This window comes from Canis lupus, chromosome 26, assembly GCF_011100685.1.
Source record: "Canis lupus familiaris isolate Mischka breed German Shepherd chromosome 26, alternate assembly UU_Cfam_GSD_1.0, whole genome shotgun sequence".
Taxonomy (NCBI): Eukaryota; Metazoa; Chordata; class Mammalia; order Carnivora; family Canidae; genus Canis; species Canis lupus.
The window spans coordinates 28,976,130-29,118,982 of NC_049247.1; the positions used below are offsets into that span (position 1 = coordinate 28,976,130).

A 142,853-nucleotide genomic window follows, 5' to 3' on the forward strand; every position below is an offset into this window, starting at 1 on the left:
GGCAGAGGGAGAAGCAGGCTCCATGCACCGGGAGCCTGACGTGGGATTCGATCCCGGGTCTCCAGGATCGCGCCCTGGGCCAAAGGCAGGTGCCAAACCGCTGCGCCACCCAGGGATCCCAAATCTGTCAGTTAATTAATAGTCTCTAGATCACTGCATCTGAATTGGTAGGAAGTATTTCCTCCTAGCACACTTACAAAGATATGTAGAGCGGTCCAATTTATAAAGACAGAAAGTTGAAGGGTGGTTTCCCAGGAGCTTAGGTGATAGAGGAATGGAGGGTTATTATTTACTGGGTACAATTTCAATTTAGTAGGATGAAAGAGTTCTGGGGATGGATGGTGGTGATGGGTGCACAATAATGTGCTTAATGCCACTGACCCGCATATTTTAAAAAATGGTTAAGATGGCAATTTTATGTATATTTTACATAAATATACATAATATAAATATATTTTTACAATAAAAATAGATTATTTAAAAATGATAAAATCATGACTCATGCAGATACAAAAACGAACAAGTGTTAAAGATTTATTTAACCGGCTAGTGAGGAGAAGTCAATTGAATAGGACAGAATGTACATGTCCAGAGACAAGAATTATTTTGCATTGCTATCACTTGTCTTCTGAAGTAGCTTAAAAACCATGAAAGACTAGGAAATAGTGAAGACTAGACTGAACAAGTAAGATATGAGCAATGCATAGTTTTTCACGGAAGTATCCTCTTTCCACCTATCACAGGATAGGGTCTGTCATTCAGCCAGCTCATTCAGCCCAGACCACACTAGATTCAAGTCAAAGTCCAACACAGATCAAAATTGACAGAGCTATTTCACTAAAAAAAAAAAATCCCAAACACAAATTCACAAAACGGTCTCTAAAAGAAAATTACAGACGAATCTCATTGATAAATACTGGTGCAATGGCATTGATAGTCATAATAGCATGTGACTAAGTGAGAAATACTAGAAATGCAAGGATAGTCCAATATGAGGAAATCTTTTAATAAAACCCACCATATTGGGGATCTCTGGGTGGCTCAGCAGTTTAGCGCCTGCCTTCGGCCCAGGGCTTGATCCTGGAGACCCAGGATCGAACCCGTATCGGGCTCCCTGCATGAAGCCTGCTTCTCCCTCCGCCTGTCACTCTCTCTCTCTCTCTCTCTCTCTCTCTGACATGAATAAATAAAGTCTTTAAAAAAGACAAAACCAAACCTCACCATATTGACACAAAAGAGAGGAAGAGATCCCACATGATCATCTCCATAAAGGAGAAAAAGATGTAAAGGAAGCATATACTCAATAACCTGAAATTTGGGTAAAGGCATTTAACAAAATTTATTTCTGGGTTATTTATAGTTTGAAATTCAAAATAACTGTCAATAAGAGACTTCTGACGGAATATCAGTATTTAAAATGATAATCTATTTTTAATAAAATGAGATAATTTAGACAGGCTATTGATTTTTTTTTAAACATAAAAATTTTCCTGTAGGGACACCCGGATGGCTCAGGAGTGGAGTGTCTTCTGCCTTCGGGTCACGGCATGATCCCGGGGTCAGAGATGGAGTCCCACATTGGGTTCCTTACAGGAAGCCTGCTTCTCCCTCTGCCTATGTCTCTGCCTCTCTGTGTATGTGTCTCTCAAGAATAAATAAAGTAAAAAATATTATTATTATTATTATTATTTTTTACCATGTAAGTGACTTTAGCACTCCTAAGACTCAGATGCTTGGTGGAGATGGGCACTTGGGACAAGGGCAAGAGCTGGCTGGTTGCTGGCTTGCTGCAAGACCAACTGGCCATCATCACCAGAGGGGACACAGGTATCAGAAAGGCCATCATGACCAAGATCTTGCAGCTGGGGTGTAATGTGGTCATTGCGTCACGTAACTTTGATTGACTAAAATCTACTGCAGATGAACTGAGCCCACCAGGCTCAGGTCACTCCCATAAAATGCAACATCTGCAAAGAAAAGGCGGTGAATTAATTCCAAAGCCAGACAAAGACCCCGCCAAAAAGGAGAATTACAGACCAATATCCCTGATGAACATGGATGCAAAAATTCTCAACAAGATACTGGCCAATAGGATCCAACAGTACATTAAGAAAATTATTCACCATGACCAAGTAGGATTTATCCCTGGGACACAAGGCTGGTTCAACACCCGTAAAACAATCAATGTGATTCATCATATCAGCAAGAGAAAAACCAAGAACCATATGATCCTCTCATTGGATGCAGAGAAAGCATTTGACAAAATACAGCATCCATTCCTGATCAAAACTCTTCAGAGTGTAGGGATAGAGGGAACATTCCTCGACATCTTAAAAGCCATCTATGAAAAGCCCACAGCAAATATCATTCTCAATGGGGAAGCACTGGGAGCCTTTCCCCTAAGATCAGGAACAAGACAGGGATGTCCACTCTCACCACTGCTATTCAACATAGTACTGGAAGTCCTAGCCTCAGCAATCAGACAACAAAAAGACATTAAAGGCATTCAAATTGGCAAAGAAGAAGTCAAACTCTCTCTCTTCGCCGATGACATGATACTCTACATAGAAAACCCAAAAGTCTCCACCCCAAGATTGCTAGAACTCATACAGCAATTCGGTAGCGTGGCAGGATACAAAATCAATGCCCAGAAGTCAGTGGCATTTCTATACACTAACAATGAGACTGAAGAAAGAGAAATTAAGGAGTCAATCCCATTTACAATTGCAAAAAGCATAAGATACCTAGGAATAAACCTCACCAAAGATGTAAAGGATCTATACCCTCAAAACTATAGAACACTTCTGAAAGAAATTGAGGAAGACACAAAGAGATGGAAAAATATTCCATGCTCATGGATTGGCAGAATTAATATTGTGAAAATGTCAATGTTACCCAGGGCAATATACACGTTTAATGCAATCCCTATCAAAATACCATGGACTTTCTTCAGAGAGTTAGAACAAATAATTTTAAGATTTGTGTGGAATCAGAAAAGACCCCGAATAGCCAGGGGAATTTTAAAAAAGAAAACCATATCTGGGGGCATCACAATGCCAGATTTCAGGTTGTACTACAAAGCTGTGGTCATCAAGACAGTGTGGTACTGGCACAAAAACAGACACATAGATCAGTGGAACAGAATAGAGAATCCAGAAGTGGACCCTGAACTTTATGGGCAACTAATATTCGATAAAGGAGGAAAGACTATCCATTGGAAGAAAGACAGTCTCTTCAATAAATGGTGCTGGGAAAATTGGACATCCACATGCAGAAGAATGAAACTAGACCACTCTCTTTCACCATACACAAAGATAAACTCAAAATGGATGAAAGATCTAAATGTGAGACAAGATTCCATCAAAATCCTAGAGAAGAACACAGGCAACACCCTTTTTGAACTCGGCCATAGTAACTTCTTGCAAGATACATCCACAAAGGCAAAAGAAACAAAAGCAAAAATGAACTATTGGGACTTCATCAAGATAAGAAGCTTTTGCACAGCAAAGGATACAGTCAACAAAACTCAAAGACAACCTACAGAATGGGAGAAGATATTTGCAAATGACATATCAGATAAAGGGCTAGTTTCCAAGATCTATAAAGAACTTATTAAACTCAACACCAAAGAAACAAACAATCCAATCATGAAATGGGCAAAAGACATGAACAGAAATCTCACAGAGGAAGACATAGACATGGCCAACATGCATATGAGAAAATGCTCTGCATCACTTGCCATCAGGGAAATACAAATCAAAACTACAATGAGATACCACCTCACACCAGTGAGAATGGGGAAAATTAACAAGGCAGGAAACAACAAATGTTGGAGAGGATGTGGAGAAAAGGGAACCCTCTTACACTGTTGGTGGGAATGTGAACTGGTGCAGCCACTCTGGAAAACTGTGTGGAGGTTCCTCAAACAGTTAAAAATAGACCTGCCCTACGACCCAGCAATTGCACTGTTGGGGATTTACCCCAAAGATACAAATGCAATGAAACGCCGGGACACCTGCACCCCGATGTTTCTAGCAGCAATGGCCACTATAGCCAAACTGTGGAAGGAGCCTCGGTGTCCAACGAAAGATGAATGGATAAAGAAGATGTGGTTTATGTATACAATGGAATATTACTCAGCTATTAGAAATGACAAATACCCACCATTTGCTTCAACGTGGATGGAACTGGAGGGTATTATGCTGAGTGAAGTAAGTCAGTCGGAGGACAAACATTATATGTTCTCATTCATTTGGGGAATATAAATAATAGTGAAAGGGAAAATAAGGGAAGGGAGAAGAAATGTGTGGGAAATATCAGAAAGGGAGACAGAACGTAAAGACTGCTAACTCTGGGAAACGAACTAGGGGTGGTAGAAGGGGAGGAGGGCGGGGGGTGGGAGTGAATGGGTGACGGGCACTGGGTGTTATTCTGTATGTTAGTAAATTGAACACCAATAAAAAAAAAAAAAAGAAAAGGCGGTGAACAATTTGGTCAAATCCACCTTAGATATTTATGGTAAGATCAATTTTTTGTAAACAATGGAGGAGGTCAGTTCAGGTCTCCTGCAAAACACATCAGTGCAAAGGGATGGCATGCTGTGATCGAAACCAAATTGATGAGCACCTTCTACATGTGGAGAGCAGTTTACAACTCCTGGATGAAAGAGCATGGAGGATCCATTCTGAATAATATTATCCTTGTTTAAAATGGATTTCCAGGACTTGTGTATAGTGCAGCTGCCAGAGCAGGTGTTTACAATCTCACCAAATCCTTGGCTGTAGAATAGGCCAGAACGGAGTAAGGAGCAACTGTGTTGCCCCTGGCGTCATTTATTCCCTGACTGCTATTGACAACTATGGCTCTTTGGCAAAAGACGTATTTGGACGGTTAAGAAAATTCCAGCGAAGCAAATTGGAGTTCCTGAGAGATCTCCCTATTGGTCTGCTTCCTGCTGTCTCCTGTAGCTTCTCTTATCACTGGAAAATTGGTGGATGGGGATGGGGCCAGTCTTTGTATATGGGAGTATTTGATATACAACTGGCCTTAGCGAGCGGGGGATATTTCTGTTGTCAAAAGGATGAGGGAGTCTTTCAGGAATAAAGCCAAGCTATGGAAACTACATATGTTTTTTATCCCCAAATGTCTTAGTATCTCCAGAATGCCCTTTGGTACTTTAGAGTTATAATAATTTGTACGGAAAAATCACTTTCTGCCTTTTGAATGTTATCAGTTATGCCCAAGCAGAAACTATTCCTGAAATAAATGCATTCTTAAGCCCCAACCAATGTTGTTTAGCCTGTGTTTAAAGACTTTTTTATGAATGAAATTAACATACTTTATTTATTATTTTTTAAAGACTTTATTTATTTATTCATGAGAGACACACAGAGAGAGAGGCAGAGACACAGGCAGAGGGAGAAGCAGGCTCCATGCCGGGAGCCCAATGTGGGACTCGAACCAAGGATTCCAGGATCACGCCCTGGGCCGAAGGCAGGCACTCAACGGCTGAGCCACCCAGGTGTCCCTCTAGAAAATTATTTTTTCACGCTATACGTCCACCTACCAAAAAGTCCTATTCATTGTGCATCATGGATACATCAGGGATTGGCATCTCAGTAATCAGTATGGGCCTTACCCTCACTGGGTGTTTTATTGGTAGTGGATTTTTTTCTTTCCTATGTGATGCATCTTACAAATTCTTTTTTTTTTTAAAGATTTTATTTATTTATTCATAGACACAGAGAGAGAGGCAGAGACACAGGCAGAGGGAGAGGGAGAAGCAGGCTCCATGCAGGGTGCCCGACGCGGGACTCGATCCCGGGCTTCCAGGATCACACCCCAGGCTGCAGGCGGCGCCAAACCGCTGCGCCACCGGGGCTGCCCGCATCTTACAAATTCATCTCTCTCAAAGCTATCCGATGTTTGTGAAGAGAGGAGCATTTTATTTTAAAGATTTTATTTATTCATGAGAGACACGGGGTGGGGGGGGAGAGAGAGAGGCAGAGACACAGGCAGAGGGAGAAGCAGGCTCCATGCAGGGAGCCCGACGTGGGACTCGATCCGGGGAATCCGGGATCATGCCCTGGGCCCAAGGCAGGCGCTCAACCCCTGAGCCACCCAGGTGTCCCTGAGACAGGGAAGCATTGCGGAGGGTTTGTTGCTGCTGGATTTGTGGGAAAGCTCTGAGAGTGGAGGTTGGAGGACGAAGAGTTAGCTGCCAGATTCTCCTGCTGCCTAAACCTTAACTGTGACAGGCAGTTTCCCTCACTTTGCTGAGCCACCTTTCACTGGAATCTTCTCCAAAGAAGCTCGTCTTTTTGTCTTAGCTATCTGTAGTCAACAATCTGGATACTGAAGACTAGATCCTTCTTTTTTTTAAGATTTTATTTATTTATTCATGATAGACAGAGAGAGAGAGAGAGAGGCAGAGACACAGGCAGAGGGAGAAGCATGCTCTATGCAGGGAGCCCGATGCGGGACCCGATCCTGGGACTCCAGGATGGCGCCCTGGGCTGAAGGTAGGTGCCAAACCCCTGAGCCATGCAGGGATCCCCTGAAGACTAGATCCTTCAATAATACAGTGAGCTCTTGGGAGAGCTTCCTTTATTTATGTTCATCAGTTGGTTTTTGTTCTTGGGTCAATATTACTTTATGCAAATATCTGGTAAAGTTAGTATCTTTTAGCATTCTCTTATTTTGTTGTTTCTTCTAGATTAAAGTTATAATTATTTAGACAGATTACCAAAAATATTCTGATTATAACAATAAGTTAAGAATTTATATCTTTTCAATATTTGCTTTCTGCCCATTGACAAGTCTTTAGTTTTGTTAATTTTATTCCATTACATCAGTAATTTGCTATTCTTAATTTTATTTCACATATTTATTATTAATGTCATCCCTAGTGATAGCCTGGTTAGGGTGTGGTTTCTTTCATGTGTCTAAGTTACTTTGCCATTGTACATTTACTATTCAGTTCTTGCTGGATATACTCAACATTCCCATCCAGTCACATCAATAAAAATATTCTTATTATATTAGCCTTTAAAAAATTTTTTTCTTTTAGCTTTCTATTGGTAAAAAAGGTAGAATCATGACTCTCATATAGAGTTATAAAGTGAATATGTGAGGCAGATGTTCTAGCCAATTCAAAAGAAGAATCCAAACAGTGCAGTTATATGACATAAAGGGATGGTGAGATGAATTATGAATAAAGATAAAACTGCTTTTCCACAGGTGGAAATTAGCGGAAAGTCACTACCAGGCTAGATAGAATTATATATCTATCAGTTACCTACAACATACAAGGAGTTACAAAATCGCACAAAGATAATGAACAGGAATCTGAGCTGATAATCTAGAATCTGATAATCTAAAAGGGTATACATTATAAAGGATGCATAGTTTTCCACTGAAATACATGGGTTTTTTTCTATCTCTTTTTCTTTTAATTGCTATTGAGAGCACCAGCATTACATGTCATATTGCATTGGCCACAGCTTTCCCAATGTTGATAGTGTGTATGCTTGTCCTAATTCAAACATCAACAAAATACTGATAGTGCTGCTCGTTCTGTCTTTGTTTCTCTTGGTTCTCATGATATGATCCGTGTCCATAGGTATAGTCACTTTGCCATTTCTAATTCTGATTAGTTCTTTTTCTCTTCTTTACAGTCTGCCTATTTTTCTCCTAATGCTGTTTTTCTGCTAATTATTTTATCTTCAAGTGCTCGTAATTATGCCCTTTCTTCTGCTGCCTTTGTGGTTGGTTTTATTCTTATTAAATGAATTGTAGAGTTTATATGTTCGGTGTTCTTTAGTAATTGAAGAATCTGACTATGAATTTGCCTCTAACTAAAAACTTTACTTTACAGCAATGTCCACAATAGCCAAACTGTGGCAGGAGCCTCGGTGTCCATCGACAGACGAATGGATAAAGAAGACGTGGTCTATGTATACAATGGAATATTACTCAGCCATTAGAAACAATGAATACTCACCATTTGCTTCAACATGAATAGAACTGGAGGGTATTACACTGAGTGAAGTAAGTCATTTGGAGAAGGACAAACGTTATATGGTTTCATTCATTCGGGAAATATAAAAAATAGTGAAAGGGATTATAGGGGAAAGGAGAGAAAATGAGTGGGAAATATCATAGAGGGTGACAGCACATGAGAGACACCTAACTCTGGGAAACAAACAAGGGGTAGTGGAAGGGGCGGGGGGACGGGGGGACTGGGTGATGGGCACAGAGGGGGGCGCTTGACGGGATGAGCACTGGATGTTATACTATATGTTGGCAAATTGAACTCCAATTAAAAAATATACAAAACAAATAACTTTGCTTTAGTCTCAAGAACTTTGATGTGTCCCTCGTGCCAAAAGGGAAAGAACACTTTCTTCCCCTGCTTTTCTTTCCAGCATTTCCTTTTGAAAATTTGTGATCCAGGATCCCTGGGTGGCGCAGCGGTTTAGCGCCTGCCTTTGGCCTGGGGCGTGATCCTGGAGACCCAGGATCGAATCCCACGTCGGGCTCCCGGTGCATGGAGCCTGCTTCTCCCTCTGCCTATGTCTCTGCTTCTCTCTCTCTCTGTGTGACTATCATAAATAAAATAAAAATTAAAAAAAAAAAAAAGAAAATTTGTGATCCTAATCTTCTTTGTTCTTTTCACACATATGTAATCTTTTAAAAAGCTGAACAAGCCTTTTGCCAGTTTTGCATTCTAGGTGTGTCTTTCTGGAGCCACCTCTGTGAAAGGTGAACACAGAGGAGTGTGGGGTTCTGTCTCCCTAACTCTGTGGAAGTTTTGTCCAAGCACTTGGCTCCAAGTTTTAATTTTTCCTTTGGACTAAGACAGTTGTATGTATGTAATGGATTGTTTCTGCCTAGCTATCTAAAAGGGTGAGATTTCTTTATCATTCCAATTTCTTTAGCTGAATGCCTGTGATAGGCATCATGGTCTGGTTTAATGCTTAATAACAAAACTTTCATTCTTGTCTACATTTTGTGAAGGGGTTGTACTGGGTTGACAGGAGATTTTTTTTAAAGAGTTATTTATTTATGATAGACAGAGAGAGAGAGAGAGGCAGAGACACAGGAGGAGGGAGAAGCAGGCTCCATGCTGGGAGCCTGACATGGGACTCGATCCCGGGACTCCAGGATCCCGCCCTGGGCCAAAGGCAGGTGCTAAACCGCTGAGCCACCCAGGGATCCCCTGACAGGAGATTTTATTTAATTATTTCTCCCCCCCCAAAAAAAATTTTATTTCTCCCAACAGTGTACTTTTTTAATTACTTTATTTATTTATTTATTTATTTATTTATTTATTTATTTATTTACTTATTTATTTATTTATTTATGAGAGCCCAAGAGGGTGGTGGGGAGGGGCAGAAGAAGAGGGAAAGAGGGTCTCAAGCAAACTATATGCAGAGCGCAGAGCCTGGAGCCCTCTGCAGGGCTCAATCCCACAACCCCTGGGAGAAACCAAGAGTGGACGCTCAACTGATTGCACCACCATGCAGCCCCCCAGCAGTGTCCTTTTGCTGTCTTAACAATCTGTGCGTTATGGTTGTTATTATCTAGAACTTATAAGAAAGTTAAAAGTCAATTTAAGTGATTGTCACGTTATATATACTCTGGTCCAAAATTTTGAAATCTTTTAAAGACATCTTGAGAAACATTTGTTGCTTTTATTTATTTATTTATTTATTTTGTTGTTGTTGTTGTTGTTGTTGCTTTTATTAAGGACCATCTAGTACACTTGTGATTGGGACCTTATAATCATGACGATTACATTTTTCAAATGGTTGTTACTGATACATACTAGCACCACTGATGTCTATATGTCAATCTTATGTGACACAACCTGGCTGAACTCTATTATTCTGTAGGTTTGTCTAGGATTGTCTTGGATTTCCTGTGTAAAGAGTCATATGATCTACATTTATTAGCACTTTTGTTTCTTCTTTTCCTGTTCTCATACAACCTTTTTCCTTGTAAAAGTGTGACAGGATGTCCAGTACAGTGTTGAATAGAAGCAGCGATATGACATCTGAGTTAGTCCAGGCCCCACAGGAACCAGATGCTAAGATAGGAAAATGTGCAAGGATTTTACTAGGGGAGTTGTCTATGAAGGAAAATGAGGAAGGAGCCAAGGAAGGCTTGGAGAGCTACAGATGGACATAGGCGATGAGGCAATTAGGGAGGCAAGGTGAGGTGGAAGTGTGCCAGATCCACCAGGCACTCTCAAGCAGGTTCAGCAAAGTCCTTGGCAAGTCCTCAAACCAAAGTGTCTCCCAGGAGCTAGTCTGTTGCACGCAGTCCTTGGTGCAGAGCAACACATGTGAGGTGTGGCCCTTGCTCCAGGCTGCCAGGGATTCTTGTGGGCAACAGGGTGGGCCCTGGATCAGTGACACTCCCTGAATTGGACGTGCAGGGTGCATCAGGTGTGCAGGATGTGAATGGTGGCTCTTATTTGACTTTAAAGGCAGTGTATATAGAACACCACTACTAAATATCAGGTTCAGGAATTTTCTTCCTATCCCTTACTTGATTTTCCTGTCGCCATTGACACAGTTAAATAATTAATGACATTAACCCTTCTTGCATTCCTGGTATCAATCATACATGATCATCTTTTTAAGAGAACGATTTGTCAGTGTTTCATTGTTTAGGACTTTTACATCCAGCTTCAAAAGTGAGGGGATCCCTGGGTGGCTCAGCGGTTTGGCAACTGCCTTTGGCCCAGGGCGTGATCCTGGAGTCCTGGGATTGAGTCCCGTGTCGGGCTCCTGGCATGGAGCCTGCTTCTGCGCCTCTCTCTCTCTCTCTCTCTCTCTCTCTCTGTCTCTCATGAATGAATGAATGAATAAATAAATAAATAAATAAATATCTTTATAAAAAAGTGAGATTGGCCAATAATTGCAAATATTCACTGTTCCTTAAAAAGGGACATATTATATTTCTCAGTTTTCTTGCCAACGCCATAATAGCATCATAGGAGTGGATTTCATAGCTTGGTGAGATTACGAATGAATGTTTCCTGTCTCTGACTTCTATAGATTCTAGTTTTGTACTGTCCAAAAATGTAGCATGTAGCTACATGTAGCTATTAATTGAAATTAATTGAAATTAAATAAAACTAAAAATTGAGTTAGTCCCATGAGCCACATTTCAAGTGGTCTGTTGTCACATGTGTCTCATGGCTTTCACATCAGACAGCACGGGTCTAGAAAATCTCTGTCACAGCACAAAGATCTGCTCTGTAGCCTGGGTGGCCTTGGAGGGTAATGGGATGGGGCTACACTTCCCTAGGAAGTGTAGGAAGAAAGCCTAGGAAGCCTAGGAAGAAAGGAGGGTTTAGGCCGTGGAAAGAATATAAGTGACCTGAAATTAACCTGATGCTTCATGAGTGAAGAAAGAAAACCTCCGGTTAAGGACCATCCTGCTAAAAGATAAAAGGGTCAACCAGGAAATTAAGGAAGAATTAAAAAGATTCATGGAAACTAATGAGAATGAAGATACAACCGTTCAAAATCTTTGGGATGCAGCAAAAGCAGTCCTAAGGGGGAAATACATCGCAATACAAGCATCCATTCAAAAACTGGAAAGAACTCAAATACAAAAGCTAACCTTACACATAAAGGAGCTAGAGAAAAAACAGCAAATAGATCCTACACCCAAGAGAAGAAGGGAGTTAATAAAGATTCGAGCAGAACTCAACGAAATCGAGACCAGAAGAACTGTGGAACAGATCAACAAAACCAGGAGTTGGTTCTCTGAAAGAATTAACAAGATAGATAAACCATTAGCCAGCCTTATTAAAAAGAAGAGAGAGAAGACTCAAATTAATAAAATCATGAATGAGAAAGGAGAGATCACTACCAACACCAAGGAAATACAAACGATTTTAAAAACATATTATGAACAGCTATACGCCAATAAATTAGGCAATCTAGAAGAAATGGACGCATTCCTGGAAAGCCACAAACTACCAAAACTGGAACAGGAAGAAATAGAAAACCTGAACAGGCCAATAACCAGGGAGGAAATTGAAGCAGTCATCAAAAACCTCCCAAGACACAAGAGTCCAGGGCCAGATGGCTTCCCAGGGGAATTTTATCAAACGTTTAAAGAAGAAACCATACCTATTCTCCTAAAGCTGTTTGGAAAGATAGAAAGAGATGGAGTACTTCCAAATTCGTTCTATGAGGCCAGCATCACCTTAATTCCAAAACCAGACAAAGACCCCACCAAAAAGGAGAATTACAGACCAATATCCCTGATGAACATGGATGCAAAAATTCTCAACAAGATACTGGCCAATAGGATCCAACAGTACATTAAAAAAATTATTCACCATGACCAAGTAGGATTTATCCCTGGGACACAAGGCTGGTTCAACACCCGTAAAACAATCAATGTGATTCATCATATCAGCAAGAGAAAAACCAAGAACCATATGATCCTCTCATTGGATGCAGAGAAAGCATTTGACAAAATACAGCATCCATTCCTGATCAAAACTCTTCAGAGTGTAGGGATAGAGGGAACATTCCTCGACATCTTAAAAGCCATCTAGGAAAAGCCCACAGCAAATATCATTCTCAATGGGGAAGCACTGGGAGCCTTTCCCCTAAGATCAGGAACAAGACAGGGATGTCCACTCTCACCACTGCTGTTCAACATAGTACTGGAAGTCCTAGCCTCAGCAATCAGACAACAAAAAGACATTAAAGGCATTCAAATTGGCAAAGAAGAAGTCAAACTCTCCCTCTTCGCCGATGACATGATACTCTACATAGAAAACCCAAAAGTCTCCACCCCAAGATTGCTAGAACTCATACAGCAATTCGGTAGCGTGGCAGGATACAAAATCAATGCCCAGAAATCAGTGGCATTTCTATACACTAACAGTGAGACTGAAGAAAGAGAAATTAAGGAGTCAATCCCATTTACAATTGCACCCAAAAGCATAAGATACCTAGGAATAAACCTAACCAAAGATGTAAAGGATCTTTACCCTCAAAACTATAGAACACTTCTGAAAGAAATTGAGGAAGACACAAAGAGATGGAAAAATATTCCATGCTCATGGATTGGCAGAATTAATATTGTGAAAATGTCAATGTTACCCAGGGCAATATACACGTTTAATGCAATCCCTATCAAAATACCATGGACTTTCTTCAGAGAGAACAAATTATTTTAAGATTTGTGTGGAATCAGAAAAGACCCCGAATAGCCAGGGGAATTTTAAAAAAGAAAACCATATCTGGGGGCATCACAATGCCAGATTTCAGGTTGTACTACAAAGCTGTAGTCATCAAGACAGTGTGGTACTGGCACAAAAACAGACACATAGATCAGTGGAACAGAATAGAGAATCCAGAAGTGGACCCTGAACTTTATGGGCAACTAATATTCGATAAAGGAGGAAAGACTATCCACTGGAAGAAAGACAGTCTCTTCAATAAATGGTGCTGGGAAAATTGGACATCCACATGCAGAAGAATGAAACTAGACCACTCTCTTTCACCATACACAAAGATAAACTCAAAATGGATGAGAGATCTAAATGTGAGACATGATTCCATCAAAATCCTAGAGAAGAACACAGGCAACACCCTTTTTGAACTCGGCCATAGTAACTTCTTGCAAGATACATCCACGAAGGCAAAAGAAACAAAAGCAAAAATGAACTATTGGGACTTCATCAAGATAAGAAGCTTTTGCACAGCAAAGGATACAGTCAACAAAACTCAAAGACAACCTACAGAATGGGAGAAGATATTTGCAAATGACATATCAGATAAAGGGCTAGTTTCCAAGATCTATAAAGAACTTCTTAAACTCAACACCAAAGAAACAAACAATCCAATCATGAAATGGGCAAAAGACATGAACAGAAATCTCACAGAGGAAGACATAGACATGGCCAACATGCACATGAGAAAATGCTCTGCATCACTTGCCATCAGGGAAATACAAATCAAAACCACAATGAGATACCACCTCACACCGGTGAGAATGGGGCAAATTAACAAGGCAGGAAACAACAAATGTTGGAGGGGATGCGGAGAAAAGGGAACCCTCTTACACTGTTGGTGGGAATGTGAACTGGTGCTGCCACTCTGGAAAGCTGTGTGGAGGTTCCTCAAAGAGTTAAAAATAGACCTGCCCTACGACCCAGCAATTGCACTATTGGGGATTTACCCCAAAGATACAGATGCAGTGAAACGCCGGGACACCTGCACCCCGATGTTTATAGCAGCAATGGCCACGATAGCCAAACTGTAGAAGGAGCCTCGGTGTCCAACGAAAGATGAATGGATAAAGAAGATGTGGTTTATGTATACAATGGAATATTACTCAGGTATTAGAAATGACAAATACCCACCATTTGCTTCAACGTGGATGGAACTGGAGGGTATTATGCTGAGTGAAGTAAGTCAATTGGACAAGGACAAACATTATATGTTCTCATTCATTTGGGGAATATAAATAATAGTGAAAGGGAATATAAGGGAAGGGAGAAGAAATGTGTGGGAAATATCAGAAAGGGAGACAGAACGTAAAGACTGCTAACTCTGGGAAACGAACTAGGGGTGGTAGAAGGGGAGAAGGGCGCGGGGTGGGAGTGAATGGGTGTCGGGCACTGGGGGTTATTCTGTATGTTAGTAAATTGAACACCAATAAAAAATTAAAAAATAAAATAAAATAAAATAAAATGGTAAGAAAAAGGTCAAATTGTCTCGAAGGGTGCCGTTCAGATATGGCTCTCTGTGCTTCTAGTAGAGAAAGACCCTTAAATCTAGTGTGTCTTTGTCCTGCCTGAGAGGAAAGATATTTTCTTTCCAATAGAAAAAATACCGCCCAAAAATAGAAACTCTCAACTTTACTCCCGTGGATGATAGAGCTGATTACGAGACTGCAAAACAAAGCGGTGAGATCCTAAATGATGTGAGTACCTGTCATTCTAAAATTACCCGTTCATGAAATGTCATTTCCAAAGATTTTCACCTACTTTATTTTTTTTTAAAGATTTTATTTATTTATTCGTGATAGTTACACAGAGAGAGACAGAGAGGCAGATACACAGGCAGAGGGAGAAGCAGGCTCCATGCAGGGAGCCCGACGTGGGATTCGATCCCAGGCCTCCAGGATCGTGCCCCAAGCCAAAGGCAGGCGCCAAACCGCTGCGCCACCCAGGGATCCCGATTTTCACCTACTTTAGCTCAGCGTGCAGTCATTGTCTGAGACACAGACTGTAATCATGAGATGATGCTAGCATTTTCCCGAGCAACATTATGATTTCTTAATATCAAGTATGTTAAACCTCTGGCTTCTCAATTCCAGAGTAAATACCAGAAAGATTGGAATGATGCCAAATCACAGTACACCCTCACCGAGACCCCCTTGCTGCACACTGCCCAGGAGACAGCCCAGATGCTGGACCAGGTATGGGTTTCAGCCAGATGCCTGATACTCCTGGGCGGGGGAGGGGGAACCGAGGACCGGAATGTAACGGTGGGGAGATGTATGCACATGACCAGTGCCCTTCTGACTCCTTAGGTTAAGCTCTGTTGTGGCTCTCTGTCTTTTACTATCTCTACAAGGAAGGCTGGGAGAAACAAAAAGCTACGGGCTACGGGTTACATTTTGCCTCCAGACGCGTACCATTTGTTCACGCCCATCACTCTGGTGACATTCAGAGCGAGGTCATTTATCCTTCTAGGAGCGCACGCTGGGGGCTCCTGGAGCTAGGAGGCCTGGGGATGTTTGGAGTCCTCTACCCTTCTGGTCCTCTCTGGGCTTTGAGAGTGTTTGTTTTGTTGGCTTCTTTAAAAGCTATGGTCTGAGTGTTTACTCTCTTCTATTCCCTCACTTCCTTAAAATCTCTAAGCTTTCCAATAAAACATAGGCAGAATTAGAAAACGAATGTATTTTTCCTACTTTTAAATCGGTATTTCTTCATATTTATTATGTCAGTGCTTTTTGTTCTTTATTCTCGGGGAGGCAGGTGACAAAAGGCTGAGGGGCTGTGTGTGCTGATGTTTCAAGCTCCCCTTTTCCTTGAGAGCTTGTCACAACCGATGGAATCTCTATTTTTTTTTCTCCCACCAGCTGAACTACAAAGCTGAACATGTAAAACAAAGAGGTCATTATGTTGGTGTTCGACGATGAGAGATGATCCTAAACTGGTTTGGTTTGAGCGCACAGGCCAGATTCAGAATGACAGACTATACAGAGAGGACTACCATAAAACAAAGGCCAAGATCAATATATAGCCGCTGATATGGTGTCGGTGTTGGCTGCCAAGCATGGGCAGGACCTCGTCAGTGATATTGATTACCGTAATTACCTGCACCAATGGATGTGTCATCCTGACCAAAATGACATTATCCAGGCAAGGAAGGCCTCTGACCTACAGAGCAATGTAAGTAATTTTTGTTTCTTAATGACCTAGGAATGTATGGTGTACTCAGAGAGTTACAGGCAGTACTCTGGAAGCACCGGGCTTTGAAACTTTGAGCCATAAATACTGAATTTGTTCCCAGAAGGGAACTGAGGCTGAATCTTTTGTAGAGAAAGACCAGGAGCAGTGATTGACAGCTTTGCCTTTTTGACGACTTATTTCCGAGTATCGTTCAAAGCCAATTTTTTTCATTGGTTGTTTTTTTTGTTTTTGCATCATCTTTGACATCACCAACATCTCACATTGGCCTGGGAGATTATCAGCTGATTTAAAATAATAAATGGCTTGGGGTGAGAATGGAGAGTAAATGGGGGTTGTAGTTAGTGTAGGCAAAGACCTGGGTATGCCCTTTGCCAAGCGTCTCTTCTTCAGGTGTTGATGTAGGACTTGCTTGCAAAGAATCAAAGCAAAAGAGAAACAAAATCCTGATAAACTACCTGAGGGCCCAGAATCTGCTTGCACAGAGCTTTGGGTGAGGGTAGGGAAGAGAATACATGACCTAGGCCACCTTGCAGTGAGGCCTGAGCCCAGACGTGTAGCTGCCACCAGCAGTTCCTAAGGAACAGAAACTCCATGCATCGACCTGATGCTCAGACATACCCTGGAGCTAACCCACCTGGTCTTCTCATTACCACTTTGGAAACAGGAAATCAGAGGCTGCCTGCCACCAGGTGGTGAGCTTGAACTTGCCACCTCCCTGTTGCTGCAGCAGAACGATGGTCATGGACATTTAACCAGATCAGCAGCTCCATTGTGGTTGATGTGGGGTGGGGAGGGGGAGAGCTAGGCCTGGCCAGGGGCATGTGTCCCCTACTCTACCATACAGGAGCATTTAGTTGTATCACTTCCTTTGTGTAGTTAGTCTAAATTTCCCACGTACCAAGTAATTAAATATAAATCCTTCTAAAAACCCACCCTCCCTGGTAAAACCCTTCCTTGGACTCAATGCTAGATACAATGGCTCCCTGCCCGTAGCTCCCATAGCCCTTGAGTGTTCTTGCTGTTACACTCTCCACTTATAAAGGACTTCTCTTCACACCAGATTCCTTTGTACTTATCTCTGAAAGCACCTAGTACAGTACTTTGCTCATAATAATAGGCTCACAGGATACCTCTCTGGTGAACAGGTGAAATCATGATTGCATCAAGAGATGACAGTCACTAGAGGGAAATCCTTAAAAAGCTCCTGAAAAAGTTGCTTCAGACCTACAGTCTGGAATCCTGTGCCTGAGTCATTTATGCCTGCGTTGTATCTCTCTTCCTGCTCTCAGGATGTCTACAAGGCTGACCTGGAGTGGCTCTGTGGCATTGTCTGGATACCCGTGGACTCTGTGGACTACGTGAGGGTTACGAAGAACCAGGAAATGGTGAATCAGGTACACAAACCCTGTTCTTACCTAATGCCTGGCCGCCTTGCCTGTCATGTGGGGGCAGGTACCCACTGGAAGGAGACCAGTCTTAATCATCTCTGTTTCCTTGCAGATAAAATACAAGAAGGCTGATCTCGACAACTGTCCTAACTTCACAAGTGTGGTGGATCCTCCAGAGATTGTTTTGGTGAAGATTAACTCAGTCAGTCAAAGTGATGTAAGTTTTCTTTGTGTATAGTGATGTGTGCATGGACTGGGGAGTTCATTGTGTGTCATTGACTGCATTTGCTCACCTCCAGGTAACTGCTTGTAAGAAAATGGACAGTGGGGCAGGAAACTAGAAGATCATCTCTGGTGGGCATGTCTTTAAAGTCCCTAGTAAGAGATGTACTGTACGAACATTTTTTTTTCAGAGTGAGAATGCAGGTTTTATTTTTTTTATTTTTTTAAATAATAAATTTATTTTTTATTGGTGTTCAACTTGCCAACATACAGAATAACACCCATTGCTCATCCCATCAAGTGCCCACCTCAGTACCTGTCACCCAGTCACCCCCAACCCCTGCCCTCCTCCCCTTCCACCACCCCTAGTTTGTTTCCCAGAGTTAGGAGTCTTTCATGTTCTGTCTCCCTTTCTGATATTTCCTACCCATTTCTTCTTTTAAAAAGCATCCATATTCTTGTCCAAATTATTGTATTAGGCAAAATGAACTGAAATCTAACCAATTAGTTTGTTTTAAATCTCCAAATGTAGACTGGTTATTATCTTTTTGGGTAGAAACTATGAAACTTTATTTTTTTATTTTTTTTAAAGATTTTATTTATTCATGAGAGATACACAGAGAGAGGCAGAGACACAGGCAGAGGGAGAAGCAGGCTCCACGCAGGGAGCCCGATGCCGGACTCGATCCCGGGTCTCCAGGATCATGCCCTGGCCTGAAGGTGGCACTAAACCGCTGAGCCACCCGGGCTGCCCCGAAACTATGAAACTTTAAATATGCATTTATATTGACCAAAGATGTGGATTGGTTTTGTCTTGTTTTCTCTTGTTAGGTAAAACATAAAGAAACATTTAATAAAGTATTGAAGGGCAAGTATCTATTTTCTCCAGATACACCATATATCACCCACTCCAAAGACATGAGAAAACTCTACAGTACTGTAAGTTCTATTTAATTTGATTTACAACTCAGTTCTTAATTTTAAGCTCTTAATTCATCTTCTTGGCTGATTTTGTGAACAACTGAACTTAAAAGACCTATCATTGCATTTAATCTTCTTAGAAATAACTGCTGTTGTTTATTAGAAGTAGCATTTATTCAGCTGGTATTTTTCTTTTTGAGCTCCAGTAATGGGCCAGGCATTGGAGGAAGTGCTACGGGGCTAACACTCAGTAAGAGAAGCCCCTCAGGAGCCCATGCCAATGAGGGAGATGGACAGGCAAATAGATAATAAGGTAGCAGGTGCTATACCAGCTGTAGGTGCGCAGAGGACTGAACACCCACTAACAGGGAAAAGAGAGGAAAGGCCAGTCCCTCTCTGGCAGTCATGTATAAATATCTCCAGCCAACAGACGGAAGACTAATTTAATTCAGCTGATTTAAGGATGATGTGTGTGTGTGTGCGCGCGTGCCCTGTGTCTGTGTGTATGCCCAATGGGAAGCAGTCTTTGGTGATTCTCTACCTATGTGAAAATGTATTTCCACTTTTACCATAACTTTAAATACAGTTATTCTCTGTTATAGATGTCCTAGAACACCCTGGTGTTTGTAGATTCAATCTGCAGTAAGATAGAAGATTCTCCCATACTCTTAGGTAGACGCAGTAAGGGCTCTTGGCCTTTAAACATAAATATTTTACCTTGGTTTTACCATTTTCTTTTTAGCAATACCTGAAGGAAGTTGACTGCAAACTTGCTGACACATATTCCTTTGTTCCAGATACTGTACAAAGGGGCTTGAGAAGGGACCAACGCTTACGGCTGCACCTTGCATAGGCGCTACATTCCCATCGTGGGAGCTAAGCATGCCAACTATGTGAACAGCGAGGTCAGTGGTGGTTTTTCCTCCGTGCATTTAAGAGTCTTCTCTGGGGAGCTGGTCCAAAAATCCCAGAGATTCTCAACTAAGTTGTGCCTACTTCACAGCTTAAATACAAAGAGACATATGAGAAGCAGAAGGGCCACTACCTGGCTGGAAAAGAAATCAGTGAGTTCCCTGGTGTGGTCCAGTGCCTGGATTTCCAAAAGACGAGGAGTGCAGTAAGCAAAGCAAAGCTCACTGTGATGGAGGATTTGTACCCTGGAGGGTGCTATTAGGGGGTCTGTTTGTGAACCGTTCTTCGGTTGAGAGAGGCATGGGGTGGTGAGGAAGGAGTCATTCCTTCCCTGAGATTCATCCCCACCCCTGCCAGTTACCATTGGTAACTATGGGCTTTCCTCCCTTTCCTTCCCTTCTGCACTTCCAAACCCACAGTGAAGTACCTGTGTTTGGAAAAAGGAGAAAGCAACAAGGTGACTACTTACCCCTGTGTTTTGAAAGGAAGGGACATTGGGAATGAAGAATCTATTTAAAAAGTATCTTCTTTAGCCTTTGTTCATCCTAAAGGTACTGATCTATACTAGGGATAAGACCCCGAGAGAGATGGATCTGAATAATTAACATTTTAATCCTTCTTTTTGTCTTTAAAAAAAGGGGGCTTAATTGAACTACAGAAGAGATTATGCGGATACCAAAGCAAATGTGCACATCCCCATCGATATGATGAATCACATGCTGGCCAAACACTGTCAGTACATCCTCCGTGACCTAGAGTACCAACACTACTTCCACCAGTGGATGTCTCTCCCAGAAGAACCCGGCGTAATTCGGGCCCACAGCATGCAGGACATCCTGAGCAATATACGATGCCCTTTCTGCAGCTTGACTTAGTTACACCTTCACTCAACCGTGTCTTGGCCCCCTATGCTCCACTTGTCCCCGTATTCATAAATTGTACTGCTTTTTAAAGCACAGTGGCACACATAACCACTTTTTGGTGTGAGAATCCCCTCTGAGCCATGTGACCCCTGTGTTAAATATTTAACCTGTTTTTTACTCCAGACAAAACTTTAGCTCTTCCTCTCCTCCTAGGCTTCTTTAGGTCAGAGCGGGAAAGCCCTCCAGCTGGTGCGGGGCCCACCCTATGACTGCTAAGCACTCAGCACAGCCAATGGCTGATGGGAAATTATCAAAATGCCCGATTGTAAATTCAGTTAGTACCTGTCACCTCTCATCATCCCTTCTTTCCTGCAGAACGTGTATAAGGATGACTTGAATCGGCTGAAAGGCATGGGATGCTACATTTGGGATATGCCTCAGATCCTCCAGGCCAAGAAATCCTGTGATCTCCAGAGTCAGGTGAGATCTTCCCAGAAGGACTGGCTCTCTGTGGATCAGTGAAATCGTGGTGCTTTCAGTGGGGTGACAACCAGGCCAGCCCTGTGCCCGGGTTAGAGAAAGCTGCTCTAACAGTACGTGAGCCACAGAAACCAGAGGCCCCTGCCTGATACAGCCTCTCCTGGTGACCTGCTCTGGTGTGGGACCTTCTCGGTTTTGGTCTCTCCAGGGGTTTAAGCATTTGAGGTTTACCCAGAACGTTTCCCGTGAGGTGTTTCAGAGTGAACCACCCTCAAGCATCTATACAGAAGTTGCTTAGGTTAGCCTGCAGAGAGTAGAATGCAAATGCATGCTTTGACCTTTGGGAGGTAAGTTCTGAAGTAAAAAAGTAGATATTTGGAAAATGTCCCCAGGATATGGTTTAGCTCTCCTAGGGCAGGTTCACGGACGGTTGAGGCACTCAGGGATGGGGGTGCATGCATGGAAAAGGCAACAAAATGGTGAAGAGGATCTGGCAAAGAGCCAGGTTTTGACAACCCTACAAAGTTGGCAGGAACACAGAACGACTGTGTCTCTGTTAGTATTAAAGCAGGAACCCAGAATGAAGTAAAGGCTCATCTAAGTTGGCACAAACTGCTCATGCTGATGGCAGACGTGTATTTTACCATTTCCGGTGCCTGGTTTTTCTTTACAGATACGGGTACATGGCAGCAGGTAAAGAAAATCTGCAGAATTAGAACCTGGTCACAGATACACCACTTTAGGTGACTGCTCTTCAAAGTGGCATTAATGCCAGTGAGGTGCGTCTTCTTGGACTTCTCTCCCGACACAAGCCATTCCTGTCCTTCTGTATTTTTGAACAGCAGAAAAGAATAACCCATCTTTTTTGTGTGTAGGTGAAATGTAAAGAAAATTATCATCAGATTAAGGACAAAGATACAACAGTCCTAGAAACAGTGGATTATGACAGAACCAAGAACCTGAAGAATCTTTACAGCAGAGTGAGTTATTTTTCTCTTCTTCCCTGGAGACAATAACGGAATAGTTGGGATAAGCACCTTACCGCCCAGGTTTTTTCAGGCACTTCCAGTTTCCTATTTTATCTCCTCAGTAGTCCTAGTGACAATTCATTGAGCCCGAAGTGGAATATCACACCATGCTGTGCATTGGCACAGATTTGGGAGCTCCTTCCTTATTGCAGGTGAGCACTGTTGAAACTAGGCTACCCTCACCCTGGACTTGTCCTTCCCTGGCTTCTCCAGGGACAAGGGGCGTACAGCCTACAAAGACACTTTTTTTTTGTCTCCTCTGAATTGGTTAATTCAACAAACTTTTTAAAACTTTATTTTGAAACTCTTTTAGGTTTCCAGAAAACTTGCAGAAAGAGTCCAGAGAATTCCAGCATAGTTTTGTCTGTAATACAATCATGGAAACTAAATTAACCTTGTTGCAGTGTAACTTACAGACTTCATCCAGATTTCACCAGGGTTTTTCCACTAATGTGCTTTTCTATGTCAGGCGCCAGCCTGTCATCCCATTTTGCATTTAATTCATATGACTCATTAGCTTTCTTCAATCTGATCATTTCTCAGTTTTCCCTTGTCTTTTTCTGATTGTAACACTTTTGAGGAATACTTTCCGGTTATTTTGTGGAATGCCCCTCCATTTGGTTTTATATGATGTCTTCTTATGATTAGATCAAGACAGTCCATTTTTGGCGAGTTTAACACAAAAGCTTCTCTCCGGCATCATGGCAGGTGGGACGTGATGCCGGTAACTGGTGATGTTGAACGTGGTGACTTGGTTAGGTGGCTGGCTGCTGAGCTTCTCTACTGTAATGTCGTGATTTTTCCCTTTGTTGTTAATACATATCATGGAGGGAGATATTTTGGGACTTTGCAGATAGCCTGTTTCTCTTCAAATGTTCTCTCATGTATTTTACCATCTATTGATGGGTCTTGCCTGAAACAACTTTTAGTATAAAATATGCCTATTGGTGATTTTCTGTTTTTTTTTTTCATCCCTCCTACATTTATCAATTGGAATTCTTCGGTAAGAAACCACTCTTTCTTCCTACCATTTGGGTTTTTTTTTTTTTACTTGTATCAGTAAGTAATTATATCTGAACTCATGGATATTTAATTTCTTCTACGTGATGTAGTCTAATACTGCTATTTATTTTGTTGCTCAAATCATTTCACCTTTCCCCATTGGGTGCCTTTCAGGGTGGCTCCTATAAGAACTTAACATACTCTGTCATTGTTTTTGAGTGCTTCCTTACATTCTGGCACCACAAGATGTTCATCTTGTATTTACCTGCTCCAGATACCCCCTCTCCAAGGAGCCCTGATTTATATATTAAGGATTGGCATTTCAAAGGCAAAAATCTCAGCACTAGGCGTGCTCACTGCTGCTGGGACCCTTCTATGGACAGAGCTTAGAAATAAATTATGGATACTAACCTCTATATGCATACATATCAGTATTTATTTCTATATTTGTCTAATTATATGTGTGCTTTGAACCATGAGTTCCTATTGATGCTTCCTATATCATTCAACACTACAGACTTTAGACTTCTATCTTTTATTTTTCCAACTTGTGGCTTTTTTTTTTCCTAGAAAGCCTGGCCCTCATTACCTATGACATGTTTGCTTATTTGTTCAACTTTTTTAAAGGTTGTATTTATTTATTCATGAGACAGAGAGAGGCAGAGACACAGGCAGAGGGAGAAGCAGGCTTCTTGAGGAGAGCTCAATGCGGGACTCGATCCCAGGACCCCAGGGTCACGCCCTGGGCTGAAGCCAGACACTCACCCCTGAGCCCCCCAGGCGCTCCTATTTGTTCAACTTTTATCGGCACATAGTTTTGAGAATTGCTAACCCATATTCCTGTGAGAAACAAATGTAGTAACTACAGTATCTTATTTGGTTATTTTTGTCTATAGATTAATGAGTCAAAATACCATTTTCAAAAATAAACTAAATTGTTTTCTAACTCACTTCCTTCAGCATAGTCTTGTTATGCATTTGTAACACAGTTAGGTTTATTTGTTATGATTTCTATTCCATTGGCGTCCTCTTCCCCATTCAGCTTGATTCTGTTTTAATTTACACACAGTAAATCACTCTTTGTAGTATATAGTACTACAGGATGTTTTTTAAAACAAGATTTTATTGATTTGAGAGAGAGAGAGAGAGCATGAGCAGGAAGAGGGGCAGAGGAAGAGGGAGAAGCAGACTTCCCTCTGAGCAGCGTTCTCCAAGCTCATCTTGACCTGAGCTGAAGGCAGATGCTTAACCCACTGAGCCACCCAGGTGCCTCTGGACTATGGCTTTCAACAAATGCAAAGTCATGTATTCACCCCAGTGAAGCCACAGAAAATCTATCACCTCAAAATTACCCTCTTCCTTTTCCTTCTTTGAGACCCATAGAAGCATTTTCTGGACCTACTTTTAAAGAAACAAACTTTGAAAAACCTTTTCCAGAATGTCCTGCAAATGGGATTATGAAGTCTGCAGCCGTCAGGTCTGTTTCTTTGTCTTAGTAAAATCCACATGTGTACTCTACACATTGCTGTAAAAACCACTAGTTTATTGGATTTATTGCAGAGTGTGATATTCCATTGTATGAATATACCACAATTTATTCATTCACAGTCCAAGGACACCTGGATTGTATCTAGTTTGTGACAATTATGAATAAAGCTGCTATATACATTTGAGTATAGGTTTTTGTGCATATGTAATTTTTGTTTTCTTGAGTAAATAAATACCTAGGAGTGGAAATCTTTCTTGAGCTCCCACTAGCTACAAAAATGTAAGATAGGATAAATAGATTTTAAGTTAGTGGTTTTCACCCTTCAGGAATTCCTAGACCTAGAGCAAAGGAACACAGCGTCAAAAACTTTGTTTTCGTTTCCATACAGTAAAATGTCACTCTTTGTGGCCTACAGTACTATAGCTGTACAAATGCATATTCATACATTCACCACTGTTGTCAAGATGCAGTGCTCCATGATAACTGCCAAACTGAAATAATTACTATGGAAGAGAACAGAATAATGGACCATAAAATTATGGTCACAGCATTAAACCCATTATTTACTGAGGGGGACTTGGGTCCTGCTGAGTATGAAGATCAGGGGTTGTTAAGCAGTGTCTGAAAAAAGATACAGGAAAAATCCCCTTCTAAAGATCCAACCAGAGTGCATTTTCTGTACTCACAAAATGGTTTATAACCCCTGTAGAACCTGTACAAGGAAGCTTGGGATGGAGTGAAGCCACCAGCTACATCCTGCCTACCAGTACCATGTCCCTGATGCATGCTAAGAACCAGAAGCATCTGGCTAGCAATGTAAGTCAAGTGCATTGTGATGGCCTCTCACCCACCCTCTACCTTCCCCAGTTCTCCGCTCCTAGAATTTTTCTACTGATTCATGTGTTTTATTTATTTATTAATGAATTTATTTTTTATTGGTGTTCAATTTGCCAACATACAGAATAGCACCCAGTGGTTATCCTGTCAAGTGCCCCCCTCAGTGCCCGCCACCCATTCACCCCCACCCCCCGCCCTCCTCCCCTTCCACCACCCCCAGTGTTAGGAGTCTTCATGCTCTATCTCCCTTTCTGATATTTCCTACCCATTTCTTCTCCCTTCCCTTTAATTCCCTTTCACTATTATTTATATTTCCCAAATGAATGAGACCATATAATGTTTGTCCTTCTCTGATTGACTTATTCCACTCAGCATAATCCCCTCCAGTTCCATCCACATGTGTTTTATATATTATATGTTTGTGTATATTGTAAAAGAAAATCTAAAATTACAATGAGCTATCTAGATATCGTATTAAGGTTTATGAACTTCGGGGATCCCTGGGTGGCGCAGCGGTTTGGCGCCTGCCTTTGGCCCAGGGCGCGATCCTGGAGACCCGGGATCGAATCCCACGTCGGGCTCCCGGTGCATGGAGCCTGCTTCTCCCTCTGCCTGTGTCTCTGCCTCTCTCTCTCTCTCTGTATGACTATCATAAATAAATAAAAAATATATTTAAAAAAAGTTTATGAACTTCAACCCTTTATGCCCAGAATGTTCTTAAGTAAAGCCTTTTATTGTAAAATTACCTATAACCTTCATTGCAGTCCTAAGAAGCTAGTTCTCTTTCAGAAGTTAACCTCCTTTAGAGACTTTTACCTCTTAATTGTGAACCTTTTACATAGCATTTTATTTTATTTTATTTTTTAAAGATTTTATTTATTCATGAGAGACAGAGACACAGGCAGAAGGAGAAGCAGACTCCCCACAAGGAGCCCGATGTGGGACTCGATCCCAGATCCCAGGATCACACCCTGAGCCGAAGGCAGATGCTCAACTGCTGAGCCACCCAGGCGTCCCTTACATAGCATTTTAGATCAGTATTTCTCAAACCCTGTTTTTTACCAGTGAGAATGTTGTATCAAGTACACACACACACACACACACACACACACACACACACACAGCTGACGTTTATGTGACTTCCTTCTGACATATGACAGAAGACTATGTACTGCCAAACTAAAGGCAATACACTCTGATCTTTTCAATTCTATTCCATTCGTTTAAATGCTAGTGGTCCAATAAAATTTTTCAATGCCTTCTGGCCTAGAGATGCGTATTTAGTAAAAGACTTTGTTAGACAGTATACGGAATTAATTTAATATTTACCAGATCCCACCTGATTGCCATACATTCTTTACCTCGACTTCTCTGGTGTATAAGAAGGATTTAAGAACCAGATTGCCTTGAGACCTTGCACAATTTCCTACATAATTGGCATGTTATTTTATCTTCCCAGCGCCTATATAAATCAGTTTATGAAAAGAACAAGATGAGAATCCACATCGTGCCTGACATGGTGGAGATGGTTACTGCTAAGGAATCTCAGAAGAAAGGCAGTGAGATTGATTACTGCCTACACCTCTGTGAGTGGATTTGCCACCCTGACTTGCAAGTCAACAGCCACATCAGGAAAGTCACAGATCAGATCTACAGCAACGTAAGCCCACTGCTTGTGAAGGTCCCCCGTGCTGGCTCCACATGCCCATCCTGAGGGGAAGCAGACCCACCTGCATGTACCCTGGCCTTCTTCCAGCGTTGCTGTCCTCTGTACCCATGGGTCTGTCCCTGGAAGCAGGGCTCTGTGTGCCAGTGTTTTCACGGCACCCACAGCCTCATTGCATAACACCTTTCGAATGTCATTCGATAAAGTCCTCCCAGGCCCACTGGGTGTCTGTGTTTTTGGTGTTTGAGTTACGGTCAGTTTCTTTTTTCTAATTCCCTCTATCCACCGCAATCTTTAGATTGTATACAAGGATGACCTCAACTGGCTAAAGGGCATTGGATGCTACATCTCGGACATTCCTGAAATTCTTCATGCCAAGCATGCTTATGTTCTATGTAACCATGTGAGTTTGCCCTATCTTATGGTTTTTTTTTTTAAAGTGTATTTCCTTTTCTACGTAGTCTAAGTCAAAGGGGGAGTTATGTACATTGTCACAGACCAGCTATGTCTTAAATGGTGTTGAGGATGGCTGATCTGGAGAAGAATGCTAAGGAGCAGGGAACGGCTGTTTCTTGGAATGCGCGTAGCTCTCTATTCAACAACACGGTCGAGCTGTCCTGTTGTCCTTCCCTGGAACCTCTCTCTACATTTGGACTATTTCAGATCTATCAAGCACATGATTCTCCTATTAGGGAAATCTCACTTGTGAGGTGTTTGTGACGCTATAGACAGGACCTATTTATAAAGAGAGAATTTGCTAAGCAAATTAACACTGTAATAAAGGTTTCAGTAAAAATGCGTAAATGTTCCTAGAAGAGCAGTTGTCAAGCCTGCTAGAAGGCTCTAGAAGCTCCATAGGACTATAAGCATCGATTATGCAGATTGTCCTAAAATTCAAATGCCTCCTGGTCGATTGAATATGTGCTAATGAAAGTAAATGTCATGAGTTAAAAGCAACCAAACCCTCCATGAAAGCAGCAATTTCTAGAACCGTAAACGGTCTACCACAGGCTTCTTTTATTCCTCTTGGCAGATCAAGTACAAATCTCACACACAGAAGACCAGGAATGGCTACAAGTTGGTCACAGACACACAAGTCTATGTGCAGGCTGTGAAAAGTGGGAAACAACTGAGTGATGTAAGTCCCCGTGGGGAAGTCGTGTGGACAGTAATAAATGGGGCCACCACTCAAACAGAAGTGGCAAAAAAAAAAAAGAAAAGAAAAAGTAAGTGGCTTTTGCTAACTGGGAGACCAGAGTTAGTGTCCTAGATAGTACTTATGGTTCTGCTCATATTTCCTAAAACCTGGTGTGTTCAATCAGTTCCCAAGGTGGAGGTAGAAATGCTATAATTCTATGGAATACTCAGTGTTTTAGAGTTTTTTGCTTTAAAAGTTGTTTTTTGAGGCCTCGTGTCAAGAGCAGCAGTTGTATCTTGCTGGTCAGCCCTCTGGAAAATTAGAGCTGGTCATGGCAGGGTGAGGAGGGGGCAGGCCGTGCAGTGAGCGGTGTGGGTTTCGTGGGGCCCCTCGTCCGTGGTCTGGGAAGGCCCGGTGCCCAAGCCTCGGCCCCATGCCACATCCACTCTCTGACTTGGGGGGCAGAGCCAGCACACGGCTGCTCTTTTATTTTCTTTTAACTAAGCCCGCAAATTAGTAAGTAAATATCAAATCCCACCAGCGAGTTAGAATGTAAAAACCCATTGTTTTGAAACTTAGAGCCGTACCATAGCCGCTGTTCCCTCCCTTTGCTGAGCCATGTCCTCTGCTTCTCTCATGCTGTGGGGTCCACATGCCCACTTGCGAGCCTGTGGACAAGACAATGATGGATCAGTTGTTGAGGCAAAGGGAAACCTACCTACCTACTTCCCTTCCCCTTCCCCTTCCCCTTCCCCTTCCCCTTCCCCTTCCCCTTCCCCTCCCTCCCTCCCTCCCTCCCTTCCTTCCTTCCTTCCTTCCTTCCTTCCTTCCTTCCTTCCTTCCTTCCTTTAAGAGAGACTTAGGTTTCCATTTACTTTGCTTCTTTCCAATGATGCTGCTGTGATCAGAATCAGCTGACCCCTCTTCTATCTGACACAGGCCATCTACCACCATGACTACATGGATAGCGTCAGAGGCAAGGTGGCTGCAACTATGAAAACCATGGAACTGGATGGGCCCTTCATGCACACAAGCTCCAGAGTGAGGTGAGCAGTGAGAACCCAGTGCAGGGGGCAGCAGAAGTCTAAGGGGCGGCCTCCGAGGGCCAGGCCACTGGCTTTTGCAGAAACCTCCTTGGCTTGTGCTTTATCTCAGCCTGACCTTCTCAGTTGTCAATGCTATTCCATTCACCTGAGTTAAAAAACAAAGAAAAAACCCAAACAGTACACAGTCTGTCTTCCCTCCTGGTTGGTGGGATTCTTACACCACGCAAGCAATGGGCATTCTTAGAGCAACATTGCATTTACATCTACAAGATACGAGGGAGAAAGAAAGCCAACCTTTCTCAAACAACTTAAAACCAAGATGACAAAGAGAAGACACATAATCATAAGGGACTACTAGTAGTAAGAGAAAGGGCTAGAAATTACTGTTGGAATTCAGAAGAGAAAGACCTGGATTCCACTCACGTACTTAATATCCCTTTTGGGTGTTACCTGCTCAGGCAACATTGGTTTCCCTCTTTGATGTCACTCTCCTGTACTGAATATTGAAAAACATTTGCTCTTTGATGTCTCTGATACTATTCCTACTCCTGGATCTCCCCCCCAAAGACAGGCTATTTAGGATCATGGTCAGAAACTCCTTTCCCCCATCTGCCAGGGATTGGGGAATCGTGACCTCTTCATGGCCTGACACTGTGTTTATTGGAGGAATGGGGTTCCAGGGATGTGCCTTATCATTATGACTGTCTCCGGGACTGTGATGATGTGAATGCCACCTAAGGGTTCACGACACAGGCGGCACTGACTGCCTGTTCTCTCTACTGCTCCCGTTTTCTTGCTCGATTCCATGCAGGTAATTGGGCATACGTTCAAAACATAGAAGAATTATTTCCTATGGGCCCCTTCACTCATCGTTCACTCGCTCACTCTCTTTTTTAAGGTTTTATTTATTCATGAGAGAGACAGAGAGAGGAAGAGACACAGGCAGAGGGAGAAGCAGGCTCCCTGCGGGAACCCGTTGGGGACTCAATCCCATGACCCAGCGTCACACCCTGAGCACCCCCAGGCATCTCTCTCACTCTCTGTCTCTCTCTCTTAAAGATTTGGTTTATTTACTCGACAGAGTGGAAGCGAGGGAGCATTAGCGAGGAGGGTGGGGGTCGAGCAGGGAGACTGATGGGCTCAGAGATGTGACCTGAGCCCAAGGCCTGGGCAGTGGAGCACGCAGGCACCTGTCGGTTTCGAAGCAGGGGGTCAAGGATGATGCATTAGTTACCTGGCCCTTTGAACTCCTCTGACTCCTCATGACATCGGCCTGGTAAACAAGAACACGCTGCATCCCGACCGAAAGCCTGGCATGGGCCGCGTGCGATGCGCATGACTCGATGGGCCCCGGCGCAGCCTGACCCCTCGCCCTCCGCAGGACCTGTACCCAGGTGCCGGCCGACGTGACCAGCGCACAGGATACCGGCTCCCTGGTGACACAGCCGCCTTCCAGCATTCCAGGGAAAAGCACTACCAGATCACCTATGTAGGTGCCTCCCCGCACCACGGCCTGCCAGGGGAGGGGCGCTGACCTGGGCCCCTGGGGGCCGGGGGTGTGTGTGGAGGCCCCCGCTGAGTGTGGTCATCACGGCGCCTTTGCTTCAAGAAGCGTAGGAGCATCCCTGTGACCCCAGGCACCCCATGGGCGGCTGCAGCTGCCTGGGGACAGGATGTTGTGTGCGTCCCTTGGGCAGACAGGACTGCTTGTGGGCTAGCTGGCTCCGATACTGGCCCCACCACATGCCCTCTGCACACTGAGCAGAAAGCTGGGGGTGAAGGGGCTCCTGCTATCTGGGGCTTCCTAGCCCAGTGGCTCCCACCACCCTGCAGGGATGCTGGGGATGCTAGGGAGCCCCATGCAGGGCAGAGCCCGGGGGCGCTGCACACAGCCTGCAGCCCTCTTCTGCTGCCTTCGGAGTCTTGGGACCCAAGCTTGCCGGCCAGCCAGTACACAAAACCAAAGACCCAAACCTACAGTATCCAAATCAGACACTTGCAGATCCAACCACCTAATATGTCTTTTTTTTTCTGGTAAATCCATCTGGAAAGCCACTTGTTGGCCTCAAAAATAGTCGCTCCTCTCTTCCCTGCAGGTCCTAACTTCCAAGCTGTGCTGGGACTAAAAACACAGGCCTTCCCCCACCTAAAATGAATAAACACCGCTCAACACCTCGACATTTAATAGTGAAGCTTGCAAATTCCAAAGATAAATAGAAGATCCTTAAAGCAGCAAGAGATAAGAAATCTCTAACTTTTATGGGGATGAATATTAGATTAACAGCAGACCTCTCCACAGAGACCCAGGCAGGCCAGAAAGGGTTGGTAGGATATATTCAGGGTCCTACATGAGAAGAACATGCAGCCAAGAATACTTTATCCAAGGCTCTCATTCACAATAGGAGAGATAAACAGCTTCCAAGATAGGCAGGAACTGAAAGAATATGTGACCAGGAAACCAGCTCTCCAAGAAATTTTAAGGGGGACTCTTAAAATTCCTCTTGGAGAGGAAGTCCAATGGAACAATCCACAAAAACAGGGACTGAATAGGTATCATGATGACACTAAATTCATATCTTTCAATAGTAACTGAACGTGAATGGGCTTAACGACCCCATACAGAGGCCCAGGGTTTCAGACTGGATAAAAAAGCAGGACCCATCTATCTGCTGTCTACAAGAGACTCATTTTAGACAGAAGGACACCTACAGCCTGAAAATAAAAGGTTGGAGAACCACGTACCAATCATATGGTCCTCACAAGAAAGCAGGGGTAGCCATCCTTATATCAGATAAACTGAAATTTATCCCAAAGACTGTAGTGAGAGATGAAGAGGGACACTGTATCATACTTAAAGGATCTATCCAAGAAGACGACTTAACAATCCTCAATATATATGCCCCGAATGTGGGAGCTGCTAAATATATCAATCAATTAATAACCAAAGTTAAGACATATTTAGATCATAATACACTTATACTTGGTGACTTCAATCTAGCGCTTTCTACACTAAATAGGTCTTCTAAGTACATGTCAAAGAAACGAGAGCTCGAAATGATAGACTGGACCAAACGGATTTCACAGATAACTACATAACTTTACATCCAAATGCAACTGAATACACATTCTTCTCAAGTGCACATGGAACTTTCTCCAGAATAGACCACATACTGGATCACAACTCAGATCTGAACCGATACCAAAAGATTGGGATCATCCCCTGCTTATTCTCAGAGGATGATACCTTGAAATTAGAACTAAATCACAACAAGAAGTTTGGAAGTACTTCAAACACGTTGAGGTTAAGGACCATCCTGATAAAAGATGAAAGGGTGAGCCAGGTAATTAAGGAAGAATTAAAAAGATTCATGGAAACTAATGAGAATGAAGATAAAACCATTCAAAATCTTTGGGATACAGCAAAAGCAGTCCTTGGGGGAAATATATCTCAATGCAAGCAGCCATCCACAAATTGGAAAGAACTCAAATACAGAAGTTAACCTTACACCTAAAGGAGCTAGATGAAAAAGAGCAAATAGATCCTACACCCAGCAGAAGAAGAGATTTGACAAATTAACATTCGAGCAGAACTCAATGAAATAGATATCAGAAGAACTATGGAACAGATTAACAAAACCAGGAGTTGGTTCTTTTGAAGAATTAGTAAGATAGATAAACCATTAGCCAGCCCTATTAAAAGAAGAGCGAGAAGACTCATATTAATAATATCATGAATGAGAAAGGAGAGATCACTACAAACACCAAGGAAATACAAACAATTTTAAAAACATGAGAAGCTATACGCCAATAAATTCAGCAATCTATAAGAAATGGACGCATTTCTGGAAAGCCGCAAACTACCAAAACTGGAACTGGAAGAAATAGAAAAACTGAACAGGCCAGGGAGGAAATTGAAGCAGTCATCAAAAACCTCCCAAGACACAAAAGTCCAGGGCCAGATGGCTTCCCTGGGGAATTTATTCCAACGTTTAAAGAAGAAACCAAAAAAAAAAAAAAAAAACCCCATACCTATTCTACTAAAGCTGTTCAGAAAGATAGAAATGAAATACATCCAAGCTCGTTCTACGAGGCCAGCATCACCTTAATTCCAAAACAAGACAAAGACCCCACCGAAACGGAGAGTTATAGACCCATACTCCTGATGAACATGGACGCAAAAATTCGCAACAAGATACTAGCTAATAATTAGAAATGACAAATACCCACCATTTGCTTCAACGTGGATGGAACTGGAGGGTATTATGCTGAGTGAAGTAAGTCAGTTGGAGAAGGACAAACATTATATGTTCTCATTCATTTGAGGAATATAAATAATAGTGAAAGGGAAAATAAGGGAAGGGAGAAGAAATGTGTGGGAAATATCAGAAAGGGAGACAGAACGTAAAGACTGCTAACTCTGGGAAACGAACTAGGGGTGGTAGAAGGGGAGGAGGGCGGGGGGTGGGAGTGAATGGGTGACGGGCACTGGGTGTTATTCTGTATGTTAGTAAATTGAACACCAATAAAAAAATAAATAAATAAATAAATAAATAAATAAATAAATAAATAAATTACCAAAAAAAAAAAAAAAAAGATACTAGCTAATAGGGATCCCTGGGTGGCGCAGGGGTTTGGCGCCTGCCTTTGGCCCAGGGCGCGATCCTGGAGACCCGGGATCGAATCCCACGTCGGGCTCCCAGTGCATGGAGCCTGCTTCTCCCTCTGCCTGTGTCTCTGCCTTTCTCTCTTTCTCTCTCTGTGACTATCATAAATAAATAAATATTTTTAAAAAATTAAAAAAAACAAACAAACTTTCTAAAAAAAAAAAAAAAAAAAGATACTAGCTAATAGGATCCAACAGTACATTAAGGAGATTATTCACCATTACCAAGAGGGAAGTATCCCCGGACGCAAGGCTGGTTCAACACTCATAAAACAATGTGATTCATCATATCAGAAAGACAAAAAACAAGAACCATATGATCCTCTCAATAGATTCAGAGAAAGCATTTGACAAAATACAGCATCCATTCCCGATCAAAACTCTTCAGATTGTGGGGATAGAGGGAATATTCCTCAACATCTTAAAAGGCATCTACGAAAAGCCCACAGCACATATCATTCTCAATGGGGAAGCACATGGAGCCTTTCCCCTTAGATCAGGAAGAAGACAGGGATGTCCACTCTCACCACTGCTATTTGACATAGTCTTAGAAGTCCTAGCCTCAGCAATCAGACAACAGAAAGAAATAAAAGGCATTCAAATTGGCAAAGAAGAAGTCAAACGTTCCCTCTTTGCTGATGACATGATACTCTACACAGAAAACCCAAGAGACTCCACCCCAAGATTGCTAGAACTCATACATCAATTTGGGAGCATGGCAGAATACACAATCAATGCCCAGAAGTCAGTGGCATTTCTACACGCTAACAATGAGACTGAAGAAAGAGAAATTAAGGAGTCAATCCCATTTACAATTGCACCCAAAAGCATAAGATACCTAGGAATAAACCTAACCAAAGAGATAAAGGATCCACACCCTAAAAACTACAGACCACTTCTAAAATAATTTGAGGAAGACACAACGAGATGGAAAAATATTCCATGCTCACGGATTGGAAGTATTAATATTGTGAAAATGTCAACGTTACCCAGGGCAATTTTCATGTTTAATGCAATCCCAGCAAAATACCATGGACTTTCTTCAGAGAGTTAGAACAAATTATTTTCAGATTTGTGTTGCATCAGAAAAGACCCCTAATAGCCAGGAGAATATTAAAAAAGAAAGCCATAGCTGGGGGCATCACAATGCCAGATTCCAGGTTGTACTACAAAGCTGTGGTCATCAAGTCAGTGTGGTCCTGGCACAAAAGCAGTCACATAGATCAATGGAAAAGAATAGAGAATCCAGAAGTGGACCCTCAACTTTATGGTCAACTAATATTCGACAAAGTAGGAAAGACTATCCACTGGAAAAAAAGACAGTCTCTTCAATAAATGCTGCTGGGAAAATTGGACATCGACATGCAGAAGAACAAAACTAGACCACTCTCTTGCACCATACACAAAGATAAACTCAAAACAGATGAAAGATCTAAATGTGAGACAAGATTCCATCAAAACCCTGGAGAACATGGGCAACACCATTTTTGAGTTCGCCCACTGTGACTTCTTGCAAGATACATCCACGAAGGCAAGAGAAACAAAAGCAAAAGTGAACTATTGGGACTTCATCAAGGTAAGAAGCTTTTGCACAGCAAAGGATACAGTCAACAAAACTAAAAGACAACCTACAGAATGGGAGAAGATATTTGCAAATGACATATCAGATAAAGGGCTAGTTTCCAAGATCTATAAAGAACTTCTTAAACTCAACAGCAAAGAAACAACCAATCCAATCATGAAATGGGCAAAAGACAGGAACAGAAATCTCACAGAGGAATACATAGACATGGCCAACATGCACATGAGAAAATGCTCTGCATCACTTGCCATCAGGGAAATACAAATCAAAACCACAATGAGATACCACCTCACACCAGTGAGAATGGCGAAAATTAACAAGGCAGGAGACTACAAATCATAGGATGTGGAGAAAGGGGGAACCCTCCTGAACTCTTGGTGGGAATGTGAACTGGTGCAGCCACTCTGGAAAACTGTGTGGGGTTCCTCAAAGAGTGAAAAACAGATCTTCCCTACGACCCAGCAATTGCACTGCTGGGGATTGACCCCAAAGATACAGAAGCAGTGAAATGCTGGGATGCCTGCACCCCAATGTTTATAGCAGCAATGTCGACAATAGCCAACCTGTGGAAGGAGCCTCGGTGTCCATTGAAAGATGGATGGATAAAGAAGATGTGGTCTATGTATACAATGAAATATTCCTCAGCCATTAGAAATGACAAATACCCACCATTTGCTTCAACGTGGATGGAACTGGACGATATGCTGAGTGAAATAAGTCAGTCGGAGGAGGACAAACATCCTATGGTCTAATTCATTTGGGAAATATAAAAAATAGTCAAAGGGAATAAAGGGGAAAGGAGAAAAAACGAGTGGGAAATATCAGGGAGGGAGACAGAACATGAGAGACTCCTAACTCTGGGAAACGAACTAGGGGTGGTGGGCGGTGGTTGGCGGTGACTGCGTGACAGGCACTGACGGGGGCACTTGATGGGATGAGCGCTGGGTGTTATTCTCTATGTTGGCAAATTTAACACCAAGAAAAAATTTTAAAAAAACATAAAAACACACAGTTTCCCTTTTATTTTCATAGCTGCCTGCCAGCAGGTTTTTCTAGGCAACACTGAATTTTATTCCTCTCTGCACCTGGCTTATATAGCCAAGAAAATAATTGCCAAGGTCCTGTTTACTGGTGACATTTTGTCCCTGACTTTTTCTTGTACTTAATCCATGGAGAGTGATTTTCAAATGTAAGCAGCAGCTCCTTCCTGTGTGAGGAATGTACAGCTACTCTTTGTGACCCAGCAGCGAACTCGTTCTGACTCTGCCTTCCCAGTACAAATACAGAGAAGAGTGGGAACACATCAAGGCACACAGATACACACTTGGCCCTAAAGAAATCCCATTTGTCCATGTCCAGAGGGTGAACAATGTTACCAGTGAGGTACAGTGAATGTTGATTCTGCGGGGGGGGGGGGGGGTATTGAGTTTCAGAGGCCACGGCTTTGTACTATATGTTAGTTAGAAATCTCTGTATCATCAAGGAATGAGAGGGTCCTTTTTGTTACCATTTTGGTGTTTGTATCCATCGGTGACGTCTTTTTGTATTTGGCAATGCCATTGTCAATCCCAATTCACAGATTATGATGTAAATTAATTCCTTTTTTGAGATTCGTTATGAAACAATTACTAATGAATTTGCATTTTAGTCTAATTCGTGACCCTGGTTTTCTATATACATGGTTGGCCTGTATATCTGACCATATCCAACCATCTGATAGAATGTGGAAGACTTTATGCTCAGAATTCTTCACCTAACTAAAATAAGTACCATTTCCTCTTTTTTCCTGTCAGACACTTCCTTGATCCTTAATTGCTCCTCTAATGGCTCTTTGTGTAGAATATTTGATTATTGATTAGTCAACAGTTGCCCTCATCTTCCCACACTAAATACCTGCAGTGGTTTTGCTTCCAGTGTAGAGATAGTATCGACAGTTTTTTTTTTTTTTTTGGAGTTCAATTTGCCAACATAGAGCATAACACCCAGTGCTCATCCCATCAAGGGCCCCCCTCAATGCCTGTCACCCAGTCACCCCCACCCCCCACCCACCTCCCTTTCCACCACCCCTTGTTCGTTTCCCAGAGTTCGGAGTCCCTCATGTTCTGTCTCCCTTTCTGATATGTCCCACTCATTTTTTTCTCCTTTCCCCTTTATTCCCTTTCACTATTTTTTATATTCCCCAAATGAATGAGACCATAAAATGTTTGTCCTCCCTGATTGACTTATTTCACTCAGCATCATACTCTCCAGTTCCATCCACGTGTATGGACAATTGTACCACAGACTGAAAGACAAGATTCACACAACTCCTGATACACCTGAAATCCGCCAAGTCAAGAAGACACAAGAGGCTGTCAGTGAGGTGAGTATTTTCTTAAGAGAGAGGGCAGGCTGTGGCACCCCAGGAGGAATGTCAGCCATGTGGTCTCTGATGTGTGTGTTTTGGGCCATTTTTTCAGTTGATCTACAAATCAGACTTCTTCAAGATGCAAGGCCACGTGATCTCACTGCCTTACACACCCCAAGTGATCCGTTGCCGCTACGTGGGAGACATCACCAGTGACGTAAGCATCTCGTCTGGGTCTTTCAGAAAAGCTCATACCAAGGGGCTGTGTACATGTAAGCCAACTGGTGATCTTTGAACTGCCTGCTGCATTGAGTCCTTCTACACTGGGTATACAGCTTGGAGGTGAAATTGTGTGGAAGCGGGACCCCGCATTTCTCCAACCACGGAAACAGTAGTAGGAAGAACGTTTAGGAATTACAAGCATTGCTGGCCACCACTCTGAATTCAACACTGAACCATGACCGGCCCCTCACCCTACCTCGTCTCGTCCTGGGTCCCATGTAGTATCCTTCTCCTGCTCATCCCCACGCCCATACTCATTAGCAACTTCCTCCTCCCATGTTTGTTTCTCCTTAAATGTTTCCATCTCCTGAAAGGCCACTCCATTCAATCCATGCTTTCCTCCCATCAGTATAAGAACAACAAATAGCAATATTTTCCTTAGCTCAGGATTAAATTTAAAAACCTGTGATTCATTTGAGTGCAAGCCAACTAAGAGTATAGGGTGGACGTGTTCAACCAAAATGAAACCTGTATCAACATGAAGGTCTCACTACTCTTATTGGTTCCTGGTTTGCATTTAATCCTGGCCAGCTTTATTTCTGTTTCTGCCACACAGATTTAATATAAGGAGGACTTGCAGATCCTCGGGACTGGGCTGCTTCCTGTGTGACATTCCTGACATGGTCCGCTGCCGGCACGTGCGCAAGTTCTGGGCGAGTGCACATCTTCATGACACATAGCTACCCTGGCACAGCTTCCATTACCACGTCACCAGCCTCAATATAATTCTTTCAATGACTGATTAACTTGTGCTTCTGTTTTCTTTTTTTTCTTTAGGTCTAACTACCTGTACACTGATAAGGCGAGGAAGATGTGAGACAGATACCAAGTGGTGCTTGACACTCCAGAATACAGAAAAGTACAGGAACTGAAGACACAGCTGAGCGAGGTAAGGATGCTGAACCTGTCACTGCAACTGACTTATTCCTCTGTCAAACAGGCAACTGCGCTTAGAAAAAAAAAAAAGTCTCCCCTCTGATGTAATTATGGAGTGCCTACCGTGTCTAACTAAGCAAGTCAGTTGACCTTGTTTTGCCTCAGTTTCCTTATTTTGTCCCCTTTTGGTAAGATAAGGATGTTGGTACTTGACTACCTGTGACTGGAGCTGCAGAGAGTTAATTTTATAAATTGGCAAGGCCTATGTTACACTATTGTTGTGGTCTCCAAACCAAATTTATTTAATTTATTTCAAAACTTGCTCTTTAATCCCTGTCATCAGAAACCCTAACCTTGGTGGTGCCATTTGAAAAGTCTTTCATGGCTCCCTGCTCTGCAGCCCACACACCAAATTCTGAACTATTTTGTTTCATTGTCAGTTGGCCTCGGGGCTTCCAGTCTATCACAGCTAGTTGGGTATAGATCTTGTGCTCTCCCCTCCATTCCTCGTTCCTTGAGGGTTGGACCCCGTCTTATTTAGATGTGTGTCCCATAGTGCCTTGGCTGTAATAGATGTCCATGTTGGCCAGTGATTAAATGTGCTTTCTAAAGGTAAGGGCGTTCCACAAATGTAAATGCTTTTCTTATTACAGATGAGTTGGCTATTCTCGTTCAACTCATCTTTGTCGTGTAGCTTCATCAGACTTCACTGAGCGAAGCCACACATTGGCAGTCAGGCCACTTGACTGACTCCCCATTTTCAATAGTTTTAGTGGCTGCCTATTAGGAATCACTTATGCTCTTAGACTTAAAGATGTCCTGGCACACCAAAGGTTGCCTGCAGTGAGGGGGTGGGGGTGTGCAGCTTCCTACACTCCTAGTGAGCTAGCGGCAGAGGGTGATAAGTTCTTTAGCTTTCATAAATGCTAAATTGAGCCCATTTGCTTTGCTGAAAGCTTACCTGCGTCCCTTCCCCTGGCACCAGCACTTAGCCAGGAATGCCTAGGTTCTTGTATCTCAGCAAAGTGCTTCTCTGCACTGGCCATATATTAGAACCACCTGGGAAGTATTTCTAAACTCCCCTTGAGTGGGCTCTGACTCCCCAGCCTCACAGCAGACTTTCTGATTCTCTGCATGTAGGCATCTGCGTGCTTTTAGCTGCTCCATGATTCTAATAATGATTCTAATATGCAGCCAGTGTTGGAAAGCACTGCTTTAAGTAGCACGCCTGTCCTCCAGCTACCACGTCGTAAAACATTGTATGGTAACTTGAGATGGTTATTGGGATCTCTGAAATACCTTTATTTTTCTTGGCTATTTGGATTCAGAATTATTTAAATCTTCCATTTCTCCTTTTCCCAATTCCTGTTAGGATTTTGTGTGTCTTGTGCATCCACATTGAGGAATAAGACTGGCTATCCTTTAGTCATTCCTTTTCTCCCACACTTGCCTCACTGGAACAATGATGTAAGCATGATAAAATACTGAGCCACCTCCTCTATTTTTTAAAAGACTTTGAGAGGATTGGTATTCATTCTTTGAATGTTTGGTAGAATTTAGCAATGAAGCCTTCTGATCTTGGACTTCTGTTTGTTAGGAGGTTTTTGATTATTGATTCCATCTTCTTCCTCATCATTGGTCTGTTTAGATTTTCTATTTCACCATCATTCAGTGTTGGGGTGTTGTATGCCTCTAGGAATTTATCTATTTCTTTCAAGTTGTCCGGTTTGTGTAGCACATCATTGTTTATAGGAATCTCTTTGATACTTTGTATTTTTGTGGTATCCAGTATTCCATCTCCTCTTTCATTCTGAGTTTTTCTCTTTTAGTTGGTGAGTCTAGGTCTAGGTTTGTCGAGTTTGTTTATCTTTTCAAAGAACCAGCTCTTTCATCGATCTTTTCCATTGTATTTTTAGTTTGTATTTTACTTCTTCCCTGATCTTTATTTCCTTCCTTTCTCTAACTTTGGGCTTATTTATTCTTCTTTCTCAAGTTCCTTTAGGTGTAAAGTTGGGCTGCTTTTTGAAAATGTCCTTGTTTTTAGAGGTAGGCATTGTTATAAACTTTCGCCTTAGAACTGCATTCCGTAAGTTTTGGTATGTTACATTTTCATTTGTCTCAAGATTTTTTTTATTTCTCTTTTGATTTCTTCTTTGTCCCGTTGTTGTTCAGTATCCTACACTTGAAAAGAATGTGTATTCTGATGCTTTTAGATGGAATATTTTTAAGTATCTGGTCTACTGTATGGCCAGTGTTTCCATATCGATTTTCTGTCTGGATAATCTATGCATTGACATAAGTGCGAAATTAGAGTCTCCAGCTATTATTGTATTGCTGTTTCTCTGCTTAAGTCTGTTAGTATTTGCTTTATATATCTAGGTGCTCCTATGTTGGGTGCATATTTACAAATGTTATATGTTTTGTTGAATTGGCTCCTTTATCACTATATGATGCCCATCTTTGTCTCTTATTAAAGTCTGTCTTGTCCATATAAGTATAGCTACTCCTCCACGTTTCTTTTGGTTTTCATTTGCACAAAATATCTTTTCCTACCTCTTCACTTCTAGTCTCTCTGTGTCCTTACATATAAAGTGAGTCTCTTGTAAGCAGCATACAGATAGGTCTTAATTTTTATTTTATTTTTTAAAGATTTATTCACCTATTTTAGAGAAAGAGCAAACAAGCGTGAGCAGGAGGGGCAGAGGGAGAGGGAGAATCTCAAGCAGTTTCTGTGCCAAGCATGTAACCTGACTTGGGGTTCAATCCCACATCCCTGAGATCATGACCTGAGCTTAAACCAAAAATCAGATGCTTAACTGACTTTGCTACCCAGGTGCCCTGGTAGATTTTGTTCTTTAATCCATTTCGCCACTCTGTCTTTTGATTGGGGAATTGAGTCTATTTACATTTTGACTAGTTATTGATTATGTATTATAGGCTTAGTGCTATTTTATTAATTGTTTTCTGGCTGTTTGTATAGTCTTGATCTCTTCCTTTCTTCCTCTCTTGCTCTCTTCCTTTGTGCTTTGATTTATTTTAGTGGTATGCTTGTATTTCTTTCTTTTCATCTTTTGCATATTTCCTATAGGTTTTTCCTTTATGGCTATCGTGAAGCAACTTCTATAACAGTCTATTTAAGTTGATAACAACTTAAGTTTGATCCCATTGTAAAGCTCGACATTATTTCCCCCCATGTTTTATGTTCCTGATGTCACATTTTACATGTTTTTCTTTTGTGTATCCCTTACTTAATTGTAATCAGTTATTTTTATTATTTGTCTTTTACCACATATGCACCTTTCCAGTGAGAACTATTCTTCATATGTGTTCTAAACACTAATTAGCACCCTTTCTTTTCAATTGAAAGAAATCTCTTTAGCATCTCTTGGGTTGTTTCTGCTTTTTTTTTTCTTTAACATCCTTTGTAAGGCTGTATTAATGGTGAGAAAGTCCTTTAGCTTTTGCTTGTTTAGAAAAGTCTCTCTCCTTCACTTCTGAATGATAACTTTGCCAAGTAGACTAGTGTCGGTCAGAAGGTTTTCTCTTTCAGCCGTTCGAATGTATTGTGTTACTCCCTCTGGTCTGCAAAGTTTCTGCTGAAAAATACCTGATACTCTTATGGCGGGGGGGGGGGGGCGCAGGGAGAGGGGTGTGTTCTATTGTATGTAACGAATTATTTTTTTCTTGGTACTTTTAATGGTTTCTTCTTGTCTTTAAATTTAACATTTTAATTATTATGTGTCTTGGTGTTTATTTCTTTGGGATCCCCTAATTTGAAACCCTCTGTGCTTCCTAGATCTGGATGTCTGTTTTTTTTCTCCTGGTTAGGGAATTTAGTATTTCAGCCATTATTTTTTCAAATAAGATTTCTGTCCCTTTCTCTCTTTTTACTTTGGGAAGCCCTATGATGCAAATGTTAGTCCATTTTATGCTATCCACAAGTTTATAAGGCTATCTTCACTTTTTTTTTTCATTCCTTCTCCTTTGCTGTTCTGATTAGGTGAGCTCCCTGTCTTATCTTCAAGTTAATTGATCTTCTGCCTTATCTATAATTTTCTGTTGAAACCCTCTAGTGTATTTTTCAGCTCAGTTTTGTATTATTCAGCTCTGTGTCTTCTATTCCATAGTTTCCTATATTTTCCATCTTCTTGTGACATTCTTACTATGTTCATTCATTCATTCATGAATGAATACTGTAGGTCATTCAACAACCTGCGTTCCTTTTTAGCAGCTCTATTGACCACTAGATGTGTGTCAGACCTAAGACCTACCCCTCAGGCCAAAGATCTAGGACAAGAAAAGAGGCCTCCTGCTCAGAAAGACTGGGAATTTGCCCGAGTATGCTGTCTGTGCAGTGCCTTTGGGGTGGTAGCCTGCTAAAAACTGTCCTTCCAATTACCATAGTCCTGTGGAACTCAGGAATACAAGCCCCCCAGGCTACCAGTGACAGGCAATCAAGGGGTATCCCCTGTGGCAGCTGCATAAACCAGGGACCAGGTGTGTAGAAATCTTCCTTCCAGGATATATTGGCACTGTGAAGCACACCAGAGGGTTAAAGACGATGATAGAATATGTCCTCTAAATTCTCTGAAAAGGATTATAGTCCGCCCCAAGATGCATTTTTAATTAGAAGCCTGCCCCTCAAGCTGCAGTCACAACGATTAGCTAACATGCCTCCTTTACAGGAAGACTGAGCTCCTGACTCTGTTTTCTCTAGCTATGCCCTGGGGGGTGGTTGCTATTGAAGAACTCTTTCTCCATTGGTTACAGTCCTAGGGGACCCACAAGAGTAAGCCATACCAGCCACCAGACCTAGATCTTAGAGGGGTGTCTCCTGGTTACAGTTTTAAAAATCAGACCCCAGACAGGGCTATGAGCTCCTTTCTGGGTGTTCTTTGTTATAAGAGTTTCATGGGATCAAGAGCACAAGCTTCCTTGACCTTCAGAGCCAAGTGACTAAGAGGTGTCCTGTAGGAGGCAGCTACAAATATCAGAATGAATGAAAGTTTGCCCTTTGTGACAACTTGAATGGACCTCAAGGGCATAAGCAATGTGAACTATGCAGAGAAAAAGACGAATATCATATGACCTTTCTCATATGTGGAATTAGAATTCTTTCTGAGCGGGATCCCTGGGTGGCACAGTGGTTTGGCGCCTGCCTTTGGCCCAGGGCACGATCCTGGAGACCCGGGATCGAATCCCACGTCGGGCTCCTGGTGCATGGAGCCTGCTTCTCCCTCTGCCTATGTCTCTGCCTCTCTGTGTGTGTGTGTGTGTGTGTGTGACTATCATAAATTAATTAATTAATTAATTAATTAATTAATTAATTAAAAAAGAATTCTTTCTGAGCATTAAGATATGATTAGATCAGAGCCTTAAGAAAATCTCCTTCTCAGACTTGTGAAAGATGAATGAGTGGTCCAACGGAGGAGGTGTTTTGGGAGGCTTTTGAAGATGTGTTGAGAAGAAATGATATAAGAGGCCGAACTAGGGCTGTATCTGTGAAAAAGGAGAAGGTGGGTCAGACATAAAGGCTGTCACAAAGTTAGGAGCCCCGAACTCGTGATCATTTGTTGTGGGAATGAGGGAAAAGTCTAGGATGACTCCCCCAAGTGTCTGGTCTGCATGACGGGGAGATCAAGGAGTCTTTTAGCAAGGTAGAGAAAATAGATAAGGAAGCAAATTTGGGCTGGAGATGGAGATAATATAAAAAATTCTGCATTGAACATGGTTAAGTTCAGAACATTTTTGAAAATTTGGGCCTACGATAGCCAAACTGTGGAAGGAGCCTCGGTGTCCAACGAAAGATGAATGGATAAAGAAGATGTGGTTTATGTATACAATGGAATATTACTCAGCTATTAGAAATGACAAATACCCACCATTTGCTTCAACGTGGATGGAACTGGAGGGTATTATGCTGAGTGAAGTAAGTTAGTTGGAGAAGGACAAACATTATATGTTCTCATTCATTTGGGGAATATAAATAATAGTGAAAGGGAATATAAGGGAAGGGAGAAGAAATGTGTGGGAAATATCAGAAAGGGAGACAGAACGTAAAGACTGCTAACTCTGGGAAACGAACTAGGGGTGGTAGAAGGGGAGGAGGGCGGGGGGTGGGAGTGAATGGGTGACGGGCACTGGGGGTTATTCTGTATGTTAGTAAATTGAACACCAATAAAAAAAAAGAAAAGAAAATTTGGGCCTGACTTAGGAGAAACACTGGATATATCCATTTGGAAATCCTCCATCTCACATTAATGATTGAAGTCACAGGAACAGACGAGATTACCCAAGGGGAACGTATCCGGTAAAAGAAGCCAACCCTGACTCCAGCTAGTGGCAACCTTGGGGAAGGGCAGAACCATAGATGGAGGAGTTCCTAGGAAGGCCACTTAGGAGAGAGCACCAGGATGGGGAGCAGGGAAGAACATTTTCAGGAATGAAACAGCTGAGCAGTTTCAGTTGCTACAGAGAACCTTTCTTGCATTTGGTCGTTGTGAAGTTTTTGGCGGTCCTAAGGACAGTGACTACCTTGGTGTGGTTGCACGGAAGCCATACTGTTACCTTGAGAAATTAATTAAGGAGAAAAAGAAGAAATACGTAGTCGGCTTGGCTGTGAAAGGTAGAAAGAAACAAAATCATTGGTAGAGATTGGAAAAGGCTTAGTGAAGGAAGGGAGCAAACTTTGTTTGCAGATGAAGGACTGAAGAAACAGGAAGGTCGAAGATATAGAGAAGATATAGAGGGGAAGCGGATAATTGCTGGCAGAGGCTCCTAGAATGGGACAGGGGAGAGCAGGACCCAAGAACACAGTAGGAGGCTTGAATCATGGGCAAGCTACAGAATGTGTCTTCGTTTGACACAAAGGAGAAAAGAAAAGAAAAAAAAGGATAAAAGAAAGGGAGGGCTAAGGAGGTAAATATATTATTGGTTTTTTGAGCAGCAACCAAGATTGTTGCAGTAGGACAGTAGGACAATCCCCGATTTCTCTATGAAGTAAGCAGTAAAGGCATCTCTCAGCAGAGACCATAACATGCAAATAAAGCAGAAATAATGATAATGACTATTTTATGTCCAGGTATTGTACAGGGCTGCAGGCAAAAAGCAGAAGTCAGTCTTCACCTCAGTTCCTGATACTCCTGATCTTTGAAGAGCCAAGCGAGGGCAGAAGCTTCAGAGTCAGGCGAGATTCATAAGCAGAGCCTCACAAACCTGCAGCGCTGGCGTCACAGTGGGTGGTTATGTATACTTGCCCACTGCAGCCCAGCAACAGATTGTCACACTGGGTTGTCCTTGATGCAGCCTCGTGGCCCTTAACTTCAAGCAATTCTCTTTGGGGCCATCATAACTGTGGCTGTGTTTTACCTAAGCAAGCAATACCACGTCTGTCTTTCTAAATCGTGTACAACTTTCGTCATTGGGTGGATGAACGGTCTGTGGACCGAACTGCTTGATTCCTTCTGTAGGACCCATCTATTGTTCGTGACCACTTTTATGCATTCAGACAAAATGGGGGGAGAATGTGTTGAGAGCTTTGTTAGAATCCTCTCATTCTTCCATCGGCATTCTTTATCACATGGATTTAGATCAGGCCACACTCAACAGTAAGGGTATTAGGTGACTTGGGTGTGTGTGTATGTGTTTCTGAATGTGAAACAGGGAAACAAATGAAAAGAAATGCATATCATACGTGAAAACATCAGGACGAAAACAAGTAGACACTCCCATTTAAGGGTTAGAAGTGAATGAAAATGACTGAATACTAAATAACAAATGTTTTGTCTCTATAACATCTGATCCCTATTCTCTGATCATTTAGTATCTTTATGTTGAACTTGCCACCAAAGAGAGACCCCACCATCATGCTGGGAAACAGACCAAAGCCCTGAAACACGCTAAAGACGTAAAGGATATATGGTCAGTGAGGTAAGTTGGGAATTTGGCACCGAGGTACACTGGGTTAAAGAAAAATATCCTGGGGTGCCCGGGTGGCTCAAATGGATCGTGGAAACAACACCACTGAAACAACAAAAGGCACCAACAGTATCAGTCGGGCACGGGAGCCAAGAATGATGCTAAGAGATGCTAAAGGCCTGTTGTTTTTCTCATTGGTCCTCTCAGTTAGCAAAGCTAGGACCCCTTCTTATAATTCCTTGGTAGCATTTGCTAGGGACTCCTGAGAAGTCATTGCTATTTATCCATAAAGTCATGGTCTTGGAGTCAGCCAAACATGGTTTCAAATCCTGTTGTTGTCACCTGCCCACTATGACTCTATATGATTTACTTAATATCTCTGAGCCTCTGTTTTCTTATATGTGGACTATGGTTAAAAATCACGATAATTAAATTAGGTGGAACAAGGTATCATATATAACATTCCTGGCACAGAGATGGGCTCTTAGTGGACACTCAGAAAAAGTTCGTTCCCTTTCTTCTCTTGACCACCTAAATCGTGAGAATGACACATTGGTTAGAATTAGGAGGGGACAGGCTTTCATCTCCCATACCACATGATCAAGGACGCAGCTGGCTTTTAATGATAATGAGATTACCTGTTGGTAAAGATCTGAAACTAGAGGAGCCTGGGTGGCTCCGGTCATAATATCATGGGTCATCAAGCCCTGAGTCAGGCTTCCTGCTCAGTGGGGAGTCTACTTCTCTCTCCCCCTCTGTGCTCAAGGTCTCTCTCTCTCTCTCTTGTTCTCTGTCTCAAACAAATAGTATCTTTAAAAACATATGAAATGAATCAGTTCAGGGTAGACAGTCCGTTCTTAGCAGCATATTTTTCAGAGCCCACCTACAGATGCACTACACCCATTACCAGAACTGGAATCCCTAGAGGACTGGCTGCACACTGGGACTTAAACTCGGACAAAAGACCAATCAACGTCTCATAACCCCTCAATTTAAGAATATACTGCTCTAGGCTTTCAAGGCATCTTAAAGTCATTAGAGTGATCTCTAAAGAGAAATGTGAATTGAAACAGCAGAATTGAAACAGTATCTCAGTTCCATAATTTTCATTTGGAGCTGAAAGGAGTCTGCTAGTTGGACTAGCACCTTGTCCCCTGACCCTGTGAGACATGTAGATCCCACCCCTGGTGTCTAGTGGCATGAGATCCAGTGGGCTGAGCACATAGTGCTGGCATCTCCCGAAACATCCAAGGTAGTTAGCATGCTCTTCCCTAAATGTATAATGCACATGTGTGCTGCTCAAAGCTGCACTGTACCAACACACCAAGGCACTGGTTCTCTATTGTTGGGGGCCAGGGGCAGACCATTTTGCTTCAAATAGAAGCTGAGAGAGTTGTATACTACCCTCAAAGTCCATCCCCTAGGATAATTTTAGTCTTCTTGTGACATCCCCAATCTTTATCACTTCAAGGATAATTTGAACGAGCCTTCTCTACATCACCCCTCTCTGGGGTGGTCACTAAGTGAAATTGGCCCCAGGGCTCCTTACACCCCAATGGACAGCCCGATCCTACTCCTAGTCCTCTCTCCTACCAGTACTGATAACTCTAACCTTCAAAATAGTCCAATGTAACAAGGATGGTATCTGGCATTGAGTTTGGCTTTTCTACGGTGTCTGTCCCCCCAAGTGGAGCTAAGCAACTTTATGGGATTATTCATGTGAAAACTAAAGTTACGATGTCAGAGAAAAGACCGCTTTAATTATGGGTTGGTTCAGCTACCCAAAAGACTTGAGGTTGAAAACCGACTGCTCAGAGAAGTACTCATCTTGTGTAAATGGGATTAATCTTCTGTGACATTCTTAAAGTTAAGAGATGTCATCTCTTGAAATACCACAAAGATCAAGATTATAAAATAAAATTTCAGGACTGCCTCATGGAGAAGGTATTTTGATACTTGGAGTTAGAAACCAAATCTTTGTCCTCTTTCCATGTACATTAATAAGTCTTTGGCTCCACAAGATTGTTTACTTTTTTTCTCCTCCCAATCAGCTTTTCGTTTGCTTGCTTGAGTTTTATCTATGTATTTATTTTAAAGGTTTTATTTTTTTTATTTTTTTCATAATAAATTTATTTTTTATTGGTGTTCAATTTGCCAACATACAGAATAACATGCAGTGCTCATCCCAAGTGCCCACCTCACTGACCGCCACCCAGTCACCCCCACCTGCCGCCTTTTTTTTTTTTTTTGCAATTTGGGATATTCTTATTATTTAAAAGGCCTTACAAATAAAAGCAGAAACAATCACATTAATCAAGTGTATTAACTCATAGTTCTATTAATAATCATTAAAATTGTGTGAGGAATACATTAATAAACATTGAAAATGATAGTATTTTCCCTGCTGTGACATTGTCAAAGAAAATAAGGAAAGTAAGGGTGAGGAGTTACCCAAACTGTCAGAGACTCGGGACTTTCCAACGGGGGTGTGGGGTCAGACAAGACTTGTTGTCCAGCAGCTTCCACTGTATTGCACGCTCTTTTCCCAACCGATGAGTTAGCCAGTGATCTTTTTTACTAGTTGCCAAAATACCAGCTTGTATCGGGATAGGTAAGTGATGGTTATGAGAAGGATCCTGGGACAGCCTCTGGAATCAAGGCAGGCAGACATGTGTCCCAGACGGGAGGCGTTTAGTGGCCACCCTGCAAACAGGTTGGCCCTCGACCACGGGAGCCAGGCCGCCGCTCACTGCGAGGACAGGTCCCCCCAGGGGAGGACCGGAGAGCTGGAGGAGGAACAGCCCCTCCAGCAGACAGGCGGAAAGCCAGGAGGGCTGCTTGCTGAACGCAGTTCCAGGTGGCCAGTCTCACCCCAAAAATGCATGCCTGACAGCCTGTATCATTGCTTCCTTTTCAGAGTGTCCATCATCAGCAGTGATGAGGACCCCCCGCTCTGGGTGTGGTGTCCATCTCCGAGGGTCCCTTTGTCATGTCCTCTGGGATCCATGCTGCTTGTGAGAAGCACAAAGGTCTTTTGTTGGGGAGGCCTGCCATGTCACGTCCAGGGGAACAGATCCTCCAGGCGTGTTTCTTCTCCTTCTGTCCAGGTGCATCCAGTTCACGCCTTTCCAGCCTCTGAGTCCCCACCGAAGCTGCATACCTAGGCCGAGGCATCTCGTGGCTCGCCATCTCTGAGGACCTCAGGCGAATCTGGAGCTTCTGGGATGAGGTCAGACTGTCCTGCTGTGCTGCTGCGGGAAACATCAGGGGCAGTTGTAGGAGATGGAGTGCTGTGCTGTTTGGGGCAGCTCTACCTAGGAGTCTAGGGTTTCTTGTTGGACCTGCCTTCTGAGGATTTGGGGGTGGAGGTTGCCTGCAAGACGCATGTGTGGCATGAGCAAAGTGAAGCCTCCAGGCCCCCGGGGCTAAATGAAGGCTATATCCCCAGTGTCCCGGGGGCCCCTTCCCTGACTGTGGCCCACTGTGACTGCCGGGTCCTCCTCCTGCTTAGCTGTGCCTTTCCCACTGTCTCGGGGAGCCCTCAACCTGCCCATTTTGTGGAGGAGACTTTGTGCCCATGAGCATTGCAGGCAGCCTGGCAGGGATGATGTGCTCTGGTCTCGCACAGGAAGTGACTTTGCACGGTGCTCACACTGAGGGATGGACATGGGTGAAATTGGGAGTGGACGGCGGGTCCTTCCCCCCGATGGCCGCCTGCAGATTGAGAACAATCGATAGAGCCTCACACTCACATGGTGAAACGGTGCATGAGGTTACCCCCCAACATCCTCCAAGGCTTCGCTGAGGCTCAGGAGACCCCGGGATATGGGCAGCTCCCAATTGAGTGGCAATCCACATGTCCCTGCTTGATGCCCGGGTCTGCTCTGTGCCCCAGGGATGCACCCCTAGTCGAGTTGAGTTGTGCTGCTCGCATGGCCCTGGGGCTCTGTGTGATGTTCACTCATTCCTCAGACACCTGAAGTGTGGGATCAGGCCACCACCCCAACTAATGATGTTCTGGGGCAACCTGTCTGCTGCCATTAGCAGTAGGAAGGGCAGGGCTGGGTCCTGCACAACAAGGGGGTGCACAACTCTGGGGGCCCTCTGCTACAGGGGCGCAGTGCACAGACATTCTTGAGTCCTGTCCCTCCAGGTTCAGCAGCTTCTGCTGGTCATGGCTCAGCCCCCTCAGGGCCTCTATGGGTTGAGTCCCATTCCCTGTAAGATGTACTCAGGTCATCCTTCAGCGCCTGTAGGGATCATGGCCTTCCTCTTGTCTCCTCTTATTGCTCAGCCCAGAAGGGCAGCACCCAGGCTTTTTGGGTGGTTTTCCTGAGGTGCCAACAAGTAGGTCAGGGAGGTGATAGAGAACATGTGCCTGTGTTGCTTCCTCTATTTCTGCCAAACTCACCTTGTTCCTAGTTCCTCCTTTTCTTCCAACTTAAATATTTCTTCCCTCGCTGCTTCCCTGATGTCCGTGGAAGGGATGCTTCTTGAGAGCTGAAAGGGAGGCAGAATCGGGCATGACCACAGATAACCAAGCAGGGAGTGGGGACACTGAGTGGGGTCACCCAGCAGGTACCCTTCCCTAGGCTTCTCCTACAGGGTGGACTCCATCCTGCTGACCCCAGCCCCACTCCCTGCTGGGCTGTTCAGGTCTGATCCCCAGACTCAGTGGTGAAGGGTCAGTGTGATGCTGAAAGAGGGGTAAAGAGGGCTGTAGCATCATTCCATAGACGGAGCAGGTGCCAAGACCCAATGCCTGCAGCAGACAATGGTCTTCAGGGTGGGCATCATCAAGGTGGGAGCTGGGGAAGAGCTAGGAACAAGTGCTTATGAGCAGCAGAGCGAGGAGGTGAAAGAGAGAGTGGAGGAGAAGAATTAATTACAGGCACAGTGTTGCTCCTTTCACGTGAATCCCCGGTATCCGTGGAGTTGTCTTCCAGTGCGCAGGGCAGCAATGAGGTTGGCATGGCCATGGGAAAGGAAATGGAAACTTAGCAGGGGTGAGAACCCATGGCTTGCTCCTCTTGGGATGAGGGACTCTGACCTCAAGATGATGGATCCTCAGCCCTGGGGCCTCCCTGCACTTAGTCCCTTCATGTCTACAGGGTGGAAGTGGGTCTCTCGTCTCCCAGCTGCGTGTCCCACCCGTAGGTTCTCTCCATGCCTAGGAATGATGTGTGTGTCATCCTGTCCCTCCTCTGGGAGGTACTGTCCCTGTGACAGTGTGACCAGGACATGACCTTTCTCTCTCCCTACTCCCCTTCCTCCTTTCCTAACAACTCTCCATTTCCTTCCCCTTTCCATCCTCCAACAATCATATTGTTCTTAAATATTGGTAGCCAAGGACTGGCAGGAGATATACTGGCACCCATTCAGTCAATCCCCTGAACCCTCTGTGTGAGGAGAAACTATCTTGGTCTGGGATGGCTGGGGAACTTGAATGAGACGGTGCCACACGTGTCCACATATCCAGTGTTTGCTCTTGGGACAAGATGGTCTTTCTTGGCACACGAGCCCGCCTTAAGCAACCTCATCTGTTCCCAGAAGTGTTATAGAGCAGAAGTGGAAATGAGAGGGTAGTCAATTTTCAAAATTCCCCCTGAATTTTCAAGTGAAGTGCTGGAAAATATCCAATAGGGTAGCCCACTGAACACATGGTGCCAGCCAGGCCTGGCGCTGAACCTTACAGGGAGGGTAGGGTGGTAGGGCCCTGGTGCAGGTCTGAGGACAGGTGACGGGGTGGGCATCAGGAGGGTGTAGGGGGACAAGGCCTATGCTGTGAGGCTGGAGAATTGGATGGTGAGAAGAACAGTGACCCTGTAGCGCTGCTAGCATATGTTCTGTCCTCAGCCTCGGCCGTTCTCGGTGACAGGTCCGAGGGATGCTTGGGAAAGACTGTGTGTGTGTGTGTGTGTGTGTGTGTGTGTGAGAGAGAGAGAGAGAGAGAGAGAGAGAGAGAGAGAGAGAGAGAGAAGCGGGCCCAGCCACACCTTCACACAGGCCGGTAGGTGCCTTGTGGCCAAGGAGCATCTCCAGGTCTTCAGTATGTGGCCTCTCACTCATGGAAGCATGTTTATGACAAACTGGTTTGTGTGGTGAAGCTGGCATGACCTAAGCAACCCAGGCATGTATGTAGTGACCGTAGGGGAGATGCCCCTTAACATCTCCAACTCTGGGAGTCGACTTTAAGGTATGGGAAATGGGTCAGGAGCATGAAGGTCCATTACACGTCATGTATCTTACACGGGACAGAGTTTCCTTCTCATCCACCTCTGAGCTCACATGACAACTTAGTTTCCTGGTTCTCAGATTTGGGAGAGGGTTGCTCTGGCACCCAGGTCATGTCCATCATAGGGCAATGACAAGAACGATACCCAATCTCTGCCACACGACTGCTGAGTGGTGCTGGGCAACAAAACCAAGCTTTGACGTTTGGCAGCAGAGAAGGGTGGGAAGTGCACATTGTATGGGATAGATCATAAGACAGCAAACCCAGGGAGGGGGATTAGAAATGCGGCACACACCGAAGGCCCCTGGACACAATTTCTGGTCCTATGACGTCAGTAAAATAGGAGATGAACGAATCAGATTGCTAGCCAGTATTTCCCTTTCATTTTTGATTTCTTGCCCACCCTCTGCATTCTCCAGAGTAGGAGATGCACCCCCAGGTTCCCAGGAGCCCTCTGCCACTGTTCCCTACCTGAGCCCTGTTCCCTACCTGCCGAGTCTTCCTCCCCACTGCTGGAGCCGTCTATGCTCTCCAGACACAAATCTGTAGGAACACAAGCATGAGCAATCCTGTTATTGGAGGGAGGGGCTCACCCATTCATCCTACTCTAGTTGAGTTCTCTGCGGGTCATGCGGCATCTACCTGCCTGACCTTTCTGGTGTGTTCTCAGATGTGCACTGTGCTTAGGGGAGTCAGAGACCTTCAACGGGGCAGAGATCACAGTTTCGAATTTTGCAGTGAGACCAAGCAGCTGTGGAATCCACTTCATCATGTCCATTCTACTCGCCCTTTACACTGTTCCCCTCCAAATGTGGCATGTGAAATTCCACCAGTTATGGAGACCCCTGACATGTGGCTAGGGTGAGTGAGCATTGGAGGGTTTATTTTCTGTAATCGTTTTCATGTAGTTATCGAGGTAATGATTGTGACAGATGGAGTATAGACAGACTCCCCTTGGACTGCAGAGCACTAGCGTCCAACAACGAGCAAGACATAACCCCTGCTCATTCCTCCTGCTTTAACTGCTGGCCCGTTAGCAACATCCACGTGTAGGTTGTCCTGGTCACACACACAGGTGCCAGGCACTATGTGAGCCCACTGAACACTAAAAGGCTGAGGTGAACACCTCGTTTCTAGGATAAATGGCCCCCAGAGGCGATGTCACAGCCTTCAGTCACAATGTCACGTTAAAAAAATGGAAAACCTGCTAAAATGCAAATGTGACCACAAAGGAACACAAATAGCCAAAACGTTGTTGAGAAACAAGAAGAAGGTGGTGGCTTGGTTATTGCAGATTTCAAAGTACCTGAGACAGCTGTACTAGGCAAGCAGCACGGTGCTGGCATAAAAGTAGGGACACACTGCAGCAGAATAGAGAGTTCCAGAATAAATTCACTCGTTCATGCCTTGTTAATCCTTGAGGAGACCACAGGATGGGGAAAGGATACCCTCTTCAACAGGGAACAGAATGAAAAGGCATCCCGAAAGTGAACCCCACAGCAATGCTCCTGAGGATGTAGATAATTTGAGGCTTTGTATGTTATTAGGCAGGGAGGTCATCAAGATGGACCGAGCTGATGCCAGGCGATCTTAGCTGGAGGAAGGAGGTCCGAGGAGAGGAGCAGGAAAGTGCGTAGAAACACTGCCTCTGACTCCTTCCTACAGGGAATCGAATCCTTATGAAATAGTCTGTCTGAAAGAGGGTAAACCCCAAACGCACAGGGCCTGTTACAGACAGAGTCCTGTGAGCCCGGCGCCGCTTTGAAGTTCAGCAAAGCTCCACTGCGTTGCGGACCTCTTCAAGACCGTTGCTTTGCTCCGGTTCAACAGGCACCGTTCCTACCTGCATCTCAGCTCATCCATAAGATGGGAATTGATTCAAAGACACTTTGCTGCAGGCTCATTCAATCCAAGGAAACCTCCGCTGAGTTTTATAATTGTTCATTAATCATTCATCATAAGGAAAATTAAGTATATAAGCTTTCAACCAACCGACATCCCTGCATTTTAACAAGGCCTACATCCTATTTCTTTCCAGTCCTTTTCTCTGCAAAATGCCGGTGTCCTTCAGGTCACTGGGGATCCCTTCACTCAGGAGCCACCCAGCCAGTGGCAAGTGTGTGACTGGGTGTGGGGGCACCTGTCATGAGCACTGGCGTACTTTTACCTGGCCCTGGCCCAGGCCATGTAGGCGATTTGCAACAACTTGGTGTTGGGCACCAAGTTAATGACAAAGCTTTACTTTGAGCTCCTATTTGCCCCTCACACTTCAGTGTGGGCTTATAAGTTGAAAGCATTATTTTTAAGGATAATGAAGCTCTTAGGAAATACTCTGAAATATCTTCCTGAATCTTCTCTGCTTGGACCCTGCATGAGACACATCCCCAGCTAGGACTGATGTTGTGCCCTTTGTTACTGACTCATCCCCCTCTGAGGAAAAGGAATACTAAGCAAACCTCCAGGTGCAGCTGTGGTGAGGGAGGAATGTGGCATCCTAAGCAGTGTGCCCGGTGGGGTGAGGTTTACTTTTGATCACTGGACACTAGGGTTGATTTGCATAATTGGGAAATGTCTCGTGAAGGAACACACACACTCAACGCACTGACCGGCACAGTCACGTCCCATCCACTCACATAGGACCAACCCCCAGCCATCATACACACAAGCCACAATACCTAAATGACCTGCTTGCTTCCAGAGTCTGTAGAACATAGTCAACCTTTTTTTTTACTGGACAGTCATTTTTTTCCCACCACCCCACCCTCCATCGCAGTAGGAACCCAGGATCAGGGAGGCTCTCCAGGCCAAAGCAGAGGGGAAAGACCCACCTTGTGCATCAGTCACATTCCTCCTCGAGAAGTGTCTGATAAACCATCTTGGTCTCCCTCCTCCTGCAGTTAGTGAAAGGGAAACACTATGAGGATCACATCCCTCTGTGCACATCTGCACATGACTTTTGTTCTCTTGGTGACATTAGCAAGTGACTTGGAGTACAGTCCTCGAGTCAAAGATCACAAAAAAGTAGTAAATGTGACCTGCAGGAAAGGCTCCAAATTTGAATGTCAGATCTCATAGCTCCATTTTGTTCAGCAAACAAGCTATGTGACATGAAGGAAAAGCAACTCCTAGAAAATGCTTGATGCCATTTGTTGTGTAACCAATGGTGATGGTTCTAAAAGCCCCTCTAAATTTGGTATCAGTGGGTGATTGAAACTCGGGACTAACTGGCAGTGCCAAGGAAATTAATTCCTTGGAAATGGAAAGAAAGCATCAATTGCATTTCCTATGCAGAAAATGACTTTACCTGAGAGAGCTGAGGTTTCTTCTTCCGCCTCTGAGTTGGGAATTTCCTGAGTCAGGGACTCAACTGGAGCTAGGAGGACACAGAGCCAGCGTGAGGATGCTGGAGGGGCTGCCTGGGAACTTGTCAGGGAGTTTGGAAGGATGAGGACAGGAGTCAAGTGTGTGCATGTGGGTGGCTAGGAAGTACGGACTGCGCTCCCCTCTATGGGGCCTCACCCTGTCCAGGATCTGTGGGCTCTCCAGGAATATGTGGCCTTTCCTATATGCACTCAACACCAGTGACAGGCCCAAATCATTGATATGTACACCTATAGCTGCCCTTGTTTACATGACCATGGAGGCCTCTGGGTAATGTTGGGCCGTGTAGGGGGCTTTGGTAGAATCGGTGTTTTGAGAGAAGGACCCAGTTGCTGGATCTCCTTTGCTGCCTACTTTGAGAGCTAATGACACCATGACTGAGTGATTAGTGAGCATCAATAGCCCAGAGCCACATTCGGACCAACCCCTGGGTTCCCACCTTGGCTGTCAACGTGGGGGGGTCAAGGGTTTGGGTCATTCATCTCTGCCCCATCTCCTTCTCAGGAAAGTAAATGGAAGCATCCTCCAGATATAGCTGTGGTGAGGGAGGGATGAGCATGTAAGGGGTGTCACAGTGATGAGATGACTTTGGAAAGCTGACCCCTCGATTGTGCTGCAAGTGTGGGAATACCTCCTGGGAAATCACACACTCACGTTCACATACCACATAGATACACAGACACACACATACTCGCTAGTGTGGACACAGACGCCCTTTGACACACATGCACACAAACCATCACCTCCTACATGCCATAGTTCCTCCAGGCCCTGTACAACATGGTCTCACAGCTTTAGTGGACAGTTTTCTCTCACCACACCCGGACCCTCATTCCCAGGAGGAATCCGGGATCAGAGGCCACACTTCTATTGACACGAGATTTCACTGCCAAAAATGTTACTTTAAAATACATACAGTTTTGGATAGTCTCAGCATCCACCTGCGATTGGAGAAAAGAGAAAAACAGTGAGGATCACACCATCATGTACCCTGTTTGCAGAGCTCTTTTGTTTGGTGAGAACTGAAGGAGACTGGGTGGAGCACAAAGGTTGGGTCAGTGTTCCCCCGCTCCGGTGAAAGAGGACCCTGTTAAAGATGCTTGAGCTTTCAATAACAGATCTCTGAAATCCAATCTGATCAACTGATCCAAAATTCTTTTTGAGAGGGAAGTACTTTCTGCTGTTGAGGGTGCTGGATGCCACAGAATTTGTAAGGCAGGCTGCCCTGTTATACCCCCCTTTTTGTGTCTGCTGTCATTGGCAATAGTCTTTCATTCACCATTCTCCCCACAAAGGAGACTGCTTGTCTCATCCCTCAGGTGTATTATCCAAATTTGGTCCTGTGTTCCTTGAAGTAGAAACCAATGAAGCAACCTTCCTTCTCAGAGAAAGAGAGGCAAGCTTACCTCAGGGAGAGATGAGGCACGTTCCTCTGCCTCGTCCGTGGGAAGGTCCTCGGCTGGTCCCTCCGTGGGATCTAAGGACACAGGGTATCTGTCAGGAAATAGGTTTTGCTGCCCAGGAATGGCCTAGGGAGTTTTGCTTGAGGTGAACACGGGGACACGGTGCTCAGGTGTGAACAGTGAGCAAGCAAGACCCGACCTGCTGTTGGGCTAACTTCCTCGATGGACAAAGAAATGAAGAGCAGATGAGCAAGAAGGAAAAGGAATCTGGACTTTGCTTTCAAGCTTAATGGATCTATATAGTGAGCAATTGTCAGTCTCAAAATGCAAAACATTCGATGCATTCTGCATTTCATGACTGTGTCCCCTGAGTCATCCTTCCCACTGTAAAGGCCAGCCACCTTCCCACTTCTTCACCTGTCAGAGGACCAGTTCAGCTTCCATGCCTTCACACATACTGCTACGTACGTGTCCTCTATTCCTTTGGATGGTTATTTTTGTGTGATGAAATAGACGTTGTTGATGCTATTATTAATAAGTAAGTAATGCTCCGCAGACCTGTTTACAGTCATGGTGCTGTGTACTTAGCACTGCCATCTGATCTACATCCAAACCTTTCCATCCTAAGGAATCTCTGTCCCCATAAAGAGATGAATGTTCCTCCTCCCCTCACCTCCTGCCTCCAGCCATCCGAGTGTCGATTTTCTGGGTCTATGGGTTTGCCTACTGTAATTTGATCCCTTAAGTGGGGTCAAGTAATTTACTTCTTTCTCCCTATGCCTTCTTTCAAACAGCATATTGGTTATTCAAGATCTATCCGTTTTGTAGCATATTGAGCCATTTGGGTTTTTTTTATGGCTGAGTTACATTCTGTCCTGTGTGCATATCACATTTTAGGTGTCCTTTCATCCCATGCTGGATTGGGGGGTTGTGCCTATCTCTAGCTCTTAGGAAGACTGCTGTCGCGAACATGGGTGCCCAGATTACACTTGGAAATGCATGTTGAACCAAAGAAACAAACAATCCAATCATGAAATGGGCAAAAGACATGAAGAGAAATCTCACAGAGGAAGACATAGACATGGCCAACATGCATATGAGAAAATGCTCTGCATCACTTGCCATCAGGGAAATACAAATCAAAACTACAATGAGATACCACCTCACACCAGTGAGAATGGGGAAAATTAACAAGGCAGGAAACAACAAATGTTGGAGAGGATGCGGAGAAAAGGGAACCCTCTTACACTGTTGGTGGGACTGTGAACTGGTGCAGCCACTCTGGAAAACTGTGTGGAGGTTCCTCAAACAGTTAAAAATAGACCTGCCCTACGACCCAGCAATTGCACTGTTGGGGATTTACCCCAAAGATACAAATGCAATGAAACGCCGGGACACCTGCACCCCGATGTTTATAGCAGCAATGGCCACGATAGCCAAACTGTGGAAGGAGCCTCGGTGTCCAACGAAAGATGAATGGATCAAGAAGATGTGGTTTATGTATACAATGGAATATTACTCAGCTATTAGAAATGACAAATACCCACCATTTGCTTCAACGTGGATGGAACTGGAGGGTATTATGCTGAGTGAAGTAAGTCAGTCGGAGAAGGACAAACATTATATGTTCTCATTCATTTGGGGAATATAAATAATAGTGAAAGGGAAAATAAGGGAAGGGAGAAGAAATGTGTGGGAAATATCAGAAAGGGAGACAGAACGTAAAGACTGCTAACTCTGGGAAACGAACTAGGGGTGGTAGAAGGGGAGGAGGGCGGGGGGTGGGAGTGAATGGGTGACGGGCACTGGGTGTTATTCTGTATGTTAGTAAATTGAACACCAATAAAAATAAATAAATAAAAAAATAAAATAAAATAAAAAAATAAAAATAAAAAAAAAAAAAAAAAAAAAAGGAAATGCATGTTGACTTCCATGGTTATAGTAAGGTGATGGACTTGAAACAGTTAAATTTGTACATTTGAAGTCATGGAAAAATGTGTCACTGCATTTTGTACTGTTCTGCTATTTGTATGTCACTAGTGAAAGAATTATTCTTAAATCCACTTAATGAGTAAATTCTCACAATACCTTCTTCTGTGTCACTGATCGGGTATACCCGGTTGTGCAGAGAGAAGCGCACTTTCTTAAATCTCTTCTTTCTCGAAGTGGACTGGGCAGCTTCTGTCTCATCCTCCCCACAGGTTCCTGGGAAATGCATAGCAATAGAAAGCAGTGTTGGCATCTTGTGGGCAGAAGTCCATGGGGAATTAGTCCAAATTGACTCTTGTTTCAGCCTTCTATTCCCCCTACACAACTGTTGCCCCATGGAGTGTCATGCCTCCAACTTGGACTTAGGAAGACTTTGCATTGAGGTGTGCACTGAACCACCCCCATAGACAGGTTTTGTGGGCAAATACCCCGATTTATCAGAGACATTAAAGCAACGCAGCAGGGATCCCTGGGTGGCGCAGCGGTTTAGCGCCTGCCTTTGGCCCAGGGTGCGATCCTGGGGATCCAGGATCGAATCCCACATCCGGCTTCCGGTGCATGGAGCCGGCTTCTCCCTCTGCCTGTGTCTCTGCCTCTCTGTGTGTGTGTGTGACTATCATAAATAAATAAAAGTTTAAAAAAACAAAAAAGCAACGCAGCAAAGCACCATGAGCAGGCCTTATGTCCTGGGTTCTCATCCTACTTAGAAGGTGCACGTACCTGACAGAGTTCCAGAAAGCCCAATGTGCCTCGGTTCCCTGTTCTGAGATGTGGAAGTGTCCATACCACCTACTCACTGGAGTGCTGTTAGGAGGCGAAATGGGATTGACTGCAAGTAGAGCCCTGGGCACAGTGAAGGTTGGATGCTTCACAATTGCTTTGTAGGTATGCAGCACTCAAATGGCTACAGAATGAGTTAGAGGTCTGGTCTTGGGTGGATCTAGACAGGGGACTCAGATGGCTCCACAGCATGGAAGGATGGAAGTTCCCTCTTTAGCCTTCATATGGAAATGACGCTCTAGAGCTCATGGAGGCCACGTGACAACCCGCTGCTGGAATGCCCATAGTAGCACCATCAGGAGGGGAAGCAGGGGGATAACTCATGGTTTACAATGTAGGCTTTGATAGATAGGGAAATGAGGGAACTTTCCAGAGTGGCCACACTGTTGTGTGATGGATCATGGACAGGAATTAAACTCATGATGCTGACTGTTCTGCATTTGATCTAAGGTATGGTCTAGGGACCTGGAATAAAGCCTGTCCAAGGGTAAACGTAGCTACCCTGGCTGGAGGGAGTGCCTCCCTGCTCCTTCCTTCTTCCCTCCTTCACACCTTCTCTCTACTCCCAGCTCTCTTCATCCTCTCTAGACCCTGTCAGGGCAGGGGGCAGGCTCCTGTCTCCTCTTAGACAGTCCCCTGCCTATGCACGGCCTCGAGACTCCATCCCAGGACTCTCTTTGAGGACCATCCAACCATCCATGACTCGCCTACAGATGTTCACTCCACCTCCCCGATGGCCAGGTCCCTTCTCATTCACTCCAAGGCATTGCTCAGACAGCCACTGAAAGCATCCACATCAACCCCTGAAAATACCACAGGGAATCCCAGTTTCCTTCCATCTGAAAATGTCTGGATTTAGACTGCTCACATTTGCTTTCAGATTTTGACATCTACACTGAGAAGAGCTGACCTTTCCCCGTCATATGTTGCCAGGTGATCCATAAGAGCAGTGTGGTGTGTTTCCTGAGTGTGTTCTTTATAAGAATATGGACAAAGTTGACATATAGAAGTAGACATTCTTTTAAATGTAGAAGATATATAAGGAAGCCAGCTTCATCAAACAATCAAAATTAAGTAATGCAGGAAAACCAGAAAAATACATTCATCTTACAATGTGGACAAATGGGACGGTGGAAATGAAAATGCAAAAAAAAAAAAAAAAAAAAAAAAAAAAAAAAAAAGAAGAAGAAGAAGAAGAGTTTCTGAACCAGTCAGCAAGCCAACTTGAGAGAACAGAATTCAGAAAATCAGAATGAACATACCTTTAAAACAGCATTTCAGATTTCCCATTGTAGGGAGCGTCTCACCTGCTACAAAACTGCACTTGATTGGCTCAGAGAGTGACAGTTGGAATTAAAGGTGAGCATCATCACATCACCGTGGTGATGGGTCATGATAGAACTTTCAGAGTGAAGGCAGGTCTGCACGTGCTGCTCCAGCTGCTGCTGTCTGGCCCAGTGGTATCCTCACAGACCAAGTGTGGCATTAAGAGGACATGTCTTTTCTCAAAAATGGAAGGTGGCCAACACCCTATTCCCTGTTTGTGAGAACAATGATAGAGAAAGTGACCCACACTCTAATAGAGGTGACAGTAAAAACTTGCAAGGTCAAGAGGGATCAATCATATTAGGTATCAAAAGAGGTTCCTTTCTTGATTAGAAATCCTCCTTCCTCCCATATCTGCTATTCCTCAGTTATCAGACACTTTTAGAGACAACATTAACATTTGCTGTAAGAGCAATAGAGAACAGTAATTTGAATTGAGTTTTTAAAATCCTTTCCATTTGATGAGTCCTACGTGATAAATCTAAGTGATGAATCACTAAATTCTACAATTGAAAGCAATATTACACTATATATACATTAACTAACTAGAATTTAAAATAAATTTTGAATTATAAATCAATAAATGAATTTCAAAACCTAAAAAGCCATTTTCTCCCTCTCAACACATAATTATCAAATTAGATAAAGTCCCCTATTCTATTAAGTTTTATCCTTTTCCTTAGTATGCAACTTAACTTGTACACTTAGTTATCTCAATCGCTATGAATTGCTTGAGTATTTCCCTGGTGCTATGCCTATTGATGACCTACTATTCACTGAGCGAGTAAGAAAACGAGACTCCAAATAGCCTCACTGGAGGGTTCCATGAAAACACAGGGTCAGTCCTTTCTTTCATCGAAGCATGTTAGCTAACGAAACTCTAGGGTTATCTTTGTGTTCACACTCATCATGCATCAGAAAGTAACCCCATCCTCGTGTTGTGGTCACAAGTCCCCGCCATACAGATGTAAGTGACCAGTGCCCAAAAAATAGAAGAAGTGAACATTGCAGCATACACCGAGGGAGTTGCCATAATTTAAAATGAAGGAGATACACGACACTACAGAATGCTATGAGACAAATCTCTGACATTGCAGATTCATTCCAAGCATCTAGAACTAAGGAATCATTGGGTCATTTAGGAAGTACACAGAAAATTGCATTAGTACTCATGGCTCTCTATTTTCTCTAACAATTACCTCATTGAGGGGTGATTGGGTGGGAAAGAGCAGGTAATAGGACATTGTTCTAAACATAGAATTTTATTTTTTTTCCACTCATCTTTCTATTTTTTTAATAAAATAATTTTTATTGGTGTTCAATTTACCAACATACATAATAACACCCAGTGCTCAACCCGACAAGTGCCCCCCTCAGTGCCCGTCACACATTCACACCCACCCCCTGCCCTCCTCCCCTTCCACCACCCCTAGTTCATTTTCCAGAGTTAGGAGTCTTTATGATCTGTCTCCCTTTCTGATATTTCCCACACATTTCTTCTCCCTTCCCTTATAATCCTTTTCACTATTATTTATATTCCCCACATGAATGAGAACATACATTGTTTGTCCTTCTCTGATTGACTTACTTCACTCAGCATAATACCCTCTAGTTCCATCCACATTGAAGCAAATGGTGGGTATTTGTCATTTCTAATGGCTGAGTAATATTCCATTGTATACATAAACCACATCTTCTTTATCCACTCATCTTTCGATGGACACCGAGGCTCCTTCCACAGTTTGGCTGTTGTGGACATTGCTGCTAGAAACATCGGGTGCAGGTGTCCCGGCGTTTCATTGCATCTGAATCTTTGGGGTAAATCCCCAACAGTTCAATTGCTGGGTCGTAGGACAGGTCTATTTTTAACTCTTTGAGGAACCACCACACAGTTTTCCAGAGTGGCGGCACAAGTTCCCTTTCCCACCAACAGTGCACCAGTTCACATTCCCACCAACAGTGTAAGAGGGTTCCCTTTTCTCCACATCCTCTCCAACATTTGTGGTTTCCTGCCTTGTTAATTTGCCCCATTCTCACTGGTGTGAGGAGGTATCTCATTGTGGTTTTGATTTGTATTTCCCTGATGGCAAGTGATGCAGAGCATTTTCTCATGTGCGTGTTGGCCATGTCTATGTCTTCCTCTGTGAGATTTCTCTTCATGTCTTTTGCCCATTTCATGATTGGATTGTTTGTTTCTTTGCTGTTGAGTTTAAGAAGTTCTTTATAGATCTTGGAAACTAGCCCTTTATCTGATACGTCATTTGCAAATATCTTCTCCCATTCTGTAGGTTGTCTTTTAGTTTTGTTGACTGTAGCCTTTGCTGTGCAAAAGCTTCTTATCTTGATGAAGTCCCAATAGATCATTTTTGCTTTTGTTTCTTTTGCCTTCGTGGATGTATCTTGCAAGAAGTTAAGGTGGCCGAGCTCAAAAAGGGTGTTACCTGTGTTCTCCTCAAGGATTTTGATGGAATCTTGTCTCACATTTAGATCTTTCATCCATTTTGAGTTTATCTTTGTGTATGGTGCAAGGGAGTGGTCTAGTTTCATTCTTCTGCATGTGGATGTCCAATTTTCCCAGCACCATTTATTGAAGAGACTGTCTTTCTTCCAATGGATAGTCTTTCCTCCTTCGTCGTATATTAGTTCGCCATAAAGTTGAGGGTCCACTTCTGGGTTCTCTATTCTATTCCATTTATCTATGTGTCTGTTTTTGTGCCAGGACCACACTGTCTTGATGACCACAGCTTTGTAGTACAACTTGAAATCTGGCATTGTGATGCCCCCAGATACGGTTTTCTTTTTTAAAATTTGCAAGGGAGCTTCTCTGTACCTAATACCTGATGATGCCACGGCCTCAAGTCTTTTGATTTTTCCCCACCCATCCAACGGAGTGGCAGCATTGGGCAGTGCCTGGTCCCCAGCCAAAGAGCCAAGATGCATGGGCCGATATGAGCTTGAACTGACCTATTGTAGGAGACGTGGTTCTTCATAGCTGCCAGTAAGTCGCAAAATTGGTTCCAAATAGTATCCCATGTATGGCAGAAGGAATGCTGTGCTTACATTGTATTCCACATGAGGATAGTATGAATCACTCACTGAAAACCCATCTGCTAATGTGCCCTAGGCAGACCCTGTGCTGGTCTCTGGGAATGGAGTAAATGTGACACAAGAGCCAGAACAGGGGCAACAAACACACACACACAAACCACTCTTGTATCGGGGTGTCGATGGTAAAATCCACTGTGGCAGCCACATGTGGTAGGAGAATCCAGAATAGGGCATTTTTCTTTCTCCACAGGCAATCTGCCCAAGTTCCCATAGCTGGATTCGATATTGCAAGTGCCCTCTAAGGACGATCTCATGACAACTGAGCCAGGCATACGGATCTGAGTGAAGGACAAAGGGTGGCAGCGGGACACAGGAGTAAGGGCAAGCGCAGCCACACTGCCATCTGAAGTACTATCAGATGAGCAAACTTCCAGTTAGGTAATGCGAGGAATTAACTCAATTCCAATTGGTTATATCATGGAATATATATACTCTGCATCTATTATATGACTCATAGTGCTAGAATATTTTTAGGACTACCTGAAATTCTTTATAAATGACTGAAAAGATAAATGAATGAAAGAAAGGAATGAGGGAGTTTATATGATCTTCAGCTAGATCAAAAAGTGCGTGCCTGTGTAGAGAACTTGAGGGAATAAACGAAAATCAATTACAGGAAACTTAAGAAAGTGTAATCATCTGACCAGAGGAGCAGCATTAAAAGAGCAATGAAAAAATGTTCAGACTCTACTCTCATTTGGGGGGAACAGTCGCAATGAAGCAGAGGCTTTTAGGTAATACTTGTTGTGGTGTCATAGCTACTAATTTCTGAATTCATACATCTGGAGGGATGTCCAGAAGGGCAATGGTTGTTGCTTCCAGCAGGAGAACCTGGAAGGCAGCAGAGAGGAGCAGAAGGGAAACTGTGATGTCAGTGTATGGTCTATGATAGCATTTATATTTTCTAGATGTGTGTTATTTTTGTCGACCTTATTATAAAAAGTGTGCTTTAACGTATCCCCCCTTCCAATTGGTGGCATGAGACACCCACTTTACTCTGGTCATGGTGAGGAAATCAAACAGGGCATAGTTTGGGAATGCATGATTTCTGTTCTATGATTTGGGGGAGTCTCAGTAAGGAAGACTCTCTGGCTATGGGTTGGAATCCTCTGGAGGTGACTCCCTCCATGTCTGTCGTTGAGGCTGCATTTGGCTAGAAGGCCTACAGGAGCCCTGCCACTGTCAGGGCTTCTTCAGAGCAAGCCAACCTCTAACTTGATGGCTGAGGGCTCCTCAGGGCAGTGACCCAAGTGGCCAATGGAAACGATGAGCTTTTGCAGCATAAACTTGAATGTTACACCATGTTGTGTCCAGGGGACCTTGCAGTGGCAAGTAAGCGCCAATTTCCTCTTTGATTACAGCGAAGTGCATATCCCCACCTCTCAATGGGAGGAACATCCAAGAAATCACAAGCCAGTATTTATCCTGCCTCATGGATATAAAGTCTTAAAGCTTCTCGCCAGCCATGCTAGCCCTCCAAAGTCTGTGGTGCAGGACATATAGCCCTTTGGATGAGGGCCTAGTGGAAGGCCAAGGTGGGTTGGACTCCTGCCTCTACTATTACGAGCTGTTGGTGAAGTGGACACATTTAGATCAGCCTTACAGAATTTTTATATCCCAATGTCTGCCTACGTTAACCGTTGGTCTGTGGAGAAACTGCTTTCTCCACTCGCGCATCAGGGTGTGTTATGTTCTCGCTCCTAAATATGTACATATTCAATGTGCAGCATTGGCACATATATTATTCTGCAGTGAAGCTAAAAACTAAAATCGCTAATAGAAAAGGCATCCATCAAACTTGTTGGATCCTGGTTCTCTCCCTCATGCTTAATTTCTGCCTTGAGCTACATGTTCTGAGACTTTGCCCTTGATATGTCTTGCCATTCTGTGAAATCTTTTATTTGGACATCATCGTTTAAATGTAAGGAAAAGTGTGATTCTCACTGCATAAAATATTTTCACTTTTAATTTCATTTCTTTAGTCATGATACTCTAATTAATGATGTTAGTCAGTAGTGAAGTTCTCAGATGCAGATAAATTATGTAGATTTTCATTCCAGTGGTAAAGTCCTGTGAACAACTATAGGGTCTCAGTTGATTCTCTATATTTTTCTTCTGTTGTTAAATATTTCTGACCTGAGTGCAGGTAGTACGTAAAATGTAAGCAATCTAGATTATGAAGCAATGAATCCAAAAAAACACTGATATATATGCAACATTTAAAGCAAAGTTAATGTCCCTGCTAATCCTGTTAGCTATATAAGCAGTTTTCTACAGGGTTGTTTTCAGTCTTTGTTTCCTTCAATCATTGTACCCCTATCTGACCATGTGTATGCCATCTTTACACAAATGAGATGCCATCATATTGTACTGTTTTGCAAGTTGGCATGTAGAAGAAAATATTAAGTGGCATATTTCAAAATCTGTAATGCACCAACCTCACTCATGTGAACAGAAGCTCAGTATTGCAATGGACTTCAGTAGAGGAAATACATAGTGAGCTAGTTTGTTCTCACAACTTTGCTGAGTGGGAATCCTCTACATATTTGTTTGTTTACCTCAAATACAGATATTCTGTAGGTGAAGTGGGAATGTGCAGTATGGTTCTTGAAAGAGACTAGATGCAGCAGTATCCTGGATGAAGGTGTAGCAGGGGTTGATGATCAAGGCTACAAGAGGGAATAACAGATGGTTGGCACATGGAATCCGTGGAATCCAGTGAAGAAGGAGGCAGAGAGTTGACTGGAGAGCAAGACAGGTTTGAGGGAGAAGAGGGATCATGAAAGAGTTTGGAGCCAATGATACATGGGGAAATGAGGAGGAGGAAATGAATCAAAAGCTGACCAGGGCTGCGATTATTCTGGAGAGGTAACCAGCCAAGTGCCTGGAGTGTGGCAGGGAGGAAAAATAATTTTCAATTTGCCAACATATAGAATAACACCCAGTGCTCATCCCGTCAAGTGCCCAGTTCAGTGCCCGTCACCCAGTCACCCCCACCCCCTGCCCACCTCCCCTTCCACCACCCCTAGTTCGTTTCCCAGAGTTAGGAGTCTTTCATATTCTGTCTCCCTTTCTGATATTTCCCACACATTTTTTCTCCTTTTTAAAAGATATTCCTAATATTCTTAAGTCTGTGATGACCTTTTCTTTTCCACATAAAAGAAGTCCCTTCGCATTTCTTGTAGTGCCATTTTAGGGGCGATAATCTCCTTTGAGTCCTGTTTGTCCGGGAAACTCTTCAATTCCATCAATTCTGAATGATCAACTTGTTGAGTGGAGTAGTCTCGGCTGTAGGATTTTTCCTTTGCTACTGTGTTCTGGGCTGCAAGGTTTCTCCTGAAAAATGCAACTGATGGCCTGAAGGCATTTCCCTTACATAGCACTTGTTGTTTTCTCTCTTGCTATTTCTAAGTCTATTTTATCCTTAACTTTTGACATTTTCATTATTTTGTCAGGTGTGGGTCTCTTTGGATTGCTTTTTTTGAGCTCTTCATTCTTCCTGAATCTGGATGTCTGTGAAAGAAGTTTTCATAGAATATTTCTTCAACTATGTTTTCTGCCCTGTCTCTCTTCTCCATCTGGGACCACAATAATGTGAAAGTTTCTTTGCTTCATGATGCCCAAGAAATCCCTTAATCTGAAATATGTGGGAAATATCACAAAGGGAGACAGAACATAGAGACTCCTAACTCTGGGAAATGAACTAGGGGTGGTGGAAGGGGAGGAGGGTGGGGGGGGTGAATGGGTGATGGGCACTGAGGGGGGCACTTGAGGGGATGAGCACTGAGTGTTATGCTGTATGTTGGCAAAGTGAACACCAATAAAAAATAAATTTATTATAAAAAAAAGAAATCCCTTAATCTATCCTCATATTGTATACTTATTTTTTTCTTTTCACTGATCAGCTTCCAAGCTTTCCATCACTTGGTCTTCTAGACTGCCAATCTGTTCTTTGGAACCCACAAATCTAGTTTAGATTCTCTCCATTGTATTTTTTGTATCTGTTTGTATTCTTTAGCTCTTTTTTCATTTTTTTATATATTCGTATATTTTTATTGGAATTCAATATGCCAACATATTGCATATCACTCAGTGCTCATCCAGTCAAGTGCCCCCCTCAGTGCCCATCACTCAATGACCCCGTCCCCCCGCCCACCTGCCTTTCTGCCACCCCTTGTTCATTTCCCAGGGTTAGGTGTCTCTCATGTTTTGTCACCCTCACTGATACTTTCACTCATTTTCTCTCCTTTCCCTTTATTCCCTTTCACTAATTTTTATATTCTCCAAATGTATGAGTCCTTTTAATGTTTTTTTTTTAGTTTATACCTTCTCTTTGTTGAAGTTCTTACTGAGTTCTTCCACTTTCCTATCCAATCCAGTGATCATCTCTTATGATCATTAATTTACACTCTTTAACAGACCTATTGCTTATCTCTGTTTCATTTAGTTTCTTTTCTGAAGTTTATTGTTCTTTCATTTGAAGCATATTTCTTTCTCCTCATTTCGACTTCCTGTGTTGTCATTATTGTTGTTGTTTTAAAAATTAGGCCTAGGGGATCCCTGGGTGGCGCAGTGGTTTACTGCCTGCCTTTGGCCCAGGGCGCGGTCCTGGAGACCCGGGATCAAATCCCACATCAGGCTCCCAGTGCATAGAGCCTACTTCTCCCTCTGCCTGTGTCTCTGCCTCTCTCTCTCTCTCTCTCTCTCTCTATCATAAATTAGTTAATTAATTAATTAAAAATTTAAAAAAAACAATTAGGCCTAAAATCTCCTTCTCAAAAAAAATAAATAAATAAATATAAACTCTTCTCCTAACTTGAAGGGATGGTCTTGTGTATGGTCATTCCCTGTGTAGACCTGGTGCACCTGGTGACTGATTGTCTGGATGGAGCTATGGATGGCATGTGCTGGGAGGCGTAGGGCATTTTGTACTGGGGCTGCCTAGAGGAATAGCTGGAACTGAAAGGGGTCTGAGCCAGGGTGGTCCCAGGTTTCTCTGTTCAGAGGGCACCCTAGTAAGGCAGCTGAAGGTGAACTGGCTGCAAACTGGTGTCTGTCAGTGCACTCAGCACCAGGGTCACCCTGGTGTGGGAATTCGGCTAGATTGGAAAGCCAGGGGGGGTCCTAGTGTGCTCCCCAGAGAAGAAACCCTAGTGGAGTGGCTGGGGTTGGGATTCATGCCAGGAAACTGAGGTGCTGGATGAAGAAAGCTTCCTGCCTGGATGGTTGAAGCCAAGCAGGCAGGAGCCAGGAGGTCTCAGGGCACTCCACACGAGGAGGGCCCAAGCAAGCCTTTTGGAGAGAAATTTCTGTGGACGTGGACTATTCTGAGGTAGTCTACACCTGTGGCACCTTGGCAAGACAGCCGGATATGTAGTGAGTGCTGATCAGGGCTTCTCAGTGTGTGCTGCTCTGAGGCTGCCTTCTTAGACAGGCAGGGACTGGTGTGGGCTGGGAGCCTGAGTCCGGGTTGGTAGGTGTGCTAGGACTTCCAGCTCATGCTCCTGTCTACATTGTCAAGTTGGGAGGGATATTGTAAACCACAGCACTTGCCAGCGCCTCCAACAAGGAGAGAGTCCCAGCCACCACCCTGCCATTTGTCAGGGTTGTAAGACAGTTTCCTTTATATTCTAGTTGCTCTTTTCAACTCCAGCTTTTCTTCTGTACCCCAGTGCTGACAAATCTGCTCATGGCCCCTCAGTACTATCCCTCCCCACTGTAGATTGTTGTATCAGGACTGGGGGTTCCCTTCATGAGCATGTATCTGTCTCTCTTGCTGTTGGTAGAGATATGTGTCCACAGACAGGGTGAGTTCAGGTCTGTCTACATCACCATCTTGGATCAGCTGGATTTCTAGTTTAATCATGCTTCTAGTGGTTACCATAAAAATCCCAGGATGCTACTCTAAGCCTCCTGTAGCCCTGCAAAGTTATCTGCATCCATTTTGGCACCTCTGCTTTCATCAGAGTGAGAATCTTCCTGTGGTCCTTGGTTTTAAACATGGAGCTTGCATCTGACGGACTATCTCACCTGGATCACTCAGTTTTATCTCCCTGTAGACCTGAGCTCTCAGCAAACTTCACCTTATTCATAATACAGTGGGCATTATGCACGTGGATTAAGCCTTGCTCACATTGGTGTTTCCTTTTGCCTTTTGATACATGTATTTCTCATGATTGTGCCCCCATCCATGTGTCATCATTTAAAAATATTTTATTAATCTTTTATATATCTGTGTAGAAGAAAATAGGGTGTCTCCCAACATACCATCCCAGTTCCTGCCTGACAAGTCTCTTTCAGTTTGTACTGGCTGGATTTGGAGTAGTGGTCCTGACTAGAAAATGATGGTTAAAATTAAAGTGGTGGCTGTCGAGAGAAGCACCTGGACTTGAAATATATATTTTATAATTAATTTTATAAAATGTCTTGATTGTATGTGGGTGGTAATGTATTAGAGGGTTTTTTAAATGATTTTATTTATTGATTGATGAGAGACACACAGAGAGAGGCAGAGACATACGCAGAGGGAGAAGCAGGCTCCCTGTGGGGTGCCTGAAGTGGGCCTTCATCCCAGGATCCTGGGATCACTATCTGAACCAAAGACAGATGCTCAACCACTGATTCACCCAGGTGTCCTGATAAAAGAGCTTAAAAAAGAAGCTTTCAGTCCTCTGGTTTGATTACTGGATAACTTTTGAGTCATTTGCTGATGTAGGAGAGACTAGAAGAGAAACCTTGTTTATTAAGGGGTTGCAATTTAGTTTCCTTCTGACCACCCAGAGATGAAACATTTGGAGACCTAGAAGTGGACCTACCAACCTAGAAGGTGGATGGATATTTGAGAGGCTCAGTAGACAAATTCCTGATGGAGGCAAAATTAGAAGTTGTCAGCTTGAATGATGCTATTAAAAACCTGTTTCTCCAATAGTGAAAGGGAATATAAGGGAAGGGAGAAGAAATGTGGGGTGAAATATCAGAAAGGGAGACAGAACATAAAGACTCCTAACTCTGGGAAACGAACTAGGGGTGGTGGAAGGGGAGGAGGGTGGGGGGTGGGGGTGAATGGGTGACGGGCACTGAGGGGGGCACTTGACGGGTTGAGCACTGGGTGTTATTCTGTATGTTGGTAAATTGAACACCAATAAAAAATCAATTTATTTAAAAAAAAGATTGGTATAAGAAAAAAGAACTGTTTCTCCACTTTATGCCTTTTCCTTTAGGCAATTAGGTAGATTGTTCATAGGCACACGTGTTGTCCGATTCGGATCTAATAATCCAACTTTCAGCTCTGTCTATTCAGATTTTGCAACTCCTCCTCCTTCAGGTCATCTGATGCCTGATTTTTCCAATAGAATTAATAACCAAATTAAAGAAACACACAGATAATGAAACCCTCATAGTAGAAGAGGTCAATACTCCACACTCAGCAAGGGACACACATGTCACCAAGCAGAAGATCACCAAGAAACAAGGGTTTGAATGACACACTGGACCAGATGGACTTCACAGATAGATACAGAACATTCCATCCTAATGCAGCACAGTGCACCTTCTTCTCAGCTGCACAGGCAACTTTCTCCAGAGTAGATCACATACTGGGTCACAAATCAGCGTTCATGAACTGATACAAGACTGTGACTTCTCCTTGTGTATTTTTCAAACCTCAGTGCTTTGAAACTTCAACTCCTTGCCAAGAGGACATTTGGGAGGAACACAAACACTTGGAGGTTAAAGAGCCTACTCCTTCAGAATGAATAGGTCCACCAGGAAATTTGAGAAGAATGTATAAGATTCATGCAAACTAATGAAAATGAAAGCACAATGGTTCAAAACCACTGGGATGCAGCAAGGGTGGTATTAGAGGGAGGACATATCAATAGAAGCCTCAAGAAATGAAAAATCTCAAGTACACAAGCTAACTGCACACTTATGGGAGCTGGAGAAAGAACAGCGATGGGAGCTAAAACCACGCAGCAGAAGAGAAATAACAATATTAGAGCAGAACTCTAGGAAATCGAAATTGGAAGAACAAATGATGTCGCGCTGAACACGGCCTGATGTTCTCGTATGCTTTTGTGTTCACTTTCTTTTTTTTTTAAAGATTTTATTTATTTATTCATGATAGTCACAGAGAGAGAGAGAGGCAGGCTCCATGCACGGGGAGCCCGATGTGGGATTCGATCCCGGGTCTCCAGGATCGCGCCCTGGGCCAAAGGCAGGCGCCAAACCGCTGCGCCACCCAGGGATCCCTGTGTTCACTTTCTTTAATCATCAGTAGCATTTAAAATCTCTTCATACTTTGATAAGACTTGTTTTTTGGGGATCCCTGGGTGGCACAGCGGTTTGGCGCCTGCCTTTGGCCCAGGGCGTGATCCTGGAGACCCGGGATCAAATCCCACATCGGGCTCCCGGTGCATGGAGCCTGCTTCTCCCTCTGCCTATGTCTCTGCCTCTCTCTCTCTCTCTCTCTCTCTCTCTGTGTGTGTGTGTGTGTGTGTGTGTGTGTGTAACTATCATAAATAAAAAAATATTTTTAAAAAGAAAAAAGGAAATCACAAGGGGGTGAGATACCACAAAGGAAGTACAATGCTGTATGTCTTTGAACTAGCTGGGCGGCATATACAAACATTCCTTTCCAACCCCAGAGGACTAACCAAGACTGAAAGGAAACACATTAAAAAGGCAAGCTCATTTTTGATATGTGCTCCAATGTCTCAAGGTCTGCAATGGTGAAGAACACGGGGGTCCAAGGAACCAGAGGACTCCAGTGCTAGCTAACCCCTTCGCATGGCAAGAGGACATGTCTCTCACTCCACAAGATGATGTCAGGAGGCAGGGATGTGACAAAGGGAATGTGTGATCTGTTCTTGATGGAGAGCCCGTCTGACTGTCCATTAGCCAAGCAAGGAACCCTAGAGGCATAGTCAGAGGGGGGCACTGCCCCTCTGGGCTGAAAGCGAAGCCCAGGAAGGCAAAGGAGAGGCTCGGTTCCATCCTTTAGGTCATGATGTAACTTATGCCTAACGATGTAAACAGCTCTAATCTCCGTGACAGGGTCTGTACACAGTTTACCATAGGCCAGTGTTTCAGGGCCCTAAGGTGTGCCCCTCAGGGCCTTGAGGTGTGCCCCTCATATGGTAAGTGGAAATTAAGCATTTCACAGAATGGCTCTACTGTTTCTTCCCCACTGTGGTCAACACACTTTGCAGACGCAGAGCAAGAGCTGAGCAAGAGGGTCACGACGTCTGAGAGGGGGCAGTGTCTCCACATTGGCATGTAGGAGAATGAAATTGTACCAGATGCTTTGGTACAAGATCCTAACTGTCCTTAAAAAAAAAAACAGTGATTGGCATGTGAGCATAGAGGCAGGTGGGACAGATTATAAATCACTTGGGAAAGACAAAGATCAATCCCACAGGAAGATGCTCACCAGTTCCAAATGTCTTTGCCTTCCCCCTCCTCTTTCCTGAGAATTTCACAGCCATGTCCAACAGGAGCCACTGTCCCTCTGAACCAGAGCAGGTGTCGACAGCCATTGGCGATGCCCACTTGCTGTGAGCTCTTCCCCAAGGCCCAGTGGTGATGAATCCACCGGGTCTTTCCACCTGTCCCCCCAGTGGCTGCAGGAGGGCACCTCGGTAATATTTGGATGACAGCTGCTTTCTATCCTGGGTGTTCATATTGTAACAAACTCAGGATGAAAAGTCTTCAGTACTTGAAAAAGTTTGTGTGGTTTTTTTTTTTTTTTTTCATTTTAAAAATGAAGTGTGGGATCCCTGGTTGGCACAACAGTTTAGCGCCTGCCTTTGGCCCAGGGCGCGATCCTGGAGACCAGAGATTGAATCCCACGTCGGGCTCCCAGTGCATGGAGCCTGCTTCTCCCTCTGCCTAGGTCTCTGTCTCTCTCTCTCTCTCTCTCTCTCTCTCTCTCATTCTCTGTGACTATCATAAATAAGTTTTTTTTTTAATTTAAAAATAAATAAAACATAAAAATGAAGTGTTATTGTTTTGAAATTTGACAAGACTGCAAAATTGTTACTGATTCTAAATGACTTGGATCCCTTTTTTCCCTTCTTATTCTATTTTTTTAATTGGAGTTCAATTTGCTAACATATAGCATAACACCCAGTGCATATCCCACCACGTGCCCCCCTTGGTGCCCATCACCCAGTTAACCCAACCACCCGCCCACCTCCCCTTCCACCACACCTTGTTTGTTTCCAAGTGTTAGGAGTGTCTCATGTTTTGTCACCCTCACTGATTCCCAGGAATTACACTGCTGGGGATTTACCCTAAAGATACAGATGCAATGAAATGTTGGAACACCTGCACCCCAATGTTTACAGATTATGTTCTGAATTGTGTGATTTGTGGCAGAAGGAAGCAGTAGGAGGTCTTTTCAGCAGCTCTCAAAACATCATCCAAAAGCAGCATCGTCTCCAAGGCCATCCCTGAAGATCTCTACCACACACAGTGACTTAGAGGACAGGTGGTTGGCAGCATTGTCAGCAGCACGCTGCCTCTGTACTGACCAGTGGGTTCCAGCTTGAGTAACAAAACAAGAAGAAGATAAACTTTTGGAGTGGGACAATTTAACAGATCAGAGGAAAAACTTCATAATCTTTTCACCTCCCGTGCTGGGGAGCCATCCAAGCCCGCTTTCTAGATCCACCCATGACCAGATGTCTAACTCCTTAACCAGTCATTCAATTGCTACACATCTACAGAGAAATTATGAAGCACACATCCTTGCCTGGGCTCCAGGCCCTACTTGTAGCAAACCCCATTTAGCCTCCTTATAGCACACTAGTGAGTAGGCCAACACTGCTCCCTATTGCTGTGCATTTCCCAGGACGTGTGTTGGGGTGGAGACAGAAGTCACGCAGTCCTGCACAGCCACATCTCTCCCTTCCAGTTGGAAATTCAAGAAAATGCGCTTCTGTACACCCACCCGGGTACACCCCATAAACTGAAAGAGATGAAGGTACTGCGGAGGTTGACTCATCACTTCAAGGATAATTGCTATCGTTACATCGGTGCTGTATACTTCAGAGAAAGCTACCAAAACGCTGCCTCGTGTTTTCTATTTCAAAGAACAATTTTAAATGTATTAAGGGCATCATTAGTGCAATGACAGAAGTCAGGGTGCATTCTAACTCAACATCAGAAGAGCCCTCAGGTAGCAGGCAGTGGGTCAGGACTTCTGGGACAGTGGGGTGGACCATAGTCCTCTGGAGGCTGAGGAAGGTGGATAAGAAATCCCAAAGGTAGTGGAAATTTGTGCAGAACTCTGATCTTCTCCTGTCACGTTTCTGAATGCTGTAATTGTAAGAGGAACTGGATTCATGAGCTTGACTGTGCTATATTGGAGTCATCTTTTCTTGCTATTTGAAAATTATCGGTCTCAGCAGGTCTGCACTTCCCTCCCTCTGCCACTACCACATGTCCAAGTGGGGTTTGTTTGGTGAAGCCTCTTGGGACTTGTGCTGGGGAGACTGTAGGGCTTGTCACTGACCTACAGGGGACGTGACCTGAGGGCCACAGCCCCCCTCTCTTGTATGTGAGAACCCGGAGGCTGAGTTCTAGTGTGAGCCAGGAGATGGTGGAGAGGTAAACTCTCCCCTTTGTGATTTACAGGCCTTTGTGCAAAACTTCATGGATCTGTCCTGTTTGCTGGACCTGAAAGACGACTCCCAGAGTAGTTGATGTTAACAAATATTTCCTCTGGTGTCACTACATAGGCTCCCCTGTCCCTTAGCTCATGGCAGCCTGCACACCCCTCCAGAGTCTGATGTGTGAACGTGTTTCCGTGGAAGAGAGGCCCCTGTGCAGCTGCCCTAGAGACCCTCCATGGACACAGGGGACCTCGAGGCCTGTGTGAAGGTGTGGATGGGCCTGCTTCACACACACGTGCCCTAGGCACCCTGATGACCTGCCTCCTCGGTCTTCCCGAGCTGCATGTTAATGGTTCTATCTTTGGTGTATTTTCCAGGATCATGACTCCTGTTATGAGAAGAAAAAGATCATAAAGAGTTGAAACACGGGAGTCACAGCATAACCACCTGCAGCCAATAAATTCTACTGGATTTCCCCATCAGTGGGCTCCACAGCACCCACAGGGGCATCTGGCCATCAACAAGGGAGAGCCACGAGTATCACTTCCACTGACTGCAGCTTTGAAGGTACTGTGGGGGTAAATCAGTATGTAGATTCGAGAGAAGTAACTAGTTTGTGCAGCAGAGCCTAGACGCTGGGATGAAAGAAGGAGCTGGGAAGGTGCCCACTCAGAGCTAGTGCAGCTACTTCCTGCACGAGGCCTTCTCACAAGGCCTGAGTCTAGGCTGTACAGATTTTAGTCTAGGAGACATGGGGGCTTGTAGACTTCAAGCAGTAAGCCACCGAACACCAGCCTGACCAGGAGCCCCTGTCCTCGTTCATTAATGGATTCACAATGAGGTTTGGTCAGTTGAAGATCCAAGCTAATTCTCTGGGGAACTGTCATGTGTGCAGTTGGTTTGGAATGTCCTGGGTTCTACGACAGTTGGGAGTCAGGAACACTACTGGTCATCCAGGGTGGTCACCCGAATCAGGAATTCTCAGAGCAGGGCTGCTGAGAGAATCAACTTGTGTGGGTGCAGAGTTAAGTGAGAAGGAGGTGGAGACATGTTTGGATTCCCCTCAGTCCACTAGGGGGTCTTCTTTGGTGGAAAGACATTGCATTTGTGTCAGGAATTGAAATGCAGAACCAAGAGATGGCTCGGGATCTGGGTCATTCTCTTGGGCAGCTGCAGTCCTTGCAACAGTGCTGGGCAGGAGGATGTGGACAAGGAAGTGAGGGCAGGGCTTGGTTTGGTGCACAGGGTATGAGCTCATATCCAGGTGACCAGGGAACCATCTGCTGCCCCCACCTCAGAACCCTCCCTCATCTGTGCTGCAACCCTGAGCAAGTCACTTCATCTCTCCAAGCTTCTGTGCCCTTCACCTTAAATTATGGCCCCCAGCCCCACACTCTGCCCACCCCATGGTGCTGATGTGAGCATAACAAGAAATAACAGTCTCTGAGTTGTCAGAAGTCAAGTATTGTAGCCTCCAAGCATTATGTTGAGGGGTCCGTACCTCTCTTCAATTCTATCCTTTCATGTCATGTATTTTGGAGCCTTCTCGTTAAGTGTGACACGTTCGTAATTCGTGAAGAGTGGCCACTTTTGTTACTATAAATCATCCTCCTTTCTGTAAAAAATGCCATAAGTTTTGTCTTATATTAACAAAGCTGGTCTAGTTCTTTGGGTTAATATCTGCTTGGTGCCCATTTTCCCATCATTAAGCCTCATCCTACTTGTGTCCTGGACGTAAAGGGGGACTCTGGACGATGGCAGAGAGATGACAGATTTTTATTCCCTCTTCCAGTCTCTGCCTCTTAATGGACTGTGTAAATTTACCTAATTACTTTTCAGGTAGCGTTGCGTACTCTCATTTTTTCCATCTGTTTTCTATGCATTATGTCTTTTTGTTCTCACATTCCTACATTATTGCTCTTCTTGGTGTTCTATTCTAGAGGAATTACTAAATCCCCATGTTGCTTTTCCCATGTGTTGTGGCTTATAGTTTTAGTAGCTTTCCTGGGCATTACAGTTAACTTCTTTATGTATGACAGTCTAATTGGCTTAAGACCAGGTTCATTTCCAAGGCATTCATCGACCTTAGCCAATTGATATCCCTTCCCTGTGCCATTATTGTCCTACACCCTACATTTTACCTTGTGTGCTGATCAACACCCATTTTTATTTACTTCATGTAGTGTTCTTGAAAATCAGAAGAATATATTTTTATATGTTTATTCCATATACATCTTACCCTCCTAGGCATTTATACTTGCTTGTATGTTTCCCTCTGTGACTATTTCTCTGTGGAGAATTGAGGTACTCTGTTGTCTTTTCCTTTCAGATTGAAGGACTCCCCCCTAACGTTTCTTGTAGAGCTGGTGACGGCAGAGGCTTCTCTCAGGTTTTATTTATCTGGGAAGGTCTTGACATGTCCTTCATTGCTGAAGGATATCTGTGCTAGATGCACATTTGTTGCTTGACAGATTTTCTCCTCCAGAACCTTTTTGTTTTTTTAAAAAGATTTATTTATTTATTTATTTATTTATTTATTTATTTATGATAGACAGAGAGAGAGAGAGAGGGGCAGAGACACAGGCAGAGGGAGGAGCAGGCTCCATGCAGGGAGCCCGATGCAGGACTCAATCCCAGGACCCCAGGATCATGCCCTGGGCCAAAGGCAGGTGCCAAACTGCCAAGCCACCCAGGGATCCCCTCCAGAACCTTTTTGTGTCACCCTGATGCCTCTGGCCTCTGTAGTTTATGAAAATAAGTCATTCACCTTATTGAGGAGCCTCTACATGATGATGCTTTCCTTTTTCTTGCCACTTCCAGTGATTCAGCTTTTGTCTTTGGCCTTGAAACATTGTGCTAGGGGATGGATTTATCCTATCTTTGTTGAACTTCTTCAATGTTTAGATGACTGTTTTGCATGAAATGTGCTACGATTTGGGCTATTACTCCTTCATGTATTCTCAGTATCCCTTCCTGTCTTTTATTTTTCTGGGGACTGTCTCAGTGCCTGTGTTGGGATGCTTGATAGTAGTACCCAGGTCTCTGGGCTCTGGGACTCCACTCATTCTCTTCCCGTGCTCTTAGATTTTTTTTTTTTAATGTGCCGTTTACCAGACTGGATGTCAAGTGACCTACCTTCAAATTTACTGGTTCTGTCTTCCTCCTGCTCAAGTCTGCTGTTCAGCCCTGCTATAGCTGTAATTGTGTCCTCCCCTACCCCCAAACCATATAGAAGAGTCAAAGCCCACAGTGCCTGTGAATGTGTTCTTATTTGGAAATAAGATCTTTGCAGATATAATCCAGTTGAGATACAGTTAACACTGGACTAGGGTGGGCCCTAATTGAATGGCTGTTGTCCTTACAGGTTGTCCAATGTAGGCTGTTGTAGGTTTGGAAACACAGACACGGAGACAAAGGGCATGGAATGTCAGAGATGGCAATACTGCAGCTTCAAGTCAAGGAAAGCCCTGAGTTTCCAGAAAACACCAAAAACTAGAAAAAGGCAAAGACAGATAATTCCCTAGCTCTTTCATTGGGAACAGAGCCCCTCCTACAACTGGACATAGCTGGCGGCCAACCTAAGAGCCAGGCCTGTGTAAGGAAGGCAATCTCAATCCTCTGTGCCAATGCTTTTCTACATAGAGCCAGAATTTGTATTTCCCTTCCAGATCTCTTGTTGTCCCAGAGGCAGGGAAGTATAGGCTGGGCTTTAAAATAATAGAACTTGCGGGATCCCTGGGTGGCTCAGTGGTTTGGTGCCTGCCTTCAGCCCAGGGTGTGATCCTGGAGTCCCAGGATCGAATCCCACATCCAGCTCCCTGCATGGAGCCTGCTTCTCCCTCTGCCTGTGTCTCTGCTCGTGTCACTGCTTCTCTCTCTCTCAGTGTCTCTCATGAATCAATAAATAAAATATTTAAAAAATAAATAAAATAATAAATAATAGAACTTGGAAACTCTTGGTATCAGACCTTATGCCTCCCCCGGAGTTGATGTTACTGCTTTTTGTCATTGCTGTCTAATAAGATATTAGTGTCTATTCTAAACTAATTCTCCAAGCTGGCAAATTGCTCATGCGTGGCCACTGTAGGCCTGGCTTGAATGCTGGTGGTCAGTCGGTGACTGGGTAGGGTATGCATTAGCAGCCTCAAACAGAGGAGTGGCTCCATCTGTGCCAAGGGGCCTTTCATAGTGAGCCAACAGCTGAAAACTCTGCTGCAACCCTCACTTCTTGCTTGTGCACAGCATCAGGGTCAGCCAGAGGTGCCAGTGTAGGGGAGCTTGTCAGGTTTGCGGAGCATGCACACAGCCCTACAAGGTGCATGTTCTGGATTCCTGAGAAGTTGGAGCTTCTCAAAGCCCCTTAGTGCTCGCTTAAGGCTTTTGTTAGCCTATTGTTTGCTCAAATTGTTATCCATCACTTTAAGCAATCACAAGTTGAACAATTGCCCCTCTTCTTTTTCTCTTTTATGTCTTTTTTGACAGTTATGCCAGGGAAAAGCTTTTAATTCTGGGCACCTTCCCAGTCAGACTCAATGTGGACAGTTGAAGAGATTGGGTCTTACACAGTTTCCACCAGATTGGCCCATTTACTATAATTCTCCAGGAGGGAGGTGGTGAGGGGGCTCCAGGCCAGCTCTGCTCTCTCCAGTGGCTGCCATATGGATGACTTTCTTTTTAAAAAATTTTTTCAAATATTTTATGTATTTATGAGAGACAGAAAGAGAGAGAGAGAGAGAGAGAGAGAGGCAGACACAGGCAAGGGAGAAGCAGGCTCCATGCAGAGAGCCTGATGTGCGACTCCATCCTGGGACTCCAGGATCGCACTCTGAACCAACGCCAGAGGTTCAACTGCTGAGCCACCCAGGCATCCCACATTGCTGACTTGCACTGTGAACATTGCTGCTCATTTTTCTGAACTGTCATGAGACTGCAGGGGAGGGAATGGGATCTAAGCAAATGACAACAGCAGAAATCTCATGCGTCTTTCTGACTGTGGCTTAGCTGGGTTTTTTAAACTTTTGTTTCCTGGATTCAGTATTTCCCCTACTGCTGCAAGTTTTGTTTAATTGCCAGAATTCTGAAAATAATGATGGTGGCACTTGTTGCCAGTACGTTGATTGCTTTGTTGGAAGAGAGAGTTTTGGGAGGTCTCTAAGCTGCCATTTTCACCTTAGTCAGTGACCAAACCGTATTCATTTGAATATTCTCAGGCCATGGTCATGATCCCTGGGGTAAACAAAAATCATCTCAGGTGAAACGCCACATGCAGTCACATGATACTGTTAGGTCACATACATGACATTCATGGTAAAAATAGAGGTTAGTGTCATTTTTTAAATAAATTTATTTTTTTGTTTGTGTTCAACTTGCCAACATACAGAATAACAGCCAGTGCTCATCTCATCAAGTGCCCACCTCAGTGCCCGCCACCCAGTCACCCCCACCCCCTGCCCACCTCCCCTTCCACCACCCCTAGTTCGTTCCCAGAGTTAGGAGTCTTTATGTTCTGTCTCCTTTTCCAATATTTCCCACTTATTTTTTCTCCTTTCCCCTTTATTCCCTTTCACTATTTTTTATATTCCCCAAGTGAATGAGACCATATAATGTTTGTCCTCCGATTGACTTATTTCGAGGTTAGTGTCTTTTAAAAAGAAATTGTGTTAAGAATTGTATACTGAATATTAGGACATAGCACCTCTGGCTGATATGGACAACAGCCTACTGTAAACATCCTGAGTTAGACACAGTTATGTTGAATTGTATTCCTCCTCCAACTTAAAAAAATTTAAACTTATTATAGGTACAATTTTTTAGTGGTGGATTTTGGTGTTTTGTTTATGTACAACTTCTTCCACAAAAAATTTATTTACTTACTTAAAAATAAATAAGTAAATACTTTTTTATTTAATCTTCACAGAAAAGAGCTGTTTTGGATACAGTTAAAAAACTATTTTTGGTCATGGATGTTTCATCAAATACTATGTTGATAAGGCTTGCACTTGATGAAAAAGAAACAACACATGCAGGGATTCCATGATATGAGGTAAAGCTTCCAGTCATTGTAAAGCCATATTATATCTTTAAAATACATACAAATCATCCCCAGTTGCCCAAAGGTTCTCTCCAGCCATCAGGAGGATGTGGCTGATGTTTGTCTGGTTTTCCTGGAGACCATTGAAAACATCAATATCATTCAGCTGTGTGTGTGGCAAGTGGTCTTCATTGCCACCTCCTGATTCCATCCAAGTGCCATCTCCTCTGCAAGAGACATCGTCTCCCTTACTGCCTGGCCCAGCCATGACCTAGGCTATGCTCCAGGTACCCTGAATGTGTTCCTCCGATGGAGGCACTGTTTGCCCCCTCCCAGAAAGCCTCCCCCACCCCAAGATCTCCTTGAGCAGAGCTGTGCCCAGGTGATGTGTTTGATGGATCTCCTAGTGGGTGACTTTTTATCGTGTGGGTATATTATGTGTGTCTTCCTGAGAATGATTAGGATCAAAGATGGCAGATAATTTGAAGTTCTTACTCACCTGGTCATGCTGCACACACCTCCTTGCACCTGGTGAATAGGACAGATATTGACTGGTGACAAGGCAGTGGAGACAGCACTGCACAGTGGGGATGCTGCAGCGTCTGAATCTGTGTAGTCAGCTGCAAGCCCGGCTCTGCCCTTCACACCACGTGACCCAGGGTAGGATCAACAAACCTCTCTAGGAACCTGTTTCCTGGTGTCTAAAACAGGAACAGTGGAGGGAGGGGCAAGATGGCGGAAGAGTAGGGTCCCCAAATCACCTGTCTCCACCAAATTACCTAGAAAACCTTCAAATTATCCTGAAAATCTACGAATTCGGCCTGAGATTTAAAGAGAGACCAGCTGGAATGCAACAGTGAGAAGAGTTCGCGCTTCTATCAAGGTAGGAAGACGGGGAAAAAGAAATAAAGAAACAAAGGCCTCCAAGGGGGAGGGGCCCCGCGAGGAGCCGGGCTGAGGCCGGGGGAGTGTCCCCAGGACAGGAGAGCCCCGTCCCGGAGACGCAGGAGCTGCACCGACCTTCCCGGGCGGAAAGGGGCTCGCAGGGAGTTGGAGCAGGACCCAGGAGGGCGGGGATGCCCTCGGGCTCCCCGGGACAGTAACAGAGCAACTGCGCGCCCAGGAGAGTGCGCCGAGCTCCCTAAGGGCTGCAGCGCGCACGGCGGGACCCGGCGGGACCCGGAGCAGCTCGGAGGGGCTCGGGCTGCGGCTCCGCGGAGGGGGTTGCGCGGCCCGGGAGCGCGAATCCAACAGCGCAGGCACCGGAGCACAGGGCGCCGGGACACAGCCCAGGATCCGGCCTCCCCCCGGGACAGGCAGAGGCCGGGAGGGCCCAGGACAGCAAGGACGCTCCTGCCCCAGCTGAGCAGATCAGTGGCCCCGCCCCGGAGCCTCAGGCCCTGCAGACGCTCCGGAGTTACTGCGGGGGCTGAATCCAGGTTTCCAGAGCTGGCCCCGCCACTAGGGCTCTTGCTCCTGGGGCCTCACGGGGTAAACAACCCCCACTGAGCCCTGCACCAGGCAGGGGCACAGCAGCTCCCCCAACTGCTAACACCTGAAAATCAGCACAGCAGGCTCCTCCCCCAGAAGACCAGCTAGACTGACAACTTCCAGGGGAAGCCAAGGGACTTAAAGTACACAGAATCAGAAGATACTCCCCCGTGGTTCTTTTTTTTTTTTTTTTTTTTTTTTTTTTGCTTTTTGATTTGTTTCCTTCCCCCACCCCCCTTTTTTCTCCTTTCTTTCTTTTTCTTTCTCTTTTTCTTCTTTTTTTTCATTTTTTTTCAATTTCTCTTTTCTTTCCTTCTTTCTCTCCTTTTTCTCCTTTTCCCAATACAACTTGCTTTTGGCCACTCTGCACTGAGCAAAATGACTAGAAGGAAAACCTCACCTCAAAAGAAAGAATCAGAAACAGTCCTCTCTCCCACAGAGTTACAAAATCTGGATTACAATTCAATGTCAGAAAGCCAATTCAGAAGCACTATTATACAGCTACTGGTGGCTCTAGAAAAAAGCATAAAGGACTCAAGAGACTTCATGACTGCAGAATTTAGAGCTAATCAGGCAGAAATTAAAAATCAATTGAATGAGATGCAATCCAAACTAGAAGTCCTAACGACGAGGGTTAACGAGGTGGAAGAACGAGTGAGTGACCTAGAAGACAAGTTGATAGCAAAGAGGGAAACTGAGGAAAAAAGAGACAAACAATTAAAAGACCATGAAGATAGATTAAGGGAAATAAACAACAGCCTGAGGAAGAAAAACCTACGTTTAATTGGTGTTCCCGAGGGCGCCGAAAGGGACAGAGGGCCAGAATATGTATTTGAACAAATTCTAGCTGAAAACTTTCCTAATCTGGGAAGGGAAACAGGCATTCAGATCCAGGAAATAGAGAGATCCCCCCCTAAAATCAATAAAAACCGTTCAACACCTCGACATTTAATAATGAAGCTTGCAAATTCCAAAGATAAAGAGAAGATCCTTAAAGCAGCAAGAGACAAGAAATCCCTGACTTTTATGGGGAGGAGTATTAGGGTAACAGCGGACCTCTCCACAGACACCTGGCAGGCCACAAAGGGCTGGCAGGATATATTCAGGGTCCTAAATGAGAAGAACATGCAACCAAGAATACTTTATCCAGCAAGGCTCTCATTCAAAATGGAAGGAGAGGGATCCCTGGGTGGCGCAGCGGTTTGGCGCCTGCCTTTGGCCCAGGGCGTGATCCTGGAGACCCGGGATCGAATCCCACATCGGGCTCTCGGTGCATGGAGCCTGCTTCTCCCTCTGCCTGTGTCTCTGCCTCTCTCTCTCTCTCTCTGTGTGACTATCATAAATAAATAAAAATTAAAAAAAAATGGAAGGAGAGATAAAGAGCTTCCAAGACAGGCAGCAACTAAAAGAATATGTGACCTCCAAACCAGCTCTGCAAGAAATTTTAAGGGGGACTCTTAAAATTCCCCTTTAAGAAGAAGTTCAGTGGAACATTCCACAAAAACAAGGACTGAATAGTTATCATGATGACACTAAATTCATATCTCTCAACAGTAACTCTGAATGTGAATGGGCTTAATGACCCCATCAAAAGGCGCAGGGTTTCAGACTGGATAAAAAAGCAGGACCCATCTATCTGCTGTCTACAAGAGACTCATTTTAGACAGAAGAACACCTACAGCCTGAAAATAAAAGGTTGGAGAACCATTTACCATTCGAATGGTCCTCAAAAGAAAGCAGGGGTAGCCATCCTTATATCAGATAAACTAAGATTTACCCCAAAGACTGTAGTGAGAGATGAAGAGGGACACTATATCATACTTAAAGGATCTGTCCAAGAAGAGGACTTAACAATCCTCAATATATATGCCCCGAAAGTGGGAGCTGCCAAATATATAAATCAATTATTAACCAAAGTGAAGAAATACTTAGATAATAATACACTTATACTTGGTGACTTCAATCTAGCTCTTTCTATACTCGATAGGTCTTCTAAGCACAACATCTCCAAAGAAACGAGAGCTTTAAATGATACACTGGACCAGATGGATTTCACAGATATCTACAGAACTTTACATCCAAACTCAACTGAATACACATTCTTCTCAAGTGCACATGGACTTTCTCCAGAATAGACCACATATTGGGTCACAAATCGGGTCTGAACCGATACCAAAAGATTGGGATCGTCCCCTGCATATTCTCAGACCATAATGCCTTGAAATTAGAACTAAATCACAAGAAGTTTGGAAGGACCTCAAACACGTGGAGGTTAAGGACCATCCTGCTAAAAGACGAAAGGGTCAACCAGGAAATTAAGGAAGAATTAAAAAGATTCATGGAGGGGATCCCTGGGTGGCGCAGCGGTTTGGCGCCTGCCTTTGGCCCAGGGCGCGATCCTGGAGACCTGGGATCGAATCCCACGTCGGGCTCCCGGCGCATGGAGCCTGCTTCTCTCTCTGCCTATGTCTCTGCCTCTCTCTCTCTCTGTGTGACTATCATAAATAAATAAAAATTTTAAAAAATTGAAAAAAAAAGATTCATGGAAACTAATGAGAATGAAGATACAACCATCCAAAATCTTTGGGATGCAGCAAAAGCAGTCCTAAGGGGGAAATACATCACAATACAAGCATCCATTCAAAAACTGGAAAGAACTCAAATACAAAAGCTAACCTTACACATAAAGGAGCTAGAGAAAAAACAGCAAATAGATCCTACACCCAAGAGAAGAAGGGAGTTAATAAAGATTCGAGTAGAACTCAATGAAATCGAGACCAGAAGAACTGTGGTCTTCTGGTCAACAGATCAACAGAACCAGGAGTTGGTTCTTTGAAAGAATTAATAAGATAGATAAACCATTAGCCAGCCTTATTAAAAAGAAGAGAGAGAAGACTCAAATTAATAAAATCATGAATGAGAAAGGAGAGATCAATACCAACACCAAGGAAATACAAACGATTTTAAAAACATATTATGAACAGCTATACGCCAATAAATTAGGCAATCTAAGAGAAATGGACGCATTCCTGGAAAGCCACAAACTACCAAAACTGGAACAGGAAGAAATAGAAAACCTAAACAGGCCAATAACCAGGGAGGAAATTGAAGCAGTCATCAAAAACCTCCCAAGACACAAGAGTCCAGGGCCAGATGGCTTCCCAGGGGAATTTTATCAAACGTTTAAAGAAGAAATCATACCTATTCTCCTAAAGCTGTTTGGAAAGATAGAAAGAGATGGAGTACTTCCAAATTCGTTCTATGAGGCCAGCATCACCTTAATTCCAAAACCAGACAAAGACCCCACCAAAAAGGAGAATTACAGACCAATATCCCTGATGAACATGGATGCAAAAATTCTCAACAAGATACTGGCCAATAGGATCCAACAATACATTAAGAAAATTATCACCATGACCAAGTAGGATTTATCCCTGGGACACAAGGCTGGTTCAACACCCGTAAAACAATCAATGTGATTCATCATATCAGCAAGAGAAAAACCAAGAACCATATGATCCTCTCATTAGATGCAGAGAAAGCATTTGACAAAATACAGCATCCATTTCTGATCAAAACTCTTCAGAGTGTAGGGATAGAGGGAACATTCCTCGACATCTTAAAAGCCATCTATGAAAAGCCCACAGCAAATATCATTCTCAATGGGGAAGCACTGGGAGCCTTTCCCCTAAGATCAGGAACAAGACAGGGATGTCCACTCTCACCACTGCTGTTCAACATAGTACTGGAAGTCCTAGCCTCAGCAATCAGACAACAAAAAGACATTAAAGGCATTCAAATTGGCAAAGAAGAAGTCAAACTCTCCCTCTTCGCCGATGACATGATACTCTACATAGAAAACCCAAAAGTCTCCACCCCAAGATTGCTAGAACTCATACAGCAATTCGGTAGCGTGGCAGGATACAAAATCAATGCCCAGAAATCAGTGGCATTTCTATACACTAACAATGAGACTGAAGAAAGAGAAATTAAGGAGTCAATCCCATTTACAATTGCACCCAAAAGCATAAGATACCTAGGAATAAACCTAACCAAAGATGTAAAGGATCTATACCCTCAAAACTATAGAACACTTCTGAAAGAAATTGAGGAAGACACAAAGAGATGGAAAAATATTCCATGCTCATGGATTGGCAGAATTAATATTGTGAAAATGTCAATGTTACCCCGGGCAATATACACGTTTAATGCAATCCCTATCAAAATACCATGGACTTTCTTCAGAGAGTTAGAACAAATTATTTTAAGATTTGTGTGGAATCAGAAAAGACCCCGAATAGCCAGGGGAATTTTAAAAAAGAAAACCATATCTGGGGGCATCACAATGCCAGATTTCAGGTTGTACTACAAAGCTGTGGTCATCAAGACAGTGTGGTACTGGCACAAAAACAGACACATAGATCAGTGGAACAGAATAGAGAATCCAGAAGTGGACCCTGAACTTTATGGTCAACTAATATTCGGTAAAGGAGGAAAGACTATCCATTGGAAGAAAGACAGTCTCTTCAATAAATGGTGCTGGGAAAATTGGACATCCACATGCAGAAGAATGAAACTAGACCACTCCCTTGCACCATACACAAAGATAAACTCAAAATGGATGACAGATATAAATGTGAGACAAGATTCCATCAAAATCCTAGAGAAGAACACAGGCAACACCCTTTTTGAACTCGGCCATAGTAACTTCTTGCAAGATACATCCACGAAGGCAAAAGAAACAAAAGCAAAAATGAACTATTGGGACTTCATCAAGATAAGAAGCTTTTGCACAGCAAAGGATACAGTCAGCAAAACTAAAAGACAACTTACAGAATGGGAGAAGATATTTGCAAATGACATATCAGATAAAGGGCTAGTTTCCAAGATCTATAAAGAACTTATTAAACTCAACACCAAAGAAACAAACAATCCAATCATGAAATGGGCAAAAGACATGAACAGAAATCTCACAGAGGAAGACATAGACATGGCCAACATGCACATGAGAAAATGCTCTGCATCACTTGCCATCAGGGAAATACAAATCAAAACCACAACGAGATACCACCTCACACCAGCGAGAATGGGGCAAATTAACAAGGCAGGAAACAACAAATGTTGGAGAGGATGTGGAGAAAAGGGAACCCTCTTACACTGTTGGTGGGAATGGGAACTGGTGCAGCCACTCTGGAAAGCTGTGTGGAGGTTCCTCAAACAGTTAAAAATAGACCTGCCCTACGACCCAGCAATTGCACTGTTGGGGATTTACCCCAAAGATACAAATGCAATGAAACGCCGGGACACCTGCACCCCGATGTTTATAGCAGCAATGGCCACGATAGCCAAACTGTGGAAGGAGCCTCGGTGTCCAACGATTGATGAATGGATAAAGAAGATGTGGTTTGTGTATACAATGGACTATTACTCAGCTATTAGAAATGACAAATACCCACCATTTGCTTCAACGTGGATGGAACTGGAGGGTATTATGCTGAGTGAAGTAAGTCAGTCGGAGAAGGACAAACATTATATGTTCTCATTCATTTGGGGAATATAAATACTAGTGAAAGGGAATATAAGGGAAGGGAGAAGAAATGTGTGGGAAATATCAGAAAGGGAGACAGAACGTAAAGACTGCTAACTCTGGGAAACGAACTAGGGGTGGTAGAAGGGGAGGAGGGCGGGGGGGTGGGAGTGAATGGGTGACGGGCACTGGGGGTTATTCTGTATGTTAGTAAATTGAACACCAATAAAAAAAAATTTAAAAAAATTGTAAAATTGTGAGAAGATGGAGGTGTTAATCAGCCTTATTGTGGTAATCATTTTGATAAATAGATGTAATTTCAACATCTATATCATTTTGATATATATATTACGACATTGTATACCTTAAACTTATAGTCAATAATAAAACTGGAAAAAAAATAAAATAAAATAAAACAGGAACAGTAATTGCAGCACCACCTAGGGATGCTTACAAGGACGGAGCTATTTGTTATTCATGGAAGGTCCTTGGAAGGTATTTCTCATTTGAGTATTCACTAAACTTTGCATAGTGGCATGCCAGTGGCAGGACCCCACGGTACTGGGTCGCATCTTCTGTGCAAATCTGCTCACCCAGAAGGCATGAGCCTCTGTGCAGCTGTGAGATCCTTGCCATGGCCACTCTAATTACACTATCTCCCCCATTGTCACAGCCAAGCCCAGTCAACCTGTCATGGGCATTCTCTCCTTATTTCTGTGTTGTGTGCCTACATTTTTGCTCCAAACACAGGTGGCTGCAGAGTGATGTCTCTCCTGGAATCTGGGCATTGGAGGAGACAAGGCTTGAGGTGGTGTCATTGCCATCCTGTCCAGGTTCATTGTATAGCCTCTTGGGTTATACAATGACCCACCCTCCACATTTGCCCACGTATCCCAAACACGTACCTGGCAATTGCTCATTTAACCTAAATTTTAGATGATTTAGTCACTTCTGCATGCAGCCGGCCTGCGGAGGAGTTACTTTCTTTGTCTGAGTCCAGGCAGGAAAGCATGGCTAATCCTATAGTCACTGAACACATGGGATGAGTCATCAAGGTAACTTCCCAGGGAACAGATCTCTCCCGTGAATCCTTAGAGGGTAATGAGAGATGTGAAGCGGAAGAGGATTCCATGTGCTCTGGTGGGTGGCAGATGGGGGAGGGGTGGGCATGAAGTAAGGTGGTGTAAGCTGAGACTGGGCTGTAGCTGGCTGGCAGCCAGCAGGAAAGAAGAGCCTCTGACAACCACAAAAAAAAAAAAAATGAAAGAAAGGCTTCTGCCACAACCATGTGCTCTTGGAAGAGGAACCGAAGCCTCTAGATGAGCCCATGGCTTGTCTGACATTTTAATCTCTGCCTTGTAAAGCCCTGAGAGCCATGGAGTGCCAGACATCTAATGCACACAGAACCGTGCAGGAACATGTGAGGGTTGTCTTGAGCTGCCATATTTGCCATACTTTGTTAGGCAGCAATAGAAAGATGATACAGAGCCTTCCACAAACATGTTTTTGGAACATAACTGAATGTCAGGAGAACAGGTGGCTAACAATATCTTGTCCATGGGGCTCATCAACACAGCACAAGGAGCATTCTTTAGCAACCTACTGAGACAAATAATTAGGATCCCGGTTTACCCCTGAGCAACAAAGTTTGGGAGTTAGAGGAACTGCCCCATTCACAGGCAGCAGAGTAGGGTTTTTTCCAACATTTCTTGGGCCTTGAGCACTGAAGAAAATCCCTCCCTGCTTGGCTGGTTTCTGACTGTGCTCAGAAAATCAGCAATATGGCCATTCTTGTTACTTTTTAACATGGTAGTACTTAAGGAAGATTTTGGCACACATCCTTGATCATATTAGGGAATCTGTTTCTCATTCTAGACAGGTTCTTTCCACATAAAAGGGTGTGGACATTGTTCAAATATATTATCTGCATATTTATGTGCAGTTTTTTTTTTATTCACTTCACCAACAGTTAATTGGTTGTACTTTTCTAAAAACTACATTTTGAATCCTCAGATTCAGTGCCACCCTCTAGCCCATGGCTTCCACTACTATTTCTGTAATCTCCAGTGAATCTGCAGTTGTAAACTCTTCTTGTTTCTAATGATGTTGAGCCTTTTACTTTTTTCCTTCACTCTTGGCAATGTCAAACTTTCATATTTTCATCTGTAGAATTATTCATTGTTCTCTATTTAGTTTCTACTTTTCATTGTTTATTTTACTATTTAAGTTCACCCTGTTTTAGTGCATTAAAATGCAGGGTTCATTGTCATTCATTCATCAATGGCTGCAGGTCCCTTGTTACCAGTTTGCTGTTTCACACAGTTTGAGGCATACATACCACTGGAGTCTCTCTGTTCTATAGCTGTTTCTTTTAATTTCCATCGATGCTAATCTCTCTACTACACTTGTTCCTTAAAAATGATTTTGTGGTTTTGAGTGTATGTGGTTTAATGATTTCTAATTATAATGGACTTTGGTCAGTGTGTGTGGTTGATAAGATTCCAATCCTTCATTTTTTGCCTAGGATTTGTCTAAGTCCATTCGGATCACTTAGTGACAAAGACAAAATGAATTTACAGATGTGCTTTTTATTTATTTATTTTTGTATATTTTTCCACTTATTTTTATTTTTTTAATTTTTTTTAATTTTTATTTTTATTTATGATAGTCACACAGAGAGAGAGAGGGGGGCAGAGACACAGGCAGAGGGAGAAGCAGGCTCCATGCACCAGGAGCCCAACGTGGGATTCGATCCTGGGTCTCCAGGATTGCGCCCTGGGCCAAAGGCAGGCGCTAAACCGCTGCGCCACCCAGGGTTCCCTATTTTTATTTTTTTAATTTGAGTTCAATTTGCCAACATATAGTAGAACACCTAGTGCTTATCCTGTCAAGTGCCCCCCTCAGTGCCCATCATCCAGTCACCCGATCCCCCTGCCCACCTCCCCTTCTACTACCCCTTGTTCCTTTCTCAGAGTTAGGAGTCTCTCATGTGCTGTCACCCTCTCTGATATTTCCCACTCATTTTTTCTCCTTTTCCCTATAATCCCTTTCACTTATTTTTATAATGCTTGTATGAGTGAAAACATATAATGTTTGTCCTTCTCCAATTGACTTACTTCACTCAACATAATACCCTCCAGCTCCAGCTGTGTTGAAGCAAATGGTCGGTATTCATCATTTCTCATGGCTGAGTAATATTCCATTGTATATACAGACCACATCTTCTTTATCCATTCATCTTTTGATGGACACCAAGACTCCTTCCCCAGTTTGGCTATTGTGGTTATTGCTGCAATCCAATCATGAAATGGGCAAAAGATATGAACAGAAATTGCACCAAAGAAGATCTACACATGGCTAACAAGCACATGAGAAAATGCTCCGCATCACTTGCCATCAGGGAAATACAAATCAAAACCCCAATGAGATACCACCCCACACCAGTGAGAATGGTGAAAATTAACAAGACAGGAAACAACAAATGTTGGAGAGGATGTGGAGAAAGGGGAACCCTCTTGAACTGTTGGTGGGAATGTGAACTGGTAAGCCACTCTGGAAAACTGTGTGGTGTGGAGCTTCCTGACAGTGTTAAAAACAGATGTGCTTTTTAAAGTATCTAATCTTTTTGATGTACATCACACACACACACACCCACCACCACCACCACCACCACCACCACACAGGTCAAGCTTTTAAATAGGAGTTTAAAATTTTCTAGGTTCTAACTTTTTAATCTAATGATTCTGAAGTTTCCTGAGAGTGGCCAGCTAACACTGTCTCCTGCAATTTCAGCTTCTGGGAGAGCATGAACCTGTCTCCTCCTGAGAAGAGGTAGTCAGGCTAATGAGAATATAGGGGGGTGCCTGTTTAAGGCTTAGCCAGTTTATCCAGGCAATAAACAGTAATAGCATTAAAATAGGAGACAAGTGGGAATCCAGACAGATCGTCCCAGCAATTGGGGCTTCTTTCTGCCAAGGTGTCTGCCCACTCCAGTAAACATAGCTGAGTGGCTCGGGGCTACAAATGTACTGATAGCCTCACAGAGGGAGACGGATAGAAATTGAAGACAAGGTCATGCCAAGGAAAGGGTACTAGAGTGAATACTGAGTGTCTACCAGTCACAGCTAAAGAGATGAGGTCTCTAACAGTAAGTCTTAAGACCATAAGCTGCAAGAATGCTTGAGCTGATGGTGGGCATTTGCATTGCGGCAGCTATCTTACAAAACTGATGAGTAGCATCTAATGACATGGAACGTTCTATTCCCAGGTAAATCCTCAACAAAAATTCATACATATGTTCACAAAAGACATCTACCAAAGGATACAGAAGAGTCCTCTAAGTATTGGTGAAAGTAGAAACATCTGAAATGTTTTCAAACTTTTCAAAAAGTTCCCTTTTGAACTTAGGGAAAGTTCAAAAACTGGCAACACAAAGTTCTAGTGACAGCAGTCCAGGGTCAGGTGATGGTAGTTGCATTAGGAGGGAGGATGGTTAGTCATGTGCAGGAGACAGAGTCAGCATCAGGTGAGGGTAAACTATTATCATCCATAAATAAGTACCCACGAGTCCACATTTACATAAGTCAAGTCATACAGACGTTCACAGAGAAGAATGAGAAGTTCTTCCTTCCAGTAGAAAATGAACTAATATACAAAGAAGGAGCACTGAAAGTACAGAAGGAGCACTGTTTGGTGAGCATCATAGTAAGAGTGTTTCGGGCAAGAATCAGTGGATACTAAAATTGGTGAGTAGAACTTGAGTGAGGAAGAGTAAATTTGAGTAATCTCAAGGTGTCTTCCTCCAGCAAGTTTATCAATTACCAAAGAAAAAAGCAGTCACTTTAGAATGGTGAAATCAAATCTATCAGACTTCATCTTAACTAAACAATCAAAAATAAAATTACCAGGTAATATCACATGTTCCCCAACATGATAAACTGAGAAAAACACGGTGTTATATCTGTTGTAAATCTACAAGAGCCCCTGCCTTGAATCCAGGTGTGAGGAAACAGGCAAACCTGTACTAAGGATTATTCTATAGCTGGCCAGTGCTCCTCAAGAATATTAAGGCTAATTAGAAATGACAAATACCCACCATTTGCTTCAACGTGGATGGAACTGGAGGGTATTATGCTGAGTGAAGTAAGTCAATCGGAGGACAAATATTATATGTTCTCATTCATTTGGGGAATATAAATAATAGTGAAAGGGAATATAAGGGAAGGGAGAAGAAGTGTGTGGGAAATATCAGAAAGGGAGACAGAACATAAAGACTCCTAACTCTGGGAAACGAACTAGGGGTGGTGGAAGGGGAGGAGGGCGGGGGGTGGGGGAGAGTGGGTGACGGGCACTGAGAGGAACACTTGATGGGATGAGCACTGGGTGTTATTCTGTATGTTGGTAAATTGAACACCAATAAAAAATTATTTTATTAAAAAAAATGAAGTGTGTCTGAGCCAGGGTGGTGTCCCAGGGATCTCTGTTCAGAGGGAATCCTAATAAGGCAGCTTAATGTGAACTGGGTACAAATTGGGGTCTCAGTATGCTCAGCACCAGCTGAAACCTGGGGTGGCAATTGGAGCCAGGATTGAAGTGGGATTGGGGGTCCTAGTGTGTTCCCAGAGAGGATGCCCTGGTGGGGTGCCTGGAGTTGAGGTGGGTGTCATGCCAGGAAGCTGAGGTGCTGGATGAAGGAAGTGCCCTGCCTGGGGGGCTGAAGCCAAAGTAGGCATGAGCCAGGAGGCCCCAGAGCACTCCACACCACGGGTGACCTAGCAATCCTTCTGGAGTTAAATTTCTGTGGACATGGAGTATTATGAGGTTATCTATGCCTATGGCACCTCGGCAAGACAGGTGTAGTGTAGTGAGTGCTGTCCAGGGATCTCAGTGTCTGCTGCTCTGGGGCTGCCTTCTTGGAATGGCAGGCACTGGTGTGGGCTGGGGGCCTGAGTCTGAGTTGATAGGTATATGAGGACTTCCAGCTCCTGCTCCTTTCTACCTTGTCAAGTTGGGGGGATATTGTAAATCATGGCTCTTGCCAGCCCCTACAACCAGTCAAGAGTCCTGGCCACTACCCTGCCTTTTGTCAGGTTTATAAGACAGTTTCCTTTATATTCTAGTTGCTCTTTTCAACCCCAGCTTTTCTTCTGTGCCCCAGTGCCAATAAATCTGCTCATGGACCCTCAGTACTATCCCTCCCCACTGTATTTTGCCATGTCAGGAGTGAGGATTCCCCTCATCACCATTGTCTCTGTCTGTCTTGCTGTTGGTAGAGATAGGATATGTCCACAGACAGGGTGAATTCAGGGTCTTTCTACATCACCATCTTGGATCAGCTGGATTTCTATTTTTAATCATGTTTCTAGTGGTTATCATAAAAATCCCAGGATGCTACTCTAAGCCTTCTGTAGCCCTGCAAAGTTATCTGCATCCATTTTGGCATCTCTGCTTTCATGAAATTGAGAATCCTCCTGTGGCCCCTGGTTTTAAACACTGAATTTGCCTCTGACTATCTCACCTGGATTACTCAGTTTCTATTTCCCCATGGACCTGAGATCTCAGGTACCTTCACCTTATTCATAACACAGTGGTCATTATGCACATGTTTAAGCCTTGCTCATGTTGGTGTTTCCTTATGCCTTCTGATGCTTGATTTTACTATGATTGTGCTCCCATCCATGTGTTTTCATTTAAGATATATTTTGTTAATGATTTCTGTATCTCTGTACAGGGAGAAGAGGGTGTGTCACAAGATACTTTTGGAATTCCTGTCTGACTCATATTTCTCGCTCAGGTTCTACGGTCCGGATTTTGGAGTGGTCATCTGGACTACATGAGGATGGCTAAGATTAAAGTGGTAGCAGTGGACTGAAGCACCTCAACCTAAAATATATATTTTGTAATGAAATTTACAAGATTCTTGACTGAATGTGGGTGGCGAGGTATTAGAATTTTGGGGGTTTTAGTTTTTTAAATAATTTGTTGTTTCAGGAGAACACAGAAAGTCAAAGAAATAGGTAGACAGAGAAGTAGGCTCCCTGTGGGGAACCTGATGCCAGCCCAATCCCAAGACCCTGGGACTTCATTCTTTTATGCCTTATTAATATTCCATTATATCTCTATACCACATCTTTTTTATCCATTTATCTATGGAAGGACACTTGGGTACTTACACAATTTGGCTATTATAAATATCCCTGCCATAAGCATAGGAGTGCATATATCTTCCTCACTAAGTGTTTTCATATTCTTTGCGTAGATACCCGGTATGAGGAATTCCATATGGTTATGGTTATTGTTTTATCTTTTTCTGAGAAACTTCCCTACAGTGGCCGCACCAGTTTGCATTTCCATCAACAGCGCACGAGGTGGCCTTTTGTCCACATCCACATGAATACTTGTTGTTTCTTGTGATTTTGGTTTTAGCCATTATTACAGGTGTGAGGTGATATCTCGGAGCATGTTTGATTATTTGCATATCCCTGATGAAGAGTGCTATTGAGCATCCTTCTGTGTACCTGTTGGCCATCTGTATGTCCTTTTGGAGAAATATCTGTTCATATCTTGTATCCATTTTTAAATTTGATTCTTTAGGGGTTTTTTTGGTGTGGTTCCCTAATTTCTTTACATATTTGGAGACTAATTCTTCATCAGATATGTCATTTGCAAATATCTCCTTCCATTCAGTAGGTTGTATGTTAGTATGTGATGGTTTCTTTTGCTCTGCAGAAGCTTTTTATTTTGTTTTAGTCCTAAAAGTTTATTCTTCCTTTAGCGCCTCTTGCTTTAGGAGACCTAGCCAGAGAAATGTGACAGTTGAAGTCAGCAAAATGACCCCCTCTGTTCTCTTCTAGGATTTTTAAGGCTTCGGGTCTCACATCTAGGTCTTTAATCCATTTTGACTTTACTTCTGTGTGTGGCATTAGAAAGGGTTCCAGGTTCATTCTTTTGCCCATAACTGTCCAGCATTCTGACATCATAAATTGACATCATCTTTTTCGACTGGATGTTCTTGTCTCCTTTTCATAAATTAGTTGACTATCCATTGTGGGTTTATTTCTGTGCTGTTTGTTCTGTGTGTCTACTTTTGTGCCTGTACCATAGTGTTTTGATCACTACAGGTTTGCAACATGCCATGAGAACTGGAATTTTGGTAGTTCTAGCTTTCTTCTTCTTTCTCAGAATTGCTTTGGCTGCTCACATTGGTAGTTATTTTTGAAGATTTTATTCATTTATTTATTTCAGAGAGAGAGCATGAGAGAGATGGAGACAGAAAAAGAGAGAGAGAGAGAATGAGTAGGAGGAGCAACAGTCAGAGGGAGAGGGAGATGCAGGCTCCCCACTAATCAGGAAGCAGCCCTATGTGGGGCTCCATCCCAGGACCCTGGGATCATGACCTGAGCTGAAGGTAGATGCTTAACTGACTGAGTCACCCAGGTGACCCTGTCCAGGGTCCTTGGTGTTTTCATACTTATTTGGATATTATTTGTTCTTGTTTTGTGAGATAGCCTGCTAGTATTTTCATAGGAAATGTGTTGAATATGTAGGTGCTTTGGGTACTATGGACATTTTAACAAGATTGATTTCTTCCAATTCATGTGATATCTCCATTTGTGTGTGTCATCTTAAATTACTTTCATTGGTGCTTTATAGTTTTTGGACCACAGGACTTTTGCCTTTTTGATTAGGTTTATTCCTATATATTTTATTCCTTTTGTGCAATTTTGAATACAGTTGTGTTTTTAATTCTTCTTTCTACTTTATTACTGCCTAGAAACACTACCAATTTCTGGGTATTAATTTTGTATCCTACAACTTTACTAAATTCACTTATTTCCAAATATCTTTTTGGTGGAGCCTTTAGAGTTTTCTGTATAAAGTATCATGTTATCTTCACATAGTGGCCATTTAACTTCTTTACCAATATGGATGCCTCTTGTTTTCCTTGTTCAATTGCTCTGGCTGGGTTTTCCAGTAATATGTTGAACTAAAGTGGTGAGAGTGGACTTTCTTGTCCTGTTCCTAATCTTAACAGAAGAGTTCTCAGTGTTTCATCATTGGGTATGATATTGGCTGTGTATTTTTCATATATGGCTCTTAGTATGTTGAGGTATGTTCTTACTAAACCTACTTTGTCGAGCGTTTATCATGCATGGGTGTCAAATTTTGATAATCATTTTCCTTCATCTATTGATAGGACACATGATTTTTATCCTGTGTTTGTGGTGTTGTGTATCATGGTGACTCACTTGTAGATACTGAACCTTGCCTACAGTCTTTCTTTTTTTTTTTTTTTTTTTGCCTACAGTCTTTCTGATGCAGTCTAAACAGTTGGAAATGAACAATATCACAGAGACTGACTCTTAGGTCCAAAAGTGTCTTAAGGCATAAATGGAAATAGCCAGAGGCCAGAAATAGAGGGGAATTCATGTATGTGAGCTGGGGTGAAGCCATGGGGCTGGCTTTCATATTTCAAAGCCAGGTGGCATAGGTTGCAGGGGCCACAGCCGTGCTGCACAAGATAAGTAATCAAATGCGATAAGAAGACATCAAACCACATGTTTATGGTATATCTAAAATAAAATAACTTCGCAAATCTGCAGTGTGGTTTCGTTGTAACACTACCATTAATTCAAAGTTTTCATAGAGGTTGGGAGCATATTCTCCTTATGTTGTATGTAGATAATAGCTTCTAGAGCACTGTTTTAAACAAGCCATGATGAGGAAGCACACATTTCTTTGACTAATAAAGAATTAAATTCCCACAAGCGTGTGAGCTGGTGAAGTAAGGCAAAAGTAGAGAAATAAAAGTATTTTGAAGCTATAAGGGTTTCTTCTTTGTTATTTAGTTAGTTCCTTTGCTTTTTTACAGAAGCAAAAATAAGTCTAGCACCATGCTAATGATTCAAGACTAAGAGAATACAAATGAAATACAGTCACCTCAACCTGATATTCATTACCTGCTCCTGAAAATCAGACATTTATAGTAAACATGACAACCGGGCACACAGTCCCCACTATTTTAAATAGAGGAACTTATAGTTTTTCTTTTTCAACAATGATTGCACTTGAATCCGGTTTTTTTTTATAATTTATTTTTTATTGGTGTTCAATTTGCCAACATACAGAATAACACCCAGTGCTCATCCCGTCAAGTGCCCCCCTCAGTGAGGTCCCAGCCTGCAGGGGTGTTGTTGGAAGAGCTGGAAGAGCCTGCAGAAATGAGTGGCAGGCTTGCAGAGGGAGGTTCAGCAGGAACCTGGTGGGAGCGGAGCTGTGCTAGGGCAAGACGGGAGACCATGGGCACATCACGTGGGGGTTCCATGAGGGTTGTATGGCGGTAGCAGGAAAGGTGGAACCGGCATCTGCCTTTAACATGGGAGAGGAAAGGGACTGTAGAGTTTGGGAGCTGGCCTTCCGAGGGTGGGGCTTCTCCTGCAGACTCCCTGCCTGGTGTGGGCCAGAGGGCAGAGGCAGCTGCTTGGGGACCCAATGATTAGTCCAGCCTGATACTGGGGAGTAAGCAGGGGTGAGCTGGGTGGAAGGGGCTGAGGAGAGTGAATATGAGGACGTAACTGGAAGGGGCTCTGACAGGGAGAGTGGGGCCCCAGGTGAGCCGTGTGTCCTGTTCCAGAAAGGATGCAGCCAGCTTGCCCCTCCAGCACATTCCAGGGTGGCCTTGGGGTCCTGGCAGTCCTGCTTCTTCCTGCACCTCTGGTAAGCTGTATTTCTGCTGGTGAGTGGGGGGAGAACTGGAGGAGGAGCATCCCCTCCAGCAGACAGGGGGAAAGCCAGGAGGGCTGCTTGCTGAACGCAGTCCCAGGTGGCCAGTCTCACCCCAAAAATGCATGCCTGACAGCCTGTATCATTGCTTCCTTTTCAGTGTGTCCATAATCAGCAGTCATGAGGAACCCCCACTCTGGGTGTGGTGTCCATCACAGAGGATCCTTTTGTCATGTCCTCTGGCATCCATTCTGCTTGTGAGAAGCACAAAGGTCTTTTGTTGGGGAGGCCTGCCATGTCACGTCCGGGGGAACAGATCCTCCAGGCGTGTTGCTTCTCCTCGTGTCCAGGTGCATCCAGTTCACGCCTTTCCATCCTCTGAGTCCCCACCAAAGCTGCAGACCAAGGCCGAGGCATCTCGTGGCTCACCGTCTCTGAGGACCTCAGGAGAATCTGGAGCTTCTGGGACGAGGTCAGACTGTCCTGCTGTGCCGCTGCAGAAAACATCAGAGGCAGTTGTAGGAGATGGAGCGCTGTGTTGTTTGGGGGCAGCTCTAACTAGGAGTCTAGGGTTTCTTGTTGGACCTGCCTTCTGAGGCTTTGGGGTGGAGGTTGCCCGCAGGACGCATGTGTGGCATGAGCAAAGTAAAGCCTCCAGGCCCCCGGGGCTAAATGAAGGCTATATCCCCAGTGTCCCGGGGGCCCCTTCCCTGACTGTGGCCCACTCTGGGAGCCCTCAACCTGCCCTATTCTGTGGAGGAAACTTTGTGGCCATGGGCATTGCAGGCAGCCTGGCAGGGATGATGTGCTCTGGTCTCGCACAGGAAGTGACTTTGCATGACACTCACACTGAGGGATGGACATGGGTAAGTTGGGAGCAGATGGCGCGGCCTACCCCCTGATGGCCTGGCCTGCAGATTGAGCAGAACAGTAGAGCCTCACACTCACACCAAGAAATGTGCCATGAGGTGACCACCCCCCCCATGTCCCACAGGCTTCATTGAGGCTCAGGGGACCCCAGGAGATGGGAAACTCCCAATTGAGGGACAATCTATGTGTCCCGATGGTGCCGGGGTCTACTCTGTGCCCCAGGGATGCACCACTGGATGAGGTGAGCTGTGCTGCTCGCATGGGCCTCGGGGTCTGTATGATGTCACTCATTCCTCAGACATCTAAAGTGGAGGTTCAGGCCACCTCCCCAACTGATAATGTTCTGGGGTGAGATGTCAGCTTCCATCAGTAGTTAGGAGGGCAGGGCTGGGTCCTGCAGAGCGAGGGGGTGCACAACTCCAGGGGCCCTCTGCCAGAGGAGTACAGTGCACAGGCCTTCTCTGGTCCCCTCCCTCTACATTCATCAGCAGCTGGAGGACATACAATAGCCCCCTCAGGGCCTCCTATGGGTTTGGGTCCTGTTCCCTGTGAGATGTACTCAGGGCATCCTTCAGGACCTGTAGGGATCATGACCTTCCTCTTGCGTTCTCAGCCCTGAAGAGCAGCACCCCAGCTTTTTGGTTGATTTTCCTGCGCTGCCAACAAGTATGTCAGGGAGGTGTGGAGAACATGTGTCTGTGTTGCTTCCTCTCTTTCTGCCAAACTCACCTTCTTCCTAGTTCCTCTTTTTCTCCTGAGTGACCGATTTCTTCTGTTGCTTCCTCCCTTATATCAGTGGAAGCAATGCTTCTTGAGAGCTGAAAGGAAGAGCAAAATCAGGCATGACTACAGATACCAAACCAGGGAGTGGGGGCACTTGCTGGGGTCACACAGCAGGTCCCCTTCCTGATTCCTACCCACCTGGGTGGGCTCCGCCCTGCTGACCCCAGGCCCACTCCCTCCTTGGCTGTTCAGAGCTGATCCCAGACTCAGTGGTGACGGGTGAGGGTGATGCTGAAAGAGGGGGGAAGAGGTCTGTAGAGTGATTCCATAGACACTGCAGGTGCCAAGACTAAGTGCCTGCAGGAGCCAAAGGTCTTCAGTGGGGACATCGTAGAGGATGGATCTGGGGAATATCTAGGAAGAGGTGCTTATGGGCAGCAGAGAGAGGAAGTACAAGAGACAGAGGAGGAAATGAATTAATTACAGGCACAATGTTGCTCCTTTCATCTGAATCCCTGCTATCCGTGGAGTCATCTTCCAGTGGGCAGGGCAGCAATGAGGTTGGCGTGGCCATGAGAAAGGAAATGGAAAGTTAGTGGGGGTGAGAACCCATGGCTTGCTCCTCTTGGGATGAGGGACTCTGACCTCAAGATGATGGGTCCTCAGCTCTGGGGCCTCTCTGCCCTTAGTCCCTTCATCTCTACAGGGTGGAAGTGGGTCTCTCATCTCCCAGCTGCCTGTCCCACCCTTGGGTTCTCTCCATACCTAGGAATGATGTCTGTGTCATCCTGTCCCTCCTCTGGGAGGTCACTGTCCCTGGGAGGTCACTGTCCCTGTGACTGTGTGACCAGGACTTGACCTTTCTCTCTCCCTACTCCCCTTCCTCCTCTCCTAACAACTCTCCATTTCCTTCCCCTTTCCATCCTCCACCAATCATATTGTTCTTAAATATTGGATAGCCGGGGATCCCTGGGTGGCGCAGCGGTTTGGCGCCTGCCTTTGGCTCAGGGCGCGATCCTGGAGACCGGGGATCGAATCCCACGTCGGGCTCCCGGTGCATGGAGCCTGCTTCTCTCTCTGCCTGTGTCTCTGCCTCTCTCTTTCTGTGACTATCGTAAATAAATAAATAAATAAAATTTAAAAAAAAATATTGGATAGCCAAGGACTGGCAGGAGATATACTGGCACCCACTCAGTCAATCCCCTGAACCCTCTGTGTGAGGAGAAGCTATCTTGGTCTGGGATGGCTGGGGAACTTGAATGAGACGGTGCCACACATGTCCACATATCCAGTGTTTGCTCTTGGGACGAGATGATCTTCCTTGGCACACAAGCCAGCCTTAAACAACCTCATCTGTTCCCAGAAGTGTTACGGAGCAGAAGTGGAAATGAGAGGGTAGTCAGTCAATTGTCCAAATTCCCCCTGAATTTTCAAGTGAAGTACTGGAAAATATCAAACAGGGTAGCCCACTGAATACATGGTGCCTGCCAGGGCTGGTGCTGAACCTTACAGGGAGGTCAGGGTGGTAGAGCCCTGGGCAGGTCTGAGGACAGGTGACGGGGTGGGCATAAGTAGGGTGTAGGGGGACAAGGCCTATGCTGTGAGGCTGGAGAATTGGATTGTGAAAGGAACAGTGACCCTGTAGCCCTGCTAGCAGATGTTCTGCCCTAGGTCTAGGCCATGCCTGGTGACAGGTCCACGGGATGCTTGGTCAAAAGTTGTGTGTGTATGTGTGTGTGTGTGTGTGTGTGTGTGTGTGTGTGTGAAGCAGGCCCAGCCACACCTTCACACAGGTCTCTAGGTCCCCTGTGGCCAAGGAGCGTCTCCAGGTCTTCAGTATGTGGCCTCTCGCTCATGGAAGCATGTTTATGACAGACTGGTTTGTGTGGTGAAGCTGGCATGACCTAAGTGACCACAGAGGAGATGTCCCTTAACATCCCCAACGCTGGGAGTTGACTTAAAGGTGTGGGAAATGGGTCAGGAGCCTGAAAGTCTATTACACGTCATGTATCTTACGCAGGACAGAGTTTCCTTCTCTTTTTTTTTTTTTTGCCATTTTATTTTTTTAATAATAAACTTATTTTTATTGGTGTTCAATTTGCCAACATACAGAATAACACCCAGTGCCCATCCCGTCAAGTGCCCCCCTCAGTGCCTGTCATCCATTCACCCCCACCTCCCGCCCTCCTCCCCTTCCACCACCCCTAGTTCGTTTCCCAGAGTTAGGAGTCTTCATGTTCTGTCTCCCTTTCTGATATATCCTACCCATTTCTTCTCCCTTCCCTTCTATTCCCTTTCACTATTATTTATATTCTCTAAATGAATGAGACCATATAATGTTTGTCCTTCTCCGGTTGACTTACTTCACTCAGCATAATACCCTCCAGTTCCATCCACCTTGAAGCAAATGGTGGGTATTTGTCACTTCTAATGGCTGAGGAATATTCCATTGCATACATAGACCACATCTTCTTTATCCATCCATCTTTCGATGGACACCGAGGCTCCTTCCAGTTTGGCTATTGTGGACATTGCTGCTATAAACATCAGGGTGCAGGTGTCCCGGCATTTCATTACATCAGCATCTTTGGGGTAAATCCCCAGCAGTGCAATTGCTGAGTCATAGGGCAGATCTATTTTTAACTCTTTGAGGAACCTCCACACAGTTTTCCAGAGTGGCTGCACCATTTCACATTCCCACCAACAGTGCAAGAGAGTTCCCTTTTCTCTGCATCCTCTCCAACATTTGTGGTTTCCTGCCTTGTTAATTTTCCCCATTCTCACTGGTGTGAGGTAGTATCTCATTGTGGTTTCAGAGTTTCCTTCTCATCCACCTCCCAGCTCACATGACAACTTAGTTTCCTGGTTCTCAGATTTGGGAGAGTGTTGCTCTGGCACCCAGGTCATGTCCATCATAGGGCAATGACAAGAACGATACCCAATCTCTGCCACATGACTGCTGAGTGGTGCTGGGCAACAAAACCAAGCTTTGATGTTTGGCAGCAGAGAAGGGTAGGAAGTACACATTGTATGGGCTAGATCATTAAAACAGCAAACCCATATAATGTTTGTCCTTCTCCGATTGACTTATTTCACTCAGCGTGATACCCTCCAGTTCCATCCATGTCGAAGCAAATGGTGGGTATTTGTCATTTCTAATGGCTGAGGAATATTCCATTGTATACATAAACCACATCTTCTTTAAGGGAATAGAAGGGAAGAGAGAAGAAATGGGTAGGAAATATCAGAAAAAGAGATAGAACATGAAGACTCCTAACATTGGGAAAGGAACTAGGGGTGGTGGAAGGGGAGGAGGGCAGGGGTTGGGGGTGAATGGGTGACAGGCACTGAGGGGGGCACTTGACGGGATGAGCACTGGGTGTTATTCTGTATGTTGGCAAATTGAACACCAATAAAATAAATTTATTATTAAAAAAAAAATAATAAAACAGCAAACCCAGGGAGGGGGATTAGAAATGCGGCACACACGGAAGGCGCCTGGACACAATTTCTGGTCCTATGACGTCAGTAAAATAGGAGATGAACGCATCAGATTGCTAGCCAGTATTTCCCTTTCATTTTTTATTTCTTGCCCACCTTCTCCATTCTCCAGAGTAGGAGATGCACCCCCAGGGTCCCAGGAGCCCTCTGCCACTGTTCCCTACCTGAGCCCTGTTCCCTACCTGCCGAGACTTCCTCCCCACCACTGGAGTCGTCTATGCTCTCCACACACAAATCTGTAGGAACACAAGCATGAGCAATCCTGTTATTGGAGGGAGGGGCTCACCCATTCATCCTACTCTAGTTGAGTTCTCTGTGGGTCGTGAGGCATCTACCTGCCTGACCTTTCTGGTGTGTTCTCAGATGTGCACTGGACTTGGGGGAGTCAGAGACCTTCAACATGACAGGGATCACAGTTTCAAACCTTCTAGTGAGACCGAGATGCTATAGGAATCCACTTCATCATGTCCGTTCTACTCGCCCTTTACAGTGTTCCTCTCCAAATGTGGCATGTGAAATTCCAGCAGTTATGGAGACCCCTGACATGTGGCTAATGTGAGTGAGCAATTGGAGGGTTTATTTTCTTTTATGATTTTAGTGTAATTATCGAGTTAATGATTGTGTCAAATGGACTATAGACAGACTCTCCTTGGACTGCAGAGCACTAGCGTCCAACAATGAGCAAGACATAACCCCTGCTCATTCCTATTACATTAATTGCTGGCCTGATATGACCATTCACATGTAGGTTGTTCCTGGGATCACCCACACATGCCAGGCACTATTGGAGGCCTTTGCACACTAAGAGAATGAGGTGAACACCCCGTTCTTGGATAAATGGCCACAGGGTCAATGTAGCAGCTCTTCAATCACAATGTCATATTATAGAAATCTAAAAGCTGCTAAAATACAGATGGAACCACAAAGGAATACAGGTACCAAAACATTGTTGAGAATGAAGAACAAGGTGATGGCTCGGTAGTTGCTGACTTCCAAGTACATTAGACAGCCACACTAGGCAAGCAGCGTGTGCTGGCATAAAAGTAAGGACACACTGCAGCAGAATAGAGAGCCCCAAAATAAATGCACTCATTCATGCCATATTGATCCTTGAGGAGACCACATGATGGGAAAAGTTTACCCTCTTCAATAATGAGCAGAATGAAAAGGCATCCTACATATTGGAGAAGATATTTGCAACCCTTATATCAGAAAAGGTGTTCCTTTTCAAAATGGAAAAAAAAAAACAATAAAAAGACACTTATACCAAATTGGAGAACAATAAGAAGGCTTGAGTAGACATTGCCCTAAGGGAAAAAAATCAGTGGCCAACAGACCTACGAAAAGCACAACATAACACATCATGAGGGGAAATGCAAGTCCAAAGGACGATGAGTATCATTTCATCTGTTAGAACGGTGAGGACTCAATCCCAAAACCCAAACCTACTACTAATGTTGCTGAGGATGTGGATAATTTGGGTCTTTGTATGTTATTAGGTGGGTAGGCAATCAGTATGGACCGATTGCCAGGCCTGGCCATCCTTGCTGGATGAAGGAAGGTCAAGGAGAGGAGCAGGAAAGTACATAGAAACACTGCCTCTGACGCTTTCCTACAGGGAATCGAATCCATATGAAATAGTCAATCTAAATGAGGCTAAACCCTAAAATGCATGCTACCTGTTACTGACAGAGTCTGGTGAGCCCTACTGACACTTTGAAGTTCACCAAAGCTGCCACTGCATTGTGGACATCTTCAAGACTCAGGATAAACAGGCACTGCTCCAACCTGTGTCTCATCTCTTTCAAGAACACTGTGCTGCAGGCTGATTCAATTCTAGAAAAACTATCCTATGGTTTTATAATTGTTCACTAATCATCATAAGTAAAATGCTATTAACAAGATTTCAACATACTGATGTCCCTGCATTTCAACAAGGCCACCATCAACAAAGTGCTATTTCTTTCCATCCATCCTTTTCTGTGCAATGTGTGGGTGTCTGTCACATCAGTGGGGACCCATTCTCCCAGGAGCCCACCAGCAAGTGGCAAGTTCTGGACTTGGAGAGGGGCGCCTTATGTGAGCACTGACACTGTTTAACCTGGCCCTGGCCCTGGTCGTGTAGGGTGGTGGGCACCAAGCTAATGGCAAAGCTTTACTTTGAGCTCCTATTTGACACTCGCTCTTCAGTGTGTGCTTCCAAATGTTGAGTATTATTTTTTTTTATTGGAGTTCAATTTGCCAACATAGAGCGTAACACTCAGTGCTCATCCCGCCAAGTGCCCCCCTCAGTGCCCATCACCCAGTCACCCCAACCCCCTGCCCACCTCCCTTTCCACTATCCCTTGTTCATTTCCCAGAGTTAGGTGTCTCTTATGTTTTGTCACCCTCACTGATATTTTCACTCATTATTTTTTTTTCTCACTCATTATTTTTAAGGCTAATGATGCTGCTATGAAATAGATGGAAATATCCTCCTGATTCTTCTCTGCTTTGACCCTGCATGAGACACATCCCCAGCCAGGACAGATGTCTGATCTTGATTTCTGCCCCAACCCTGTCTGTGGAAAGTGAATACTAAGCAAACCTCCAGGTGCAGCTGTGGTGAGAGAGGAATGTGGGGTCCTAAGCGGTGTGCCCGGTGGGGGTGAAGTTTACTTTTAGAAATTTGACACTTGCATTGATTTGCCTAAGTGAGAATGTCTTCTGATGGAACACACACACTCAACGCACCCACTCATACAATCACATCACATCCAGTCACACAGGAACAAACCCAGCCTCCTATAGACAACCTGTATCTCCTAAATGACCTACTTGCTTCCAGAGTCTGTAGAGCTGGACAATCATTTTTTCTCACAACCACACCCTCCATTCCCAGTAGGAACCCAGGATCAGGGAAGCTCTCCAGAGCAAAGCAGAGGGGAAAGACCCACCTTGTTCATAAGCTAGATTGTTCCTTGAGAAGTGACAGATGTTGGAATACATAAAGCCACCATCTTGGGCTGCCTCCTGCTGCAGTTAGAGAGAGGGAAACACTATAAGGATCACATCACCCTGTGCACATCATCTGCACATATCCTTTGTTCTCTTGGTGACATTAGTAAGGCAGCAGAGATATAGTCATTGAGTCAGTGATCACAAAAAAAAAAAAAAAAAAAAAGCTCAATGTGACCTGCAGAAACTTTAAATGTCAGATCTCACAGGTCCAGTTTGATCAGCAAACACAAAACTATGGAGGAAGATTATTTCCTGGAAAATGCTTGCTACCATTTGTTGTGTAACCAGTGTTCTTAAAGCCCCTCTAAATATGGTGTCAGTTGGTGATTGAAACTCAGGGCCACTGTCAGCACCAAGGAAATTGTATATACCTTCTGGGATGCACATGCTTGGAAGTTCATGTCTTAAATCCATGAATATGAAAATAAAGCATCAGTTGCATTTAACACAGAAAATGACTTTACCTGAGGGAGGGCTGGGGTTTCTTTCTCCGCCTTGAACTGAGAAGTTCTTGAGTCAGGCCCTTGAGGGGAGCTACGAGGACACAGCGCCACTTTGAGGATGCTGGTGGGGCTGCCCGGGAACTCATCAGGGAGTTTAGATGGATGAGGACATGAGTTGAGTGTGTACTGGCGGTTGGCTAGGAAGTTACAGACTGCTGCTGGGCATCCTCCTTGGTGGACAGAGGAAGGAATGAGAGAGGAGCAGGAAATAAATGAGAACAGGGGCTGTCTTTGTAGCTAAGTGAGACTGATCAAGGTGAAATAGTCCATGGAAAGTGTTTAAACACTAAAGTGGCTTATATGTGATGACCCGGTCCCATAACCTCTCTTGACTGAAGTTTTGCTAAGCCGTCCCTCTCTTCTTCTTTGGAAATCAGTTCTTGCCCCAGGATCCCCATATACTGCTACTGTATTCATCATGTCTTTGTAAGATTTTGTGCTTGATGAAAAGCAGCCTTAATTGTGGGGCTGAATTCAACCCTAGGGAAAGTATCCTCATATGATTCTTTTTTTTTTCCTCATATGATTCTTTACTAATCATCTGTCCTAAGGAAACAAGACCTGAAACTACTGCCGTCGTATCTTTTCAAAATAACCAGTCAGCTTGATACATTCCTTCCACCTTTCTTTTTTTTTTTTTTTTAAGATTTTATTTATTTATTCATGATAGACACAGAGAGAGAGAGGCAGAGACACAGGCAGAGAGAGAAGCAGGCTCCATGCACCGGAAGCCTGACGTGGGATTCGATACCAGATCTCCAGGATCACGCCCTGGGTCAAAGGCAGGCGCTAAACCGCTGCGCCACCCAGGGATCCCTCCTTCCACCTTTCTTGGGCTCTATGTGTGTGTATCCATTGAGTCAGGCTAGCCTGGGGCCATCAGACAAATGGGAAGTTCCTTACACAGAGGAGGCCTGGGGTGAGAGCGGGCACTCTCTAACCCAGCCGTGCCTGAGATTTGCAATGGGAGTGTTGGGCACAAAGCTAACAACCAAGTTTAACATTCAGTTCCTATGTGATCAAGTGGACTAAATTACCTCCTTGTTTCTTATCTGCTATTGGTCATGTATACACAATAACCTCAGCCATGACAGATGTTGCTCTGCGCTATCCTCGATGGGGACTCACATTTTCCAGAATCTGTGGGCTGACCAGGAATACATGGCCTTTCCTATGTGCACTTCACACCAGTGACAGGACAAAATCATCGATATGTGCACCTATAGCTGCCCTGGTTTACATGACCGTGGAGGCCACTGTGTAATGTTGGGCCATGTAGGGGACTTTGGTAGAATCTAGTATATTAAGGTATGGACCCAGATGCTGGCTCTGCTTTGCTGACTAGCTATTTGTAGATAATGACCCCATGACTGAGCGATTAGTGCAGGTCAAGAACCTATAGCTACATTCGAACTGACACCTGGGTTCACACCTTGGCTGTCCATGTAGGGGGTCAAGGGTTTGGGTCATTCATCTCTGCACCATTGCCTTCTAATGAAAGGAAATGGAAACATCCTCCAGGTATAGCTGTGGTGAGGGAAGGATGAGCAGGTAATGGGTGTCACAATGATGAGATGACTTTGGAAAGGTGACACCTTTATTGTGCTGCAAGTGTGGGAATACCTCCTGGGAAATACACACATCGACATTCACATTCACAACACAGACACACACACACACACACACACACACACACGCTCGAGTGGGCGCAGGTGCTCTTCGACCCACATGCACACACACCAACACCTCCTTCTTACCATAGTGCCTCCAGGCCTTGTATAACAAACTCTCAGTGCTTTAGTGGACAATGTCTTCTCACTATACCCCACCCCTCATTCCCAGGTGGAACCAAGAATCATGTGGTAGACATCTTTTTACCCTAGATTGCAACACCATGGATATTACTCTTAAATACATACAGTTTTTGTTGGTCCCAGCAGCCACTGCGATTGGAGAAAAGAAAACACAGTCTGGGTCACACCATCCTGTATACTGTTTGTACAGCTCTTTTGTTTGGTGAGGCCTTCAGGAAACTGGATGGAGTACAGGGGTTGAGTCAATGTTCCCCCACTCCAGTGAAAGAGGACGCTTTTAAAGATGCATGAGCTTTTCATGGCGGATCTCTGAAGTCCATTCGGATCAACAGATCCAAAATTCTTTTTGAACGACAAATATGTTCTCCTGGCGAAGGTGTTGGATCCCACACACTTTTTAAGTGAGGCTGCCCTGTTACGTCCCCCTTTTTGTGTCCACTGTCATTGGTAACAAACTTTCATTCCCCCCCCACAAAGGAGACTGCTTGTGTCATCCCTAAGGTGTATTATCAGAATTTTGTCCTGCATTCATTGGAGAAGAAACTAGTGAAGCAACATCTCTATCTCAGAGAAAGAGAGGCGAGCTTACCTCAGGCAGAGATGAGGTGCCTTCCTCTGCCCAGTCCCTGGAAAGGTCCTCAGCTGGTCCCTCCATGGGATCTAAGAAGATAGAGTAGCTGTCAGGACATTGGTTGGTTGCCCAGGAATTACTTGGGGAGTTTTGCTTGATGTGGACACGGGGACACAGTGCACGGGTGTGAACAGTGAGCAAGCTGCTGAGCCAACCTCCTTGGTGGACAAAGAAATACAAAGTCGAGGAGCAGGAAGGAAAAGGAATCAGGGCCTTTGCTTTCAAGCTAAAGGGATCCAATCAGTGGGAAATCATCAGTCTCAAAATGGGAAACATTCAATGCACCTTGCATTTCATGACTGAGTCCCCTGAGTTGTCCTGCCCATTGTAAAGGCCAGCCACATTCCCACTTCTTCAGCTGTTACAGGACCAGTTCAGCTTCCATGCCTTCATACATGCTGCTATGTATGTGTCCTCTATTCCTTCAGATTGTTAGGTTTTTATGGCTTCATGCTTTTATTAATAAGTAAGTATATGCTCAGCGGCCCTGTTTACATTCATTATGCTGTGTACTTATCACTACCATCTACATCCAAACCTTTTCATCCTAAGGAATCTCTGTACCCATGAAGAGATGACTGTTCCTCCTCCCCCGACCCCCTGCCTCCAGCCATCCAAGTGTCTACTTTCTGGCTCTATGAATTTGCCTACTCTAATTTCCTCCTATGAGTGGAATTGAAGAATTTATATCTTTCTGTGCATGCCTTCTTTCAAAAAACTATTGGTTATTCAAGGTCTATCCATTCTGCAGCATATTGAAACATTTGGGTTCTTCTTATGGCTGAGTAACATTCCATCCAATGTGCATATCACATTTTACATGTCCTTTCATCACATGCTGGATTTGGGGGTTGTATCTATCTCTAGCTCTTAGGAAGACTGCTGTCACGAACATGGGGGCACAGATGTCAGTTAGAAATGCATCTTGACTTCCATGGTTATACTATGGTGATGGACTTGATACATTTAAATTTGTACATTTGAAATAATAGAAAAATGTGTCGCAGCATTTTTATGCTCTTCTGCTATGTCTATGTCACTGAATGAAAGAATTATTCTTAAATCAACTTCATGAGTAAATTCCCACAGTACCTTCATCTGTGTCACTGATCAGGTGTACACGGTTGGGCAGACAGAAGCGCACTTTCTTAAATTTCTTCCAGAGATGAGTGATGTGGTTGTACAGGGCTGCATAATTTCAGTCTCAACCTCAACACAAGGTCCTGGGAAATACATAGCAATAGAGAGTAGTATTGGCATCTTGTGGGCAGAAGGCCATGGGGGATTAGTCCTAATTGACTCAGAGTTTGGCCTTCTGTTCCCCCTCCCTACTCACCAGCTGCCCTGCCAGTGCCCTGGCTCAGAGTTGGACTTAGGAAGAGATTGCAATGTGGTGTGCACTGAAACTCCCCAAAGACATGTTTTGTGGGCAAATACTCTGATTTAGCAGAGAAACACAGCAAAGCACCATGACCACACCTTATGGCCTGGGTTCTCATCCCACTTAGAACCCACCCATACCTGAGAGAGTTCTGGAGGGCCCTCTGTGCCTTATTTTCTTTTTCTGAGATGTGGAAATGTCCATACTGCCTACACACTAATGTGCTGTTAGGAGGCTAAATGGGATTTACTACATTTAGAGTCTGGAGCACAGTCAAGGGTGAGTGCTTCACAATTGCTCTGTAGGTGTGCACTACACTACACTACTGAAGGGGTTAGATCACTACTGAAGGGGTTAGATATCTGGTCATGGGTGGATCTAGACAGGGGGCTTGGCTGGCTCCCCAGCATGGGAGGATGGAAGCTCCTTTTTTAGCCTTCATGTGGGAACAGCACTTTACAGCTCATGGAGAATGCATAGCATCCCACTGTTGGAATCCCCACAGCAGCACCATCAGGAGGGGAAGCAGGGGCTGTAACCCATGCTTTACAGTGCGGACATTGATAGGTAGTTGAGGCAACTTCCCAGACTGGCCACACTGATATGTGATGGATTCTGGACAGGAATGTAATTGGTTCCCTGGTGAGAGAGATCCCTGAGCTCCCAAGACCTGCCCAGAACCCCTGAGAAAATGTTCTGGACTCTAGCACCAACAGCTGTCCTCACGTTCTCAAATCCACCTGTGCCAATGTGTCTTTCTTTCTTTTTATTCTTTAAAGATTTATTTATGTGACAGAGAGTGAGAGCCCGCACATGGGCCCATGTGTACACAAGCAGGGGGAGAGGGAGAGGAAGAGGGAGAAGCAGGCTCCCTGCTGAGCAGGGACCTGGATGCAGGCAGAGACCCAGATGCAGGGCTGGACCCCAGGACCCTGGGATCTCGACCTGAGCTGAAGGCAGATGCTCAATCGACTGTACCTCCCAGGCGCCCGTGTGCACATGTCTCTTTGAGCAAGAGTGGGTGCCCTGTGCAATGTGTCTGTGCCATGAAATTATTCTCGGTCCTAACTCAGCCCTGTGTTTGAGTCGCTGACAGAAAATACGATGCAGTTTTTTCCAAATCAAGCCCCAGGAAAGGACCAGGGTAGTGCAGCTTTGGCCACCTTCCCCCAGCTCTCAGCAATGTCACCTCAGTCACCCAGAGCCTTCTCACTGGCCACCTACTGTGACAGGTGGTCCTCTTGCCTCCCAAGCTGATTCAAAATCCAGGCCATCCAAACCAATGGTCACACTACCACCCTGCCAAGAATTAGCTTGCCTTCAACTGACAGACCCATCCTGATGAGTGGTTAATGGGAATTAATGTGAAAGTAGCATCTGGGCTGGGGCTTACTGGTTTAAGCAATTAAACCTACAATGCTGAATGTCTTACTATTTTTTAATAATAAATTTATTTTTTATTGGTGTTCAATTTGCCAACATACAGAATAACACCCAGTGCTCATCCCATCAAGTGTCCCCCTCAGTGCCTGTAGAAAATCATACCTGTAGAAAATCAGTATGAACATACTGTAGAACAGCAATTCAGATTTCCCATCATGGGGAGCTTCTCACTTGCTACCAAACTGCACTTGATCGGCTCAGAGAGTGACAGTTGGAATGGAATGAAAGATGTGCATCATCACATCGGTGATTGGTCATCATAGAACTTTCAGAGTGAGGGCAGCTCTGCACACTGTGGGTTCAGCTGCTGCTGTCTGGCCCACTGGTGTCCTCACAGGCAACTGTGGCATTAAGAGGAAATGTCTTTTCTCAAAAATGGAAGCTGGCCCACACCCTATTCTTCTCTGTTTATGAAAACAAGTTCTAGCAGAGAAAATGGCCCACCCTCTAATAGAGGTGACAGTGGAAAATTTCAGGGCGAAAAGGGATCAATCGAACATGGTAAGAAAAGAGGTTTCTTTCTTGATTAGAAATCCCATCTCCTGTGGGCACTTGATGGAATGAGCACTGGGTATTATTCTATATGTTGGCAAATTGAACACCAATAAAAAATAAATTTATAAAAAAATCCATTGAAATAAACTGGGAGTTTAAAGCAAAAAAGAAAAAAAAATCCCATCTCCTCCCATTTCTGCTATTCCTTGGTTATCAGACACTTTTATTTTTTAAGATTCTATTTATTTATTTATGAGAGACACAGAGACAGGCAGAGACATAGGCAGAGGGAGAAGCAGACTCCATGCAGGGAGCCTGATGCAGGACTCAATCCTAGGATCCTGGGATCACGACCTGAGCCGAAGGCAGACACTCAACCACTGAGCCACCCACATGCCCCTTGAATTTAAATTAAAAAAAAAAAAATAGGGATCCTTGGGTGGCGCAGCGGTTTAGCGCCTGTCTTTGGCCCAGGGCGTGATCCTGGAGACCCAGGATCGAATCCCACCCGGCTCCCGGTGCATGGAGCCTGCTTCTCCCTCTGCCTGTGTCTTTGCCTCTCTCTCTCTCTGTGACTATCATAAATAAATGAAAATTAAAAAAAAAATATTCTCCCGCTGTTCACCTAGTAACCCTATCCAACATTTGCATTTCTATACCCTGTCACTGCCCATGTCATAATCAATCCATTACCCTCTCCTATCCATTCTTCCTCTGATATGTGTCGGTAGACACTTCTCTCCATTTCCACAACTACCCAGGCACCCACTCCTTCACCCAACTATTTAATATTTCACTTCTTGACATTCCTCTCTATTGTTTCCAGTTTGAGAGCTGTGATGAACAGAGATGCTAAAAACATTCATGTCTGGGCACCTCGGTGGCTGAGTCGGTGAGCATCGCTCTTAGGCTCAGGTCATGATCTTGGAAACCTGAGATCAAGCCCCACATCGGACTCCTTGCTCAGTGAGGAGTCTGCTTCTCCCTCTCCCTCTGCTCCTTCCCGCTGCTCATTCTCTCTCTCATAAATAAATAAAAATAGGGATCCCTGGGTGGCACAGCGGTTTAGCGCCTGCCTTTGGCCCAGGGCGCGATCCTGGAGACCCAGGATCGAATCCCACGTCGGGCTTCTCTCTCTCTCTCTCTCTCTGTGTGTGTGTGTGTGTGTGACTATCATAAATAAAAATAAAATAAAATAAAATAAATAAAATAAAATAAACATTCATGTCCAGGATCTCACATTCATATAAGTGTTGTTGGGCCTGAGGGTGGAGTCCTCCAGACCACCCTCCAGGTAGATGCATCACCCTCTAGAAAGACTCACAGGACTCTCACAGGACTCCATGAAGCTGACTTCCTGGAGGTCAGAATGATTCTGCATGGCCCAAGTCCTCCCCACCATAAATCACTTTGTTGGCTTACACTATCCAAGGCCCCAACTAAACAAAGACACTCTTTCCAGGGAAGACATTCAAAGGTCTTAGAGCTTTTCTCCCAGGAGCCAGGTGAGGTCAAGACCTTTCTTTGGAATGTGCAAGCTGTAAAACATGCCAGACCTACTGAGTCAACCCTTGACTGCACTGAATCCATTTTCATTCCTCTGGAATAGATGCCTGGGGCTGAGTTTCTGGGCCAGACAGGACTTGCATGTTTTTATCGTTGTGTTTGCTTATTTGTAGTGCAAACAGGTGGAGGTGGAGGTGGAGGGCCTGCCACGCCATTTTCCAGAGTGGCTATACCATCTTACACTAGTACCAGCGCTGTGTGAGTGGCCAGGTTTTCCACACCCTCACCAGCATCTGGAACTGTTTTCCCACATCTCGTCTAGGGCATTCTGATAGATATGTCATGATATATTACTGTGATTTTAATTTTTTCATGTGCTTCTTTATCATCTGCATATCCTCTTCAGCGAAGTGCCTCTTCGTGTCTTTTGCCTATTTTGTAATCAGACCGTTTGTTTCTCACCAGCACATTTTGAGAGTTGTTTTTTTTTAATTTTAGACACCTGCCCTTGGTTGGATGTGTGATATATAAATATTTCCCTTCAGTATGTATTTTGTTGCTTCATCTTCTTAAAAGGGTTTTTCACAGAACCTTGGTTTTAACTTCTAATAAATTTTAATTTATCCATTTCTTTTTATGGGTCACACTTGTGTTGTCAAGTCTAAAATCTCTTTGCCAACCCTAGATCCCCGGTTTTTCTCATAGACTTTTTTCTTCTAATGTTTTACATTTTATAAATAAGTGTGTGGTCCACTTGGAGTTAATGTTTGATGTGGTGTGAGGTTTGGGGGTTTAGTGTAGTTTAGCTTGCCTGTGGATGGTTGCTTGCCCTACTTCCGTTTGACAGACGGACCATCTTTCAGCCCAGGAATTACTTACGCATGTTTGCCAAAAATCAGTTGCACATCTTTGTTTGGGTTTCTATTCTGTTCCATTGATCAACATGTCTAGTCTATCCCTCTGCCAATACCACACAGAATTTATTAACTATGTAATAACTGTTAAAATAGGAGAGAGCTTTTCCTTGTTTTTCAAAATCGCTTTAGCTATTCTAATTCCTTTGCCTTTCCATGTAATTTTTTTTAATTGTATCTGTTTATTTGAGAGAGAGAGAAAGAGCACACAAGTGCAGGGAGGACTGGAGAAGTAGGGAGAAAGAGAAAGAATCTGAAGGGGATTATGGACTGAGCACAGAGCCACAAGCAGGGCTCAACCCACAACTCAGGAGATGATGACCTGTGCCCAAACCAAGAGCAGCTGCTTAACCAACTGAGCTACTCAGGAGCCCCACTCCCTTGTAAGTACTTTTTTTAAGTGCATGTTTTTCAAGAGAAGTTCTACCATTTGCTGTTTTCATTTAGCAGGTCATCAACATCTTCTCATGTTAGTAACTATAGATCTGCCTCTTCTAAAAAGTGAAAAAAAAATAAAGTAAAACACAAATTCATAGTATTGATGTGCTGGAATTTATCTTACAGCTAATTTTTTCCCTCGGTTGTAATAAGTAATGCTGGGATGCCTGGGTGGCTCAGCGGTTAAGCATCTGCCTTTGGCCCAGTGCGTGATCCTGGAGACCCGGGGATCGAGTCCGCATCCGGCTCCCCGCATGGAGCCTGCTTCTCCCTCTGCCTGTGTCTCTGCCTCTCTCTCTCTCTGTGTCTCTCAGGAATGAATAAATAAAATCTTTAAATAATAATAATAATAATAAGTAATACTGAAATCAGTATTGTAGTCTACATGTATTTGCATAAATGTTCCCCACCCCTGTTGTCATTTGACTTTGCTTTTGCTACGCGCAAAGATCTGTCTTATTCAAACTTTGTGAGGTGAGGTTTAGGGCTTCTGGACTGTGTCATGCTTTAGAAAGACCTTCCCCACTGCATAATGATAAATAACAATGATTTATCCGTGTTCTCTCGGAGTACTTCCAACGTGTCCCTTGCCCAGTCCCTGCCCCCTGAGCCTCCATAGAAGTGACCAAGTGCCCCAGAGTCGGGGAGCCCCCGGGGCTGCTCATTGAAACCCAGGCAGCGCGCCCCGGCCTGCCGGCCTCTCAGGAAAATATCCCAGTGCTTCTCGCGCTCCGGGGTCTCGCCTCGGGGAGAAGGAGCCCCAGGAGCACCGTCATGCACGCGCGGCACCCGGCACCCTGCACCCGGCACCCAGGAGCACAGCTATGAACGCGCGTGGCACCCTGCACCCGGGACCCTGCACCCGGGACCCTGCACCCAGGAGCACGGCCATGCACGCGCGGCACCCAGCACCCTGTACCCTGCACCTGGGACCCTGCACCCGGGACCTTGCACCCGGCACCCTGCACCCAGGAGCACGGCCATGCACGCGCGACACCCGGCACGGGCTTCGCGGAGAGACGCGGTCGGGTGCCTGGAGGCCGCTGCGCCACCGGGTGGCGGTGTGTGGCCTCGCCGCGGGCCATCTGGTGCCAATGCTCAGACGTGAAGCACGGCTGCCGGGCGCCACCTGGCCGCCGCTTTGATATGGTTTCCCCGGACCCGGGAGAACCAGGCCCGGGACCCTCGGCAAGGCCAGGGCACCCGCGGGGGCTTCCCGGTCCTGCTGCCAGTCGTGCCTGGGCGCACCGGCCATGCGCTGCCGAGTAGATACGCAGGGACCGGGCAGAGCCGCTGCGGGGTGACAGGGACAGCGCTCCGCGCCCACGCCGACCGGCCAGGGGCCTTCGGTGCTCTCGGCCGTGTCCCGCCCCGCCAGTGGCATCAGGGCCCTCAGCCATGTCCGCCCCGGCCAGGTGGGGGACCCGGCCTTCTGGGGAGGCCCGCATGCCCCTCGCAGGCTCAGCCAACAGCCCGCAGAGATCCCAGCTGTCAGAGGCACCTGCTGCCCATTTCCCAAGCCCCATTCCTGGTGGTCCAGCAGCGGAGCGGGTTGCAGGGGCACAGAACAGGGCTCCTGAGGTCCGGTGCCCAGAGGTGCCTCCAAGCCTCCCTCAGTTCCACTCCAGAGACCCCAGCTGGCCCTAACCACACAGGTGGCCTGGGCAGGTGGGCCTGCATGGATCCCCGTGGCCGGACTCTCCCATCAGCTTTTCTGAGTCCCACCCTGGAGGTGGAGGCCAGCTGGAGCCCCATAGGTGAGTCTAGGTCGGGGGCTCCATCCATTGTGCAGGCCTCTGTGGGACCCAATCTTTGAACACCCCCAAATACTCCAAGTCCTTCTCCAGAGCTGTGGCCTGGCCAGTATGGCCGATGCAAAGAGGCCTGCGTAGGGCTTTACTGGGTCTCCCCGTCTTCCTTCTCATCATCTCGTCATTGGGGGCCTGGACAAGGCCAGGCCCAACAGGCAGGCAGGGCACCCTACTGGTTGCAGGGACCCAGATCCACCCCAGTGCAGTCCTTCTTGGTGGTGCTGCACCGCCTAGCGACCCCTTTCACAGTTTAGTTCCAGAGCGCGGACTGAAATGGGCATGGGATCTGCCCCTGCCCCCATGCCCGAGGCCAAGCCCCAAGATGCCATCCAAGAGGGCGGGATCACTCAAGTGGGCTCCAAGAGCTGACCCGGGGTGACCCGGGGAGCAGCCTGCAGCTTGGGGGAGGCGCGCCGGCCTGGGCTGAAGGATGGCCCAGCACAGGACGAGCCCCTTCAGTGCGCCGTCCACCGGCCCGCCACGTCCTGCCTGGGCTCCAGTCGTGCAGGTGCCCTCAGAAAATACTCCAAGACCTCGTTCACAGGGCGGCCTGGAGCACTGAGAAGGGAACCCCAGGGGGTCAGCTGTCCCTCTGGAAGCTGGTTCTTCTGAGGCACCTTGTGGGGAACGTTTCCAAGTAACCATGGGAGGCCAGGAGGGCATATAGGCTATGAAGGTAGGCAATTGAAGGAAGTTACTAAAATAGAGAATGGAAGTCCTGAGATTTATAGGAAGAATGATTGTTACTATTAACATTCCTATTACTCATCATTATCGTAATTGTTACTGTTTTTTTCTGGTTAATCGTAGTTGTAAAAACACTGAAGTTTCTTTATCCAAGAAGAGCATATGATTGACTTGAAATGATGAAGCATGGGTTTCAGTCCACAAAATTTTTTAGAAATTGAAATAGAATTGACATAACATTGCATATTAGTTTCAGCTATACAACGTGATGATTTGATATTTGTATATCCAGGCATGAGATGAGAACTTTCAAGATCCACTCTTCTGGATACTTTCAAATATGCAAGATGTTATTAACTATTGTCCCCATGCTGTGCGGTGCATCCCCATGACATTCCTTTAGAACTGGAACCTTGTACCTTCTGACTCCCTTCACACACCCACCCCCCTCGAGCCTCCCATTCCTTCCTCTAGATTGGCAACCACCAATCTGTCCTCTATAGCCATGAGCTTGTTTTTGTTTTGTTTTGCTTTGTTTTTCTAGATTGCACATATAGTGAGATCATACAGTATTTATCGGCTTCTGTCTGACTTATTTCACTTAGCATAATGCCCTCAAGTTCCATCCATGTTGTTGCAAAGGCAAAATTTTGTTCTTTTTTATGGCTGAGTAATATTCTATGTGGTTAACAGAATTTTCTAAATCTGCTCAGGAGCCCAGGAGCCTGCCTTCTCCAACTACCTGCAGCTCCCAGCCTGGAAGGTCAGACCACAGTCTTTGCAACAACTGGCCGGGAGCAGTCAGGACTTGATCAATAGCTGGCAGTTTCCCTCAATTTTGTCCTGGCTTCCAACACAGCAAATGGGAGAACGCCAGATTTGCTACCCCTCACAAATCATGCCCCTCTTCTCGTCATCCTGATCCTCTCATTGGGACATGCCTTCCTTTTTTTTCCCACCAGAAAACTTCCCCACTCCTCTGCCTGCCTTGGAATCCCTGCAAGTGCTAGTGGCTGAGCCCCTCACCACATAGAGCAAGTTCTGAATACATGGTGCTTTTTTTAAAAAAAATTTATGATAGTCACAGAGAGAGAGGGGCAGAGACACAGGCAGAGGGAGAAGCAGGCTCCATGCACTGGGAGCCCGATGTGGGATTCAATCCCAGGTCTCCAGGATAGTGCCCTGGGCCAAAGGCAGGCGCTAAACTGCTGCGCCACCCAGGGATCCCTGAATACATGGTGCTTGTTGTCACTTGGGAGGTCTTCCTTCATCTCAGTAGTGGGGGAACCAAACAAAGCACTCAGAAAGTCTTAACCTGTTCCCCATGTTAATTCTTTTTAAAAATGTATATATGTATTTATTTAACAATTTTAAAAATTGAGATATAATTCATATACCATAAGATTCACCCTCTTAAAAATGAACAATTCAGTGATTTATAATCTATTCACAAAGCTGTGCAGCTGTCACCACTACTCGATTCCAAAGCATTTCATCACCCCAAAAGAAACTCCCTCCTGCTAAATGATTACTTTCCATCCCACACTTTCCCCAGGCTCTGACAACCACCAATCTGATTTTTTTTTTTTTTTTTCTGCATCTCTGGATCTGCCTGGGTATTTCATGAAAATGAAACCACGCTATTCAGGCCTTTTTATTTTTTTAAGATTTTATTTATTTATTCACGAAGAGGACACAGAGAGAGGCACAGGCAGAGGGAAAAGCAGGCTCCATGAAGGGAGCCCGATGCGGGACTTGATCCCGGGTCTCCAGGATCACGGCCTGGGCCAAAGGCAGCACTAAACTGCTGAGCCACCTGGGCTGCCCTATTCATATCCTTTATGCCTGACTTCTTACACTCAGCATCATGCTTTTGAGACACATCCATGCTTTATCATATATCAGTGATTCATTCCTTTGACCTAATAATTTTACACTCTAAGCCACTATTTTTCCCCAAATGCTAGCACAAAAAAATGTGGCAAAATGCACACCGCATTACATTGACTTCTGTCACCATTCTTCAGCTCGTGCCACAGAGGCATTACGTACTGCCCTTCTCCCCAGGCCCAACCTGCCCCACACACCTTGAGCCACCAGCCTGCCCAGATGACACCAATCCAGCCCAGTCACTCTGACTCAGAATACTCCACGGAACCCATCCACCTGCACTAGGACTTCAGGGGTGGGCTTTCCCAAGAGTATCCAAAAGGAGTGCTCTTAAAGGGGACGGACACAGAGGGCAGCTCCCCCACCGGAAGGTAGCCATGGCTGGGCTGGCCAGGACAAGAAGTCTATGCCTCGAGGCCAGGAGTCGCTGGTGCTTGAAGCATCAATGGTGGAGAGTGCTGTCGGCAGCCTTCGGTAGGCCCCTCTTGGTGAACTGCAGTGCAGGCCTTCAGGATTTGGGAGTAAGGCCTGCCATGATCCGCAGACAATTACACTCCTTTTGAGAACTAGCTCTTGGCCTGCTATTGGATCTTCATAGAGACTGAGCACTTGAGTATGGCCATCAAGTTATCATGCCACCCAAGCTGCCCCTCATGAACTGGATGCTATCTGATCCACCAAACCATAACACTGGGCATGCACAGCAGCACTTCACCATCCAGTGGAAGTGTACAGGTGTCATTGGGCCCGAGCAGACCTTAAACACACGTATGTTACATGAAGAAGTGGCCCAAATGCCCATGGTCCCCACTCCTGCTACACTGCCTTCTCTCCCAGCCTGCACCTATGGCCTACGCAGGGAGTTTCCTATGCTGATGATGGGGGCCTGGTTTACAGGTGGCTCTGAATGATACTCAGGAAATGGATAGCAACAGCATTAGGGCCCCTCTCCTGTAGCATCCTCGGAGGACAGTGGTGCAGGGAGTCCCTTCCAGGGGGCAGGACTTCCAGCCATGCACCTGCGGGTGGTGCACTCTGCTTGAAAGTAGAAATGACCAGATGTGCCATTGCCAAGGGCTGGGCTATGGCCAATGGCCTGGCGGGACGGTCAGGGACTTGGAAGGAACAGGACTGGGGACCAGCTTGGGGAAAGAGGTGTGTGGACAGACCTTTATTGAGTAGGAAGAGAGAGAGAAAAAAAGAGAGACGTATGAACACGGTGAATGCGCGGCCAAGGGTGACATCGGCAGAGGGGGACTCCAGGCATGGAGGGGACGGAATGATCCACTCACCGGACACCAGGCAGCCTCTCTGCCCAACCAACCGGTCACTGTCATTGCTCGGTGGGCTGGGGAACAAAGGGGCCGCGGTGCAGGGATGCAGGATCTGTGCAGAGTCCGCAGAACCGACTCCCACTCTGCAAGGCTGCCCTGGGTACGAGCACCACGGAGCGCCCGGTCGCCAGCAGCCGACACCAACGCGACCCCTCGCACCCCCGCGTCCACCCCGGCACGCGGCCGGGGGGCGGGGCCGCGCTCCGAGCCCGCCAGGGCGGCAGAGCGCGCTTCTCTGAAATCTCGCGATATTGGAGGCTGCGCGGTGACGCCTCTGAAGTCGCTTGGGGAAAAGGGCGCAGCAAGAGGCGGCGACCGAGAGGGACCCCGCCCCGCACCGCCGCGGAGGGGCGGAGCCAGCCTCGTGCCGGCGGGCGCAGGGGACGGGCGCGCCGCGCCCAACTGTCGTAAAAGGGGGCAGCGCCGGACGTGCCTGTCGCAAAAGGGGCGGGGCGCGCCGCGTTCAAGACGGACGTAACGTGGGCGGGGCGCGCCTCCCTCGGGACGGACGTAGAGGACGCACGTCGCCCTGGCCGCGGCTGGCGGGGTTCGGGCGCCATGGAGCGCTACCCGGGCGCCTTGGACGAGGCTGTGGATGGGGCCCGGCAGCAGGAGCGGCACTACCAGCTGCTGTCCGCGCTGCAGAGCCTAGTGAAAGAGCTGCCCAGGTGCGCGGTCGCGGGGCGGGCCGGGCCGGGCCGGGGCGGGGCGGGCGGCGGAGGCGGGCCCGGGCCCCGCCCGCGCTCACCGCCCCTCTGCCCGCAGCTCGTTCCAGCAGCGCCTGTCCTACACGACGCTCAGCGACCTGGCCCTGGCGCTCCTGGACGGGACCGTGTTCGAGATCGTGCAGGGGCTGCTGGAGATCCAGCACCTCACCGAGAAGAGCCTGTACAACCAGCGCCTGCGGCTGCAGAACGAGCACCGAGGTGCGCCCCGCCCCCCGCCCCTCGGCCTGCGCGCCAGGCCGAGCCCCCTCCCTGGGGTCGCCCCGGTGGCGCCCCGTAACGTGACCAGGTCAAGGGTCAGGAGACTGCCAGCGCTCTGGTGGTGATGGAGGCGTCGGCAGTTCAGTCTTTTCAGCCGCACGGTCCCTCCGGGCCGCCCCCCGCCCGGTGCCGGGACTTGCCCGCGCGCCCGCTCAGTCCCCCGGCAGGCCCCGGGGTGGCGGTCAGCGGTACGGCTGGAGCCCTGACGGTCAGACCCCCTCCTGCAGCGCGGAGCGCACGCCACCCGCACAGAGAGCCGTAGAGCCCCCTGCAGGATGCCCGCTGCCACCCTGGGGACCCGGAAACGTCCTCACTTTAGCCGAAGCCTCGTGAGCCGCGGCCCCTCGCAGGCGCCCCCACTGAGGGGTCTCGGGGAGCCCTGCAAGGTATGCTGCGCAGCTCTGCCCCATCACGTTTTCCCACCTTTGTTGTTTTTCCCCAGCTTACTTATTAAGGAAAAAAAAAAAAAAGTTAGAACATTTAGTACAGGGTAATGTTAGGGTATCCTCTCCAGCTAGATTCAGGAATCAACATTTTGCCAAAGCTCTTGACACCCCTGAACATAAGCAACACCAAGGGCTTCACCGAGAGGCTTCAGCGTCCCTCTAGCCTGGGGTTTTCAGCGCAGCGCTGCCTTTTGTGGCTTGAACAAGTCTTAATGGTAAGACAGTATGTTGTTGTGTGTTGCAAGATGTTGAGCAGCATCCCAGGCTTCCGCCCGTGAGAGGATGGTGGTACGTTCCCACAGCGACAGTCAGAAACGTCCCGAGACATCCTTGGGGGTCAGCCTCGGCTCGGGACTGAGAACCATGCTCCAAAGCAAGAAGGCTCCAGCGTGAGCGCAGCGGAGGCATCCTGGAAACTTACTCATCTCAGGGGGTCTTCTGAGCTTCAGTCCACAGTCGCATTATCCAGCCGGTCGCCAATCGTGGCTTTGTGAGGCCAGCCTGGGTTTATGCATTGCGGTTGGTTACTTTGGCCTCTTCCGCTTCTGGGAAATAGCCCCACGTACCCTGGTATTGAGTTTGGGAAGGGTTCTACCCGTAGGATGTCCCCCTTCTGGACCTGTCGGGTTGCTTCCTCCTGCTGTCGTGGAACCGTCTCTCCATCCTCTGTGTTCCCTGTAAACTGGACAGCAGGTCTAGGCATGATGATAGGCAGCTTAAGCTTTTGTGGCCAAAACTAGTGTGTGTCTCAGGAGTGGACATGGGGTTGTGTTGAATCCCTTTTTCTGCATCTGTGGAGATGATCATGTGGCTTTTTGGTCACTACGGTGAGTTACACTCATTTCTTTCATTCCTGGGATAAACCGCATTCCTGGGATAAATCCCATTTGGTCAGGATGTATTACCCTTTTTGCTTGTGTTGGATTTGATTTGCTAAAATCTTGTGAAGAATCTTTGCCTCTGTGTTCATAATGGACATTGTAGTTTCTTATAACGTCTTTGGATGGGGTATTAGGGTAAGGCTGGCTTCATAGAATGCATTGGGTCACTGTTCTCTTTCATTTTCTAGAACAACTTTTATGGAATTGGTATTACCTTTTCCCCATTGTTGGAGTGACTGTCTTTGCAAACATCCCTGTTGGGTGTAAGATGCATACGGTCACAAATCCAAGGTACATAGCTCATTATTCTTTGTAATGCTCAAATTGTGCCACGTTTGGTCGGTGGGAGAGCCCTGAGGCTGGCTCCCCTGTACTTTTGATGTGTCCCCATCATTCTTGGAGCATTTACCTGCTTTCTGGCACAGGAAGGTGTTTTCTCATTCTTTCCCTGCCTCGGCTCACCTCCAGCTTCTGCAGCAGCCTCCCATCAGGATGAACCTTCCCCTTTGACCACCATAAAGCTTTCCCACCTCTCCTGCCTGTGCTTGAGTCTCTGCCAAATACAGGCAGTGGTGGCCTCTTAATCTTTGCTGTCAGTAAGTAATTCCTGTTCTCCTTTGGGTGATCTATGTTTATCTCCACAGAGGTTAGTAGTTCAGAGAGTGAATAAGCACTCAGATTAATAAAAGTGGAAGGTGGGCAGCAATTCTTCCACAAAATCCTGGCTCCTTTTAGTGGGTCATTTTTGATAACCCTCTAGACACTTTGCTACTTGTTCTTTGGAAGTTTCAGGTGGGTTTTAATGCCACCAGCAGTGGGTGAGCACCCTGTGGCTTTGGCTGTCTGCTTTTCCTTCCCCCCTTGACTGAGCAGGTGGTAGCGATTGGCTCCTATTGCTTTCCTTAGTCATTGCTAAAGCCAGGCCCCTTCTGCCTGGGCAGTGGCCACAGCTCTCTTCTCACCTATGGTTGCCCACCCAGTGGAATTTGGGATTTGCAGCAATGTTTGATAAATGGAGTAAAGGAGATGCTATATCCCAGGTGGGATGGGAGGAAACAGATAAGGCAGGGATATGTGCTCTCCTTATAAACATTAACCAGGGAGCATCTTGCTTGCCTTGTCTCAGAAGACCCCCTGAGATGTCTTAAGTGTGGATCTTGGTTTTAAACTCATTTAAAGTGATAAATGCCGTTGTTGAAGGTTCATCCTGATGGGATGCTGATGGGATGCACAGGATGCCAAGAAACAGGAGATTGGGAAGTTTCTGGGCACAGGAGGTGCCAAACCCCTGATGAAGACATAGCGTTTTGTTTGTGTTTCCTTATAGGAGAGATCTGGCCACTTGATACCGGTCTAGGATTTGGGCCACGTAGTTTGGATTCTGTTGTTGGGTTTTGGTTTTGGTTTTGGCCGTTGTTTTGAGAGAGAAAAAGCGGGGGTGGGGGGGTGCAGAGGGAGAGAGCATCTTAAGCAGACTCCATGCCCAGTGCAGAGCCCAACCCAGAGCTCGAACTGTTGACTCATGTCGAGATCATGAACTGAGCCAAAATCAAGAGTTGGATGCTTAACTGACTGAGCCACCCAGATGCCCCTAGGCTGTGTAGTTTATTCTATTTTGTAATTGGTTTCTTTTCATTCCATGATATCTTTCTTCTCTGACCAGTCCTAATAGAGTGGACGGTTTTGCTTATATTTATGGTGTGATTTAACGATGACCATGGGAGCTGTCCTCAGTGGTCTCGGTGAGCCCCTCTCCAAGCAACACAGATTCCCCAGCACAGGGCCTCTAACGGCTCATCCCATCCTTGGGTCTCTCAGAGTTTGTACCTGCCCTACTCCCTCAAGGCACTAGGAATGAGATGGGACAGCTCTGCCCACCCTGAAGGGCAACACTGAGGGACTGACACTACCATGCCTCCATGAGCAGAGGCCATGCCATGCTTGGGCACAGTGACTCCTCTCCTTGCTGCCCTCCTTTTCCGGAGGTTGCCTGGGTGGTGTCCTGGACATCTCAGTGAACACCCCCTGGGTGATGGGCAGCTCACACCCAGGACTACTGGCCTGTGGCCATCCAAGCCCAGAAGCCTCCAGACTACAGTCTCCTACTCTTCTTGGTCTTCTGAGCACTGGCTGCAGCTGTGGCCCCACCCCCCATGCCAGCCTGTCCTGTCTCACCCTCCCGTGTTGCCTTGTACCCTCCAGAGTCCCCTAGATCCTCGCTGCTGGAGAAAGGCTCTGCCCTGAGTATGGGCAAGACTGGGTGGGCTAGGGTACTAGACATCCCCTAGAACTTCACCCAGCTTCTAGTGCAGGGCTTCAGGTGGGCTGGGTCATCAGGCAGGGCTTCACGTCTGCCCCTTGGCCTGGCTGCCCCATGGTGGGACAGCCAGGATAGGTGCCAAGGCAAGAAGTGTTCCCTGCCCCCCTCCATCTTGCCCATCACCACCTACTGGACTTCTCTGGTCTCCTCTCCTAGTGCTCAGGCAGGCGCTGCGACAGAAGCACCAGGAAGCCCAGCAGGCCTGCCGACCCCACAACTTGCCCGTGCTCCAGGCAGCTCAGCAGCGTGAGCTGGAGGTGAGGGTGTGGGCTGGGTGGGTACCACTTGGGCTCTGCTGACTAGGCTGCGGTGAAGAGGGCTTAGGGCGCTTTGGGAGCTGCTGGTTGCTCTGGGCCTCAGCTTGGGTGGGTCATTGGAAGCCTGAAGAGTCCCCAAATGTGGCTCTTTACTGTGGGAGTTGGGATGTGGCAGGACCAAGTGGAGAGTGTGTGACCCCCCCGCCCCCCCCTTGCTTCCCAGGACTGTAGCTCCTCAAAGGGCTGGGCCTGTTCAGGGCAATGGTGGGATGAGGGGACCAGCCAGCAGAGGTCCATCCTGTTCCCAGGATGCTCAGGACCACCAGGAGACCCGTATGTAACCAAGAAGCCATGGGTGGTGGGGGGTGCATGGAAAGACTTCTGCAGGGTCCCAAGCAGCCCAGGGCCAGGGTGCACAAGGAAGAGGTACTTAGCTGGGATCAGCTGGCAGCTCCAGGGGGAGGGAATATATACAAAGGCCCAGAGACGGTTGGCAACTTGATAGTAAACGGAAGTAGACCTGGCATCTGGCCAGCTCATGTGGCCCCAAGCAGTCCTTTCTGGGCAAGGTCTGGACAGCAAAGGGAGGACACCTGGCTGGAGGTCCAGATGGGAGAGCATCCCCATGGGGCAGCTGAGGCTTTCTGCAGGGCTCAGTGTGGCAGAGAAGGGAGCAGTCTGGGTGCAGTAAGGGCACCGTCAGTGATCTTGGAATGGGGACCAGGCTGGAGGAAGTGGCAGCCCACCAATGTGTGTGAGGCAGTGTGTGATGAGCAGGGGGCTGAGCCCTGAGCCGCCCTCCCCGTACAGGCTGTGGAGCACCGAATCCGTGAGGAGCAGCGGGCAATGGACCAGAAGATTGTCCTAGAGCTGGACCGGAAGGTAGCAGACCAGCAGAGCACACTGGAGAAGGCAGGGGTTGCTGGCTTCTATGTGACCACCAACCCACAGGTCAGTGCCTCAGTCCTGCCCTGGCACAGCCCAGGGGATGCTGGTTCCCAAAGGCCCAATTCCCTTTGGGGTTTTATCCATGAGGGGGGACCGCGCGGGGGGAGGAATTAGTAAGGCAGGTCCCACTGCCTCCGCCCACAGGAGGGCGAGCCAGCTGGCTGTGGGAGCATCGTTCACTTTCTCCAGGCCTGCTGCTCACAGGGCCCTCACTGGTCCTCCCTGTGCGCTGAGCCAGGGCAGTGGCAGGCCTTGGTGCGGGGTGATGTCCCTGCTTCTGTCCCTTTCTGGCCAGCTGTGGCCAGGATTCACTGGAAGTCAGTCCCATGGGTTCCTTGCCTGGCACTCTCGGGAAACGGGGCTCCTGCCAGGACAGGAGAGACCGGTGTCATTCTGGTCTCACAGTAGCCCTTCTGCATTCCAGGAGCTGACACTGCAGATGAACCTGTTGGAACTCATCAGGAAGCTGCAACAGAGGGGCTGCCAGGCGGGCAAGACAGCCTTGTGATCAGCTGGGGTCTCTGCCAGTTACCCGCTGCCCGTCACACCTGAGAGACACCTCTGTCTCTCTGTCACCGCAAGCAGCAGGAAGCTGAGTGGAACTTGTCCTCCTGACACCTGGCCACCACCTTCCCAGCTGCCTGCAGGAGAGGTCGACCCTCTGCGGAGAGGCCAAGTGGACCCTGGCGGTCAGTACCTGCCACCCACCTTTGTCTGAAGCTAGGATGGTGGTAAAGGGAAGAGCGGGTCTGCTCTGCTGGCTGTCCGCCTCAGACCTCAGGGGACAGTGGAGTTGGAGGTCCTAGCACCTTCTCACTCCACTGGGCACATCCTCACCTCTGCCATGCCCCAGATTTCATGCTTGTTCTGGTGTCAGCCCCTCCCTTGGCAGGTGCAGCCCCCTAAATAAGTGGGAGACAGTCCAAGGCCCAAGGCCTGTGTGGCCCAGAGAAATAAAGGTACCTCAGTGTAGCCTGCATGTGGCTTGTGTGATAGCTCTGTGGTACCTGCCATGACAGGGCCCTCACCTGGTAGCTCCACGGCCTACGGAGGAACCAGCAGATGTCCCCAGGCACTAGGACCACATCTAGGCCGCTCGGGGAGCCTGGAAGTGCGTGGGCAGCCAGGAGTCTGCTTCTGTCAGAGCAGCAGAAAGGCTCTGGGGTGGAGAAGCGCCAGGCCCACCCCTAGGAACATCCTGCCTGCACTGGTCTGAGCCCAGGGACCCTGCTGTCATCCTGGGGTGCGAGTTCCCAGCACCCCGCGTAGCCTAATCTGTGATACAGCCTGAAGGGAGGTATGGGTGGGTCTGCCCCACCCATGGTGGGCCAGGCCCCAGGGACACATGGTGCCAGAGGGGCAGAGCCATCAGGGCCACTCCATCTTTGATGCTGATCCCACGGGAAGGCACGAGAGAGCACTGCAGGCATGAAGCTGAGGGCTGCAGCAGTACTGGTTTATTGACCTGGTCAGCTTCCTAGCCTGGCAGCTGCCCACCTGTGGGGCTTAGGGTGTGGGCTGGGTGAACCCTGGCTTACAGGGTGGTCCTTGGGGTCCAGGTTCATGGGAGCAGGCAGAGAGAAGGGTCATGCTCACTGTGGAAAGGCACTCCTTCCTGACAGTTCGCAGTAGCTCTGGCAGGCACCAGAACCCCCCTGCGTGCCCACATCCCGAGCAAGAGCATGGAGGCCACTTCCAGCAGGTCTCACAGTCTTGGGCATAAAAAGGTGAATCCACGTGAGGCTGGGGTTGGGCTAAGGCTATGGCATTGGGCTGGGGGCCCTGGGAAGGGCTGGAGGTCAAGTCTGAAGGTGGGTGACGCCAGTTGCCCACGAACGCTAGGCTGGACGGTGGAAGAGGCTGCCTGTGCGGATCCTCCGCTTGAGCTCCTGCCACAGCAGCTGCCGCTCCCGCCAGGCGCCCTTCATGACGCTGCTGTTCTCCAGGGCACGCCGGGATAGGTAGGGCAGCACATCCATCACAGGGCCATAAGGCACATACTTGTACACAGGAAACCCGGCCTGGCCTGGACACAGGCAGGAGCAGTGAGTCCCAGCCCTGGACACCCCCACCCTGTTCCCTGTTCCCCAGAGGCCTGGCTCACCTAGTGGGAAGCTGATCTGGTCACACATGCCCAGTAGCTGTCCAAAGTACACCTGGCGATCGGCAGGGTACAGGCCAAGCTCCTCCATCCTATAGACAGATGAGGTGGCAGGTGAGCCCCTGCCCCAGTGCCACTCCCAGATTCTCAAGCATATAATTTAACCTCCATCCCTTGCTGTCTGGGGCACAGGTGTAGGCTCTGTGCCGCCCAAACCCCTGCCCTGCTGGTTCCCACCTCAGCCCGTGGCCACCAAGTTCTCCTCCCCCTCCCTCCTCTCCACCCTGACCTCTGTTCTGGTGCCCTGCCCAGCAAGGCAAGCCTACCCCAAGGTGTGGCCTGGGGAGGCTCTCAGAGGGCCCCCCCCCCCCCGGCCCTTCCTGAACCCCTCTGCTTCAGGGACACATCCCCAGTGTCTCCCTCCCACCGGGTCTCTTGTCCTCCCCTTGCTGGCTGCTCCGCCCTGTAGAGCAGCACCAGCCCCTGGAGGCTATGGATTCTTTACAATAGTCAGCTGGTCTACACTGAGATGGGCTGCAGGTACTGAACACACGTGGAATTTTGAATTCCATATCAAACTGGAAAAAAGAATGCATTTTTCCGAAATACTGAATACAGGTAATATTTTGGGTGTTCTTTGTGTGGCTAACGGAACATTGCTATAGTGCTCAGATGTTGGGGTGGGTGGCCCACCCAACTCTGTCGGGCGTCCTTTCCTGTCCTCATACCTCCTCACTCACAGGATCTTACCAAAATTCCCAGGGTTTGAAATGTCTACTGGCTGAGGATTCCCACATTTTTACCTCCAGCTTCCTATATCCACGTGTCTGCACCAGCGCTCTGAAACCTCCCCTTGTCCTTCCACCTCCAGGCATGTTCAGCCTGAGTCCTTCTCATCCCTACGCAGGCTGCCGGCCCAGGAGTGTGCACCCCTGGCTCTCAGAGCATTGAGGACACCTCGCCCTGGCATGAGGGTCATCCCACTGGCCCTTTCCCTCCTTCCCTCAGAGTCTGGCTCCAATGTGGGGGCCACACAGTCTAAAGCAGGCCACAGTCTCTACCATGTTGCTCTGGTCTCCAGTATCTCCGTCCCCCGCTGGAACACGAACCCTATTAAAGCAGGGCTGCCACACTACTGCTGCCCTTCTGACCTCTGGTGGTGGGACATTCCAGTGGCTCCTGCAATGACCGCTGCTAACCACTCTCCACACCCTCTGCCCTGTGACTGCAACTTTGTCCAGCACATGGGGCCCTCCACCTGCCATCTGGGCTAGGCCTCCGGACTTCTTTGGCCATAAGGACAAGAGCAAATATGATGTGGGCAGAGGCTTGCCCTCTCCAGGGCTTCTGGAAGCCCGAGACCACCATGTGGCAAAGCCCGGCCTGTCAGAAATTGGACATGTGATGCAGTCCCCTTTGCTGCCCCTGCCAATGAATGAAGCCATTTAGGGCCAGTCAGGCTTTAGCTGACCACAGATGCAAGACAAACCCACAGAATATACTGCGGTTCAGGTCTCTTGAGTTGTGAGTTGGTTTGCCACTCGGCCAAAGCTGACATAGGCTATCAGACTGAGATCCCTGGTGTGGCGTTAGAGACCCGTGCTGCTTCCTCGGGGAAGGCGAGCCCCAGCCGCTGCGGGCTCCCCGGCCCCCTGAGCAGGAGCAGGGAGCTATGCGGGCTGAGCCTTTGCTGTGACATCCGTGGAGCGGTACTTGGGAGCCTGGCACGGCCCCCGGGGGCGATGAGAGCGCTCGGCTGGCACTCGAGCCGGGGGAAAGCTGTGTCCAGGGCTGGGGGCCGCCCCTGCTAAGATGGTGAAGATACACAGCTCTTGGTGGGAAGGTTCAGAAGACAGGAGAAAGGGAGCCCTTCTGAGGGCAGGTTCTGACTTAGTTGCACTGCTCTCCGCGTGACTGGTGTCTGAGTGGACTACCTGTGATCCCCGCTGGCGGCCCACCGAAGCTGCTGAGTTCGTAACTGAGACCCGGGAAGTGGGCACCGTCCACACCGCTGACCCCCACGGGGGCCTGCACTGTGCAGGGGCGCAGCTTCCCAGCTGCTCTGCCAGGGGCAGGGGAGGCTCTTGGTGTACACCGTCTAGTGGTAGTGGAGGACCCTGGTGCCCGAGGGGTTCAAGCTTTGATCAAATCTCCATCACAGAGTAGTATTTTTAAGTCTAAGGGAAAACCAGGTTTTAGGATTTGCAACTTAATCAGGTATCTGTTTTAAAAGTCAGGCTACAACTAATTTTTTTGTTTCTGCACTGAACACAGAAGGTGCTCCTGACCCTGTGACATCCGGTGACAAGGACAGGGCATCCGAGGCAGGAAATGAGCACCTGGGAAGTCCCTAGGGATGGAGGAAAACAGAACAGTCCTGTCCAGCTGGGATGCCACTCGGCCCCCCAGCCGTCCCAGGGAAACAGCCACACCACCCTGGCGGGGACTCTTGCAAGGGAGCCTCGCCAGTCTGCATTCGGCCTAGGTGGCACTGGTGGCCTCGGTGCTCCTGTCCTCACCCTGATGGCCGTGGCCACTGTGCATTAGAAATCATGCTTGTCAGCTATAGTTTCAGGCTGTGAAAAAGCTGTGCGGTCACAAGTGGAGAGTAAGTGCCGCGTCCCCGAACAAGTGTGGAGCGACCAGTGTCAGCTCATCAGGAGGCACCCTGAAGGCACCCAGTCTGGCTGCGCCCCGCTCCGGCTGCACCCTGCCCCGGCTGCTCCATCGCCCCTTCCCGAAGCCTGGCTCAGCCCCAAGCCTTGAGCACCCTGCTCTGCTCCTGGGAGAGGCAAGGGCCGGGAAGGCCGCTGCCGCTATGCTGGGGGCCTCAAGCCCAGGAAGGTGGCAACCGGGGTAGACAGAATTGCCCCCACGTGGTGCTGCCTGGGTTAGGACAGAAAACACAACAGGGGGATGACACTGAGGTATTCGTGAATTTACCTCACCTTATTCCTCTATCTGACTTGTCTGGATTCTACCAAAGTTTTGCTCCACAGGGCAGGCATTTAAAGAGAAAACAGACTATATTAAATTCTAAATGCAGTTTAAAGCATTGAAAGAAATTCTTATGAGTCAGGTGACGTGCCAGCCACCTCCTGAGGGTGGCCCACATTACACGCTGCACTTGGGCATGGCAGTAAGCTATTTAAATCACCTAATGAAACCTGGTTTTCGAATTCACAACTTCAATAAAGCAGGTACTAATTTTAAAAACCAAAGTAACTGCCGGCAGCCTTTTCTACTGCAGCGCCAAGGCCACTCGGACCTGGGAGGCAGGGGCCCGCAGGACACCAAAGCTGCCGCTCCAGGTCGCCGCCCAAGGTTACCCTGCGAATACCACCACGTCTGGCAGGTCGCGCGGCACGTGCTTCCACGGCACTCATCCCAAGCCCCTCCCCGGCTGGAGAGCACCAGACTGCTAGAGGGGGTGCTTACCTGCGCAGCGTGAAGTGAACCGTGTCTTCATTGTGGGAGGCCACCATCACTTTGGCCTTGCTGTTGTGCTTCAGCTCCTCCAGGACATAGTTGAGGCACCTGAGGGGAGTGCCACATGAGCCCCCACCTGCAGAGGCCACAGACAGGCCCAGGGCCATCCAGCAGGCCCATTCCTCCCAAGCATGGCCACAGCGGTGGGACCAGGGCTACACCTGTCACTCCTCAGCACCTCTTAGGCAGGAAAGCAAACAGCAGCTCCTGGGCTAGATGTGCAGCAGGGGACCAGCTGGGGCAAGTCCCAGTGCCCCAGGCACCCGTGACTCCTGCGACTTCACTTCTGGGAAGCGGTCCCCAAGGAAGTGAAAGGCCTGGGGGGCGGAGTGAGGATGCTACCGTTTGGCAGTGACGGTGTATGTCCTCGGACCCAGCGACTCCGCGGCCCGGAACGTGCCACAACTGTGTCCTTGCCCGTGAGTGCACGGGGGCAAGGTAGGTGCCGAGCCACTGCTAGAATGACCTGACGGCGAACCACCCAGAGCTCACAGAGATGGGCACCCTGCTGGCTGTTGGGTTCACGCCTCAGGCCTGCACGTGACACAGGAGAATCCAGATGGGTGTCACGTGGAGAAGCAAGGGCACAAGGGGTGCATGATGCCAGGGCTGGCGTGAGTACACACCTGGCACACCGGGGAGCTCTGGGAAAGCAGCAGGGCGCTGCCGGCAGGGGGCAGGAGCCAGGGCGGGCAGACACCCACTCCTGGTGGTGTCTCCTGGAGAGAGAGCACGGGCTCTGCATGTGCTGCTGCACGAGCGTCAGCAAGGCCAACAGACCAGAAGCAGGTGCACAAGAGCTGACGACTGTACCACGAAAGGCAGGAGGCTGCTCGGGGCATCTCCCTGGTCCTGGGTGTGCACGGGAGCTGGCGGGGGACCTGGGCCAGTTTAGATTTATTCAGTAGACTTTTCTGTACTAAAAATGCACCTTAATAGTTCTGGGAAAGGGTAGACCAAAAGCAGAGGAGATCATCAGTTCCGGCCTCAAGCATTATGTTGGTCCTACGGAGGCTTCTGACTCGCAGGCCTGCCCCGTCTTCAGATGGGGGTCACATGGGGTGGGTTCCAGCAGCCCTGCCCAGGAAGCCACGAAGCCCTGAGGGCCCAGGAGGGCTGGCGCACCTGTGGTACATGGCATTGGTGGCCTCGTACGTAGGGTTGATGGGGTCCTCGTAGCCGATCTCTGCGGCACGGGTACGTTCCTGGGCCATGTAGGCACCACGCACTAGCTTGGCCCCAAAGCACCAGCCTTCACGGCGAGCCAGCTCCACGTCCAGGGTGACGTTGTCATAGGCGTCCTGTGGGACCAGGGCCGCAAGTTGACGATGACCAGGATGATGCCCCCCTGGCCTGTGTCCCCTAAGACCCAGGTGCCCCCAGGGTACAGTCAACCGTGAGACCCCAGGGCCAGCAGGAGCTGCCTAGCCTGCAGGGGCTTAGCGGGGCTGAGAGACAAGCACAGGTAAGGAAGGCCTGTTGACCTGTCTCTAAGAAACGAGGATTCCTCTGTGTGGCCTGGGACAACCTGGGGACAACCTGCCAGGGGCCAGTCTAGGTTGCCAGCAGCCACGGCAGGCTCCAGGGTCTCCTCAGACTGACTGGGGGGCAGGGGTCCTGCATGCTCGGGACACCGGCCCGGATCCCACGCCGTGTCCTCCAAATACCTGCCTGATCCCGGAACAGCCCAGCCCAGGTCTGTGCTCGCTGATCCCACCCTGAAGGACCCCAGGCTCCCTGAGGTACATGCCAAATTCTGAGCAAGTCTTTGGGGGGGGGGAGGGGTACCAGTGCATTCATCGGATCCTCAGAGGGACCCGAATTAAAAAGTGGCTGGAAAAACCCGTGACCTGTGAGGCCTTCGGCATGCGGGGATTACAGCACATGCAGCGGACTGTACAAAGGCCCCCCCGCCTCCCTCCTACCCCTTCTACACCCCAGCTGGGACCGGAGGCCCACAGAAGGGGCCGGCACACAGCTGGTGACAGGGTCCTGGGCCTTTCTTCCTGCTCGAGGCCTCCTCCCCAGCACCAGCAGGCCTCGAGGGAGGCCGGCAGCAGGCAGCAGGCAGCAGGCAGGGCCGGTACCTTGAGGTAGCACTGGTACGTGTTGAATATGAGCGGCTTCTCCACGTTGAACTTGCGCTGCATTTCCAGCGTCAGGCGGCTGATGGCCGGCTGGAAGTACGTCTGCTCGGCGTCCACCATCAGCCGCACGCCCATCTCGGCAGCTTTCTAAGAGGTGCAGGGGGGGACGGGGGTTCGACTGGGGTCCGGTAAGCCAGGCACCCCCCTCTCTGGGCACGCTCAGGGTCCTCGACCTTGGCCAGGATGTCCATCCTCTGCAGCATCCTCGTCATCTGCAGCTCTTCCTCCTCAGTAAACCGTGACAGCAGAGGCTCCAGCTGTCCTGTCTGGGGCGGCGTATGGTCAGGCTGCAGCCGGGCTTCAAGACCGTACCTGCCCGAAGGGCAGCCCCCTGCCCCGTGTGCAGGGCCCACCAACACCCAGGGCATGGTCCCCAGGACCAGCAAGGCCACCTCATCCCCACCGCCCCCCTTCCCTGTTTTTTAGTAAAGATCAGTGCCCTGCCCCGAGGCCACATGGTACCCCAGAACGTCACTGCCAGCCACCACCCTCTGACTCACAGGGCTAGCCGCCGCAGGTCAGGCCTGCACCGAGGTGTCTGCTCCCACAGCCTCCCCAGGACCCTTGCAGGACATCCCCCTCCTGCCCCCAGACAATGGTAAGGAAGTAACCCTTGACCCGTCCAATCACCCAGGACTCAGCTCCCAGCAAGGAGAGGGCTCAGAGGAAGAACTGCGTCTACAGGCAGGTGGGGACAGCTCGCAGCAGGGACAGAGGCACCATCCCCAGACGGTGGCCTTCCCCTGAAGGCTCGTACAGCACCGGGCCCCATGCCCATGCTAGCGCCACATGCCCACTAACACCTGCCCAGGGCATTCCTGGAGGGGCCTTAAGCTTGCCCCTCTGCTGGCCCTGTGTCTCAGTTGGGGGATGGGCCCTCAGTCCACTGGGGCCAGATGCTTGTGGAAGGCACGGTTGGCGGGATGTTTCCCCAAGGTGCTTCTGCTGCTGCTTTACAGCCCAGCCTGAGGGGGGTTTTCAAACAGGGTGCAGAGTCCTGGCACCTCCCACAGGCAAGAGGGGCAGCGGGGAGGGGGCTCATTCCTCTCCCCTTGAACACAGGCTGGCCTGGCGATTTGCTTTTCACACACACAACTGGGCCCAGGTGACGCTATGGGACACGTGAGGCTAGGCTGGAAAAGGTGCTTCCGCCTGGCTTGGGCGGGGTGGGCACGACACTCACCCTGGGAACCCAGGCGCCGCATGGTGAGGAAGCCCTGCCCCACAGCCAGCACCACCCGCCGGCTGTGTGAGCAGGGCCCCTGCACAATGACCCTAGGCCCCGCCACCCTCCGAGAACCGCAAGGGAACCAGAGCTACCACCACCAGCTGGGCCCCGGCAGTCCCGAACCGCGCCGGCGATAATAGGATTACTGCCATTTCAGGCCACCGAGGTTTGGGATGGCCCGGCATGCGCAGGTAGATGACATGGGTCTCTGTGCCCCTCTGTGGGGCACTCGGGGATCTGTCCTCTTCCCCCCGGACCATAGGGTGCTGTGCAGCCAGGAAGGACAGTGCTCCCTGCCAGCCGTGGCCCCAGGGTAAGGGACAGGGAACATTCCCTTCTCAGCCCTGCACCCCGATGAGACAGGGCTCAGGGGCGAGGGGTGCCACCTGCATGTTAGGAACCACCAGGTGCTTGGAGAGCTCGGTCCTGCTGTCGATGAGGCTGTTCCAGTCCAGCAGGTCCAGGGTGCTGCGGGAGAAGCTGCATGAGCACAGGGGCGCTAGGGTCTATGGAGGGGGGCAGTCCCCACACCAGCCCACACCTTAAAAGGGCACCCCAAGCCCAACTCCCACAGAGCCCGCCTCGGTGTTCAGTTCCGAAAGACAAATAAAATGTTCACGTTGTCCTCTGTTTACAAAATGGAAACCTAAACCACAACATTCTTGCAGTGGGGTGGCGGGGGCTGTTACAAACCCAGGGTAAACAGCAAGAACAGCGTGGGCCATGGCAGGCCTGGGAAAGAGCCAAACGTGGGAGGCCCCGCGTGTGAAGGGGCAGCTTCTGCAGCCCAGGGGCCCTGGTGACCTCAGTCCCCTCGGGACCTCAGCTGCCATGACCCTCCTGCCTGCCACACGGGTCCCAGGAAGGGCTGAGTGTGGCACACTTACTCCAGGACCCAAATAATTCTGTGAGCAGCGCTGCCAGCCCAGGGGCGCTCCCACCCAGCTGTAGTCCTGCCTGGCCCTGGCCTAGCCGCAGCCCCGGCCGTGCGGACCCCGGCACCCTGTCAACTCCCGCTGTGTGTCAGGGAAAAGGCCCTTCGGCACTGTCACCCCAGGCCCATGCTCTCCAGGAGGGCACCCAGGACTGGGAGAAGCCCGGGGGCTCTGCAGGAACCAGAGCTGAATCGGGGTAGATGCTCCTGAATTCCCAGCTCGGGGCCACGCTTACCCAGACACGCCCAGGGTCTCCGCAGTGAACCAGTTCTCAATCTCCGTCCTGGAGGCGATGCCCATCTTTGCCACACTTTCCTTGAGAAGTGAGAAGGTGCCAGTCCTGGGGACCTGCCCTAGTCCCGTTCACTAACACTCCCTGTTCCCCCGGAACGTCCGTGTTGCTCTTTTGGCCTTATTACAGCATTAGGGCGAACGGGATACAGTTCGGGTTTGTGTTTCTGCTTCACAGACAGGTCTATTCCTTCCTGTCCCTAATGCCGCTTCCCAGACCCAGAGCTCTGCAGCACCCTGTCACCTGCAGGGCAAGCCTCCCCCTTCACCAACCCCCCCCCCAGCGTGTCCTTCCCAACGGACCCCAGCCACCACAGGGGGTGCTGGGAGCCTCTGGGAACCCACCCCAAACACTACCTGGCCAGTCCTCCCCGAGCCCCTCGGTGCCCACCCACTCACACCCACCGGGGCAAGGCTGTCCCACCTGTAGCACAGCCACCTCCAACTTGGTATCCATGGCAGCCAGACCAGTCTTCCCTTGCTCTGCAGCCATTTGGTGAAAGAATCGTCTCCACTTGGTCAGCACGTCTGAGAACTGCAGCTGCAAGTGCAGGCCTGAGCCACCGTCTGGTGCGTGCCCAGCTTCCCGCCCCTGCAGAGACTCTGGGGCCCCCCCGGGTCCAGCTGGTACCCAGCTCCCAACACCAAGGTGCCAACACAGGAGCTTTCACTTCATGCTCACTGCATGAGGCTCAGCCAAGTTCTTACAAACTCTCTGCAGGCAGAAGGTTCTAGCACTTACCAGAAACTGAGGTCTCCCCAGCGCAGTGAGCTTGATGGCTGAGAAGCCATCATCACTGGCTCCGCCTGTCGGAAGCCACAGGAAGAACCATTAGGGCTCCAGACGGGAACGGGGAGGACCAGGAGCCTGTGCCCAGAATCTGTACTCGAGGCAGACACGTCTCGCCAGATGTGGGACAGACTGCAAAGGGCCGGCAGGGACCCTCTTCTACCGATGGCCGACAGCACACAAGGTCCCAGCTCTTCCTTTCAGATGGGCCCGAGCCCTCCGGGGAGCCCTGAATGACCCGCTGCCACCTGCTGCCATATCTCCTCCCTTCCCCACCGGCCCTCCCAGGGGCCGCAGGGGCGCTACCCCCCACCCCCACCCCCGCGGGCCTTCTGCTCCCAGCTCCCTCCCTCCCTGGGGGCAGCTCTAAGTGGCAGCTCGCAATCTCGGGCTCAGGTGGGTGGCCCCAGGAGCCCCTGCCAGCTCCCCCGCCGCCCGCCCTGAACAGGAGGGGAGAGCCCACCAAGGAGCCATATATCCTGGCCGGTGGCTAACCACAGCGTCCCTCCTACGGAGCCCATAAGCACACACGCTCAGGGCGGCTTGGGACACCCCAAGGGGCGGGAACAGGCAGCTTGGGGGGGCTCGTTAGCATGGATCCAGGAGGGCGGTGGCCAGAGTAGCCGACAAACGGCCCTTCTATCCCTGCCTCGTGTCCTCTCCCATGCCACCCACCAGCACCCCAGGCTGCCCAAGGCGAGGGCAGGGGCGGGGGGATAGGGCTCACAGAACACAGAGACTCCCAACACGGCAGAAGGTGGAGCAGCACAGAAGGCCCCAACCGCCCCCCGCTCCTCCCCCCCAGAAACCCACGACCTGTCTTCAGGTCTGTGACCTTCACTCCGGGCACAGCAGGCCCGGAGGCGGGGAGGCGGCCCTTTCTCTGGCCCCCCAAGGCCAAGTGTCCCCCCTGACCACCTGCTGTCTCCCCAGCACGGCTCTCAGAAGGCAGCTTCTGAGCACCACCCACTCCCACCCCTTCCAGGGTTCAGAAGGTACAAAGTTCCCTATTGGAAGGCTGCTGGGGCCCCATGGGGAGGGGTGGGGGCTGCACTGTGGCTGGGGAGGCCCCGGAGACTCCAGGGCACAGAGGCCCACCTGAGTCGCCTCCCCCGGTGGGCACTCCACCCGGAGGCAGCTGGGTGGGGAGGCCTCCGTGGCACCGGCTCCCGGAGCGGCACAGCCACGGGCAAGGCGAGGGCCCAGCGTGGCTAGGCTCGAGCCCCGGATCCTGGCGGGGGGCCGCTCAGCCTGCGGACGGCCTTCCTGAGGTTCACGTCTGGGCACTGGTGTCCAGGAGGAGGCGCCCGGCTCCTTCGGCAGGGGCTGGACTCAGGCGTTGACCCCGGGGTGACCCGAGCCCACGTGTGGCTCCGCGTCACTCGCGGTCAACCCCATGGCTGTCTGGGCCACCCGGAGAGCCTGGACTCACTTCCGCCGTGAGCACGTCTGCGCACAGGGCTCAGCCCCCACCCCCAGCCCCGCCGGCAGGCGCACAGCCAGCAAGGAGCCGGGCCCCCACCTGAGGCCTCGATGCAGCGCAGGAACGTCTCCATGTGGCTGTCACACTTGGCTTCACTGGCATAGAAGTAGGTGCGGGCACTGATGACACCGTCCCTGCGGTCTCCGAAGGCCGGGTGGGCCTGGGTACTGCTCTCCCTCTTACTCGTACCTAGAGGCGCAGGCACGTGGCCTGAGGCACGCAGGCTCCCCGCCCAACGCTGGGCAAGCGCGGGGCCTTCCCGGGCGGCCGCGGGCCTGCTCCCGCCCCGTGCTGCCCACCGCTCCACCGCCCTCCCCTGGCTGAGCCCTCGTCACAGGGCCGGGCCCACGAGGGCCAGGGCACCAGGCCCCCGACAGGGCCCCGCGGTATGCCAGCCGACCTGGAATAGCAACGGCCTGGAGGCTTCCAGGGAGAAGCCGTGTGGCACAAGTCTGGGCCCCCGAACCCGGGTCTCCCTGAGCAGGGGTGGGGGGGACGAGCGCAGAGAGCGTTCGTTCCCGGGGGGCCTCCTCTTAACTCACCACTGACCCTCCCTCTACGACAGCCGATGTACAGGACCTGCAGGAAGGAAGGAGCGGGTGACGGCCTGCAGGTGACAGGCAGGTGACAGGCAGGTTCCCTCTCGCAGTCAGGGGCGGAGGAAGCCAGGGGCTGAGCCCGAGGGCCGGCCAGGGTGCCTCCCGCGCCCCCCTCCCTCGGCACCCACCCCGCCTGCAGGGTCACCGCCCCTCACACCCCACCTGGCCCAGCGGCCCTGGCCCCCAAGCCCCGGGGGGAGCGCGAGGAGTGAGTCCACCCAGGCGGCAGCCCCAGGCACGGAAGCAGGTGCTCCCTTCCGAGGGGAAGTCGGAGCCCGG

The 142,853-nt window shown here is 46.7% G+C and overlaps 4 protein-coding genes, 1 long non-coding RNA gene and 1 pseudogene across 17 annotated transcripts in view; 4 read left to right on the forward strand and 2 right to left on the reverse strand.

Annotated features, from left to right (window-relative positions):
- LOC119869000 overlaps nt 1-7,936 on the forward strand; it is a 16,115-nt gene extending 8,179 nt beyond the window's left edge. Inside the window, exon 3 of the long non-coding RNA XR_005379442.1 lies at nt 7,877-7,936. This is a non-coding gene — a long non-coding RNA (uncharacterized LOC119869000). The remainder of the gene's footprint in view (nt 1-7,876) is intronic.
- On the forward strand, nt 1,464-5,411 carry LOC119877611 (annotated as a pseudogene).
- A 6,978-nt stretch (nt 7,937-14,914) lies between the features above and the next one.
- LOC119877561 (nebulin-like) lies at nt 14,915-108,996 on the forward strand. Its single transcript, XM_038574510.1, is given in 26 exon segments — nt 14,915-14,950; nt 15,364-15,465; nt 16,132-16,180; nt 16,183-16,286; nt 16,289-16,444; nt 17,755-17,859; nt 17,966-18,070; nt 18,907-19,014; nt 19,794-19,901; nt 20,000-20,164; nt 21,147-21,251; nt 22,201-22,231; nt 25,480-25,586; nt 27,067-27,267; nt 27,572-27,676; nt 28,307-28,411; nt 29,351-29,457; nt 37,938-38,064; nt 38,162-38,266; nt 39,109-39,220; nt 47,030-47,136; nt 50,232-50,353; nt 77,339-77,528; nt 100,893-101,204; nt 106,317-106,381; nt 108,266-108,996. Coding segments are annotated over 20 exon segments (2,037 nt in total). The 3' UTR covers nt 39,115-39,220; nt 47,030-47,136; nt 50,232-50,353; nt 77,339-77,528; nt 100,893-101,204; nt 106,317-106,381; nt 108,266-108,996.
- Nucleotides 49,376-77,841, reverse strand: LOC111092524. 12 transcript variants are annotated; one of them, XM_038575843.1, is made up of 12 exons: nt 77,409-77,841; nt 62,220-62,449; nt 60,853-60,936; nt 60,232-60,348; nt 58,147-58,217; nt 57,657-57,681; nt 56,664-56,732; nt 56,188-56,250; nt 53,849-53,902; nt 52,014-52,063; nt 51,536-51,624; nt 49,376-50,375 (listed from the first exon to the last, which is right to left on the reverse strand). In XM_038575843.1, exons 3-12 carry the CDS (start codon nt 60,914-60,916, stop codon nt 50,285-50,287), a joined length of 693 nt encoding a protein of 230 aa, XP_038431771.1. In that variant the 5' UTR covers nt 60,917-60,936; nt 62,220-62,449; nt 77,409-77,841; the 3' UTR covers nt 49,376-50,284. The 12 variants fall into 12 exon arrangements, with proteins under 12 accessions (XP_038431771.1, XP_038431768.1, XP_038431769.1 ...); XM_038575840.1 differs by lacking the exon at nt 77,409-77,841 and adding an exon at nt 74,777-75,101; XM_038575841.1 differs by lacking the exon at nt 77,409-77,841 and adding an exon at nt 74,777-75,101 and having other exon boundaries at nt 62,175-62,449.
- Nucleotides 108,997-124,188: 15,192 nt separating the features above from the next.
- LOC119877612 (protein DGCR6) lies at nt 124,189-130,490 on the forward strand. Of its 2 annotated transcripts, XR_005379445.1 has the most exons (6): nt 124,189-124,341; nt 124,439-124,599; nt 128,463-128,563; nt 128,787-128,896; nt 129,374-129,514; nt 129,936-130,073. XR_005379445.1 is itself a non-coding variant. In XM_038575851.1 (5 exons), the coding sequence occupies exons 1-5, from the start codon at nt 124,232-124,234 to the stop codon at nt 130,017-130,019; spliced, it is 597 nt and encodes a 198-aa protein (XP_038431779.1). In that variant the 5' UTR covers nt 124,189-124,231; the 3' UTR covers nt 130,020-130,490. The 2 variants fall into 2 exon arrangements, 1 of the variants encoding a protein (XP_038431779.1); XM_038575851.1 differs by lacking the exon at nt 128,787-128,896 and having other exon boundaries at nt 129,936-130,490.
- A 450-nt stretch (nt 130,491-130,940) lies between these two features.
- The window catches only part of LOC119877562 (proline dehydrogenase 1, mitochondrial-like), a 12,987-nt gene continuing 1,074 nt past the window's right edge, over nt 130,941-142,853 (reverse strand). The window contains exons 2-12 of the mRNA XM_038574511.1: nt 142,015-142,164; nt 140,445-140,509; nt 140,127-140,243; nt 139,647-139,726; nt 138,863-138,956; nt 137,422-137,514; nt 137,189-137,335; nt 136,227-136,402; nt 135,051-135,149; nt 131,616-131,704; nt 130,941-131,537 (exon numbers count right to left, since the gene is read on the reverse strand). Of these exons, the coding sequence (XP_038430439.1) occupies nt 131,350-131,537; nt 131,616-131,704; nt 135,051-135,149; nt 136,227-136,402; nt 137,189-137,335; nt 137,422-137,514; nt 138,863-138,956; nt 139,647-139,726; nt 140,127-140,243; nt 140,445-140,509; nt 142,015-142,164 (1,298 nt within the window). The 3' untranslated portion in view covers nt 130,941-131,349. The remainder of the gene's footprint in view (nt 131,538-131,615; nt 131,705-135,050; nt 135,150-136,226; nt 136,403-137,188; nt 137,336-137,421; nt 137,515-138,862; nt 138,957-139,646; nt 139,727-140,126; nt 140,244-140,444; nt 140,510-142,014; nt 142,165-142,853) is intronic.

Coding starts and splice junctions, on each gene's coding strand:
- LOC111092524 (XM_038575838.1), bottom strand. CDS start 60,469: ATGGGGCAACAGTTGTGTAGGGGGAATAGAAGGCTGAAACAAGAGTCA. Junction 56,733..57,656: donor TGCTGAGACTATCCAAAACT/GTATGTATTTTA, acceptor GTGTCCTCCTAG/CTCCAGTTGAGTCCCTGACT. Junction 51,625..52,013: donor AAAGGAGCAACACTGTGCCT/GTAATTAATTCT, acceptor CCTCCCTTTCAG/CTCTCAAGAAGCATCCCTTC.
- LOC119877612 (XM_038575851.1), top strand. CDS start 124,232: ATGGAGCGCTACCCGGGCGCCTTGGACGAGGCTGTGGATGGGGCCCGG. Junction 124,342..124,438: donor CTAGTGAAAGAGCTGCCCAG/GTGCGCGGTCGC, acceptor CTCTGCCCGCAG/CTCGTTCCAGCAGCGCCTGT. Junction 128,564..129,373: donor CTCAGCAGCGTGAGCTGGAG/GTGAGGGTGTGG, acceptor CTCCCCGTACAG/GCTGTGGAGCACCGAATCCG.